General features: G+C 42.9%; 5 protein-coding genes, 1 long non-coding RNA gene and 3 pseudogenes across 11 annotated transcripts; 8 read left to right on the top strand and 1 right to left on the bottom strand.

Annotated features, from left to right (window-relative positions):
* The first annotated feature begins 468 nt into the window (after window positions 1–468).
* Window positions 469–12,267, top strand: ZNF16 (zinc finger protein 16). The gene is given in 3 exon segments (XM_086338109.1): window positions 469–573; window positions 575–674; window positions 10,151–12,267. Coding segments are annotated over 3 exon segments (1,956 nt in total). The 5' UTR covers window positions 469–477; the 3' UTR covers window positions 11,911–12,267.
* A 3,493-nt stretch (window positions 12,268–15,760) lies between these two features.
* LOC147359886 (uncharacterized) lies at window positions 15,761–20,735 on the bottom strand. Its single transcript, XR_015141331.1, has 2 exons — window positions 20,549–20,735; window positions 15,761–17,076 (listed from the first exon to the last, which is right to left on the bottom strand). It is a non-coding gene; the product is annotated as an uncharacterized LOC147359886 (long non-coding RNA).
* ZNF250 (zinc finger protein 250) lies at window positions 20,725–35,371 on the top strand. Of its 3 annotated transcripts, none has more exons than XM_086338111.1 (5): window positions 20,725–20,874; window positions 26,878–26,971; window positions 27,190–27,316; window positions 27,405–27,518; window positions 29,594–35,371. In XM_086338111.1, exons 2-5 carry the CDS (start codon window positions 26,927–26,929, stop codon window positions 30,916–30,918), a joined length of 1,611 nt encoding a protein of 536 aa, XP_086194237.1. In that variant the 5' UTR covers window positions 20,725–20,874; window positions 26,878–26,926; the 3' UTR covers window positions 30,919–35,371. The 3 variants fall into 3 exon arrangements, with proteins under 3 accessions (XP_086194237.1, XP_086194236.1, XP_086194238.1); XM_086338110.1 differs by lacking the exon at window positions 20,725–20,874 and adding an exon at window positions 26,256–26,777; XM_086338112.1 differs by lacking the exons at window positions 20,725–20,874; window positions 26,878–26,971; window positions 27,190–27,316; window positions 27,405–27,518 and adding an exon at window positions 28,905–29,106.
* Window positions 33,634–62,100, top strand: LOC147359888 (uncharacterized). The gene is made up of 7 exons (XM_086335670.1): window positions 33,634–33,753; window positions 34,140–34,181; window positions 34,363–34,474; window positions 34,965–35,082; window positions 43,917–44,585; window positions 61,720–61,780; window positions 61,901–62,100. The coding sequence occupies exons 1-6, from the start codon at window positions 33,634–33,636 to the stop codon at window positions 61,727–61,729; spliced, it is 1,071 nt and encodes a 356-aa protein (XP_086191796.1). The 3' UTR covers window positions 61,730–61,780; window positions 61,901–62,100.
* On the top strand, window positions 61,911–82,962 carry LOC147359889 (ankyrin repeat domain-containing protein 26-like; annotated as a pseudogene). The gene is made up of 11 exons (XR_015140393.1): window positions 61,911–61,920; window positions 62,053–62,100; window positions 62,870–62,955; window positions 65,729–65,858; window positions 66,158–66,219; window positions 67,417–67,503; window positions 69,020–69,118; window positions 69,733–69,761; window positions 69,856–69,928; window positions 74,968–75,050; window positions 82,866–82,962. The product of XR_015140393.1 is annotated as an ankyrin repeat domain-containing protein 26-like (transcript).
* LOC147359890 (ankyrin repeat domain-containing protein 26-like) lies at window positions 75,381–114,478 on the top strand. The gene is made up of 12 exons (XM_086335671.1): window positions 75,381–75,461; window positions 82,866–83,020; window positions 85,052–85,055; window positions 85,149–85,297; window positions 87,065–87,098; window positions 99,648–99,718; window positions 100,475–100,568; window positions 101,542–101,654; window positions 103,306–103,435; window positions 108,647–108,915; window positions 109,517–109,734; window positions 110,996–114,478. Exons 1-11 carry the CDS (start codon window positions 75,381–75,383, stop codon window positions 109,542–109,544), a joined length of 1,128 nt encoding a protein of 375 aa, XP_086191797.1. The 3' UTR covers window positions 109,545–109,734; window positions 110,996–114,478.
* LOC147359891 (ankyrin repeat domain-containing protein 26-like) lies at window positions 88,727–95,105 on the top strand (annotated as a pseudogene). The gene is made up of 4 exons (XR_015141354.1): window positions 88,727–88,762; window positions 90,128–90,299; window positions 90,901–91,038; window positions 93,978–95,105. The product of XR_015141354.1 is annotated as an ankyrin repeat domain-containing protein 26-like (transcript).
* Window positions 114,479–127,546: 13,068 nt separating the features above from the next.
* Window positions 127,547–131,241, top strand: LOC147359892 (olfactory receptor 10AG1-like; annotated as a pseudogene). Its single transcript, XR_015141332.1, has one exon. The product of XR_015141332.1 is annotated as an olfactory receptor 10AG1-like (transcript).
* Window positions 131,242–137,431: 6,190 nt separating this feature from the next.
* On the top strand, window positions 137,432–141,319 carry LOC147359893 (olfactory receptor 10AG1-like). The gene has a single exon (XM_086338113.1). It carries the CDS (start codon window positions 140,202–140,204, stop codon window positions 141,171–141,173), a length of 972 nt encoding a protein of 323 aa, XP_086194239.1. The 5' UTR covers window positions 137,432–140,201; the 3' UTR covers window positions 141,174–141,319.
* Window positions 141,320–143,667: the final 2,348 nt, after the last annotated feature.

Genomic DNA, 143,667 nt, shown 5'->3' on the forward strand with positions numbered 1-143,667 from the left:
GTGGCAGAACTCAGGCTGGCCAGTAGAGTGACACTGTGATGACTCCATGTGTCGGTGGTGAGGCTCCCCTGGCAGCCCGGCCTCTGAAGCTGCTGCTCCCTGTGAAGGTCAGTTGGTCCACTTTCAGGGCATTGTGTCAGGACCAGGGTGGCTCACAGCAGGTACAGGCGCCATGAGAGCTGCTTCCTCTTACCATGGCAATCTTGGGCCCTTCCGGGTGTGCTCACAGGCACTGTGGGTCACCTTGCTCTGTGGTCAGTATCTCACCTGTGGCCCTGGCTTGTGAGTCTGTGTCTCCTTGGCTGGCTGACCTCCATTTGTTCCAGCATCAGAGAATGTGGTATCAATCATCAGGCCTTCCTGAGGTCTCAGGGTGAGGGGTGGAGGAAGTGACCCCTGCCTGGTGTGCCAGTGAACCGCTGGAGTTACCTCCTCTGCACACTCACCTGTGTCCTTGCTGGTCTCCAGGTCCCAGCCATGCCCAGCCTCAGAGTATGCTCTAAAGAGGCAGCAGTGGAGCTCTCAGTTCCTGGACCATCCCCTTGGACCCCTAGAGCCCAGGCCTTTGTGGAGTGATGCTCCTGCCGAGACCCACCCTGGATCTGCACTTCATGGTTCCCTCTGTTGTGGTGACGCTGAGCCAGGAGCCACCTCCCCTCACCATCAGCAGCCAGGTACTGGGTGTGCATTCCCCACTGATGCCCTTGTTCTGGGGAGACTTGGTCTACATTCCCCTGCACTTACCTCTGGAAGTGTCCTGTCAGCATTTGGGGCAGAATGCCTTGTGGACTTGCAGGGCCAAGGCTGGAGGTCAGAGAGGAAGTTGGCCTGGCACCTGGGTGCCCTGGTGTCCTGAGCAGGACTCTGGTTTCTTCACCTGAAATAGAGGGTGTGACATGATGATCACCAGCTGAGCCCTGCCTAACTTCCTTGCCAGACTGGTGGTAGTCCTGCCCTCAGGTCTAATCCTAGTCCTCCAGGCCTTGGCCCTGTTCCCTCCTGGCTGCATTCACACTGCCCAGCTGCTCCCATCCCTGTTAGATTCCAGACAGTCCTTCGTGAAGACACCTCACCAAGTTGCCTCTTCTGTGGCCCTTTCAGCAGGGATCAGGAATTACTCACTGTTAGCTTTCCTTGCTGGGATCTGATGATGGCTGTTTTACAAGAATACACCTACATGGGAAGTATTATACTGAGGACATGTGGTCAGAGTATTGTGGGCAGACTCTGTGTGGCCGGAGAAGGTTGGGCTAAGGGCAGAGATGGTCATAGGTGTGTTGGAAGGATGAGATGGGTAGAGGATGAGAGGCATGATGGGGCCAAGAAGTGGCTCTGAGGGAAAAACTTGCTGTCAGATGACCAAGGGTGTGCCAAGCAGAGAATGGCGAGTTAGATCAAGACCCTTGCTCCAGGTAAAACACAGGTTGATGGTAGCTCATGTTTTAAAAGCCACTGTATAGCAAAATAGTGGAATAGGCAGCTCCAGACACCCATTTCTTCACATAAACTATTAAACAAAAACAAGTAGAAGCTATCAGGACCAACAAAGTCAGAAATCTAGAAAACAGGTTTACAGCAACCAATCAAATGCTAAATCAAGAAAAAGGCAACTTAAAAAGGAAAGCTTCACAGATACTTCCTGGTTCAGCAGCATATTGAAAGTGAGCATCCTGTGTTCCTAGTGTGGGACCTGGTGCCTGCTTCCAGAGGGAGCAGAGCAGAACTTATTCAGAAATCACTTTGTTCTTCCCTGTGTGGGGTTGGAAAAAGAGTTGAATCAAAGTGTTTGTCTCTGTGTTGCCTAACTCAGAATTACTTGGTAGAAAGTGCTGGGCTCAAAACATAGAAACATGAACTGAACTTCCACAGGCACTTGGGACATCACTTAATAGTACAGTCAACTTCCTAAAGCCCAGGAGGGAAGGGCGGAGAAATGAGGACATTCAAAAGCACCCTCATATGTCAGGGAATTTAGAAAGCCATGTATAGAAACCCAAGATAGAAGGTATACTCAGAAAAGACCTATGAAGATTGTAGTGTCACCTCCAGCTGATCTCTGCGATCTGTGGAAGCCAGGAGCCACGCAGAGTAATAATTAGTGCTGAAGTAGTGTCCTAGTGGAGCACAGTAGATATTATTAAATGTTCAGTTTTTAGCAAAAAAATCATAAAGAATACAAATAAGCAGAAAATACAGCTGGCCCATTCAAGGGAAAAAGATTAATTGACAGAAGTGTCCCTGAAAAAGCACAGATACTTAACAGATTATAAATAAACTGTCTTAAATGTGCTCAAAGATCTGAAAGAAACCATGGACAGGGAACTAAAATCTATGTATGAACGAACTGAAAAAGTCAGTAGAGATAGTTGTAAATATACAATTCACATTTTATTTATTATAAAGAGAAACAGAGTGGAAGTCCTAGAGCTGGGACTTCCTGGTGCTCCAGTGGTTAAGGCTCTGCTTCACACTGCATGGAGCACAGGTTCGATCCCTGGCCGGGGAACTAAGATCTCAGATACCTCGTGGTGCAGTCAAAATAAAGAAGTCCTGGAGGGAGAACTAAAGTAACTGAAGTGAAGAGTTTTCTGGAGGATTTCAATAGCAGGTTTGAGCAGGCTATAGAACTGGTGAACTTAAGTTACCCAGTCTGAGTAGCAGAAAGAAAAAAGTTGAAGAAAAGTGAACAGAGCCTAACAGACTCGTGGTGAAAGGTTGTTGCAGAGCTGTGAAAGACGCTGGGATTCTTGTTCTCTGGAGGAGAGGAATTCAATCTGCGGTCAGTGACAAGGCTTGACTGCTCAGAGCTTTTGTGTAATAAAGATTTATTAAAGTATAAAAGAGATAGAGAAGGCTTCTGATATAGACATCAGAAGGGGGCAGAAAAAGTGCTCCCTTGCTAGTTTTTAGCAAGAAGTTATATACCTATTCAGATCAGATCAGATCAGTCACTGAGTCATGTCCGACTCTCCGCGACCCCGTGAATCGCAGCATGCCAGGCCTCCCTGTCCATCACCAACTCCCGGAGTTCACTCAGACTCACGTCCATCGAGTCAGTGATTCCATCCAGCCATCTCATCCTCTGTTGTCCCCTTCTCCTCCTGCCCCCAATCCCTCCCAGCATCAGAGTCTTCTCCAATGAGAATTAGCAAGTTGTTAAAAGGAAATGTCTCAAAACTCAGAGTGGCACCAGGCCCCTCACCGACAACATGCGTTTTGAGATAACATTGGCACAAGTGAGTCATCCTGGACCATAAAACAACTGACATGAATCTTGAAGAGAGGCAGATTTCCAAGCAAATACATAGTCTCATTCACATAGTTTAAGAGAACATTTCCGTGAGTAAAACATACTGGTTTGTTGAGCCATTATCGGTTCTGAGTCTTAGGTGGAATCAACTTGAAGAAAGATAGAGTCTAAGGTAAATACATAGTTCATTAACATAGCTTAATGTTAAGAAAAACATTTATTAATCTTAAAAACATTTCCATAAGAAAAACTCATTGGTTAGCTCAGGTTTGAGAAAAGTTAAGTTCAGGTGTCATCATGGCAACACAGAATTTTAAAAGAAACTTCCTTTTAATTTTGTATAGAGAAGAGAAAAAAATCTGACAATTGTAGTTTATTTCCTCCTGCTGCTTAAGAGAGAGAGACACAACGTCTGACACTTGCAGCCTATTTCCTCTGTTGGGGGCCCCTAGCCTTCCTGCCTGTTACCCTCTCAGTGGGATACTATCAAGGAAACCAACACACACATGGGAGTCCAAGAAAGAGGTGAGAAAGAAAGGGGTGGAAAACATGTTAAATTTGATGAAAGATGCAAAAAAGCTTTGAACCTACATGTCTAGAAAGCTCAGCAAGCTCCCAGTAGGACAGAGTCAAAGAGATCCACACCAGGACTCATTATAATCAAACTTTTGGAGGATTGAATCTTGAAATCAACAAGAGAGAAGCAAACCATCTTGTATAAGGGATCCTCAATAAGACAAACAGCTAGTTTCTCATCAGCCCTTGGAGGTTGGAAGGCAGTGGGATGACATATTTAAACTGCTTAGAGAATGAAACTGCCAACTAAGAATTCTACATCTGGCAAAATTATCTTTCAGAGTAAAGACAAAGTTAAGGTATTCTTGGATAAACAAAAGCTCAGGGTGTTTATTACTAACAGACATGCCCTGTGAGAAGTGTCAGAGGAAGTGTTACAGGCTAAGAGGAAAGGGTATTAGGCAGGAGCTCAAAGCTATACAGAGAACCAAAGATCTCTGATAGAATTAACCACATAGGTTAGGATAAAAGCTAGTATTGTTGTATTGGTTTATAACCTCACTTTTTATTTCCTATATGATTTAAAAGACATGTGTGAAATGATCATAAACCTATACTACTTAATATATAACATGTAAGGATACATTTGTGACTGCAACAACATAAAGGTAGCAACATATCTGTATAGGAGTGGAGTTTCTGTATGATGCTGTGGCTACTTTGGTTAACAGTTCAAACTTGGTGGCTTTATTCTGAGGATTCAACATACAGCATGGTGACTGTAGTTAATAATGTATAGTGTACTTGTCAACTGCCAGGAGAGTTGATCTTGAAAGTTCTCACCACACACACACACACACATACACACACACACAGTGGATACTGTGCAAGGTGATGGATATGTCAGTTAACCTTATGGTGGTCATCATTTGCATATATATGTGTATCAATTCATCCCATTGTGCACTTTAAACTTAATATGATGGACTTTCCTGGTGGTCCAGAAGTTAAGAATCCACCTGCCAATTCAGGGTCACAGATTCAATCCCTGCTCCAGGAGGATCCCACATGCCACAGTGCAGCTAAGCCTGTGTACCACAGCTACTGTGCCAGTGCTCCAGAACCCGTGAGCTGTCACTACTGAGGCCCATGTGCCCCTAGAGCCCATACTTTGCAACAAGAGAAGCCACCGCAATGAGAAGCCTGTGCACTGCAGCTAAAGAGTAGTGCACCCCCTACCCCTGCAACTAAAGAAAGATGATGCAAAGCAGTGAAGACCCAGCACAGCCCCAAACAAGTAAATTTCTTTATTAAATAAAAAGATACATGATGTTCTACGGCAATTTATTTCGATAAAGATGGGGCAGGGGACCAAAAAAGCTGAAGGGAGAGGGCCAAATTAGATTGTTTTGGATGTTAGAATATTAATTATAATCGCCATGGTACAACTAAGAAAGTATCTTTAAAATATACACAAAAGGAATAAAGAAGAATATCAAATGGTATGCTACAAAAAATAAACTGAACACAAAGGAAGATAGTAATAGATCAAATGAGGAACACAAAGGTCAAAGACATTGAAAAGATTTAAGAAGCAAAGTGGTAGAAGTGAGTCCTTCTTTGTCAGTAATTAAATGTTAATGGTTTAAACTCTTGTCAACAGGCAGATATGTCAACAGGCAAATACAGAATGGATTTAAAAAAGTATGACCCAACTATATACTGTCTACAGGAGGCTTAGTTCAGGAGGCTTCCAAAGGAAAAACTAAGCTTAAAGTGAAAGGTGAAAAAGATATGTTCCATGCAAATAGTAACAAAAGAGACCTGGGGTTGCTAAACTAATATTGGACAAAGTAAACTATGTCAAACAACTGTACAAGAGAAAAGAAGGATATAATATATTGATAAATGAGTTAATTAATCAGGAAGATTGTTGTTCAGTCATTTAGTCATGTCTGACTTTTGCGACCCCATGTACTGCAGCCCGCCAGGCTTCCCTGTCCTTTACTGTCTCCCAGAGTTTGCTCAAACTCCTGTCTACTGAGTTGATGCCTTCCAACCATCTAATCTGTTGTCCCCTTCTCCTCATGCCCTCAGTCTTTCCCAGCATCAGGGTCTTTTCCAATGAGTCGACTCTTCACATCAGGTGGCCAAAGTATTGGAGCTTCAGCTTTCGCATCAGTCCTTCCAATGAATATGCAGGGTTGATTTCCTTTAGGATTGACTGGTTTGTTCTCCTTGCTGTCCAGGGGACTCTCAAGAGTCTTCTGCAGCACCACAGTTTGATATATATTGATAAACAAGTCAATTAATCAAAAAGATAGAGTAGTGATTAACATAAACACTGAAAAGAACCCCAAAACATATGAAGCAGGCATAGATTTGAGGGAAGAAAGAGATGCTTCTACAGTAGCAGTTGGAGACTTTAATACCTCACTTCCAAAAGTCAAGAAAAACATCTAAACAGAAGTTTAGTAATGAAACAGGGAATTTGAGCAATACTATAATTAATAGACCTAAGAGACATAGATATACCCTCTGTCCAAGGGAGCAGATACAGTCTTCTTAAGTGCATATGAAACATTCTTCAATGTAGACCATATATTAGACTACAAAACCAGTCTCAATCAATGTTGAAATAATATAAAGTATCATCTCCAAGCAATAACTGCAGGAAAACTGGAAAATGCACAAATTTGTTGAAGTAAAACCACACACTCTTAACCAGTTGGTCGAAGAAGAAACCACAAGGGAAGTTAGAACATACCTACAGACAATGAAAACAAAGCCACAAACTCCCAGAACTCACAGGATGCAGGGAAGCCCAGAGCGGAAATTTACAGCAGTCAATGCCTATATTGGGAGGAGGATAGATAGGCCTTACAGCAGTACCTAACTTGACATCCTAGGGGTCTGTGAGAAGAGTAAACGAAACCCAGAGCTGATGGAAGGAAATAATGAACATTGGAGCAGAAATAGAGACTGGAATAGCAATAAGAGAATCAATGTATTTAAAAGTTTTTTTGAAATGATCAAGAAATGACAAAAACAACACACTGAAAATCAAGTGAAAATGAGATGGGGACATTATTACCGACTATACAAAAGTAAAAAAGAGTAAAAAGCAGTTGCACACCAACAAATTAGATAACCTACATGAAAGAGCTAAATTCCTAAAAAGACAAATCACCAAGAGTGACTCAAGAATAGGTAGAAAGTAAGAACAGACATAACAATTAAAGATTGAATCTGTAACTTTTAAAACTAACAAACCAGGGCCAAATGGCATCACAAGACATTTAAAGAAGGATGTATGCTGTTTTGTCAAGCTTGCAAACTATACAAAAGGAAGGATAATCAAAGACACCACAGGAAAAGAAAATTATGCATTGAGACATTTTGTGGCTGTATATATAAAACCCTCAACAAAATGCTAGCAAACTGAATCCAGCAGCATTAATAAAAGTGTTATATCCCATGACCAAGTGGGATGTAACCCAGGAACACAAGAGTGGTGCAACATAAGAACCAATCAGTGTCATTTACCACAATAATCAAATGAAGGGGAAAAGCTAGAATCATCTCAATTGATGCAAAAAAAAAAAAAAAGTGTTTGACAAAACCAAATTCATTTTCATAATGAAAACACTGAGAACTCCATTCAAGGCAACCTCCTCAACACGATAAAGGGCATTCATGAAAAACCCACAGCTAACAGCTAACATCATGTACATTAGTGAAATATTAAAAGGTTTTCCCCATAAATCAGGAAAATATGCCTGCTTTCAACTCTGCTCTTCAGTACTGTATTGGAAGTTCTAACCAGAGCAATCAGGCCAGAAAAAAAAAAGGCATTCAAATTGGGAAGGAAGAAATAAAACTACCTCTGTTTGTATAAGGCACAATCCTGTATATATAATAGGAAATCCCAAAGAATCCATTAAAAACCTGCTAGAGCTAATATTAAATGAATTCAGTAGAATTGCAGAGTACAGGTCAGTACACATAATCAGTTGTGTTTCTATACACCAACAATGGTGGGAATGTAGAATGGTATAGCCATGGTGGAGTACAGTTTGGCAGTTCCTCAAAGTTTAAACCTAGCATTACCATGCGTGCATGCTCAGTCACTTCAGTTGTGTCTGACTCTTTGCAACCCTATGGAGTGTAGTCCACCAGGCTCCTCTGTCTGTGGGATTATCCAGGCAGGAATACTGGAGTGGGTTGCCATCCCCTCCTGTAGGGGATCTTCCCCACCCAAAGATTGAACACACATCTCCTGCATTGGCAGGCGGGGATTCTTTCCCACTGGCACCACCTGGGAAGCCCTGGCATTACCGTGTGATGCAGTAATTCCACTGTGGATACATACCCGCAGAATTCAAGGCAAATACCCGTCAAGTACACGTATGTCATATTCATAGCACTGTTCACAGTACTCAAGAGGTGTAAGCAACCCAGATGCCCCTCAGTGGACGGATGCAGAAACCAGATGTGTTGTGTCTGTACCGTGGAATGTTATTCAGCCATAAGGGAGTGAAGCACTGGTACCTGCCGCAGTGACTGAACCTGCAGAAACATTAGGTTGAGAGGAAGAGTCCAGACATCAAAAGTTGTGTATCATGATTTCATTCACATGCAAGGTCAGGAATGAGGTAAATCCATGGAGACAAAATGCAGGTGGTGGTCACCAGGCGCTGGGGGCCAGGAGATATGGACTAATGCACTGGGGCTTTGAGGTGATGGAAATGAAATGTCTTGGAACAATATACAGATTCTGATTGCACAACATTGTAAATGTACTAAATGCCACTGAAGTGTTCATTTAAAACAGTTATTTTGTTTGTTAACTTCACCTCAATACACATAACAGAGCCCCTGTGGGGATGGAGAGGGGTGGAGCCCCCAGCCGAGGCTGCGGTGCCGCTGGGGGCTTATGTGGCGGGGCAGGTGCTGCTGAGTCTCTGCTGGGCCCCTCGACAGCCACAGCCACATGAGGACTTGTGAGCATGGCTCCAATGGGGCATTTTTCACAAACCTGGAAGCAGCTAATCATACAGACCTCCATTGTTTCCTCTTGGGAAGTCTAACAGGTTTGCTGTGTGCTGGCTGGGCCAGTCGGTGCCACACTTGTGGGGGCAGTGTGGCAAACAAGTGCGTTTGTTTACACATCTTTTCCTTCACCATTAAACCCAGTGTTTTTAATGAAAAATTTTCTTAAAGCATATTTTTGACTTTATATTTCCTTTCAAAAAAAAAAGAACTTTCATTATTGTTTCCAGTAATTCTTATGTTGCAGAGAATTGTATCCAGTCTACCAAATAAAAAATGCCATTACCCTCACCCATAGGACTCACTCTTGTTTCCCGACTCAGTAAAATCCTTCCAGGCCAATAGTCTCTCTGGCCTGCAAAGCAGTTCCCATTTCCACTCCCTCAGGAGCCACACCAATGATCTTGTCTCAGTTGGGTCAGCGAGCCATGCCCCACAGGCCAGATCCAACTCACCATTTGTTTATGACCTGCAAGCAAAGAACAGTTCAGTTTTTTAAGGATTGTAACAGAGCAGACCTTATGACAGAGACTGCAGCCACAGAGCCCAGAATGGGTCCTCTGTGACCTTTCATGGAAAAGCTATGTCCCTTCTTGTGCAACCAAGAGAGGGCGGGGCTCCCTGGGCCACCCTGTCCAGACCCTTGTTTCCTTCAGTGACCACCCTGTTTGTCCCTGAAGCCCTCACTGTGCCCCTATCACACATGGGAGCCCCACGGGAGCCCCGCTGGTGTCCCACAGCTGGGGCCCTGGGAGAAGATGGTAGCCCACCTGCAGGTATGATGACAGGCCTGCCTGATGGTCAGTGGGAGGGTGAAGCAGGTTGCCTCACTGTGTGCAGCCACACAGTCAAGCTCCACGGAGGGGGTCTTGGCACAGACTCTGTGCAGGGCCTTCCAGCTGGGCCATGAGTCAGGTGACCAGAATACAAACTGTCACCACCAGACACATGCACAGGGCAGTCAGGCTGAGCAGACGACACAGCTGGGTCTGCGTTGAGGAGAATAGAAGCCTCCAGGTGACGTGGGGAGACAAAATGCTGTTGGGGGAGATTCTAGAAATTTCAGTAGGCGAATGGAAATCATTCCTGAACCGATGGGCAGGTCAGAGGGCAACAGGCCCAAGGAGGCTGAGAGTACTGTGGGGTGCTCTTCACCCACCCACTCAGCACCCCTGCGTGGCTCCAGCCTTGGGATACGGAGCCCTGTTGGGAGCAATGGTCAGAGAAGTCATCTTCTGTGATGTATTTCAGCAGAGATGGGCTAAAGGGAAGGAGAGAGCATGAAGACCATTGGGGAGGGGGCGCCATGTGACTTTCTGTTTATCATTTCAGGCTGGGACACCAGGACTAAGGGCCAGGAGTTTGTTCAGAAGGAAGAAGTTTCTGAGGACTTGGAATCACAGGTAGAAATATCAGACAGCTCTGGCAGTGATGCTCCCCAGACACCTGAGCTTGGAGGACTCCATGGTGGTGTAGAAGAAAGAGACTGGGGGGTCCCTGAGGATGAGAGGCAGATGCACCGCCCTCACCAGGAGGGAGCCTTCACTCTAGCACAGATGCTTCTCAGGAGCCCCTCAGGAGAGAGAGAGGTGGACTGTGATGACATCAAGAGCAGCTGCAGCCGGAGCCCAAGCCCAGTGGAGTGTCAGGGGCCTCCTGCAGAGGGGAGGCCCCATCAACTTGGCATACGGAGCCTGCCCTGCAGCCTGGACCTGCCCAGCTGCACAGGACTTCACGTGGCCGAAAGCCCATTCATATGCAGCGAGTGTGGGAAAACCTTCGAAGGAGACCCCGGTCTTACTCAGCATCAGACAGTGCACACTGGACACAAGTCCTTCATCTGTAACGAGTGTGGAAGGCTCTTCAGCACACACACAGGCTTCCTCCAGCACCAGCTTACCCACCATGGGGAGAAGCTGCATGTGTGTTCTGAGTGTGGGAAGGCCTTCTGCCAGAGCTCCAGCCTTAAAAAGCACCAGAAGTCCCATGTGAGCGAGAAGCCCTACGAATGCAGTGAGTGTGGGAAGACCTTCAGGCGCAGCTCCAACCTCATCCAGCACCAGAGAATCCACTCTGGCGAGAAGCCGTATGTGTGTCATGCCTGTGGGAAGGCCTTCAGGCGCAGTTCCAACCTCGTCAAGCACCAGAGGGTCCACACAGGGGAGAAGCCCTTCGAATGTACTGAGTGTGGGAGGGCCTTCAGCCAGAGCTCACACGTGAGGAAGCACCAGAGGGTCCATACTGGGGAGAGGCCTTACTCATGTAGCGAGTGTGGCAAGCCCTTCAGCCGGGTGTCCAACCTCATCAAACACCACAGGGTCCACACGGGGGAGAAGCCCTACAAGTGCAGTGAGTGTGGGAAGGCCTTCAGCCAGAGCTCGAGCCTCATCCAGCACCGGAGGATCCACACCGGGGAGAAGCCTCATGTGTGTGCTGTGTGTGGCAAGGCCTTCAGCTACAGCTCGGTGCTCCGAAAGCACCAGATCATCCACACGGGGGAGAAGCCGTATGAGTGCGGTGTCTGCGGGAAGGCCTTCAGCCACAGCTCCGCACTCGTGCAGCACCAGGGTGTGCACACGGGAGACAAGCCCTACGAGTGCCACGAGTGTGGAAAGACCTTTGGCCGCAGCTCCAACCTCATCCTGCACCAGCGGGTCCACACAGGGGAGAAGCCCTATGAATGCACTGAGTGCGGGAAAACCTTCAGCCAGAGCTCAACTCTCATTCAACATCAGAGGATCCACAATGGGTTGAAACCCCACGAGTGTAACCAGTGTGGCAAAGCCTTCAACCGGAGCTCCAACCTCATCCACCACCAGAAGGTCCACACTGGAGAGAAGCCCTACACCTGCGTCGAGTGTGGGAAGGGCTTCAGCCAGAGCTCGCACCTCATTCAGCACCAGATCATCCACACGGGCGAGAGGCCCTATCAGTGCAGTGAGTGTGGGAAGTCCTTCAGCCAGCGCTCCGTTCTCATCCAGCACCAGCGGATCCACACTGGGGTGAAGCCCTATGACTGCACGGCTTGTGGAAAAGCCTTCAGCCAGCGGTCAAAGTTGACCAAGCACCAGTTGATCCACACCAGGGAGTGAACCCCTCGCAGCTTCACCCTGACCCCCTGGCTGTGCCTCACTCTCCCTCCCCAGACTTGACGTGCTCTCGCTTACTCCGTCCACCCCACGGTCACCGCCCACGAGGCCACCGTCCACAGAAGCCACCGTCCACAGACTGGGGACCGTCCTGTGGTCCTGCTCCTTCTCCCAAGTCCCCTGCCATCACCCTTGTCTCCTGTGAGCTCATTTCTCTTTGTTGTTTGTTTTTCCAGTTTGTTATGAGACAGCTGTACTTGTTAGAAGGGAAAGGATTATAGAGGCTGTGCACTCATCCATAGAGTTTATTACTGTTAAGGAACATAACCAAGAAAGTAAATGACATTTGCTTTGAGACAACCACAGACCTCCGTGTGCTCACTAGTCAAGGGACTGAGTCCTTTGTCAGTGGTTGTGGCTGGTATCTTTTCATAATGTCAGGTTGAGAGTTTTCAGGTCTGGTTGCTGTCAACCTCCCCACCCCCCCAATCCTACCTGGTAATGGGACTTGACCCTCCCTGCTTCCCGCTCTCCGTGGTGTCCATCTGCAGTCTGTGGTTATGTGTTCTTGCTCTGCGGTGGCTCAGGCCCTGTGGCCCCACTCAGGCTGCAGCACAATTGTACATGAGGCAGTTCCTGAGCTCTGGTCCTGGGCCTCACCCCCAGGGGCTGCTCTACATGCTCCTCCCTTCCTTTCCACATGCTCCTGGATCCATCATCAGACATTTACAGGGCACCTAGGTGCCCCTAAGAGGTGGGCATTGGCTCCTGACTCCCTGCATTGGGGAACTTAGCCCAGAAGCCACACTTCTGCCACCAGGGAGGGCCTGACCTGGGAATGTCCTGGAAGGATGGGGGACCCTTCCTGCACTGTTACAGGAGGAAAGGAGGCAGTGGCTTGTAGTCATGAAGGGAAGGGAAGGTCTGGCTTCTGAGTTCTCAAGGAAGTAGAGGCAAGGCCAGCAGTTGCAAATGTGGAGGGAGAGGTGGTTTGAGGCTGAAGAGAAGAGAGGGTGGAGGGGTGACTCGGATGCGCAGGCAAGTCCATGGGCTTGCGTGGCATGGGCTGCCTAGCGTCTCCTCCAAGGCCCCATGAAGCAGCTGTCCCTGCTGCCCTGCAGAGGCCCTGTCATAGCCTCCCCTACACTTTGGGCGCCATCCCACCCCCTCTCCCCTGGCAACACCTAATGGGATACAGTTTCCAGACTTGGCCTCAGCCTGACAAGACTGCTCCTATTCTTACTGTAAGGCAGCTCCTCTGGCTTCACGCTCCTCCTCTGCCAGTCTGGCTTTGATTTATGATTCCTTTTTTCAGTAAGTATCTGTGTCCGCCTCTACTCCACTCTATCGCTGATTGGCCGGCTTGCTGCTGGCCTGTGTCACTCAGCCCTGCTGTACATGGTGCGCTGTCGCATCCTCTGCTACGGAGTCGGAGACCCCTCCAACAAGAGGCTAAAATTGATGCAATACCAAATTTGTGCAAGACTCCTCCACGGAAGGGGCTTCAGCCACCTCCTGCTAGGCCTCCTGGAGTCTCTGGACCACTCATGATGGCACTCAGTTGTCCAAGGGCTTCTGATGCAAGAAACTGCCCTCTTTCCCCCATACAATATGCCACTAGAGCTGCAATTATTGAAACTGGACCTCCTGAGCCCATGACCCTCTGTACCCAGCTGCTCATTACGCTCTGGGTGACAGAAGCAGTACCCAACAAGCTTAGGGGCTGCCGAGCTGCCTTGGTGCAGGATGGAGCTGAACCTTGGCCTTTGGCCTGCTCCACCTGCATGAGGAATAGCCTCACCTATTCTCAGACCCTTTCCAGATGTCAGGCTGCTGGACCCTGTCCACCTGGGGAGCTCCAGGGTGGGATGAACTCGGGGGAACAACAGTGGGAGTTCGAAGACTATAGGCAGAGAAGTGCCAACCGTCATGGAAGATGGAGCTCAGAGGGGAGCTGCTCCTCATTTTTAACCAGGACGACCCTGATACAGGGCCAGACTGGAGGGTCAGCATGACTGGCCAAACACCAGGCAGTTGTCTTAGCACCCAGTGACTTGACTCACAAACAGCCTCATCTGTACATTTTTACAAATTGTGCTGTCACCTAAGAGTTGCACCTTTTGGCGTAAAAAGCTCCAGGAATCTCTCGCCTCACAGATGCCCCAAAATACCAGTCAAGGTCTCTAGATGGCTCTCCCTATACTTAGGCACAACACGAGGCCTCCCCTGCATGCCCTCATCCCCTCCGGAGTCACAAGTTTTACTGAGAGTGGCCAAGGCACCCTTGTCAGTTTCACCTGCTACAGGCTGCAGAGTCCACACAGCTCATTTAAAAAGCTCTGAATTAGCTGAGTGAAACATGGTGTGTCTCTCATCAAACATCAGGGTGAGTGGTGACTAGCAGGCTGGCACCTTGAGGCCTCGTCCTCCTCGTTTCGTGCCCACATCTGGAAAAGCAGAAAAGCCAGCCAGGTGCTCTGCCCTCTGATGCCAGCAGGAGACTGAAAGCATCCAGGCCCTCACCTGTGCCCAGGGACCATCCCTCCAGCCTCTCCTGCTGACCGCAGTAGAGGCCCAGGCTGCCGACCCTTCTTGCTCTCAAGCCACCTCGGACCTGTTCCAGAGGCCTTCTCTACCCTCCTCAGAGACCTCCTTTATGTCAATAATAAAGCTTTTCATACCTTCAAAAAACTAGAAGCCCTGCTTGGCCTCCACACCTTCTTCCACTCTGGTCTTTGGTTTATGGACGTCAAGTTCCTCTGTACTGTGACTTCTCCCTCAACTCCTTGTTCTAACAAAAGCCTGGCTGCCATGACTGCACAAGATTCCCAGAGCCCTCACCCCTTCCCACGTACCTCGAGAATTAGAGATCAGGAGGACAATCTCCTGGCTCCTGATTTCCACATCCATACACTTCTGCCTTCAGCCAATAATGCCAGCTCCGTGAGAACAACAGAAAAGCAGCCCTAACAGCTCAAAGCTGCCCTGCCTTAGAGCTCCCTGGGTGAAAAATGCCAGTTGGGGCCCCTAGGCCCAGGCTCCAGGTGGCTCTCTGGTAACAACTGTGCCATGATTTCCATGTGCTGGCAGAGTTCTGGGAGACTCCTCCATGGATCCCACAGCCCAGGCCTCACAGATGATGAATGTAGGGGAAAAACTGTCCCTTGACACCCATGGCCTCTCCATGCAAGGAGAAGCAGGGAGACTGGAGTGGTGTGTGAGACCAGAGCCAGGGGCCAGGACCATCCTGAAGTTTCTGTGGCTTTGGAGGCAACTCAGGTCTGAGTGGAGAACAGGGCCTTGATGGCTGAGGACAGTGCAGGCCACGCCAGAGCACCCAACCACGTAGGATGAGGTTGGTTCTTTCCCCTGGGGCTTGGCAGACACTGGCCCCTGGGCTTCCCTGGAAGTAACACAAAGGCATGGGGGGAGGTGGAGGTGGCCTGACTGCAGGTACTCTGTGAGGATTATTCTGTATGCAGGCTCTTCTGTGCTCATGGGCCAGACTGTGAATCTTCCAGACATCAGAACATTGACTGGGGAGACCACTGCCAACTGGAAATGTGATAGAAAGATGGCCTCAGATTCAGGGGAAAGGACCAATCTCATCCTATGTGGTAGCGGGGTAACAAGATAGCCTTTTGGAAAAAAGACAAAACTAGACTTACTCTTTGCATCTTTTAGCAGAATAAAGTCCAAATGGAACGGAGATTTAAATGTACAGAAACAAAACCAAATGAGTACTGGGTGAAAACATGGGTGGATTCCTCCAGAACTGGGAAGTTAGGGGAATTTTACTGTAGCTTGAAATCAAGCAACAATAAGGGAAAACAAATGATAAATTACACAGAAATGAAGTTTGCAGGACCAACACCTTTATATTCAAAATAAAAAGACAAATGGTGAACTGGAGGAAGTGTTTCCAACTTATGTTATACATAACACATATAAAATTAATGTACATAAGGTTATTTAAAATTAGGGGTTTCATTTTCAACAAATGGTGTTGTAACTATTGTATAACCATATGCCAACAAAGTGAATCTCAATCCTTGCCCCACACCATCTAAAGAATTTAACTCAAAATGTATCATCAACCAAAATGTACAGCAGAAACTTCTAAAAGAAAACATAAGAGAAAACCTACTGACCTTCACTTTGGTCAAGATTTATTAAATAAATAATCTTTGGTGAAGATTTATTAAATAGAACACAAAGAGCAGGAATTTTTGAGGAAGGAATTCAATGAGTAGGAACTCATCAAGATTTAGAACATTTGTTCCTCAAAATTAAAGGAAAACGCAAAGCATAAACTGGGAGAAGATATTTGCAAAATATATATATCCAAAAAAGGACTTGTACTCCATGCTATAAAGAAGTCCTGGTGACTTCTCTGGTGGTTCCGTGGCTACAACTCCATGTTCCCAATGCAGGGGACCATGGTTTGACCCCTAGGTGGGGAACTAAGATACTGCAAACTGCAACTAAGCCTGTGAGTCAAAGCTACTGAGCTCACACGCTAGAGAAGCCCGCACTGCAACGAAGACACGGTGCAGCCAAAAATAAAATAATAATAAAATAATTTATTAAAAGTGAATTTGGAGTCTACTCTTTATACCATCTCTCTGGTATCATATCGATTGCTTATATAACTTGTCAGTTGCATCAAAAAAGACTGTAAGTGTTTGCAATTTTTAATCCTAGTGTTAAGAACAAAGTTTTTAAAAATCTGCAATGTATGTCACAAAGGGTTAACATAATTAGTTCAGTTCAGTTCAGTCATTCAGTCATGTCTGACTCTTTGCAACTCCATGGACTGCAGCACACTTGTCCATCACCAACTCCCAGGGCTTGCTCAAACTCATGTCCATTGAGTTGGTGATGCCATCCAAACATCTCATCCTCTGTTGTCCCCTTCTTTTGCCTTCTATCTTTCTCAGCATCAGGGCCTTTTCCAATGAGTCAGTTCTTCGCATCACGTGGCCAAAGTACTGGAGTTTCAGCTTCAACATCAGTCCTTCCAATGAATATTCAGGACTGATTTCCTTTAGGACGGGCTGGTTTGTTCTTCCAGTCCAAGGGACTCTCAAGAGTCTTCTCCAACACCACAATTCAAAAGCATCATTCTTTGGTGCTCAGCTTTCTTTACAGTCTAACTCTATAGTGCTTCTAAAATGAGAGGGAAGAGACCAACAAGCAGGTTCACAGAGAAGTCAGTGAAAGTGGCTCTTAATCATATGAAGAGATGCTCAACCTTACCTCCAAGAAAGATGCAAAAGGAAATTACACCAAGATGCTATTTCTTGCTTCTCAGATTGCCAGAATACCAAATATTTGACAACATTCTTTGTTCACAAGGCTGTAAGGAAAGCTCACCAGCAGAAATACAAGATCCTACAACCCTGTGGAAGGGAACTGGGCAACATACAGAAAAAGATACAAATGCCCATTTCTAGGAATCTATCCTAAAATTAAACTGGCAAAACTGAAAAGACCTAACTAAAGCTACTTATTACAGCACTAATTTTATGGCAAGAGACGTCCAGTAATAGCAGACTGGCTGAATACATGACAGCACATTCACAAGGGAGGTGAAGGCAGCTGCATAAAGGAGAAAGGGACATGCCCAGATGCTGCAAAGGAGAGGTGGCTGGACACTGACAGGAATATGCCAAAATGTGGGCCAGTGGGAAAGAACTACTGTTCACTGACGTTCAGATTTTTTGGAATGGAGCCAGAAACCATAGCGTTGATAAATGGTTACTGATAGGGCAGCGTGGTAAGAGACTGGTGGGAACAGGGAGGGAAGCAAGTCTTCTGAATGCACTTTCTTTTGTGTACTGGACTTTGAAACCATATAGGGTTTCGGTTCAGTTCAGTTGCTCAGTCGTGTCCGACTCTTTGCGACCCCTGGCAGCACGCCAGACCTCCCTGTCCATCACCAACTCCTGGAGTCCACCCAAACCCATGTCCATCGAGTCAGTGATGCCATCCAACCATCTCATCCTCTGTTGTCCCCTTCTCCTCCTGCCCTCAATCTTTCCCAGTATCAGGGTCTTTTCAAATGAGTCAGCTCTTTCCATCAGGTGGGCAAAGTATTGGAGTTTCAGCTTCAACATCAGTCCTACGAATGAACACCCAGGACTGATCTCACTTAGGATGGACTGTTTGGATCTCCTTGCAGTCCAAGGGACTCTCAAGAGTCTTCTCCAACACCACACTTCAAAAGCATCAATTCTTCCATGCTCAGCTTTCTTTATAGTCCAACTCTCACATCCATACATGACCACTGGAAAAACCATAGTCTTGACTAGACAGACAAAGTTTGTCAAAGTAATGTCTTTGTTGTTGACAAAGTAATGTTGTCTTTGTTGACAAAGTAATGTCTCTGCTTTTTAATATGCTGTCTAGGTTGGTAATGACTTTCCTCCCAAGTTTACATAATCATAAAACAAAATTGTATCAAAATGTTAAAAATGTAACTTTAAAAAGCAAACAAGTGAAACTGTAGAGTTAAGGTCATACCCCAAATGGGATATATCCTAACAGCAAGAAGAAGTGCAAAACAAATCTAGACTACTTTCAATAATCATAGTGTTAATAATATTGACATTGTTATTCTGACATCATTACATATAACTAATAAATGTGTTTATATAATTAGAACCCAGGATTTTAAATACAGGAAAAAACTGCCTCCACCTGGACCTGGGGATGAGCCAGGGACACTGTGAGTAGCAGTGGTGCCCACCTGGACCTTTAATGGCTCACACCACCTCTGGACACTCTGATTCACATATTGATACTGTGTACTACCTGCTTTCCCCACTCACAGGTAAAAGGGACTTATTGGGAATGTTGCTTGTTTTACCTACTCATGTAGCTCTGGCACTTAGAACACTGCCAAGCATACAACAGGCACTCAATAAATACCATGCCTGTGAAGAGTGGCAGAGCTGGACACATACACAAAAGCTAGTTGTTGAATTGCTTAAAAAAAAAAAAAAGCAAAATGTTAGTTGCTGAAACTAAGCAAAAGACATGCAGGTATTTCACTGTAATATACTTTTAATCTTTATGAATGAACATTTTAAAAATAAGTTGTTGTTCAGTCCCTAAGTTGTGTCCAGCTCTTTGCAACTCCATGGACTGCAGCTAGGCTTCCCTGTCCTTCACTATCTCCCAGAGTTTGCTCAAAGTCATGTTCACTGAGTCAGTGATGTCATGCAAACATCTCATCCTGTCACCTCCTTCTCCTCTTGCCCTCAGTCTTTCCCAGCATTAGGGTCTCTTCGCATCAGGTGGCCAAAGTATTGGAGTTTCAGGATCAGTCCTTCCAATGAATATTCAGGATTGATTTCCTGTAAGATGACAGGTTTAACCTCCTCGCTGTCCAAGGGGCTCTCAAGAGTTCCCCAGCACCACAGCTCAAAAGCATCAATTTTCCAGCCCTCAGCCTTCTTTATGGTCCAAATCTCACATCTGTACACGACTACTGGAAAAGTCACAGCTTTGGCTATACAAAACTTTGTCGGCAAAGTGATGTCGCTGCTTTTTAATACGTGATATAGGTTTGTCATAGCTTCCCTTCCCCCCCTACTCCCCCCCAAGGAGCAAGCATCTTTTAATTTCATGGCTGCAGCCACTGTTCAGTGATTTTGGACCCTAACATAACTCAGCAGTGGAAAAACCACAGCTTTGATTATATGGACCTTGAAATAGTTGGGAAGAGAAAAAGAAAGCAGGGTGTGCTGAGAAGATCTTAGAAGCATCAGTTCTCTGCCGGGACCAACGTTGCCGAGCTCAAGCTCCTCATTGTTAAAAGGTAAACTGAGGCATGTTAGAATTTATGAAGAGCTTATGTGAGCAAACAGAGGATGGAATAGTGGTTAGGAGTGCTCTGCCGGCAGGAGCTATATTAGTTTTTATAGACGGAAAAGCAAAGCAAGGGCTTTGACAGGCCACGACTTAAGCCGTCAACTTAATTGGAAAGCCTAGCTGGGGGCTACCAAGGCAGCAGAGCCACCCCCACCCTAATGGCCTCCTCGTTTAATTATGTTAACACTGGCAACTGGCCAAAACCATCTAGGATGGTCCAAAAATAGGGCCAAATCGGACAACCTGGGTCCTGAGCTTCAGTCTCTTGGCAGAGAGGACCCTACCTCACCGGGATGTGTGGGGCAGATGAGTTCCCTGTGGGAAGCTGACCTCACCTTTCCCGAGTAGAAACCCTGCCCCTGACGCCGGGGCCAGCTATCCCCAGAATTACTGCCACATCCTCTCCCACTTCAGCCTCGGGTCTTTCCCAGACCACGTTTCCTGCCCAAAAGTCGGGGCACCAGCTTGGTCCGGTCGGTCCTCCCAGCCAACGAGCCACTTGGAAGTACTCTTTGGGGGTGACCGCGGGTGCGGCAGGCAGCAGCGACGGCCACCTCTTCCTCCCGCCCCCGCTGGTCCTGCCCTGCCGAAGTGCGCAAACCCCAGCGTAAGGGGACGGGGAGGAGGTCGCCGCCACACACGACGACCACCGACAGCCAACGCCAGGCCCCGCCTCGGCAGGCGTGACTTCTGGAGGCAACAGGGCGAGGATTCACCCGACTCGGAATCGGGCTGTGCCCGCAGGGCCGGAGGTACGAGTTACCCGCAGGAGCTTCCGCGAGGCCGCCGGCATGTGCAGCCTGTAGGAGACCCGGACGCGGCGTGGCCTATCTAGGCGCGGTGGAAGCTGCGTCTCTCGGTGGCTCTGGCGCGTGCGTCAGTCAGGAGAAAGGCGCAGAGCGGGGAGGGCGGGGCCCAAGGCGGACTGGGAAGTGTCGCGTCCTAGGAGTGGCGGTCTGGGAGGCGTGGGCGGGGCCCTTGGGGGCGGGGCGCCCTGCGATTGGCGGGTGCGCAGATGGGGCGGGGCGCCCCCTTTGTCTGAGTGCGGTGCGGGCGGCCACCCCTGTGGGTGAGGCAACTGCTGGGACGGTGAGTCGGGGCGCGGGCTGCATTCCGCACCCTCTACCCGCGCGCCGGGGTCGGGGGCCAGGACCCTCCACGCGATCGGGCGCTGCCCGCGAGCGCCCCTTGCCTTTCCCTGCCCACTCCGAGCCCCTACCCCGCTATCGCCTCCCCCGGGCCCTCCCCACTCCCGCGAACGGCGAGCCCTACGCCGCCGGTAGTCGGCGGCGCCCGGAGCTCCGGCCTCGCGCGGGGCCCGGGTGCGGGCCGGGGGCGCGAACACTTATTCCACTGGGATCGCCGTTGGCATCTCTCCGCAGAGAGTGCTTCTTCCCGAGTCCACTCCCGCCTCCATTTTTATCGAGGCTCGTCTCTCGGTTGTTTGTGAAAGCCCCTTTCGTGAGCGCGAGCAGCCATTCCCGGGGTCCTGGCGTCCCGGCGCCTGCCCAGCGCGACGCTTCGGGTTCGGGAAGCCGGACCCTCGGTGTGCGCTGCCTGGCGTTTCGGTTCTGATCAGCTTGGTTCTTTAACGGGTGTATCGAAGACTTTGTTCTCAGACTATCATCTGACTCCGGTTGTGATGTTTTGTTCTAAGATGGAAGATTTCGAGTGTTCAGTGGTCAAATATTTAGCCTCGAGGCTTTTGGCTTTGTGCTGTGTCTTAAAGGGCTTTCCCTACTCTAAGTTTAGTTCTAAAATAAACTCGTTTTCTCTGGTACTTGTGAAACGTTGGCTCCATCTGGAATCGTTTTGATGTGGGGAAAGTTGGAAATCCAGCTTCAGTGTTTTCCCTAAACCCTGGTATTTCTGACACTATTGAATAACTCATTTCGCCGTTGATGTGGAAAACCACCTTTGTCCAGTGTTAAATTCTCCCAAATCTTGGGCCCATTTCTGGCATTTATGTTGTTTTGATGTGAAAAGGTTTTGATTTTCATCCAAATCTGTGGGTCTCTGCTCCCCAGAGTTTATTCAGGTTCTTTTTATCATATAATTTTAAAATTTAGCTCTTTTTCATTCATTAGCTGTGTGCTTTCAGTATATGATATGAAATGATCTCATTTAATTTCTGTTATTTTTTAAAGCTCAGTTATAGCTCAGTTTTATTCAGCAAATAAAGGATAGTACACTCTTGAGGCGTGAGGACAGGCTGCTGGGACCCCAGAGGAGAGGCTAATTTCTGCTTTTGCTTAGCTTTCTGGGAGCTTGGTTGAGCTTTGTGCAAAGGACTCATTTTAGACCTGTTGTCTGAGTGAGGTTACTGGAACATCTTCCCCAGGATTTGAATGCCTGGCCTATCTTGTTTGTTTATAGATATGGCCCTACTCTGCCCTTTCTAGTCCAGGACTGCTTGGCTCTCTGCACTACGATTTTGTGGATACAGGGGGCAGCATTAACATATTTCTAAGGTTTACTTTAACCTTGTTTCTTGCCGTCTGTGACTAGAACAGTTTTCCCTGAATATTTTCTGACTCCGTGTTGCTGCTGTGTAGAAAAGCTACCTGTGTGGATACACGTCTGTGATCATTTTCCTCTGAAGCATGCAGGGTTGTGGTTTGGGCTTACAGGTGGATCGGAACTGCTTCTTTGGAAGGTGCTTCCAGCCTGGCGGGCCAGGCTTCGAGCAGATGAAGAAAGAGGAGCAGGTCTTCCAGCGGGAAAACCTGGGGGTGAGGATGGTGAGGAAGAGTGGGGAGACCCTGGAGCTGTCCACCCCAGACCAGGGGCTGCAAGTGTGCCTGTCACGCCTGTCACTGTTGGTGGGGTCTTTGGGAGGAAGATCTTCAGCAGTTCCAGCAAGAGCTGCTGCTGCTAAGTCGCTTCAGTCGTGTCCGACTCTGTGCGACCCCAGAGACAGCAGCCCACCAGGCTCCCCCGTCCCTGGGATTCTCCAGGCAAGAACACTGGAGTGGGTTGCCATTTCCTTCTCCAGTGCATGAAAGTGAAAGTGAAGTCACTCAGTCGTGTCCAACTTTTAGCGACCCCATGGACTTCAGCCCACCAGGCTCCTCTGTCCATGGAACTCTCCAGGCAAGAGTGCTGGAGTAGGGTGCCATTGCCTTCTCCGCCAGCTAGAGCTAGAAGTTACTAAAGCTTAGCTTACAGAACAAAATAACAATAATGTTGAATCCTAAGCTCTCTCGTCTCTGCAGCCCCATTTTCAGTTCCTGTCCCTTAGTCACCACCGAGCCAGAACTCACTTGGAAGAGTGTCTCACTGCAGTGTGATCACTGCTGCAGAGAACATTGGCCTGCTCTGCTTTGGTTTGGGTTATTCTCTGGGACGTGGGTGGATGGGTTGCTGTTGTGGGCACCCCTTGGGCAGGTGCTTTTTGTACTTGTTTCTGTGTTGGGGGTGGCATGGCTTCCCTCGGCAGCTCCTCAGAGCCAGTTTGACCCTCCATGGTGTTAATTCTGACTTCAGGGATCATCTAAACAGGACTTGACCTGCTCACCTGTTCTCCCTTCCTCCCTGAACTCCTGTTGCCTTGAGCTATGGGCCCTGAGTAACAGCCAGCTTCAGTGCCTGGGTGGCTCTGTTGTCATCCCTGTGGTGTCAGTTAGCAGCCTGCAGTGTTTTTTGCTGTCTTTTCATTCCATGCAGACTTGTTCTAGGAGACCCAGACCTTATCTACCAAAGTAAAAGTACAGAAAAATGAAAAACTAGTTAGTTCCACTTTTACATTTGTTTTCTTTCTCTTTTATCAGAATATAGAGTCTTATTCCATTTGGGCTGCTATAATAGAGCACCAGAGACTGGGCAGCCTGTAAAACAGCAGATGTCATTTCTCACAGTGTGGAGGCCAGACATCTGAGGTTAGGATCAGCAGAATTGGGAGCCCTCATCCTGGCTGCAGACATTGTGTCCTCACATGGAGGGAGGGGTCTCTTACCAAGGGGACTCCACTCTCAGGACCTGAGCACCGCCCCGCCCCCCCCAACATTGAGCCTTAGGTCATTTGGAGGCACAGACATCCAGAGCAGAGCAACAGGCACACTTTATAATATACTGTTTTCCTTCAGTACTTAGAGGTCATCCTGGGCAGAGCTCTTCTGCTTTCTGTTTTCGTGCTTCTCTGGAATTCACTGGGTGGGAATCCTGTCCCCTTCTCTGCCCCTCCGTGCCTCAAACTATTGGCCGGGGGTTTGAGTTAATCTCATCAGATGAGGTGACACTTAGTTACATGCTCTCTTTAACCTCGCTGTCCTCCTGAGGCCCTCCGAGGAGCTGTGTCATCTCAGTCTGGTGTGTCTAGTGCTGTGGACAAGGGCTCACATCCCCTTGTGGTCCTGGGGTCATTGTTTGTGCAACAGGAGCATTGTGAACACCTCCATATCCTGTGCTTTTGCTGACCTGTCTGGCCGCCTGGCCCAGCCTGAATCTTGGTCTGCGTGGGTGTGGGACTGGTGTGTGGAAGGGACTGGTGGATTTGGCGGCAGCACCATCCTGGAGTCTGTTCTGAAACCACACAGTTCATGTGGGATCCGAACGCACGAGCTGAGACTCGAACCCACTGTCTCTTAATTGAAACCACACACCTTTGCTCAGGACTTACTGAAGCTCAGGTTCTGTGTGTCTCAGTGCAGAAGGAATTCACAGCAGGATGCAAAGTGATAGGTGATAAGTGGATTTATTTAGAGAGATACACATTCCTTAGACAGAATGGTGTCTGTCTCAAAAGGCCCTGAAATGTAACTAAATGGTTAGTTTCTATGGGCTGTGTAGTTTCATAGGCTGCTGAATAGGAGGATTAATCCAACTATTTCAGGAAGGGCCAGGGGCTTCCAGGAATTCAGGAATTGGGCCACTGCCCACTTTTCAGCCTTTCTGGTCATCTGGCCTTGGAACTGTGGGGACTGTGGGTGTGTTGTCATTTAGCTGATGTATCACATTGAGCATATAATGAGGCTCAGCTTCCACTGGAAGCGGAGCCTTCCGCCATCTTGGGCCTAGTTGGTTCTAACCAGTCTATGTCTCATCTTTAAGGGTTGTGCTCAGTCCCCTTCCCTTCTGGTTTCAAGTCCATCCGAGGAAGGCGTGCATTGCCTAGGGGTATGTCTGCTGCACCATAATAGGCCAGGTGACTTTCTCAACTGCGAGAGCTAGCAGACACTCCACTTCCCCACTGCTGCTGGAGTTGGTGCTCCTCCGGCACTTGTTGCTGTTCTGAAGGGTGGAGTGTGGAGTCATTTCTCCTGTAATTTCATTCACTTGTTCAGCCATGCTTGAGCCACTGGCTGCTCTGCTGGGACTGGCAGGGGTTGTGAGAACGATGAGGCAGAGGCCCCCAAGGTGGGTCGGGAACGGTCTCAATGAGAGGGTGATGGTCTCACTGAGAGGGTGACAGCTGAGCGCCAGCTGAGGGGCAGGAGGCACCCCGCTGCGGGGAGGGGCGCTCAGAGCAGGTCTCTCAGCAGCCTCAGGAGCGGAGGCGGGGCTTGGAGCTGAGGCAGGGCCCTGCGTCCTGTGGGGGCGGGGCCTGGAGCCAGGAGGGGCCCTGCGTCACTTGGGGTCGGGGCCTGGAGCCGAGGAGGGGCCCTGCGTCCCGTGGGGGCGGGTCTTGGAGCTGAGGCAGGGCCCTGCGTCCCGTGGGGGCGGGGCAGGACTGTGCTGCCACTGGAGGGCGGGTCCAGTGGGCGTGAGTGAGTGAGTGAGCAGGAGGGCAACTTCAGGATCTGGATCGAATGCACTTGCCAGACCAGGGGCAGACCAGGCCTGGGGAGGGGATGGGTGTCGGGGCTGGATGTTAAGTGTCTGAGGTGCTAGAGGACACCCATGAGGAGATGGCCAGCTGGAGGGGAAGGAGGTTGCCAGCTTAGCGCACCAACTGGAGCCCTGTGCTCCACTGGACGTTCAGGCCTGTGGGGCAGAAGCAGCTCAGGTCACAGACATGGGCTCGGGCAGGAGCCGGCCTGGCTGGAGGCCTCCGGCCGAATGATCCAGCAGCTCCTAGATTAGCTATGCTGGCTGCCAGCACCAACGGGGAGCCGGCGAACGGGGTTCCTATGGGTGCTCATTGTTAGATCCTGCCCAGGTGTGGTCAGGTCATCTGAAAATGACTGTCTATCTCCTCTGGGTTCCCAGAGGACCAGAGCTGCATGGTTCAGGAGGCAGTATCTCGTGCTGGTGAGGGTGGACAGGGGCGCCCACGGTGACCGACTTGCTGGAGACTGGGGTTACCCACCGCTGACAGCAGATAAGGATTTGGTCATATGGAGGTCAGAGGAGACCCTGACAGGGGCCACTTGGGATGGAGGGGATGGAGACCGCCTGAGGGAGTGGCTGGATTAGGCCATAGGGAGGATGACTGTCCATGAGAGATGGCGGGTGTGGGCAGCCCATGAAGGGTTGGGGGAGCGGTACTGCTCTTCTAGGGGGTGTGGGCACTGGAGTAGCCACCGGAGGCAGCTGTTCCCCCACTTTTCAGTTCTGAGAGTTGGTGAGGCGGGACCAGCCCTGTTGTTTCCAGTTCTTCATGCCTGGTAGCACCCTCATGCCTGTTTGTCCAACATCAGTGTTTCAGATGAATTCTGAGCTAACTTTTATTCACTCCTTTCATTTTTCCCAGGTGATGGGCCTGCTGGGCTTGTGCCCACTTCTGTCTGGCAGGGTGGGTGTGGCACACACCTTGGCAGTGCTTGTCCCAGTGTTGCCAGAGCCCGCCCAGCCCCAGGCCTCCCCATCAGGTCCTCAGACCAAATCTCGGGGTCACTCTGGATGCATCCACCAGAACTGGGCCCCCACTGGAGCCGCCGGGCAGGACCAGGCATGCCCAGGGCATCAGCGAGCCCACAGGAGGGTTGTGGTCCCCACACCACAAGTGCACCCTCTCCTCATGGGGGTTGTCTCTGGAGGCAGTCAGGCCTGGTGTTTCCCCCTCCCCATGATGTGCTCACCCAGCCCTGTGTGTGTACTGCAGGCCATGCCTGGTAAGCTGGGTAGTCCAATGGCCCTTGGGGCGCATGGCATACCCAGGTGTCTTGGGTGGGACCATCCTGGGCCCCTCATATGCTCCTTCCTCTTCCTCAGCCCTACACGCTTCTCCGATACTGTCTCCCTCATACGTGCCACGGAGCAGATGATGGCGGCAGCCCGGCTCCTGCCGCCACCAGCGGTGCCTCAGGTGAGTAGCCCCAAGGCCTTTGCAGCGCCCCTGCCATCCTCACATCCTCCCACTCCCAGGGGCCTGGTGGCATCCTGAGCATCACTGCATTTTGAACACTGTGGCCCCTTCCTGTTGCCCCCCGTCCAGGGGCGCGTCCCCACACCCCACACTGCTTGCACCCTCCTTGTCTGGGACATGGACTCTGAGTCCAACCTGCAGGCCCCCTGTTGTTCCAGGCCAAGGTGACCTTCGAGGACGTGGCCGTGTTCCTCTCCCAGGATGAGTGGGATCGTCTGGGCCCCGCCCAGCGTGGCCTCTACCGACACGTGATGATGGAGACCTACGGGAACGTGGTCTCCGTGGGTAAGGCCCCCTGCAGGCCTTGGGTGGGGCGTGGTGAGGGTGCTTGTGGATATTGTACAGACGAAAGGACTTCCCTCCCCACGAGCAGGAATTCCAGGATCCAAGCCCGAGGTGATCTCCCAGCTGGAGCGAGGAGAGGAGCCGTGGGTCCTGGACAAGCAGGGCAACGAGCAGCTCAGGGGCTGGGGCATCAGCCACTCAGGTGAGCGCGGAGTGGCCTCTGTGCACTAAGGGCTGTGCACCTGCGGGTGCTCCTGGGGTCTGACCTGGCGGGGACTCCTGCGGGTGAGAGGGCAGCAGGCAGAGGCCCAGTGCAGGGAATGGGCAGGGTGGTAAGTGCAGCTGGGTGTGGGTTGGGTGCCTTGAGGCAAGGTGAGCACATGTGGCTGCTGGGCCCCTGACAGGTCCCTGCTCTGAATGGACCTCAGAGGTTGAGGGACATGGGCTGGTTTCGGGAAGAAGGAAGCACCTAAGTGTGAAAGGGAAGTTTCTTAACCTGACTCTTAGTGTGGCTAGAGCTGTTTGCCGTGAGGCAAAGGAGCCCACCGTCCACAGCTGTCCTGGGGGTTCCATCTGAAATTTGGCAAGACCAGACACGATAGCATAAGTAAAGCTGTAAGAATTAGAAAGAAAGAGGAAAAACATTGCTTGTAGTTCATGATATTGTCTATATGTGAGAAGACTGATCAGGACCTCCTTGGTGGCCCAGTGATTGAGAATCCGCCTGCCGGTGCGGGGGTCACAGGTTTGATCCCTGGTCCGAGAAGATCCCACGTGCTGTGGAACAGCTAAGCCCATGTGACACAACTACTGAGTCTACGCTTGAGAGTCCGGGAGCCACTACTACTTGGCCCACGAGCCGCAAGTGCTAGAGCCTGCGTGCCTAGAGCCCGTGCTTTGCAGCAAGGGAAGCCACCACAGCAAGAAGCCTGCACATCACAACTCGAGAGTAACCCCCGCTCACTGCAACTAGAGAAAAGCTGTCACCGCAGTGAAGACCCACCGCAGCCAAAAATAAAATAAATAAAATTATATTAAAAAAAATGCAAACAAGAACATGTTGACCTCCTAGGCACAGACCCCTGCAGATTCTTCAGGCAGAGTCTGTCTTGGAAGTGCCTTTCCTGGTGTAGGGACTGCTTGGTTTTGGAGCCTGCTATTTTTCAGGGGCTCTTGTTGGGGTTTGAGGAAGTTCATTGCACAGCACCTGTCCTAAGTTCTGAATGAATTCAACAGTGAAGCTTACATCTCAGTAATGCTGTTACCACCAAAAAAAGGGAAAATTGATGGGACTTGAAAATATCCCTGTTACAGAAAAAGCAAAATCCAGTGAATGTGGCCAGTTGCCATTCAGTATGCTTCCTAATAAGAAACCCCAGAGAGACCCTAACCCCCCACAATCAGGTAGGGAGGGCTTCCGGGTCTTGGCCATGAAGCAGAACGTGGGTCCCCTGGACTGAGAAGGTCCAGCTCTCTCTCATTGGCTAAGTCTCTCCTCAGGTGTGTCCCCCTCAGGTCTTGCTCTGCCTGCTGGGCTTCTTGCTCTAGGACATCCCTCAAGGACCGTTTTAACGCTGTCCCCAACCAGGCCTTGTGGGAACTGGAGGAAGCAGCAGAGGCGTTGCTGAGATGGGCCTGGGAGGACTGGCTCTGCCCCGACACCGTCCCCTGCTGTCACAGCCCTGCCCGCCTGTCGAGTATCCTGGATGAGCATCGTTCTGAGTAGCCAGTCCTCCTGGGACAGTCCTGTTTCCTGGTGACGTCTTGTCAATTCAGTGGCTGTCTTCAAGGTTTAAAATCTGTCATCCTCAGCATACCCTGCTCCACCCTCAACCTGCAGTGCCCCTGACCTGAGTGTAGAAACACCCCCGCCTTCTCGGCCATCCTCACTGCCACCTGCGGGCCCCATCTTGTTCCCCAGGGGGGAGTCTGCAGGACGGGCTCTCAGGAGCTCGTGCTTCGCTCCAGCAGCCCCCTCCCTGCCCTGCACAGTAATAGGTGTAGTCCTGCGTCGATTCCGCCTCTAATGGCCTCTGGACCCTCCAGGGCGGGCAGGGCTGCGGCTGTGACCGTGTGTGCTCCTCAGGCTCTTGAATGGGACCTGGCCCTTCTCCAGCCACACTGTTGGGTGGACACCTTTCCTCTTTGTCACCCACTGGTGACTTCTAGCCTTGGGCCCTCGAGGGCCGCCCTGTCCCAGTGGAGCACCTGCAGGGTGGAATGCACTCTGCAGTCTCAGAAGGGGTGAACACGCTCCCTTTCGTTTTGGTTTTTCAGGATGTGAGCACAAGGATCAGGACCAGGACGCAGACTCCAGCTTGAGGCCGCTCACTTCAGAGGAGATATCAATGATTCTGAGGAAAACGCCTGCCGAGTGGAGTGATCCAGGCAGTTACGAACCTGAGCAGAGTTTCTGTCCGAGTCCCAGCCCTGCCCGCCCCCTTGAAGGCCAGGCCGTGAGGCCCAGCGCGCCGGTCGCCCAGCGCCCGGCTGTTCCTGGCGGGGAGAGGCCTTACCGGTGCGTGGAGTGCGGGAAGTGCTTTGGGCGGAGCTCCCACCTGCTGCAGCACCAGAGGACGCACACCGGGGAGAGGCCCTATGTGTGCGGTGTGTGTGGCAAGGCCTTCAGCCAGAGCTCGGTGCTCAGCAAGCACAAAAGGATCCACACGGGCGAGAAGCCCTACGCGTGCCACGAGTGTGGAAAGGCCTTTCGAGTGAGTTCGGATCTCGCTCAGCATCACAAGATACACACAGGGGAGAAGCCGCACGAGTGTCTCGAGTGCCGCAAGACCTTCACGCAGCTCTCGCACCTCCTGCAGCACCAGCGCATCCACACTGGCGAGCGGCCGTACGTGTGCGGCGTGTGCGGCAAGGCCTTCAACCACAGCACCGTGCTGCGCAGCCACCGGCGGGTACACACGGGGGAGAAGCCGCACGAGTGTGCAGAGTGTGGTCGCGCCTTCAGCGTGAAGAGGACACTGCTCCAGCACCAGCGGGTGCACACCGGGGAGAAGCCCTACGCTTGCGGCGAGTGTGGCCGTGCCTTCAGTGACCGCTCTGTCCTCATCCAGCACCACAGCGTGCACACTGGCGAGAAGCCGTACGAGTGTGGTGAGTGCGGCAAAGCCTTCCGGCACCGCTCCACCCTCCTGAACCATGAGCGCATCCACACGGAGGAGAAGCCCTATGGCTGCTACGCCTGCGGCAAGGCCTTCGTGCAGCACTCCCACTTGACCCAGCACCAGCGGGTCCACACCGGGGAGAAGCCCTACGTGTGCAGCGAGTGCGGCCACGCCTTCAGCGCCCGCAGGTCGCTGGTCCAGCACCAGCGGGTCCACACCGGCGAGCGGCCCTTCCGCTGCGCACAGTGTGGCAAGGCCTTTAGCTTGAAGGCCACGCTGATTGTGCACCTGAGGACCCACACGGGCGAGAGGCCGTACGAGTGCAGCCGCTGCGGCAAGGCCTTCAGCCAGTACTCGGTGCTCGTGCAGCACCAGCGCATCCACACGGGCGAGAGGCCGTACGAGTGTGCGGAGTGCGGCCGCGCCTTCAACCAGCACGGCCACCTCATCCAGCACCAGAAGGTGCACAGGAAGCTGTGACCTTGCCTGCACGTGAAGTCACACTTGGGAACTCGGGCTCCCAGCCCTGGGAAGCCTCCAGTCCCGGCGAAGCCCCTGCCAGTGACACCCAGTGTCACCGAGGAACTCACGGGCAGCACTGAAGTGTCTCTGGAAGAACTTCAGAGGACGCCTCATTTGCTTCTCTCACCGTCTTGACGTTACGTTGCAGAGTAGGCTCACAATGGTAATGAGTTTTGGTAAAGACAGCTACTATTCATTATTAACGTTAGTTTGTTAGAAATGAGAAGCTAAAGGAAGTTTCAGCATAAGGACCACTGTCCCAGGAAAACTTCCTCATGCTCCAAATAAATGTTTTTTTCTTAGAATATTATATGCCTTTCCTAAATACAATGGTTGTTCTGATTATTGCACTTAAAATTGGGATGTTGGAGTATATTTTCAGCATTCTGTTAAACAGTAAAGTACTGTGTAGATAAAATGGTATTAAAAAATATTGTTACCAAGTGTCATCATGTAATATGACTGAAAATCCTAACTGTGTGGAACTACTTGTTTTCTATGAAAATGGTCTAAAGATTAATTAGTGAGAAATGATATAAATATAGAAAACCCTTCATCTGGTCCTTTAATTTTATTTAAGATCAGAAGGGATGTCCTAACTTATTGGTGAAAATTCAACTCAAAAATGGATCTTTCCCCCCAAATCTTTGCAGATTCATAGGGTGTCTTGGGCTTCTGGGCCCATGTGGGCTTAGGAGGTGACTTTGTACTCAGAGCCCAGACCTCACAGCTGCTGTACCACCTGGGTGCCTCTTTTTTTACACATTATGATGTTTCCCAGAAATGTTACTAAAAAAGTCTTTGGCACACACTTCTAAAACAAAATTCTCAAATAGCTTTTTGTTTACTATTTCTAATATTTCTATTCCTATGATGAAGGGTTTTCTTCATTTTTTACTTCTAGTTCCAAGAGAGTCTAGTATCTGTTGTCATATACTGTGATAAATCTAGTGTATTTATAAGTTTTGTTTTTTGGCCAAGCATTGCAGCATGTGGGATTTTAGTTCCTTGACCAAGGATCGAGGCTATGTCCCCTGCGCTGGGAACACTGAGTCTTAACCACTAAAAGCCCCTGTTCATTGTTTCTAATAATTTTTTTTTTCCTTGATGTTGAAAGCATCATCACCTCAGGAAAAATTAAGCAGCAGAGTGTTGATCCTGAAGTCCATAGCAGTCACTGGTGAAGATGAAAATGTCCCTTAGAGCTAGTCACAGTGTTCATGCTTCTTGCTGATATTTTTAGAATAGGTAAAAAGTATAAATTATAAACAGTTCATAAAATTATAATAAGCTGCAGAATAATAAAAGGCAAACATTACTTTTTAAAGTTTAAAATATAAGTTTAAAAGTTTATAATTAAAGGTAAATCAAAATAACTGAAAGGAAATTCTAGAAATATTTAAAATTATCAGAAAGGAGCTTTTAAACAAAGTTTAGACAATAATTAGACTAAGAAAAAACCAAAAAGCTTGCAGTTTGTTACAGACTTATAAGTAAATAGTGCAACAAATAAAATGATACAGTTGGTTAAAGTTGGTAAATTTGGTGACGAGATGAAGGTTCTAGAGTAATTCTCTGAGAAGGGTGGGCATGGCGTAGCCTTTGTGGATACAGGAGCTGCAGCCCAGAGTGGTCTGTGGTCCGAGTTCCCAAGCCCGTGTTTGTAAGCTTGTGTGTATGTTGCCTGGGGATGGTGTGCAGAGACACTGATGCACTTGGGCTGTCTCCTTTCCTCTGCTGATTGCAGGTATTTGATGTACAGAGGGAACTCACGAAAGAACCTGAGCACCAAGTACAGGCCAGAGACCCCCTGCACTGTGGTGGCCAATGCCCTGCATCTCAGTCCAGTTCAGTCACTCAGTCATGTCTGACTAACCCCATGGACTGCAGCACGCCAGGCTTCCCTGTCCATCACCAACTCCTGGAGCTTGCTCAAACTCATGCCCATCGAGTCAGTGATGCCATCAACCATCTCCTCCTCTGTCGCCCCCTTCTCCTGCCTTCACTGTTTCCCAGCATCAGGGTCTTTTCCAATGAGTCAGTTCTTCGTGTCAGGTGGCCAAAGTATTAGAGTTTCAGCTTCAGCATCAGTCCCTCCAATGAATATTCAGGACTGATTTCCTTTAGGATGGGCTGGTTTGATCTCCTTGGAGTCCAAGGGACTCAAGAGTCTTTTCCAACACCACAGTTCAAAAGCATCAATTCTTCGGCGCTCAGCTTTCTTTATGGTCCAGCTCACATCCATACATGACGACTGGAAAATCCATAGCTTTGACTAGACAGAACTTTGTCGGCAAGGTAATATCTGCTTTGACATCTGTGTCTTTGCTTTTTATATCTGGGTGCCAGCAATTCATGGGGGACCCACCATCACACATGTCCTCCTCCTTTCCTGGGCCATCGAACCATCCATGAGCTGTTCTTCCCAATATAGAAGAACTGGCTGTTTGCCGTAACTCCCCATCCAGTAAGATCCACGTGAGCCAACCTGCCTCCTTGAGACACAGATCCCAGTTAAATGAGCTCTTTCTATGACATGTCTGCTGATTGTCCCTGGTTGTCCCACTTCCTAGAATGGGGACCTCCATTCCTAGAATGGTGACCTACCCTTCAAAACTCTCTCCTTTTTCCTTGGTAGACAGGCCAATGTCCTACCTTCTCTCTACAGCAGACATGAAGGGGACCCAAAAAAGCTTCAGTTTTGCCAGGAAGTTCTCGCTGCTCCTGTACTTGGTCTCAGCTGCTGATGGTACCAATGTTGTGAAGGTGATAGGAGACTGCAGAGATGGTCTAGTGAGGTGGGGAAGGCCTGGTGCTGACGTTTCTGGGGAAGTGGTAGAGAAGTGGTTGACTGTAGGGCTGTTGGTGAGGACGGCATTGCTGGGGGGCCCTGGTGAGCGCGCGGTGACAGGAAGGGATGATTGTGGGTGTCGACAGTAGGGGAGGTGATGGTTTGGGTCAGGTATTGGAAAGAAAAGGCATATTGACCAGCACGGAGTCAGGGGATGGGGAAAACGTGATGATTTTAGGGTGGGGTGTTGTGTGGACAAGTGATGACGATGGGCCAGCGGGTACAGGGCAGGCAAGAGTCCCAGCCACTGGTGCCCATAGCCTTATTTTCCTTCCCACCACTCCAGCTGTTCAGTGATGCAGTTCGACTAGCTGTGTCTTCCAAATAGAACTCCTGGGACCTCGTGGACAAGGTTTTGCAGGAGCTTGAGGTAGGTCCAGTACAAATGTCAGGTGGCATAGAGAAAAAGCGTTCTCTCCATAGGGGTGCAGCCATAAGCCAATAGACTGGCTGCAGGCAGAACATACTCGTTGTGGGCACGGCCCCTAGGGGTGTCAGAGCTACAGCTGGGTAAATGCAAGGCCAAGCCTCACCTGCTGCCTTGTTCCCAGAACGTTGGCTTGGAGCAGAAGGAGGAGGAGATGCCAGACAAAACAGTGTGGCCACGTCCAGAGCCGTTCTCCCTCCCGAGCCACAGGAGGCCTCTCCACGGCCCACCTGGTGGTGAGGGGCAGTTCAGAAGACCCCTCTCTCGATAATCCTTCAGCTCTCAGTTGAGACAGGCTTCCAGGCTGCCCCTTGCTGTACCTCCAACAAACCCAGCTGTCCCATTTGCACTGCCCACCACCCCCCCCCCCACACTTCATGGCCCGTGAAACCTGACCCTTCTACATGGTTCCCTCCCCTGTGGGTCAGAACATGCCACGGATAGGTGTAAGGCCCATACCAGACCCTGAAGCCAAATTAGGGATGGGCCCTCCAGGCCTGTGAGACAGTAAAGAGAATCAATATTCTAAAAGGATATTTAGGTGTCTTATTTCTCCCCCTCTGATAACTGATGTCAGGGCCTATTCATTGCATTTCCACCAAGGGGTTGGTTTCTAATTCCTTTTTCCTTTTTAATCTCTCAACTAAGCCAATCATTTTAAGAAAATGATTTTGAGCGGAGAGCTGTTTTGTTCCATAAGTTTTTCTAGAGCTCTTCTGGATACAGCCAGTACATTGATGCACAGTGAGGCCGAGATCGCAGGCCCAAGTTTGCTAGTGAAAGCAGGTGACTGGTCTGGCCATATACAGAAATATACAGACGTCATTGTGAACATCAAGCGTCAGTAAAGGCACATCACAAGGCATTTGCATTATAAGAAATTGACTTTAGGAAAACTTCTTTTAAAAACCCATTTTTCAACATAGGAGGCTTTTCTTCATTTTTCTGAGGACTAGTGTGGACATTAGTAGCAAGGGTACTTGCTTGGGTAGCAAGGGCTGCTAAGAACTGTCATGCTGCCTTTTCCATTTATCTCCAGGACTTGTCGCTCACTAGAATGCTTTTATGATCATCTTGTACATCATTTCCATTAAATTTTTTTTTAATTTATAATAAAGGTTGAATTACATAAACATTGAGTCGATGTGCCTGCTTTGTGGGTATGGGTTTTTTAAAGCAAGAAGTCACAAGAGAATGAGTATATCAACAGCCGCGTTAATGGGGGGAGACAGCCGTATTTGTCAAGCAGGGGTGACGAGGTTAACTTCGTTCATTGTCGCAGAGATCATTTCAGTGGAATTTAGGGTTTTAAAAGAATGGGTGTTTGGGAGTCAAGAACAAACATTTTTACCCTTTAAATTATTGATGCTTACAATTTCAGCTTAAGAAACAATCTGACTAGGGAATTCAGGAATGTGTTACCCTGGTGAGATGGGCCCTTAAAAACAAGAGCAACAACAAAAAAACTTTTATTATAAATGAATAATGTATTTTAAAAAATAATGGCTTCATTGAGATATGATTCAAATACCATAAAATTCACCATCGGTATTGTGCTTACATGGGAGAAGGCAATGGCACCCCACTCCAGTACTGTTGCCCAGAAAATCCCATGGATGGAGGAGCCTGATGGGCTGCAGTCCATGGGGTGGCTAAGAGTCAGACATGACTGAGTGACTTCACTTTCACTTTCCACTTTCATGCATTGGAGAAGGAAATGGCAACCCACTCCAGTGTTCTTGCCTGGAGAATCCCGTGGACAGAGAAGCCTGGTAGGCTGCAGTCCATGGGGTCACACAGAGTCGGATACGACTGAAGCGACTTGGCAGCAGCATTGTGCTTACATAACCATTTTGCATCAGTTCCCATAGAAACAAAGCCTGAGACAACAAATCTTGTTCAGATGAATTATTGGGGCAGTTCTCTGTCTCTGCTAGGGACTAGCTTCAGCCTGCCTCTCCCTAAGGGAGCTCTGGAGGGCAGACTGGCCTGCAGGGTTGATCCCCCCACCAGGGGGGCGTTTGTGCCAGTTAGCAAAGTGTGTGAAGAGGAAGAGATGGAAGGGATGACTTGTAGTGTCCAGGTTAAAGTGGCTCCTGTTTTTAGCAAGGGCAGGTCTCTGGGGAAAAGGCAGCTATGAGTTCAACACTCGAAGCAGGTAGGGGAAAAGTGTTCAGGTGGGGTGCCAGCAACATCCGTGGCCACATAGCCCTATATTGTTCAGATCCACCTGCTTCTTAAATGTCATTTCATTATGACACACAGGAACACCACTTTGGAGTCTCTTTTAATACTTGTTGAGGTGAAACTTACATAACAAAGTTATCCATGTTAAAGGATAGGAAGCAGGGTTATTTAAACAGTTACATTGTTGGGCAACCATCACTTCTCTAGTTCTAAAACATTTCAGTCACTCTGAAGTAAAACATCTTCATCATTAAGTAGTTTCTTTCCAATATTCCCTCCCTTCAGCCCCTTGCAAATACTAATCTACATTCTGTCTCTATGGATTTTATCTATTCTGGATATTTTATATAAATGGAATAAAACATGATGTGACCTTCTGTATCTATCTTATTCTTTCATTCCTTTCTATGGTTGAATAATGTTCCACTGTATTATATAACAAAAGTTGTGTGTCCATCTGTTGATAGACATTTGTGGTGTCTATCTTTCAGCTATTGTGTATAATGCTGCTATGAATATGCTTATACATGTGCTTACATGCTCATCGGTGCTTATATGAGTAGTTTTCAATTCTCCTGGTGTCAGAGTCTGTAACAAAATACCATTGACTTCGTGGCTTGTTGTTCAGTTGCTCAGCTGTGTCCAGCTCTCTGTGACCCCATGGACTGCAGCATGCTAGGCTTCCCTGTCCTTCACTGTCTCCTGGATTTGCTCAAACTCATGTCCATTGAGTTGGTGATGCCATTCGACCATCTCACCCTCTGTCATCTCCTTCTCCTCCTGCCTTCAATCTTTCTCAGCATCAGGGTCTTTTCCAATGAGTCAGTTCTTCACGCTAGGTGGCCAAAGTATTGGAGTTTCAGCTTCAGCATCAGTCCTTCCAATGAATATTCAAGGTTAATTTCCTTTAAGATTTACTGGTTTGATCTTCTTGGAGTCCAAGGGACTCTCAAGAGTCTTCTCCAACACCACAGTTCAAAGGCATCAGTTCTTCGGTGCTCAGCCTTCTTTATGGTCCAGCTCTAACATCCATACATGACTACTGGAAAAAACCATAGCTTTGACTATACAGACCTTTGTCGACAAAGTAATGTCTCTGCTTTTTAATATGCTGTTGAGGTTGGTCATAGCTTTTCTTCCAAGGAGCAAGCGTCTCTTAATTTCATGGCTACAGTCACCGTTCACAGTGATTATGGAGCCCAAGAAAATAAAGTCCGTTACAGTTTCCATTGTTTTCCCATCTCTTTGCCATGAAGTGATGGGACCGGATGTCATGATCTTAGTTTTCTGAATGTTGAGTTTTAAGCCAGCTTTTTCACTCTTTCACTTTCAAGAGATTTTAAAGTTGTTACAAAACGTGGCCACAAGGCGGCAGCATTTCTTCATGCCCAACTCTGGCTCATTCCGCAGGCAGGGCCGTAAGGAAGATCCTGTTCGCAGACGGTCAAGAGTGCAGCGCGCCAGAAGAAACGCTCAAGGGTCTCATCTCATTCCTTCTACCCCTTCCCCTTTATTCCGCAAAGCACATCCCAGTTCCTGGAACACCACTCTGTGGAGGGTGGGGCGACCATAAGGAAGGGGGCTGGCGGGGGTTGGGGGGCGGGAGAACCCCAGCCCAGAGGACACGTGGAGCCCAGGGAACATTTCAAAGCTCCTCCAGCCCAGAGGTTCCACCGTTCTTTCGATGCAGTAGGCTTGATTTCTCTGCGGGAAGGCCCACTTGGATCCAGAGATTGGGGACTCAACCTGAAAGCAAGAGGCACTCCAGGTCCATTGTGGGGGCACATTGCCTGCCTCATCCTCCCAGCTTCCTCAGCTCCACAACACTCCACCCTTGGTACCGAAGCCTGCTCTGGCTCCAGGGATATGATACCAGCCCAGGTCACCATGGCCTAAAGGAATAGAGTTAGCATTTCTTGTGTCTTTTCATTTTCTACTTAAAAAAAATTTGAATTGGAGTATATAGATGAAGTGCTCAGTGACGTGATCAGTGCAAAGAAACAGAGGAAAACAACAGAATGGGAAAGACTGGAGAGCTCTTCAAGAAAATCGAAGATACCAAGGGAACATTTCATGCAAAGATGGGCTCAATAAAGGACGGAAATGGTATGGACCTAACAGAAGCAGAAGATACCAAGAAGAGGTGGTAAAAATACACAGAAGAACTGTACAAAAAGATCTTCACGACCCAGATAATCATGATGGAGTGATCACTGACCTAGAGCCAGACATCCTGGAATGTGAAGTCAAGTGGGCCTTAGAAAGCATCACTATGAGCAAAGCTAGTGAAGGTGATGCAATTCCAGTTGAGCTGTTTCAAATCCTGAAAGATGATGCTGTGAAAGTGCTGCACTCAATATTCCAGCAAATTTGGAAAACTCAGCAGTGGCCACAGGACTGGAAAAGGTCAGTTTTCATTCCAATCCCAAAGAAAGGCAATGCCAAAGAATGCTCAAACTACTGCACAATTGCACTAATTTCACAGGCTAGCAAAGTAATGCTCAAAATTCTCCAAGCCAGGCTTCAGTAATACGTGAACTGTGAACTTCCCAATGTTCAAGCTGGATTTAGAAAAGGCAGAGGAACCAGAGATCAAATTGCCAACATCCATTGGATCATAGAAAAAGCAAGAGAGTTTCAGAAAAACATCTACTTCTTTATTGACTATGCCAAAGCCTTTGACTGTGTGGATCACAAGAAACTGTGGAAAATTCTTCAAGAGATGGGAATACCTGACCACTTTACCTGACTCCTGAGAAATTTGTATGCAGGTCAAGTAGCAACATTTAGAACTGGGCATGAAACAACAGACTGGTTCAAAATTAGGAAAGGAGTATGTCAAGGCTGTATATTGTCACCTGCTTATTTAACTTATATTACATCATGTAAAATGCTGGGTTGGATGCAGTACAAGTTGGAATCAAGACTGTCGGGAGAAATTTCAATAACCTCAGATATGCAGATGACACCACCCTTATGGCAGAAAGCAAAGAAGAACTAAAGAGCCTCTTGATGGAAGTGAAAGAGCTAGCTTAAAACTCAACATTCAGAAAAATAAGATCATGACATCTGGTCCCATCACTTCATGGCAAATAGATGGAGAAACAATGGAAACAGTGACAGACTTTATTTTCTTGGGCTCCAAAAATCACTGCAGATGGTGACTGCAGCCATTAAATTAAAAGATGCTTGCTCCTTGGAAGAAAAGCTATGACCAACCTAGACAGCATATTAAAAAGCAGAGATAGTACTTTGCTGAAAAGGTTGGTCTAATCAAAGCTTTGGTTTTTCCACTGGTCATGTATGGATGTGAGAGTTGGACTATAAAGAAAGCTGAGTGCCAAAGAACTGATGCTTTTGAACTGTGGTGTTGGAGAAAACTCTTGAGAGACCCTTGGACACCAAGGAGATCAAACCAGTCCATCCTAAAGGAAATCAGTCCTGAATATTCATTGGAAGGACTGATGCTGAAGCTGAAACTCTGATACTTTGGTCACCTGATGCGAATAACTGACTCATTGGAAAAGACCCTGATGCTGAGAAAGATTGAAGGTGGGAGGAGAAGGGGATGACAGAGGATGAGATGGTTGGATGGCATCACCGATTCGATGGATATGAGTGTGAGCAAGCTCTGGGAGTTGGTGATGGACAGGGAAGCTTGGTGTGCTGCAGTCCATGGGGCCTCAAAGAGTTGGACATGACTGAGCGACTGAACTGAACTGAATTCTCATGTTGAAGAGGTGTATTTTGGGGTTGCATTTGCTCCCCCTCACTTTGGATGTATCCCAGTTTGCTTACACAGTCATCTATGGAAGACATCCTGATATTTGAAAGTTTGTAGGTATTACAAGTAGAGCGGCTGTGCATTATTGCATGATAGTTTTTATTTGGACACCTTTTCAAAGCTGTTTTCTAAATACTAGATGTGCAGTGTTTGATCTTCAGGTGAGCCTTGTTTAGCTTTGGGAAAAAAACAGCTAAGTTGCTCCGTGGCACATGGGATCTTCCCAGATAAGGGATCATATTTGAATCTCTTGCATTGTCAGGTGGAGTCTTTACCACTGAGCTACCAGGGAAGCCCCTGGGTTTTTTTTTTTTTTTTTTTTTTAGTTTACTAGTTCTAATAGATGTGTGGTTTTAATTTGTAATTTTCTAATGATATATGATTTTTGAGTATTTTTCATATGTTTATTTAGTATCTGTATGTTTTCTTTGGCCAGGTGTTCAGATTTATATATCTTTAATGAGGCTGTTTGTTCCAGATTTTTTGGTATTATTTGAGTATACAATGTTTTATCAGATATGTTTTTTGTAGATATATTTCTCTGTTTGTGCTTGTTGCCGGGGTCCAGCCCCGGCTGATCCAGGGTATTCGAAGGAGAGGCGGCTTTGGCGACCTATGTATTTATTTATTTATCAAAGATATAAAGAGTAATAGAATGAGGATAGCTCAGTAGGAAAATTCAGTGGAGAAAAGAAGCTGAGTGGCTTGGTTTACGCGGAAAATCAATATAACCCGTGACACCAGGTTAGCTCTGACCAAGGAGGCCATAGGCGCCCTCTCGAATAGCGGAAGGTGCCCCACCTGAGACACTTTCTCAAGTGGGTCTTAGAAGCCCAGGCAAATAAATGGTTGCAGAGGATATCCGCGCTCCAGATGGAGACTCAGCTGGAAATTGAGGGGAAGAATGACATGGGGAGACCACGCGTTGGTGAGCAAGGCCTGTAGCTTTATTTTCAACAGGGGCTTATATATCCTAAGTTACACATAGAGGATAATAGGGGATGCAAAGTCAGCAGTCTTTGATCCTTATCAAAAACCAGGGTTTCTTTCCTGCAAATTTATCGTATACAAATGGTTTAGGTGATTTACATCATCTTCTGGCCAGAAGGCTTATTAACATTTTATGACTCTTGACAAAGACTTATCAACAAAGACTTATTTTCCCTAAGAGTAATTATTTTAAGGTTTGGCACCATCTTCCGAAGATAAAATTGCATTCCTATAGGGTGGATGTGTAATGGGTTTACAACAAAGGAAAGAATTTATTACCTTAAGGGTCTAAAGTTACTAACACCAAGGCCACTACTTATTTTTTCTACATACCGACTATATTAATTAATACACATTCAAGGATACAATTCAGGGGATGTGGAAACTTGGCAACAAGCATTGGCTCATCAATGAAATCTTTTACTAGTTTTATTCTGACAGTTTCTAACTCTCTGAGAGGCTCTAAGCTATTTGAATATCTTAAGCTTCCCGTGCCTCTCGAGGCTGGGAGACTGTAAACAATCGTATGCATAGCTGTAGGAGTCCGGGTAAACTTGCCAGGCGAGTTAGAGAGCTATCTGAGGGGTTTGGATTTAAACACTCCTAATTGCCCAGGAACTTTTATTAATTGGAGCTGTAAGTTAACTCTTTGTCAGAGAGAGCGAGATGGTGGTAGGGGACAGCCCCCAGTAAAGTCAGAGGTGAGAGCACAAAGCAATAAAGTAGGCAGACTCTGGTTTTTTGGGGGTAGATGCTCGAGAATATCCAGGGGGACTCCTGAGGCTTGATCCTGCCTTTGAGTATGCCGAGCCTCCTTCCTCATGACCTTTGTCACGAGTGGAATGTCTCTCGCCGGCTCCCGGCAGCTTGTGTTTAGGTTTTCTGAATAAGGTCTTTTTTGAGTTTATTTTTAATTTTTTAAAGGTCATGTTTTAAATTTTGTATATTTTTTGGGATAGAGTTCAGGTTTTTTTTTTTCCTGTTAATATTCATAAGCAAAACTGAAGTACTGTAGATACAGCTTTGCATTTTATCTGTTGAGAAATTTAAGTGAATTTGGTATAAGTCATAAAATTTCTTTCTACTTTCATTTGATTGCATATGGATTCCAGTTATTTATACAACAGGTTTTGGAGATGTCTTGGGAAGTCAGTTTCCCCAGGTGAAACCGCATCCATGAAACATCAGCTCTTTTCAGCTCCTGTTCTGTCATTGAATTTAACTTGCTTTGAGATGATTCCACTGTCTCATACTAGCAGAATCACAGAATGTTTGTCTTCTTTTGTTCTGGTTTGTTTCACTTAGCATAATGACTATAAGGTTCATCCACGTTGTAGCAATGCCAAAGAATGCTTGAACTACCGCATAATTGCACTCATCTCACACACTAGTAAAGTAATGCTCAAAATTCTCCAAGCCAGGCTTCAGCAATACGTGAACCATGAACTTCCAGATGTTCAAGCTGGTTTTAGAAAAGGCAAAGGAACTAGAGATCAAATTGCCAACGTTCGCTGGATCATAGAAAAAGCAAGAGAGTTCCAGAAAAACATCTATTTCTGCTTTATTGACTATGCCAAAGCCTCCGACTGTGTGGATCACAATAAATTGTGGAAAATTCTGAAAGAGATGGGAATACCAGACCATCTGATCTGCCTCTTGAGAAACCTGTATGCAGGTCAGGAAGCAACAGTTAGAACTGGACATGGAACAGCAGACTGGTTCCAGGTAGGAAAATGAGTACATTGAGGCTGTATATTGTCACCCTGCTTATTTAACTTATATGCAGAGTACATCATGAGAAACGCTGGGCTGGAAGAAGCACAAGCTGGAATCAAGATTGCCAGGAGAAATATCAATAACCTCAGATATGCAGACGACACCACCCTTATGGCAGAAAGTGAAGAGGAACTAAAGAGCCTCTTGATGAAAGTGAAGGAGGAGAGTGAAAAAGTTGGCTTAAAGTTCAACATTCAGAAAACTAAGATCATGGCATCTGGTCCCATCACTTCATGGGGAATAGATGGGGAAACAGTGGAAACAGTGTCAGACTTTATTTTTTGGGGCTCCAAAATCATTGCAGATGGTGATTACAACCATGAAATTAAAAGATGCTTACTCCTTGGAAGGAAAGTTATGAGTAACAACCTAGACAGCATATTCAAAAGCAGAGACATTACTTTGCCAACAAAGGTCCGTCTAGTCAAGGCTATGGTTTTTCCAGTGGTCATGTATGGATGTGAGAGTTGGACGGTGAAGAAAGCTGAGCGCCGAAGAATTGATGCTTTAGAACTGTGGTGTTGGAGAAGACTCTTGAGAGCCCCTTGGACTGCAAGAAGATCCAGCCAGTCCATCCTAAAGGAGATCAGTCCTGGGTGTTCTTTGGAAGGACTGATACTGAAGCTGAAACTCCAGTACTTTGGCCACCTCATGCGAAGAGTTGACTCATTGGAAAAGACTCTGATGCTGGGAGGGATTGGGGGCAGGAGGAGAAGGGGACGACAGAGGATGAGATGGCTGGATGGCATCACTGACTCGATGGACGTGAGTCTGAGTGAACTCCGGGAGTTGGTGATGGACAGGGAGGCCTGGCGTGCTGCGATTCATGGGGTCGCAAAGAGTCGGACGCGACTGAGCGACTGAACTGAATTGAATGAGAGGAAGGGGCGGGGAGGACGTGGTGCGGAGCGCGCGGGCGGGGCTCCTCCTTCCCATCCCAGTTCCCCGCGGCCCCGAGTGGCGGCGGCGCGCGCGCTCAAATGCGCGGCCGGGCCTTATAAAGAGCGCACGGCTAGGCGCGCGTTCCATTGTGCAGAAGGGCACTCGGCGGGCCGTGCCGTGGGCCTGCGCAGTGCGGGCCGCTCCCCGCCCCCCGCTGCCCCACCGACCCCTCAGCCAGCCGGCCCGGCCCAGCCTCGGCTCCGCGTCCTCGCTCGGCTCTCAGCCGCCCCTTTACCCTGCAGCGGCCAGCCCGGTGTCCAGCAGCATGTTCAGCTGGGTCAGCAAGGATGCCCGCCGCAAGAAGGAGCCGGAGCTCTTCCAGACGGTGTCCTAGGGGCTGTGGCAGCTGTACGCGCAGAAGCTGCTGCCCCCTGGAGGAGCACTACCGCTTCCATGAGTTCCACTCGCCCGCTGGAGGACGCCGACTTCGACAACAAGCCCATGGTGCTCCTCGTGGGCCAGTACAGCACGGGCAAGACCACCTTCATCCGGCACCTGATTGAGCAGGACTTCCAGGGGATGCGCCTCGGGCCCGAGCCCACCACCGACTCTTTCATCGCGGTCATGCACGGCCCCACCGAGGGCGTGGTGCCGGGCAACGCGCTCGTCGTCTACCCGCGGCGGCCCTTCCGCAAGCTCAACGCCTTCGGCAACGCCTTCCTCAACAGGTAGCCACTCCTCGATCCGGGGTGGGGGCAAGGGGCCGCCGGGGTCCCGACCGTCCAGTGACTACTGCCCCCGCGAGACCCCTCAGCGACCACTCCCCGGAACTTGGTCCCCTGCCACTTTTCAAAGAAAACCCTTACCAAGGGGTCTGCGAGTAGGTGTCGCCGGCTCCCGCGGCTCTGTCTCCCCGCCGCCCCCCTCCTCCCCGAATTTCCCAGGTTATCGGTTTAACTCCCAACCCCCAACCCTGGCAGATCCCAGACTCCTCACATCCCTCAGGTAGTGTTGGTTTCCACCTCCTTCCCTAAGGCTGGGCGCACCTAATTCATTCAGACCACCCCCCCTCACCCCCTCCCTTCAAGGGTCTGTTTCTTAAGTGTCCTGGAAAAATATAGTGAAACCTTAAGGCATTCACTTTGCTGGTGTGGTGTGCCTCCCTGGAGACCGGTGGTTTGTGGAGGAAGGACCGTGGAGATCTGGATGGAAACCTGTTGCTTGAGTTGTTTCAGTCCGGTTTCTTTAGTGATGAGTGAGAGATGGAGTATTTCCTGCCATATCAGTAAACAAGGCTGTCACAGCCATCAGCAATTCCAGCTCTCCAAATGTGGATTTCTGAACTCCGAGGGCACCCGGGAAGAACAATGCCTGCAATAAGGCAGCCATGAGGTTGCACCATTCCCGACGGTGAGCACTGAGGAAACTCAGGGTGTGAAAAAACGTAGGATACTGACCCCAGATAGCTGAGATGCGTGTGAGAGAAATGATTTTAGTGGGCCCAGACTCTAGCCTCTTCCCACATGTAGAAAAGTGCTAAATTCCTGGAGATATCTGGTTTTCTTTAATTCACAAAAATAACGTTTGATGTTCAGACTACTTGTGCTTTGTTGCAAACCTATATAACCTGACCCCCCCCCCCCCCCAGGGTTACTTGAGATTACTTTATTTAGGCTTGAAGTCCTAAAAATTCCCACCAAAAAACTGTAACTCTCAACTTTTAGGTTGTGACTATTTTTTAAGTTGACATTAGCAAGATTGGGTCTGTTAAGTGTTTACTTATTTGATGAAGAAAAGCAAGATCATGCCTGTCGGAATCAGCCCGTCTTGCTGGGTATCCTGAGGACATTGCTCTGGCAGATGTGGAACCCTGCAGACAGCAGCAGGGGTGCTTTGTGCCGACCTTCTGGTCTGTTCTTAGACTAACATGTGAGGAAGGAGCTGTCCGTCACACTAATACCCACTCACTTCAACACTGGGATCTCAGACATTTTGGAAATGAAACAAAAGGGTTTATGTGAAGTCTCTTCTGGAATTTCTATCTTTGGTAGAGAATCAAACACTGATAAAACTAGCCGGTTCTGTGACCAGTAATAACATTTCTGTAATGACAGGTGTCCCGGGACCTGCACCCTTGGGTCTGCTCTGCCTGCCTCGCTGCTGGCTGCAGCGTGCTCTCGCCTCTTACTTCAGACAGAGAAATGTACTTACTGACTTCAGACAGAAAAACTCATTTGTTTTTGGAAACGTGTCTGCACCCACATCTTTTCTCCACAGTGGCGTCTGGGGAGGAGGTGACCCACCCACCTCTGTTTACTGGGGCTGGTCCCGGTCCAGTGCTTCAGAAACTGTGTACAGGCTGCATGTGGGACAAAAGGGAATTGCAGCTTCACATTCCACACTTTTGTTGCTCAGGTGGGAGGGAGGCTGAGACTCCTTGGGAAGTCAATGACAGAGCCTCCGAAGTAAGTTGAAGTGATTTTGTTTGATCAAACTAGCTATATATGCCTTAACATTTATAAACCTGCAGCAGGATAATGTATTGAAATTCAATATGTATTTCTTCTGTTTTTTCCATTCTAAGATGGTACCAGATCTTGGTGTTCCCTTGCCTCCAGGATTTTCTTTTTAATTGGAATCAAAGGATGGAGGTTTTTTTTGTTTTTGTTTTTGTTTTTTTTAATTTGGCTCCACTGAGTTTTAGTTGCAGCATGGGGGCTCTTTAGAAAGATCAAAAAGATTGTCTTTAGAAAGACAATCCTAACATCGTCCACCAGGTGAATGACTGGACACACTGTGGCAACCCTCCCCTGGAACACTGCCCTCTGTGAAAGGACAACCATCCGTGCAGCCGCACCGATGCTGAAAGAGTCAGTTCAGAAAGGCCACGTGCTGTAAGGATCCATTTATATGACATTCTGGAAAAGGCAAGACTGTGGGATCAGCAAACACGGGCAGTGTTAGGACTGTTTGAGGTCAGCATGTGTTTTGGTGATGGAACTCTTGTGTGTTCTCCTTGTGGTGACAGTTATATAAATCTGTACATGTTAAAACTCTTGGAACCATATATATGCATGCACGCATGGGTCAATTTTTGTGTAAGCAGTTTTTTTTTTTTTTAAAGGGAGAGAGAGGTCATTTTTTAAAAACTTCTGCCTTTGGGGTACTTCCGGGTAGACCAGCATTTAAGACTCCAAACTTCCAATGCTGGAGAAGGAAATGGCAACCCACTCCAATATTCTTGCCTGGAGAATCCCAGGGACAGAGCAGCCTGGTGGGCTGCCATCAGTGGGGTCACACAGAGTCGGACATGACTGAAGCGACGTAGCAGCAGCAGCAGCAACTCCCAATGCAGGGGGCCAGGGTTTGATCCCTGGTCAGGGAACTAAATCCTGCATGCTGCAATTAATTTTTTTTAAATGAAAATAAAATGCGTTTCTTGTAGACTACATATAGTTGGGTCATATTTTTTTAATCCATTCTCACAGACTCTTTTGATTGGTGTATTTAGACCATTCACATTGAAGGTGATTATTGATATAGTTGGATTATCTACTCTATTTGTAAAGGAACCTTCCATTCATTGCACTTATTCTTTGTTACCTTTTAAAAATATACTCCACTCTTTTATTGTCTTCTCTGACTTTAATGAGCATTTTATATGATTTCATTTTCTCTCTTCTCTTAGCATATCAATTCTTCTTTTGAAAAAAAAATTATGGTTGGCTTGGAGTTTGCAATATACATTTGCAACTAATCTATGCCCCCTTTCAAATAACTCTGTTTCACTTTACAGATAGTGCAGGTACTCTTAACAGAGTATTCCCAATTCCTCCTTCCTGTTCCTTATAACCTTACAGTTGTTCATTTCACTCATTCATAAGCTATGATCACCAGCACATTGTTGCTTTTTTATTTTGAACAGTTATATATTGAATCAGTTAATAATAAAAAACATGAGGGAATTCGCTAGTGGACTGGGGGTTAGGGCTCTGTGCTCTCACTGCCGAGGGTGTGGATTCAATCCCTGGTCTGGGAGCAGGGATCCCACAAGCCACGAGGCGTCACCAAAAACAAAAAAAGAAAAAAGAACGAAATGCTTTATTTTATCTTCATTTATTCTTTCTCTAATGCTTTCCCTCTTTAAACATTGATCTGAATCTCTGACCTGTTAGTATATATTATTTTCCTTTTCTCTGAAGAACAACAGTTTTTGCAAGGCAGGTCTCCTGGCAATGCATTCCTTCAGTGTTTGTCTGAGAAAGTCTTTATTTCTTCCTCACTTATGAAGGATAATTTCTTTGGATATACAACCATAGGTAGGTGGTTTATTCATGCAACTCTTCAGATGTATTACTTCATTCTCTTGCTCATGGTTTCTGACAAGACATGTGATTCTTTACTTTGTTCCTCTATAGGTGAGGTGGTTTTCCCCCCTCAGGCTTTCCTTAGGATTTGTCTTTGGTTTTCTGCAGTTTGAATGTGATGTGCCTAGGTGTAGTCCTTTGGTGATATATCCTGATTGGTGGTTCTCTGGAATTCCTGGATGTGTCCTCTGGGATCTGCCATTAATTTTGGAAAATCCTCTGCCATTGTTACTTCAGATGTTTCTTCTGTTAATTTCTTTGTTTCATCATCTCATATTTCAATTATGCATATATTACACCTTTTGTGATTGTCTCACAATTCTTGGATATTCTATTCCTTTTTCTCCCCCTCCCCATTAGTTTTTCTCTTTGTTTTTTAGTTTGAGACATTTCTAGTGATATAAATTAATGCTTACTGAAATCTTTGCTCAGCCATGTCCAGTCTAGTGATGAATGTAGCAAAGGCATTCTTTATTTCTGTTACTGTATTTTTGATTTCTGGCATTTATTTTTGCTTCTTTATTAGAGTTCCTATATCTCTGCTTATATTGCATGCATGCTCAGTTGCTTCAGTCATGTCTGACTTTGCAACCCCATAGACTATATAGCCTGCCAGGCTCCTCTGTCCATGGAATTTTCCCAGACCAAACCTGTATCTTCTGCACTGCAAGTGGATTCTTTACCACTGAGCTTCCCAGGAAGCCCCTGCTTATATTACCCATCGGGTTTTTTGTAGGTTGTCCACTTTTTTCCCTTTATAGCCCCTAGCATGTTAATCATAGTTAAACTCTCAGTCTAATAATTGCAAAATCTTTGCCATATCTGAGCCAAGTTCTCATGCCTGCTTTTTCTCAGGCCTCCTCAAGCTCTGCTTTTTCTTGCCCTTAGTTTGACTTGTAACTTTGTGTTGAAAGCTGGACTTGTGGTAGATGTCAGAGGCTTCAGATGCTTCAGGTATCTTCTGTTGTCTCCCTGTTGTCTCTGGGTTTTTCCCAGAAACTCTATCTGAAACGGAGTCTGTGTCTGGCAGTGCCCGTGGTATAATGTATGGCTTTTCTACCAGAGCCCTGTGCATGTGGTGGAGAGGTGCTGGGTGAGGGAGGCCTTCCTATGAGTCAGACTGTTTTTGTGGTCATGAGGTCCTGGACTGTGCCCTTCAGAAGTTTCTTAGCTCCCACCCATCCTTTTTTTTTTTCCATCCCAGTTGTAAGACAGGAAGGCTAGAAGAGGTTCCAGTTGTCAAGTTGCTCTTTGCCCTTCCCCCATGTCTGATAAGGCTCTGTCTGATAAAATAGTTTATTCTGAGGGAAGAAACACCCTTTGGTATGGATGTTTTTGAAAATGGTTACTTTTCTCTGGGTACACTTCTAAACTGTTAGTTTTCTTCTCTTCCCTGTCTAAATAGTGAAAGTCTAATTCTTTTTTTTCTCAAGTCTTTATCATGAAGACCCCACGGGGCTCCTGGAAGTAAAACTCATATAAGTGTGTCATCCCCTCTCGCTCCCCCTAGCTCAGGAGTTTTAAGTTTCATCTCACCACCTCTAGCCTCCAGCATTTGTCAACCACTGTTTATGTGGTTCTACCAGTTACTGGCTTTTGGAGGATTCTACCCCAGGAAAGCTATGATACTGAAAAAGCAGTTGTTCTGTCCATTTTTGCGTCGTGTTTTTTGTTGGACTATTTTTAGATATATCTCAGTTCAATTCAGTTGCTCAGTTGTATCCAGCTCTTTGTGACTCCATGGACTGCAGCACGCCAGGCTTCCTTGTCCAACACCAACTGCTGGAGGCTTCTCAAACTCATGTCCATCGGGTCAGTGATGCCATCCAACCATCTCATCCACTGTTGTCCCCTTCTTTTCCTGCCTTCCATCTTTCCCAGCATCAGGGTCTTTTCTGATGAGTCAGTTCTTCGCATCAGGTGGCCAAAGTATTGGGGCTTCAGCTTCAGCATCAGTCCTTCCAATAAATATTCAGGATTGATTTCCTTTATGGATGGACTGGTTAGATCTCCTTGCAGTCCAAGGGACTCTCAAGAGACTTCTCCAACACCACAGTGTAACAATTATCAACATCAACACCACAGAGTATCAATTCTTTGGCACTCAGCCTTCTTTATGCTCCAGCTCTCACATCCATACATGACCACTGGAAAAATCATAGCTTTGACTAGACAGACCTTTGTTGGTAAAGTAATGTCTCTGCTCTTTAATATGCTATCTAGGTTGGTCATAGTTTTTCTTCCAAGGAGCAAGCGTCTTTTAATTTCATGGCTGCAGTCACCATCTTCATGGGATTTTGGAGCCCAAGAAAATAAAGTCTCTCACTGTTTCCATGGTTACCCCATCTATTTGCCATGAAGTGATGGGACTGGATGCCATGATCTTAGTTTTCTGAATGTTGAGTTTTAATCCAACTTTTTCACTCTCCTCTTTCACTTTCATCAAGAGGCTCTTTAGTTCTTCTTTGCTTTCTGCCATAAGGGTGGTGTCATGTGCATATCTGAGGTTATTTATATTTCTCCTGGTAATCTTGATTCCAGCTTGTACTTCATCTAGCCCAGCATTTTGCATAATGTACTCTGCATATAAGTGAAATAAGCAGAGTGACAATATACAGCCTTGACATACTCCTTAGGTATATCTACATTTAGGCGTATTGTATCTTCTTGGTGAGTGGACATTTTGAAATCACTTAATGCCCCTCTTTATCTCTGATAATTTCCTTCCTCCAAAGTCTACTTCTTCTGGTGTTAATATAGTCACTCTACATAAAGCAGTATTGTTTATATGGCTTGTTTCACCCATCCTTCTACTAAAACATGAAGTGGATTTCCTGAAGAGAGCATGTATTTGGGTCTGATAGTCCCTCTCTTTTAGTCTGTGCATTTAGACCATTTACTTTTAATGTGACCATTAATATATTTGGGTATAAGTCTGTCATTTTATTATTTGTTATCTGTTTGTCCCCTGTGTGTGTTTATTGAGGTATAGTTGACATATAACTATCCTCGATATTTTTATTTCTATTTTTTTTCCTTTCCTGGATTACTTGAATGTTGCCTAGTGTTCCTTTTTTTTTCTATGTCATTTTTTTCTTCCAGTTTTATTGAGATATAATTGACATACAACACTGCATAAATTTAAGGTCTACAGAATGATTTGACTTACATACCTCTTGAAATGGTTACCACAGTAGGTTTAGTGAACACTTATATCATATAGATGCAAAATGAAAAAAAAAAAATAGTATTTTTCCTTATTAGAACTGTTGAGATTTACTGTCTTCAGTTCAGTTCAGTTCAGTCACTCAGTCGTGTCCGACTCTGCAACCCCACCAACTCCCGGAGTTCACTCAATCTTACATCCATCGAGTCGGAGATGCCATGCAGCCGTCTCATCTTCTGTCGTCACTTTTTCCTCCTGCCCCCAATCCCTCCCAGCATCAGAGTCTTTTCTAGTGAGTCAACCCTTCGCGTGAGGTGGCCAAAGTACCAGAGTTTCAGCCTTAGCGTCATTCCTTCCAAAGAACACCCAGGGCTGATCTCCTTTAGGATGGACTGCTTGGATCTCCCTGCAGTCCAAGGGACTCTCGAGAGTCTTCTCCAACACCACAGTTCAAAAGCATCAATTCTTCAGCACTCAGCTTTCTTCACCGTCCAACTCTCACATCCATAGATGACCACTGGAAAAACCATAACCTTGACTAAAACAGACTTTTGTTGGCAAAGTAATGTCTCTGCTTTTGAATATGCTATCTAGGTTGGTCATAACTTTCCTTCAAAGGAGTAAGCGTCTTTTAATTTCATGGCTGCAGTCACCATCTGCAGTGATTTTGGAGCCCCCAAAAATAAAGTCTGACACTGTTTCTACTGTTTCCCCATCTATTTCCCATGAAGTGATGGGACTGGATGCCATGATCTTCGTTTTCTGAATGTTGAGCTTTAAGTCAACCTTTTCACTCTCCTCTTTAACAATTTTCATATATAACATAGAACAGTGTTTATTAATTGTATTTATTGTGTTGTAGATGCATTGGCACCCCACTCCAGTACTGTTGCCTGGAAAATCCCATGGACGGAGGAGCCTGGTGGGCTGCAGTCCATGGGGTCGCTAAGAGTCGGACATGACTCAGCGACTTCACTTTTACTTTTCACTTTCATGCTTTGGGGAAGGCAATGGCAACCCACTCCAGTGTTCTTGCCTGGAGAATCCCAGGGACAGGGGAGCCTGGTGGGCTGCCGTCTATGGGGTCGCACAGAGTTGGACACGACTGAAGCGACTTAGCAGCAGCAGCAGATTATATCCCTAGTACTTATTTATCTTACAACTGGAAGTTGTACCTTTTTTTAAAAAAATGTATTCATAGATAAGGTTTATTCTAGTGTTTACATAAAAATGAGTTGATGTAGAACAGGAAAAGGTTTTTCCAAAGGGTTAAAATGTATCAAACAACAGAACTTGGTCTTTCCATTTAGTTTGAATTCAGTTGGCTGACTGCATCATTATTAATATCCACCCTCACTAATCATATTCATCACATACAATATCAAAAGTCTTCTGGTGGCACTTCCTATTTCCCTGGAAGTCTCTTAAGCTGTTTTCAGTTACAAAAGAAGGGCAGGGATTTTATCAGCTCACACTCTACTCCATTGGAGACAAAAATACATCCCTCAATTCTCTTGTTAAAATTGTGTCTCTTGGAAAACAGTGTCCAAAGGAAGAAATTAGCACTAATACACAAAGAACACAGTATAATCTCTGTATAACAGTAACTTTGCTTCAAATTTTTTTCATTAAGAATTATGTTTATTATCTCTCCACAAGGAAGTTATAAAAATACCTGTAAAAACATTGAAAAGGCTCTTTAAAATCCTGGAATGGAGAATTCTGAAGTATGAATTATGATACATCTATGATTTGCAAATAAAAGAATCAAATAAATTCTACAAGTTGGAATTTCTGAATGACTTTGGTAGGAGTTTACCAGAAGGAGCTAAAACATCAGACCTTAACAATTTTCTGTTTTCATCTCAGTTGGATTTTTAATCTGTTGATGGGCACAGTGCACACAGGAACTTGCTTCTGCCACTAATGATGAAGTCAGTCTGAGGGACAGATATTTGTATCCTGGATGCACTAGGCTCTTCCGTGCAACTGACTGGAGTGGTCTTCCCTCATTTGTTCCATCGTGTTTTAAATAAAAGTAAGTATACATGTGGTAAAACATTTAAATGGTACAAGAGGATTTAAATTATCAGTAAATACCCTTTTCTCCTATAACCTAGAAAATCTGATGTTTTCCAAATCATCAAACAGTCATATGAATAATTTGCAAAGTGAAGTCAACCTTAGAGTATCTTCATCTGAAAATTATTCTCAGGATTTCTGGAATACCTTGATTCTCTCATACTTTACCTCTGTTACAGAGGAAAGCCATGCAGTCTTCTCCTTCTCAAAAAAACTAACTAGGAAAGCAACTCACACACTCTGCTCAGAGACAGCAAGTGCAGGCAACACCTTGTACCCCGTGGATCTGGTCCTAGCCATGGGCAGGGGCTCTGGTATCCACCAGAGACACGGGTGGGTGCCTGGAGCCCAGCCGTGCCCTTCGTGAAGGCCTCTGATCTTTCGGGCCAGCTAAGCATCCTTTGAGGAGAGCATTACGTGGCCAGCGTGTAAGGAGAGGAGACACATCCTCGAAGAGACGAACTAGAAACGCTTCTGCCGCCTCTTGCAGGGCCAACAGGACCTGGGTTTGCCAACTGAAGTCCACACCACGAGTGAATTTAACATGTATTTCTCTTGCCGATGAAGGAGCAGGGATGGGAGAAGGAGTGGAGAGGAAAAGGAGACTCAGGAGAAGATAGACTCTCTGCGAGTCTCCGTGAATCTTCACCTCTGTTCTTCTTTTCGGGTGCTTACTCTTGGGACGTAACTGGTGGCTTATGTCAGCTCCAGGGAGCTTAGAGACGGCGGGCACGACTCGGCTCTCCTGGTCTCAGCCGTGGGAGAGGAGGAGACATTCTCTTGGGGCAGGGCAAGGGACGGGAGGCTGGTTGGATGAGAGAGTTGCAGGCAGCAGAAGGGGGTCTTTCTTAGCAGCAGGCGCGTGCCCTTCTGGAGCACTTGGATCGCCTGCAGGAGCGCATGTCTCCGGCGAGCCTGTGGACGGGAGGACGTGCCTGGACATGGGCTGGCGGGCGGGCGGAGGGAGCCAGGCTCGCCGGGCGCCCCTCGGTGTTTCGGGCTCGCTCGCGGCTCCAGGGGGCCGGTGGTGGGCGCACAGAGGGTGTTTGGGCCCCGGGGCTCCTTCTAGATCTGGGTCCCGGGACAGATGCCGGGAGGGCCGGGTCTCCCGGGCCAGCCGCCTGACCCGGCTGGGTGGTGCTCTGGAAGTTTGTACCCTTTGACCAGATTCTTCCAATTCTCCTCCCAACACCCCTCTGCATACCTCCAGTAACGACAAATCCGATCTCTTTTTCTATGAACTTGTTTATTTTTGAAGTATAATTGACTACAGCACTCTGTTAGTTCCCCGGCGTATAGCATAGTGATTAGACATTTCTATACATTTCAAAAGCCTCTTGATGAAGGTGAAAGTGGAGAGTGAAAAAGTTGGCTTAAAGCTCAGCATTCAGAAAACGAAGATCATGGCATCCGGTCCCGTCACTTCATGGGAAATAGATGGGGAAACAGTGGAAACAGTGTCAGACTTTCTTTTTTGGGCTCCAAAATCACTGCAGATGGTGACTGCAGCCATGAAATTAAAAGACGCTTACTCCTTTGAAGGAAAGTTATGACCAACCCAGATAGCATATTCAAAAGCAGAGACATTACTTTGCCAACAAAGGTTCGTCTAGTCAAGGCTATGGTTTTTCCTGTGGTCATGTATGGATGTGAGAGTTGGACTGTGAAGAAGGCTGAGCGCTGAAGAATTGATGCTTTAGAACTGTGGTGTTGGAAAAGACTCTTGAGAGTCCCTTGGATTGCAAGGAGATCCAACCAGTCTATTCTAAAGGAGATCAGCCCTGGGATTTCTTTGGAAGGAATGATCCTAAAGCTGAAACTCCAGTACTTTGGCCACCTCATGCGAAGAGTTGACTCATTGGAAAAGACTCTGATGCTGGGAGGGATTGGGGGCAGGAGGAGAAGGGAATGACAGAGGATGAGATGGCTGGATGGCATCACTGACTCGATGGACGTGAGTCTGAGTGAACTCCGGGAGTTGGTGATGGACAGGGAGGCCTGGCGTGCTGCGATTCATGGGGTTGCAAAGAGTCGGACATGACTGAGTGACTGATCTGATACATTTCAAAATGATCGCCGTAAATCTAGTTACCATCTGTCACCATGAAAGGTATTACTTTATTACTGACTATATACCCCTATATTATTGTTGACTGTATTGTTGATTATATTCTTAGTGTTCCATTTTAATCATTTTTATTGCTGTTTTTCCCCATGTATCTCTGTATTTTAGTGGTTGCTCTGGAGATTATAGTATTCATATTTAGCTTTTCTCTGTTTGCTTGGAAATAAGATTGTGCCAAGTCAAGGGGAACATAGAAGCCACACCACCACTTAGTGCTACATCTTCGTGCATCAAAAACTGCTTCAGACAGTGTTAGAAATTTTGCTTTCTGCTGTCATACATATATACATCATGTGTACATACAGAATAGTCTCGGGACTTCCCTGGTGGTCCAGCGGCTAGGACTCTGTGCCCCCAGTGCACGGGGCCTGGGTTTGATCCCTGCTCGGGGAACTAGATCCCACGTGCTGCAATGAAGATGGAAGGTCCCAAGTGCCACAACGAAGACCTGGCACAGCTACATAAATACATAAAAATAGATATTTCTTAAATAAGAAGTATAAAAAGCTGACTGCTTTGGCCACTTGTTTAAAATTAGGGACTCCCTGGCAGTCCAGTGATTAAGACTAGGAGCTCCCACTGCAGCGGGCAAGGGTTCCACCCCTGGTCGGGGAACTAAGATCCCACACATTGGATGGCACAGACCAAAAAACCATAAGACTCATATTTACATAGTTATTCATCATTTCTATTGCTCTTCCTGTATTCTTGAAATTTGTTTCCCTCTGGTATTATTCTCTTTGAATCTGAAGAATTTCCTTTAGCCTTTCTTTCAGAGTGGGCCTGCTAGAGAGCTCCCCTCTCACTTCAGTGCAGGTGGTACAGAAGGTGAGGATTCAGCATAGCACTGCTGATCAGTGAGTGTCCAGGGTGCCCGGTCACTGCTAAATTGCCTTGTGTGACCGTCATGGTTAGTGTACTGGAATTGCCTGGTTTCAGTCACACGACATGCTCACCACACGGCAGACAGCTGCCCTGTCCTGGGCCAAACAGGCAGAGGCAGCTGAGCCAGGATGAGTGCTGTCCGATAGCCGCCTTTGCTCCGTCTGACTCAGTGACCCACCTGTCTTCTTGAAATGTGTGCTCCCCTTCCCTTGTGATGGAGCAAAGTCCAGACATCAACCATATGCTTCCACGGTCACCTGGTAACATGGGAGCCCTGTGCACCAGCTTTTCCAAAACCATCAGATATTTCTCTTTGATAGTACAGAATTAAATAGGAATTTAATAGAATTAAATGGAATTAAATAGGTTTCTTTCCCCCCTCATTAAAGAAATTTCAGGCTTTAAAAGCAGGCAGGGGAATACTCGGGGTTTAGGGACCACTTGAAATCATTTGAGGCCAGGCTGGCTTTTCAAAAATATTTAGTATTTATTTATCTATTTGGTTATGTCAGGTCCTGGTTTCCACACATGGGGTCTTCGTTGTGACTCTCTAGCTGCGGCTTGTTGGCTTAGTTGCTCCATGGCATGTGGGATCTTAGTTCCCCAACCAGGAATCGAACCTTTGTTCTCTGCATTGCAAGGCAGATCTTAACCACTGAACCACCAGGGAAGCACCAGGCATATGTACGCAGACCAAGATACACGACCTTCAGACACGCAGAAAGGTCCCCTTCTCAGGAAGGCCTTCCCCATCTGCCCCATTTAAGGCTGTGAGTTGACGATAGCCCGCCTCCTCCTGCTCTGTTTCTCTCATGTTACTTATCACCGTTTGAGACAGGGTTTGCTTATTTGCCAGGTTTGTCTGTTTCGTTAGTTGCAGTGTCCTAAGTGCCTAGACTGGTGCATGCTCAGTAAATATATATTTTTACCTTGCTGCATGGCTTGTGGGATCTTAGTTCCCTGACCAGAGATTGAACCCAGGCCCTCAGCAGTGAAAGCATGGAGTCCTAACCACTGGACTGCCAGGGAATTCCCTCAGTAAATATTTCCTGGATGAAAGAACAGTTTTGCAACTTTCTTTTCTTCCTTTTAAAAAAGTTGTCATCCCTGACATCCTCCCATGGTGTACATAACCACACCGGGCACCTCCTCTCTTTTCATGTTCCACCAACTATCCTTGGGCTTCCCAGGTGGCGCTGGTGGTAAAGAACCTGCTTGCCAAGGCAGGAAACATAAGAGCCCCAGCTTTGATCCCTGGGTCAGGAAGATCCCCTGGAGGAGGGAATGGCAACCTACTCCAGTATTCTTGTCTGGAGAATCCCATGGACAGAGGAGCTGGCAGGCTGTAGTCCCTGGGGTCACAAAGAGTCGGACACAACTGAAGTGACGTAGCACACATGCGCACTGCCGTCCTAGCTTGGTCCTAAGGACACAACTGAAGTGACGTAGCACACATGCGCACTGCCGTCCTAGCTTGGTCCTAAAGCTACAGTGTGCTGTTACCACCTGCAAGTGATTTGAGGGAAATGACATGCTCTGGGACCCTTGAGCTTTAGGATGGAGAAGCACGGGCCCCTAACGTGGCCTCTTCTGTGTGAAGGAAGGCCGTGTGATGTGCTGACGCCCCGACACAGGCCTGTCCTTTCAGGTCTTATGCGGGTCATTATATGATAGTCCCGGGTGCTTCACACAGTAAAGAATCTGCCTTCAGTGCAGGAGACCTGGGTTTGATCCTTGGGTTGGGAAAATCCCCTGGAGGAAGGTATGGCCACCAACTCCAGTATTCTTGCCTGGAGAATCCCCATGGACAGAGGAGCCTGGCGGGCTACAGTCCATGGGGTCGCAAAGAGTCGGACACAACTGAGCGACGAAGCACAATCTGTTGAAGGAGGTTGTACAGGTCTCATGAGTCAGAAGCTGGCAGGTAACTGCTGAAAAGCAACCGTGCTATGGAAACTAAGACCCCGGAGAGCATCACAAGGCATTGGCAGTGAAACCACCTCCTGGGAAAAGCAGGAGGCTCCAGCTCGTGCCTCGCCTTTGCTGCTTGCTGATAGGAAATGAACAAGTGCCTGCCAGGTGCCACTGCTGTGTGATGACACGGGGGTGCAGACCAGGTCCATTTCCTTTGCTGTGCTGTTTGCAGCACTCCAAACCCACCCGCCTGGATGCTGTCTATCTCTGGCTGGTGGCTTGTGATTGGCCCCCAGCACATTTCTGCAGGGGAGCAGGGCTTTTTGTCAAAACCACCTGGGTTCCAGGGAGTAGAGAATTAAAATATCTAAGAGGAAAGAATACAGGGATTGTGTCTTGGGGAAAATGGGATGGTTTTGAATAAGTCTTTGTGTTTGGAAAGGGTGTTAAGAAGGAACAAGGCATCTGTGCAAATTACTTTGGTCACCTCCTTTAAGAAGACTGCCTTGATGGTTCATCTAGTGGTTAAGAATCTGCCTATGACACAGGTTCGATCCCTGGTCCAGGAATATTCCATATGCTGCAGGGAAACGAAGCCCGTGTGCCACAACCTCTGAGCCTGTGCTCTAGAGCCTGCAGGCCGCAGTGTCTGAAGCCCATGCATCCTAGAGCCAGTGCTGCACAGCCAGAGAAGCCCCCGCACCGAGAAGCCCGCACACTGCAACCAGAGAGTGGCTCCCATTTGCCACAGCCAGAGAAGGCTCATGTGTGGCTGCGGAGACCTGGCATGGCCCAGAGTAAATACATAAATAATAAGAGTAAAGAAGATAATAGTAAATCTTAAAGAAAGATTTCAGACCACTGAAAGATCCTTAGAGGTTCCAAGGAGACAAAAAATTATGAAGTGAATGCTTAACCACTGCTTGTTATACTTAACTTATTTTAAAATTCATTTTTATTGGAGTAGAGTTGCTTTGCAATCTTACTTTAGTTTCTGCTGTACAGCAAAGTGGATCAGTTATATGTATGCATATATCCCCTCTTTTTTAGATTTCTTTTCCTACTTAAGTCACCACAGAGCATTGGATAGAGTTCTCTGAGCTATACAATACGCTCTCATTAGTTATCTCTTTTATACATCAGTAGTGTACATGTGTCAATCCTCAACATATTTATTTTAGACAAGGTGGTTGATGGTATTGTGTACATTATTTATATCCCCGCCCCCCCCCCCCATACCTTGGATCTACTATTACCTGTTAAGAAACTGGTGTTTAAAATTTCCATCTGTTTCTAGTTTTGGTTCCTTCAGTTCTTGCTTTGTTTGTTTTGAGGCTCTGTTAGGTGTGTGGATATTTATGACATATCTTCCTGCTGAATTATCACTATGAGAAGTCTATCTTCTATCTGTAGAAGTCTAGAGACTTCTTCAGTATTCTTCAGTATTCTAATGTTTAAAGTATGCATGCTGTGGGTTCTAACCAGTTACTTTTTAAAAATTGCAGCTTCACTTAAGAAAACGACAATTTTATTGAGATACAATTCACATGCCATCAATTCACCCATTTAATATGTATAATTCAGTGGTTTTTCGTATATTCACAGGGTTGTGCAACCATGGCCACAATAACTTTCAGAACATTTTCATCATCTCAAAAGAATCCCACATTAGCAATCATTCCCCGTTTCATTCAGACACCCCACCCCAATTAGCCCAGGTCAACCACTAATTTATTTTCTGTCTCTATAGATTTGCCTCTTCTAGACATTTCATATACACGAAATCATACTATATGTGGTTTTTATGACTGGCTTCTTTCACTTGGTATAATGTTCTCAAGGGTCCTAAGTGTTATAGCATGTTTCAGTATTTTATCCAACCATTGTTTCTGTTTTCTTAAAAAAAAAAAATAGACTTTATTTTTTAGAGCACTTTTAGGTTCACAGCAAAACTGAATAGACAGTGCTGAGAGTTCCCATATATTGGGTTAGCCAACAAGTGCGTTCATGTTTTTCTGTAATATCTTATGGAAAAACCCAAACAAACTTTTTAGCCAACCCAATACTTCTCCCACCCCATAGCTTTTTAGCTCCATCTTGTATTCCATTAATTTTTTTCTTCAAACATATTCTCCTTAGAATTCTGACTACCAGTCCTTGTTCCCAATGAAATGTTGATAGATGAACATGTGTGGCTAATTGAATGACTTTTTTTATAGTGGCAAAATTAAACTCTTTATTACAGTATTATTTATAAACAGTTTTAAAGTAATATAAATCACTATTATTAGGGATATAAAATGAACAAAAGGCTCTGTTTTAAATATATGTTTTATATATAATTTGTGTTGATATTTTCATAAAACTTGAATAGTGTAGATATATAATTTATGTATTAACAAAAACATATAAAGCACTGGCTTTGTTCATAGTGTATCCTTAACAATACTGATATATTACTGATTTATTGTATATAAATTCTAAATATATATGTTTTTCCACATACCTCATTATACTTATGCTTTTCTTTTTTTTTTAAGTTTGTATTTCACTAGGCATGTCTCACTTTTTCCTTTCTTTTACCTCCCCTACCTTTTGTCATTTTTAATATTTACTGTTAATCTAATTTTTCCTTGCAGAATACATCTCTTCAGTGTCTGTTCTTTGAGTCCATCTCTCTCTGCCTCTATTGTTAGCATGTTTGCTTATGGCTCTCTGTGTAGAGTGTTGTGGCTTTCATTCATGATCATTGCCCTACATGTTTACTCTTGTTGTTTTCCCTCTTTCTTAGAATGAGCTGAATTTAAAAAATCGTTTGTCTTTAGCTCTTTGACAAACAGAATAGAAATAACTTTTCCTGTTTACAGTTATAACCCATCTAAATAAGGTTCTGCTAAAAACTAAACTTTCATATTTCCCTTCGCAAGTGATAACTCATACCTATAGAAATCATGCAAGCAAATTTCAAAATATAGCAACTAATTTAAATAGCTTAGTTTTTCAGACATAGTACTCTAAAGTATTGGGGATAAATTTTTATTCTAGAACATTTTGGTAGAGAAAGTAATCTAGTAGGTGTCATAGCCTTTGTATAGCAGTATATTAGGGGTAAGGAGAGGAACATCCGGGGCTTCATATGTCATCTGTCATAATCCTTACCCCATGAGAAGGTTAGTCAGTGGCAGAACTGGGATTTGAATCCACATCTGAATGACTCCAGAGCCTGTGCTCTTTGTGTTAGATCATAGAGTAATGGGGGATGTTATAATTATTTTATTAAATTTGACTCTTATTATTCTTAAAGTTCTTATTTTCTTCTCCAGAATGTCCTGAAACCAAACTTAATGAAGCTAATGAATGCTTCTCAGCAATCCAAGAGAAACAGTAAGTTATCTAATACTGTCCTCCTGGTGACAATTATTCACTGATTTGAAATTCAATTCAATTATTCACTGATTTGAAATTACAGATGTTCTCATGTACTCTCCCTTGTTTTCACTGTAGTAGAAGCAAAATGTGGCATTGTGAGACCAGAGAGTACAACGTTCTCTGAGGACAATAATTCTGATAGGGAAATTGAAGATGTGGTTGAAACCATTCCCGAACCATCACCTGGAGTCCCGGGCTTCTCTCATCCTGCCTTCCCATCGCCTGAGCCTCTTCCACAGCCTCTCAAGTCTCCCGCAGGCCTTGGTCTCACAAAGGCAAGTTGTTTTGTTTGTAACTCTTTTTTCCCTGTACTTTTTCACATGCCATTTGCATGTCATGTCCCCTTATATGACAGAAAGGATCTACCACAGAAATGGAACCCTTCAAAGTCATGGTACAAAATGGTGTGATAATAAGAGCAATATATGTGCATGACTCAGATTTATAACTGTTGGCATACTAAGTATGCCATTATAAATACAAATCAATTAGGAAGAAGAGCTAGATGAATATGAAGATGGGGAGAGGGATGAAGGGGAAGAATTCATTTAAGAAGGACAAGATGAATATGAAATGGAATGAGGGTCAGGATCAGACAGATTATTATACAAACACAACGGAAATAGTGGGGGTATGTCAGACGAGGAACTCTATATTATAAATACGAGAAGAATTATTTCAAATTCAACTTGAGACAGTGAGGTTGTGAAAGAACAATGCTCATACTCTTTTGAATGACATATAGCTGATTTTTATGAAGAACTGAAAGAAAACTTGTTCCTTACCTTTTTTGATGGTTGTTTTTGAAGTTGGTGGTGGTTCTTGTTTTTTTTTAATTGCAGTATAATCAATTTACAATATTGTGTTAGTTTCAGGTGTACAGCAAAGTGTCTTGGTTATGCTTGTATATGTATCTATGGCTTCCCTGGTGGCTCAGTTGATAAAGGGTCTGCCTGCAATATGGGAGACCTGGGTTCAATCCCTCTGTCAGGAAGATCCTTTGGAGAAAGAAATGGCAACCCACTCTAGTATTCTTGCCTGCAGAATTCCTTGGAGAGAGGAGCCTGGTGGATTACAGTCCACGGGGTCACAAAGAGTTGGACACAACCGAGGGACTAACACACACACATGTATGTATATATCTATATTGAATATAGTTCCCTCTGGAAGTTCATTTCTATTTGAAGTGATTTGTCTTTTTAAACAAATTCTCACTTTGAAAGTAATGAAGCGATGTCTTCTATTTAATATAGCAAAACTTTAGTTCATAGACAATTCAAGGTGAGTTCTCTTTTAGGCCTTAGCAGATTTATTATGATTTAAGAATTTTTGGCCTTTCTGTTTCTTGTGGTTTCTAACTTACTCTTTGATAAATACTTAATGTACTTAACTAATTTATCTTACTGTTTGGTATAATCTTTGTGGGTGTTTTAGGTCTTTTTGAAAATAAAGAGGAAATAAATAAGCATTTTATCTAGTCTTGTTACTAAAGTTATAATTTATAATTATAACTTTATATATATATATAATATATAATATATATAATTATAAATGAGATTCTTACTCTCTCTCCATTAAATGAGACAGTTTTCAGCTGCAATAGTCTTAAAGAAAAAATGTAGAACTGTTTCTTGCTGAAGAGATTCTGATTTGTCTTTTCCTAATATATACATGTAATGGCAATTACAGTAAATGAATGAAATCACAATTTATGATTTTTTTTCTTATACAGACTATTTGTTATTATAAAATCATAATTAAAGAAAAATTACCAGCAGGGTTTAAAAATTATCTCTGGAAGATAATTTTTTACTTTTTAAAATATCTCTAGCCATATGTATACTCCATGTTATTCTTAAGAAACTTTATATTAACTTCAGTATTTATAGGTGTTAAACTAGCCTGTCAATTCTTTGTTATACATATGAAACTAATGTATAAATTCTTTTGTATCCAAAACTCAGAAATTGTGGTTACTTGATTTTTTTTACTTTGTTTGTTCTTTCCTGATATGAAGTTTTAGCCCTGCTTGATAATCATAGATGTATTTGGAAACCTTTATATCTCCAGCTAGGATAATCATAATTTTACTACTATTTTTAATATCTAGATCATTCCTTCAATCTTTACCTACTATTCCAGAAGGCACAGATAGGAAATTAGAGTTGTTAGTGTGCTGTTTACAGGGAAATAAGAAGAAAACCTTGTGAATTTTCAAATAGGGTTTTATATTTCTTTCTTTCTTCTTAGTAGTACTTTAAAATGACTCATAATTCCATACTCACATAAGCATTTCTCATCTACAATTTAAAACTTGTCTTTTAAGATCAATTTTAAAAAGGAATCTTCTTATAGCATCTTGAATTGGTGTTTTACTATTAAACCTTTTCATTACACTCAAAAATGCTTATTATTATAATATCCCAGAAATGAATATTTGCACATATTTATAAAAGTATATTTTTATGTCCTTGAAACAGATGTTAAAATATATAACTGACAATTTTAATGTCATAGCTTTCTTCCCCTGGTATTGTTTTATTTTTGTAAGTTCAGAATTCTGCATAGGTTTGCATTAGTTATACCAGGTTAGCATATTTTACAAATAGTTATCTTAACAGCTGTGCTTTTCCTGAATAAGGCTATCTATTTCTAATCCAAAGGTATTTATCCAAATCCTTTCTTCTGAGTCCCTTGTGTGCCTCAGATTAATTCATTACTCCCCAAACTGAAGGCCTTGTTTCTGATGCTTCCCTCGTCCCTGACTCTGAAGCTACACTGTCGTCTGTTTTCCCCATCCTAGTAGACAGCATCACTGAAATGCCGCAGCAGGAAAGATCCCGGACGCCAAACTTCCTTGAAATTACTGCATCCAGTCACTCAGCGAGTTCAGTATTTTCTACCTGCTTATCATTTTTAGTGTCTTATTATCATAATCCACTTTCTCACCTATAATCTTGAAATATTCTTTTCAAGTTTTGTTTCCCTGATGTTTATCTTTATGTTGCTGCCGGAGTAATCTTCCTAAAATACGTTTGTCAATCTTTTCATTCCTCTTGGCTTTGAAGTTTGTTTCAGAATGATTTTTACTGTTTTTATTTGGCTGTTTTTAAAGCCAAATTCAACTTTTTAATTACAGTTTCATGGAAACTCTGGGTAATGTGCAGTGCTTGGTTTGCTTCCTGTCCACTCTGGAGCATTGCTTGTAGTGTTTTTTTTTTTTTACAATGCTGTCCTGTAAAATGATGTCATGTTTGCTACTCCCTGGTGCAGTGTAGTCTTTCCTCTTTCATTTGAAAAAAAGCATGGCACCAAATAAAATAAAATATATTTGTGATGATGTAACCCTTTACTTCTGTAGTAGGTTCCTGTCATGTGAAGAAAGAAGATGACACTTGCTTTTTGCCATTTGATCCCGGTCCTTCCATTCTGTCTCTCTGTAGGGTTCCCAGTAACTGGGCTCTAGTTTTCCACATGACTTATTCACACTGTTCACACCGCGTCCTTGGCTTGGGCTGCCCTTCCCAGAATCCCCCTCACACCCTGACTCTGTACTCTGTCTTCTGAGACACAGCCCTTTGTCACAGCGTGCCTTGAGCTTCACAGGCTCACCTGTGTCCTCTCTCCTTTGTGCCCTTCCTGTGCTCTGTCCGCTTCAGTTGCAGAGCTGTTGAAAAGCTCATACTCTTCTGCCCTCTTGTTTGTTTTCACGTGGCTCTGCCTTGCCTAGAACACAGAACAGAATTGCTCTTTTCTTTACATTTCTTACTTCTCTGAGGACAGTGTCTATGATTTCTTAGGCAACAGTAAATGTTTATCATCTTACTGATTGACTGAATGACCAAATAAATGAATATGTTTTCTGAAGTTGGGTTTTTGTTTTATTTTGTCTTGTTTTTATAGGAAGGAGCCACAAAGCCAGAGATTGTAGACAAAGAAAGTGATACAGATATTATTGAAAGGGCTCCACAAGAGCAAATAAATTATGACCATTTGAGTTCTGTTGATGGGACACACAAAAATAATAGAAGTGGTAAGTTAGTGAATGTCTGTGGATTTTTTTCTATGCTTAAAAGCTCAAATAAAGACCTTTAAAGTGCATAGATGCAAATATGGCATCCATTTCTTTGTAAGTGTGTTTCTTTTGCTCTCTTTCTTCAGAAGTGTCCCAAGTACTACCAGCTTTTTTTTCCTAAAAATGCTTCCACCCTCTGAAATTCTTTTCCACTAGTTCATTTTATTGAACTATTTGTGGATAGAGATAGACATATATTTATTAAAATTCATAGTAGCAAATGTTCTCATAAATGTATCTGTGACTCCATTTTACAGATGTGACGTCAGCCTTAGGATTGGGAGAAGAGGAAGATATAGAATCACCTTGGGATTCTGAGGTACTGTCTTCTGTTATTATTTTGAAATGTAAACAACTGAATGATGTAAAAACATAAAATCATAAGATGCTGTGACTTTCTCACCTTTGCATTTGCCCCTCAAAATTTTTTTATTTTTAATCTGATTTTAATCTTTATTTTTAATTATTGATTTTTAATCAATAAGATACTTCTGTGCTAAATACTACCACATAGTACACTTTAGCTAATTTTCAAGGTTTACGTAATGAAATCAGTGAAGTATGGAAATCAAGGCTTAGAAGTCATAAGGAATCTCTTTGTGTTCTGAAGTTACATTTATCTAAAAACGGAAGCATTGTTCCAGGTGAGTCTATGATCAAATGTTCCTTTCTTTCTTTCTTCCTCTCTTCCTTTCTTCCTTCGATTTTTGTTGGAGTACAGTTGATTTACAATACTGTGTTAGGTTCAGTGTGCAGCAAAGTGAATCAGTTATCTATCTCTCTCTATATATCACCTCTTTTTTAGATTCTTTTCCTATATGGGCCATTACAGAATATTGAGTGGAGTTCCCTGTGCTGTACAGTAGGTCCTTACTAGTTGTCTGTTTTATACACTGTAGTGTGTTTGTGTCATCCCCAATCTCCCAAGCAAACGTATGTTTCTTTGGTACATGTGCGCGTGTAAAACTGCTAGAGAGGGCCAGAGAGAAACAGGTTGAACTGTGGTTTTTTACCACGTCAACACTGAAAAGATAGTGCTTGAAACCTGAAAGTATTATTACATTTGGATTGTCAAGTTAATCTGCAAGGAACATTTCAAGAGAAGCAAAGGCATAGGGAATAGTAAGAAATATGTGGTATAATAACAGCAGTTAGCTTTGCTGTGTGATGTTTTAGTAAGTACAAACCATTTTGGATAGTTAAACCAGCACGCGCAGAGAACCTTTATGGCAGCCGTACTTGAAGTAACATGAAGTAACAGAGCACTACTGTGCTCTGATTGAAGGCGGCAGCTATGGAAGGAGATGAGAAGGGCCTGATCTCTGAGGTGCAGGTAGCCACTGCCTGGTGATACAGCACCGTGTTTGAAGTCAGCATCCTGAATCTGTCACTTAGCAGCTGTGGATCTTGGCAAACCTGTCTTAACTGGGTTAAATGTAGGCAGTTTTTAAAAGTAGGAAATTTTCTTCAAAAGGAATTAGGAAATCTTCATGCAACTCAATATTAATTTTAACAGAATACCTCTGAGAGCCTTCCACGAAAGTATGTGGATCTTTTATCTGGAGCTGCTGGTCAAAGAGGAAAAAATATGGACAAGTGGAAGGTAAGAGCTATATTTTATAGAAAAGTCATTTGACAGAATGTTGATTTAAAATGGAAATGCTGATATATTCTAATAGGCAAAGAAAATCACCTGTCAGATGCATAGTGAGATAAAAGACGAGAAAACAAGGGAAATAGTGTATCTTATCAGGTGTCAGCCACAGATTATATTGAGAATCCAGTTTAAGGAGCTAAACTATTTAGCTCCTGGACTTCCTTGGCAGTCCAATGGTTAGGACTCTGTGCAGTTAAGAGTCTCCAATGCAGGGGTGCTGGTTCGATCCCTACTCAGGGAACTAAGATTCTATTTGACACATGGGCCAAAAAAAAAAAAAATTCTGTTTCAAGATACTCTATGATCTAAGGAAGGTTGAGAAACAAGAGGAAAGAGGGAGTGAAGGATTAGAGACGCAGAGGGTATAGGGAGGAAATGAAGGAAAAGGAAGCACAGGTCTGTGGGGAAGGTGGCAATAAGTAAGATAACGCTTTAGAAAAAGGGAGAGTATTTGATATGGACGATGCATTTGAAGTGAGCTTCCAGCACCAAAACGTGTCAGAGAAGAACAGCAGAGCTCTCCCCTCTTCCTGCCTTCCTCACTGTTGGGAAGGCATTCAGGACTGCGGTCCCTGGGCGTGCAGAGCGGTGTGTCATCCTCTGTGGTGGAGCGTGGGCATAGGTGCTCAGCTGTAATGTGTGGAAATTGGTGTCATACGAAATGTTGCTGCTTTATAGGATGGTGTCACATAGGCCAACAAAAGAGAGCTAGAAAGAAGGAGTGAGCAGGGGGCATGATAGGGAGATCAAGTAACCTACAGCTTGATAGAGAGTCCACTGGAAAGTTTCCAACTTGTAATGCAGTTTCACTTTGGGGGGCGTGTTAGAGTGAGGAAGTTGAGGCTAAGATTTCAGGAGAATAAATTAAGTTGAAGTAATGTAGAAGCAGACTCAGTATAGACCAGAGTTTCTCAGATTTTAACTAGTAGCCTGGGGACCTTGTGTGAAGTGCACATACTGAGCAGGAAGTCTGAGAATCTGTGTTGGAAGTTGAGGAAACTTGAAGGAACTCCTTCTAGATGGCTTCAGTGTATTTGCAATGAGAAGAGATCAGATCATTGTTGCTCCAGAGAATACTGGAGGTGGGAGGGGATGCTAGAAGTGGGGGAAACTCCAGCCACTCCAAATACCTATCAAGCATCAAAGATATATGTTGTATCAGTATTTGTTATTCAAATTAGATTAATGTGAATATCGGGGCATTGACTTTTTTTGAAAGTTGTTTCACAGAAATCCGTTGAAGCAGTAATATCGTGTATCAAACCAAACTGAGTTTTGAAACAAAACAGATTAATAGGGTTCCTTCCCTAAATGCTAGAATTGCTATTTTTGATAAGTACTACACTGATTTTGAAACATGCAAGGTTTTTAATATCTAATAATTGTGTGACAGTTAAATTTATTATTTCCTTTTTGATAATTGTATTTCAATATTGAGAACTTATTCTACATTATTTTCTAGATGTGTCTTGTATAACTTCTTGCATGATTGGATCAAGAAACTTTAAGATGGCTAAACTAGAGGAGCCAAGACATGTAGGCATACCAGTAGCCCACATAGGTATGAAAAATAGTGAATATTTTTATGAACCATTATTCTACAAGTATGTATCCCAGCTAATCAGTTCATTACTCTTTCTCTGATGAGAAATGAATTATGCATTCAGTTGAACTGTCATCCTAGCTGTGTACTTCTTTAAATGACTGGACAGATTGAAGAACATGATAAATACTTATAGTATAATGGTGTAAATGATACTGCTGTATTACATTCAAGATAATGCTGTTGCATTTTACCATCTACTTTCACGTTTATGTCTTTGGGGTCATGATTTGTTCCTCTGATGAAGATCACTTTTCTCCTCATCATTTGGCATGTTCACATTGTTCTGTGTGCACTTTAATATTTTATAAAGTCACTGAAAACGTAATGTTACTTTTGAAATATTAGCTGTGTGTTTTGTTAAACCTTTATTTTTTCTTCATTATCTCTAGTGGATTCATAGTCTGTCTTGCTGGTGTCCTAACATCCCCCTGAAAACAAGACACTAAAACCAAATGTATTCACTGCCAAGGCTGAGCACAAGGATTTCTGCTCAGTTCTAACTCTGCATGAATGTAGAGCTGGCTTTCATATTTACATGCAATTAACTCTATGTCCCTTTTGCCTTTTAGATTCTCCTGAGAAATATCCTAACATGAAGGTAAAATTGTTTATGTTTTTATCTTGAATTATGAACTGTGGATAGTATCAAAGGTACATTATTTATTAACCAACTTGTTTCCAAACCCATTCAGCCTGCAGTCTTGGTGAAAGATTCTGTTCCTAGTAGAACAGTCGGAATGAAGGATTTACAAACATCCACTTCAGGTAAATTTTGCAATACATACATAACTCTGAAAAGAGGGACACTGAAGTATTTGAAATGCTCAGTCTTCATACTGCTAACTTTTTTTTTTGCAAATTTAATTGAATCATTTGACATACATAAGGCAAATGTTATTATTGGTATCCATGTTTTGAAAAAAGAGATAGGTACAAGCATAAGAACAAGAAATTTTTAAAATGTAAACTTGAACTCAATATGTTTCTGTATATGTTTTGATACCCTGAAGTTCTCAGTTTGCAATCTGTATACTTCTTAGGGATTCTCAGAAATTAATTATTAGATCCTAAGATTTTTTCCAGTGTCCAAAAATGCTTATTTGAACTTTGACCTTTACCTAGAGTAAAGCTTCTCTTGCTAACATATCAGTTGTATTTCAGCTTATAATTATTTCATTTTAGTGTTGTTACACAGATGAATGTAGGCCAACCAGATGTTTCGTTTAGCAGACTTTGTGTGTGTGTTGTTTTTGTGGTATCTTTGATTATTAGAAGTAGGGGAAGTACTCATACTTTAATGACTTTTTGATAGACATAATCTTTTAAAACAGTGATTCTGAAAGTTTTGGCTTTAGGGTCCTTTTGTACTTCTAAAAATTATTAGAATGCCACGGAACTTTTGTTTAAGTAGGTTGTATTTATTGATGTTCACTATATTGGAAAACAAAGCTGAAAAACTTAAAATACAAGAACACAGAATCATAATGGCTAATTCCATTTGTCATTAGAGTTATAATATCACATATCGTGTCTCTGAAGAACTCCACTGTGCACTCGGAAGAGAATGAGAATGGAAGTAACATTTAGTGTTGTTGTGAAAATAGTTCTGACCTCTTGGACGCCCTGACCTGATGATCTCTGAACTTCAGGGATTCTCAGGGCACACTTGAGAACCACAGTTTTAAACTGTTGAAGTGGTTAGATGTGAAATGATAAAGGGGGCCTTGAGTTGAAACGGGGTTTAAAGTTTCACTTATACATTTCTTGCTTGTTCCTTTGACTTCTCTTAAGAAATTTAGACCTGACAGCTTTTTTTTTTTTTTTTTTAAGCAAATATTTTTGTGTTGTATTCATTCTTGTCTCATGGTGCTCTGTGCTCTTTGGATCCAGTGTTGTCCTCAACTTATCCTGTTTTCACGTGGAAACAATTAGTCACACACAAGCCTATCATTTCTTATATGTTTATGATGTTTATCCAAGGCTTAAAAGATGGGTTCTGAAGATATTGATACATTGAAAAAGGCTGTCTCTTTGTAATTAAAGTAGTTGTTGTTGGTGATGTTCAGTCGCTAAATCGTGTCCAGCTCTTTGTGACCCTATGGTCTTGAGCACGCCAGGCCTCCTTGTCCCTCTCCATCTCTCCAAGTTCGCCTAGTCATGTCCACTGAATCAGTGATGCTAACCAACCATCTCACCCTCTGCTGTCCCCTTCTACTCCCCTCAATCTTTTCTAGCATCAGGGTCTTTTCCAGTGAGTTGACTCTTCACACCAGGTGCCCAAAGTACTGGAGCTCCAGTTTCAGCATCAGTCCTTCCAGTGTGTATTCAGGGTTCATTTCCCTTAGGATTGACTGGTTTGATCTCTTTGCTCTCCAGGGACTCTCAAGAGTCTTCTGTAGCACCACAGTCTGAAAGCATCATTTCTTTGGCATTCAGCCTTCTTTACGGTCCAATGCTCACATCCTTCTGTAACTACTGCAAAAACCATAGCTTTGACTGTACAGACCTTTGTCGGCAAAGTGATGTCTTTGCTTTTTAATACATTGTCTTGGTTTGTACCATTAATTAAGGTAGTACCATTCATTAAAAGTGTTTTTAAAACCATGGTCTCTAGAACACACAATATTGTCATGCATAATTAAATGTAAAATAAATGCAATACATTTTGTTAATAAAATATTTGTATGTTAAAGAAAAATAATTATTAATGAAGTTCTTATCGAATACAGAATATGTAACAGAGATTGAGTGAATTAAAGTAAGTAATACTGGAAAATTAGCAAGTAGAAAAAATGAGACACTAGTTAACATCTCTTCATGAATGGCAGTGGAGTGTAAGATATAATAAGCTCTGAAGGACTAGTGAGTGAGGGGAGAGGGGGACATGGAACTGATTCTCTGAAGAAAGACTGTACAAGTTAGTTAGAGCAGTATTCTTACTAACATTCTAATAAATGGAAAGTGTTTTCAGATTTTTCAGATTCTGGCTCTCCTAGTTTGAGCCTCAGTAATGAGACTCACCAAAGAGCGGGGCGTTTGGAAGCTGATCAGTGTCTACCGGCGTCACAGTCATGACCAAAAGTCAGTCAGCGTCCACAGAATTGGGACAGGTGACGGTAATAGATAAAAGATGGCTGTTGGAGCTGTGTTTCCGGGGAATTACACGCTCCATAGCTGTGCCAGTTTCAGCTGCCAGAAAACAGAAAAAGCAAACAAGGTAATGCAGAAGCCCGGGGCACCCAGCTGTGGGCCACCTGGGCACGGCCTAACCATTATTCTGACGGTTCCAAATTAGATTTTGTGGCAAAACCTACCTTGTGCTGACTCCTTTTATGCAACCAACAGCCAAGCAATACCTCTTAGCAAGGTGTTTGCATTCTCCCTCTGACCATAGTAATACAATAAATACAGCGAGAGGTAGGAGAAAGTAAGTTTGTTTAGCCTAGTATTTAGCATACACCTGAGAGTGGGTAGCAGGATTATATTTAGAACTCTGGGACTAGTTGGGAGACCTCAGTAGACATCTAGAGATTGCCTTCTCAAAATGTAACTTCATAGCAATGTTGAAGGAGTGCTGTATCATTTAAAAGCAGTACATAGAAATTCAATTCTGATTCTACTAGGATGCCCACTCTATTGAGTAACCATGTCTAATATGTGTTGTCCATAAAGACCAATTAATTTAGCACCTTTAATCAGTCATATGGTCAGAGCTATAGTAAGAAATCATATACTGTTTCTTTTTTTCACTCCTAGTTTTTTCTTTTCTATCCTCACCTATAGGGTTAACTTTGCATTTACAAAAGATTCTCAGTTATTTCCTAGAATAGTGACTACAAGCTATAAACTCAAAGTGTTTTGTTTCTTTTAATCTATAGAAGTGACTTGTTTGCCCTTGTTTGTCCATTAGCTTGGTATGTCCACGAAACACAAATTCAGATAAAACCTATCCAGTCCCTTCAACAGAGGAAGATGGGAAATAGGAAAACTACAAAATAAATAGAAGCGACTTCAGACCGTTCATGTAGATCGTTTCTCATCTCAGTCGATACCTTTTAGAAAGTAACCAGAAGAGTCTACTCCTTCAGGGCCCCTGGATTTGTACATTTATTCACTTCATAATGATTTATTCTGTACTGGACTCAGAACATTTTATATCCTAAGTATTTCTGGAAACGCTCCCCGGGTCCAGGCCTGCATCACCTTTGTTTCCTTCCATTAATAATGCCTTCAGATTCATCTCCCTCCATGTATTTGTATGCCCTTCAAATCCATTCCTCTTGTAGCATTTAGAGTCACCTCTCTCAAAAGCAAATGTGACTGTGAACCACTCTTCAAATCACATTAATGTCCAGGCATCATAAAGTGACACGTGAGGTCACTTTCATAATCTGACTTCTGCCTGACTCTTCATCTCTCCCCCTTTCTGTCTTTTGCTATGGAATTCTGAATTGCTGGTGATGCCCTACTGACCTGTCTCTGTACTTTCAACAGACATTTACCCTGTTGTGTGTGTGCTTCTCTCCCTGTCTTGTTACAGCTTTGCATGCCTTCCATCTCCTTCTCTTGGACTGTGTAAGTCTCCGCTCAGGGATTATCTCTAGAAAAGCATTCCCTGACATCTTTTATCTCTTTAAATGCCAGTGTCTAGTACAGAGCAGAAAGCTGATAAATAATTATTGAATAAAATAAATAAGTACTATTTATACAAAAGTGATTTTTTAATATTTTATTTTATTTTTTAACTTTACAATATTGTATTGGTTTTGCCATATATCAACATGAATCTGCCACAGGTATACACGTGTTCCCTATCCTGAACCCTCCTCCCTCCTCCCTCCCCATACCATCCTTCTGGGTCGTCCCAGTGCACCAGCCCCAAGCATCCAGTATTGTGCAGCGAACCTGGACTGGCAACTCGTTTCATATATAATATTATACATGTTTCAATGTCATTCTCCCAAATCATCCCACCCTCTCCCTCTCCCACAAAGTCCAAAAGACTGTTCTATACATCAGTGTCTCTTTTGCTGTCTCGTATACAGGGTTATTGTTACCATCTTTCTAAATTCCATATATATGCATTAGTATACTGTATTGGTGTTTTTCTTTCTGGCTTACTTCACTCTTTTTAAGAACTTGTCCTGTGCAGTTTAGGAGCCAAGAAGATAGGCATGTGAAAAAATAATTTACAATTCAGGTGATGAAGATACACTAGAAAAATCTATAAAGTACTAAGGTAGCTACAAGGAAAGGGATACCTGTTTATCTGAGGAAAGATAGCTGTAATCAAGGACAATTTCACAAAGCAGGCTGAGTCTTAAAAGATGAAAAGTTATTTGTTAGGAAGAGTACAGGGTAGCATTTCAGATTAAGGAATTGATAAAAGCATACAAAGTAAGAGGAATTTTGTAAACCATGAATAATGTTGCAGTTGAAGCTTGGCATGTTGTTAAAAAGGTACTGTTATGAAATAGAGAAGAGAATGTATTGTGACTTTATATGTCTGTCCTGTATTTTGAAATTTTGTTTGGTTTCTGATTGTTTTGTTCATTGATGTTTGGATGATTTTGTGAATGAATTTTTGAGCTGTTTGTGTGCCTGTATCCTGGTGACATCTGGTATTTTCCAAATTGTTTGTTGAAATTTTAGTTCATTGGAAGTATTTCTTAAAGAAGTAAATATTCAGCTGACGATTAAGATTGATTTAAGATGTCATTTGATACAGTGTTTTAAATCTATGTTTTAAATAAAGGTTATGACTTTTATCTAAATATTCTAAGTAATTTTAACTAAACATACAGATTTGTCAGCAGAACTAGACTTAGAAATTACATGAGAGGAAGAAGAAGAAAAACCTGTTGGAGATGAAAACAACCATTCCCAGGTATGTAAAAATGTAAATTTAAATTTCTGGTTTAATACTCTTTCCTATGCCTCAACAGCATAATACAGTGTGTAACAAAGGTCACGACAAATAAAATCACCTTTCAAAATTTAATCAATAGATAATAATTTAACAGTTTTTATAGCACCTTAATTATAAAACTTCGAATATTGTTAGAATCTGTTATATTTATAGTTTGTTCTTGGAATTGAGGGAAAAAAATTTCCTGACTCTTGTTTACTTCTTCCATTTTTATAACTTCATTACATGATTATGAAGGTGACATCAAATACTGAATTGTAAGGGTAAACAGTTGAAATTATGAACAATATGACAGTGATGATCCCGGACCTAGACACATGTAGAGAGAAATCATTCCCAGTGGTTCAAGGTTTTCCATTGAAATTACCAGTCAGTGACGCCAAGATGAAAGATTCATTCTGTCTGTGATCTTGGCGTATTGATTAGGGATGTACATTCAGGGAGAGAGTGGGGTCATAGAATCAACCCAGTTACCTATTAAGAGAATCAAAGCTTTCAGATTGGACCTTTGTTGTTAGGGCACAAATAATAACTTTCTAACTTATCTCATTTTGGGGTGAGAAATCAGTAAATATTACTAAAAATGCTTTATCCACTTTCATTGGTAGACATTAGAATATAATGTAACTGAATGTAGGGGGTTCCTTGGTAGTTCAGCTGGTAAAGAATCCACCTGCAATGCAGGAGACCCCAGTTCATTTCCTGGGTCAGGAAATTCCCCTGGAGAAGGATTTGGCTACCCATTTTAGTATTGTTGGGCTTCCCTGGTGGCTCAGATGGTAAAGATCCACCTGTAATGTGCGAGACCTAGGTTTAATCCCTGGGTTGGGAAGATCCCCTGGAGGAGGGTGTGGCAACCTACTCCAGGATTCTTGCCTGGAGAATCCCCATGGACAGAGGAGCCTGGTGGGCTACAGTCCTTAGGGATGGAAAGAATCAGACATGACTGAGCACACACATAAGTGAATGTAAGCAGGTAATATGTGTTGATGAATAACACTATCATAATATATAATTTGCATTAAAATTTAAGGATTTTTTCCTCTTTCTGATTGTTGTTAATTTGATTTTGGCGCCTAGTAATATAAAGCTTGTCTGTTTTGCACTTACTAGTCCTTAAAAAAAATCTTACAAATGTGCTATAGGGACTCCCTATTTAAGATATAGTGAGGTGAAATATTTTTAAGTGAGGAAGCCTTTATAACATTAAAAATCATCTAATTAATTTTTGGTAGATTTAACATATATGAATTAATTCAAACACTGATAAAATTGGGTTTGTGAGTTCATGTTTTTCCCCTATTTTAGGCTAAGGCAAGTTATTTTTCACTTCTTCCTTGTGATCCAGTGATTTGTGAGTAGCTAAGCATAGATTAAAGTTTAAGAGTTAAATTTAAATAAATTTTAAATTTCCAACATGGACACCAGGATATTTTTAATGACAAATACATGTACTCCCTTCCCTTTATGTATTTCATAACAAATTTAATAACAATAAAAATAAAATAAAAAATAGAATAAACAATACAAAACAAATTTAAAAAATAAAAAAATTAATAACAAATACATGTACTGCCTTCCCAATACATGTATAAGGCTTTCCTTGTGTCTCAGCTGGTAAAGAATTTGCCTGCAATGCAGGAGACCTAGGCTCGATTCCTGGGTTGGGAAGATCCCCTAGAGAAAGAAAAGACTATCCACTCCAGTATTCTGCCCTGGGGAACTCCATGGTCTGTATAGGCCGTAGAGCTGCAAAGAGTTGGACACAACTGAGTGGCTTTCACTTTAACTTTCACATGTACTCCCACATATTCTTTAATCATCACTTGAAGATGTTTCTTTTGAGACAGACTCTTCCATTATGTTGTTTACTAAAATGTAGTAAGTTTTGACACATGTGATTTTGTCACATAAGTAGTATAAACTCCCACCTCCCAAAAATGAAGTGTTTATCTCCAAAGGAGAAAACTGAATTTTGAGATGCTGTGAGATTTTTCTTCCTTCCAGTAATAGATTTTTAAATTTGTTTGCTTGTTTGCTGTTTTGTGTAAGAGGTGCCTTGACTGAATTTTAACAACAGACAAAAATCTGTAGGTATTCTACTTTAAAAGAAAAAGGAGATCAGCCTTATCCCCAGCTAAGGCATTAAATTACTTGGGCAAAGTCATGCTTTTAACTTATCTGCTGCTGCTACTGCTGCTAAGTCACATCAGTCATGTCCGACTCTGTGTGATCCCATAGTCGGCAGCCCACCAGGCTCCCCCGTCCCTGGGATTCTCCAGGCAAGAACACTGGAGTGGGTTGCCATTTCCTTCTCCAATGCATGAAAGTGAAAAGTGAAGGTGAAGTCGCTCAGTTGTGTCCAACTCTTTGCGACCCCATGGACTGCAGCCCACCAGGCTCCTCCATCCATGGGATTTTCCAGGCAAGAGTACTGGAATGGGGTGCCATTGCCTTCTCCGTTTAACTTATCTATTCTTTTGATAAATTCATTTGGTAATTTATCAGATTCAAGGTTACAGAATTTTATCATCTCTTTTGGTGCCATAAAATGCTAGGGAATGCCACTTTAGGGGCTTTGAAGAAATCATTTAGTTTATCTTTGTGTATGATGTTAAGAAGGGTTCTCATTTCATTCTTTTACATGTAGCTGTCCAGTTTTCCCAGCACCATTTATTGAAGAGGCTGTCTTTGCCCCATTGTATATTCTTGCCTCCTTTGTCAAAAATAAGGTACCCATAGGTGCTTGGGTTTATTTCTGGGTTTTCAGTCTTGTTTCATTGGTCTATCTTTCTGTTTTTGTGCCAGTATCATACTTTCTTTATGACTGTAGCTTTGTCGTATAATCTGAAGTCAAGAAGGTTGATTTCTCCAGCTCGATTGGATTAAAATGGATTAAAGACCTAAATGTAAGACTAGAAACTATAAAACTCTTAGAGGAAAACATAGGCAGAACACTTGATGACATAAATCAAAGCAAGATCATCTGTCACCCACCTCCTAGAGTAATGGAAATAAAAACAAAAGTAAAGAAGTGGGACCTGTTTAAACTTAAAAGCTTTTGCACAGCAAAGGAAATGATAAGCAAGGTGAAAAGACAGCACTCAGAATGGGAGAAAATAATAGCAAATGAAACAACTGACAAAGGATTAATTTCCAAAATATACAAGAAGCTCATACAACTTAATACCAGAAAAACAATCCAATCACAAAGTGGGAAAAAGACCTATTAGACATTTCTCCAAAGACGACATACAGATGGCTAACAAACACATGAAAAGATGCTCAACATCGCTCATTAGTAGGGAAATAACAAATAAAAACTACCATGAGATATAACCTCACACCAGTCAGAATGGCCATCAGCAAAAAGTCTACAAGCAATAAATGCTGGAGAGGCTGTGGAGAAAAGGGAATGCTCTTGCACTGTTGGTGGGAATGTAAATTGATCCAGTCACTATGGAAGACTGTATGGAGATTCCTTAAAACACTAGGAATAAAACTATCATAAGACCCAGCAATCCCACTCCTAGGCATATACCCTGAGGAAACCAAAATTGAAAAAGACACATGTATGCCATCATTCATTGCAGCACTGTTGCAATAGTTAGAACATGGAAGCAACCTAGATGTCCATCAACACATGAATGGATAAAGAAGTTGTGGTTCACATACACACTGGAATATTACTCAGCCATAAAAAGGTATGCACTTGAGTCAGTTCTAATGAGCTGGGTGAACCTAGAACCTATTATACAGAGTGAAGTAAGTCAGAAAGAGAAAGATAAATATATTATAACACATATATGGAATCTAGGAAAATGGCACTGAAGAATTTGTTTACAGGGCAGCAGTGGAGAGTCAGACATAGAGAATAGACTTATGGACTTCGGGGTTAGGGGAAGAGAGAGTGACATGTAACATGGAAAGAGTAACATGGAAACTTACATTACTATATGTAAAAAGATAGCCAACTGGAATTTGCTGTATGGCTCAGAAAACTCAAATAGGGGCTCTGTATCAACCTAGAGGGGTGGGATGGGGGGAGATGGGAGGGAGGTTCAAAAGGCAGGGGATATATGTATAACTTTGGCTGATTTATGTTGAGGTTTGACAGAAAAGAATAAAATTCGGTAAAGCAATTTCGTTCAATTAAAAAATAAATTTGAAAAAAAAAGAAAAAAAAATCATTTAACTTTTCTTGCTTTTACTCCTATTTCTGGTAAATAGTGGGGCTACAATAGATAATTATTTCTATATCCTCTAGCTATAAAGTTTGATGGTTATTGAATGTGAAATTGGGAAGCATTATTTATATTCCAGAATTCCACACTAACAACTCATCAGTTTCACTCTGCTCCTTGTGTTTTGGTAAACTTTGGTTCATATATTTTAGTGAACACCATCACTTTTTTCTTATATATATCCTGGATCCAAATGAACAAAGAAATGTAAAAGGCCATGGGGAAAGAATAGCTTTAGTGATTTTGAGGCACTAAGGTGTCACATCCTCAGATTTTGTGTGTTTTGTCTTTTAATTTCTCTATCTCTGCCAGTTAGATGGGGAAGACTGGGGATGAATAATTGCATCATCTTAAGAAAGAATGAAGGGATGGAGCCAAAGCAAAAAGAATACCCAGCTGTGTATGTGACTGGTGATAGAAGCAAGGTCTGATGCTGTAAAGAGCAATATTGCATAGGAACCTGGAATGTCAGGTCCATGAATCAAGGCAAATTGGAAGTGGTCAAACAGGAGATGGCAAGAGTGAATGTCGACATTCTAGGAATCAGCGAACTGAAATGGACTGAAATGGGTGGATTTAACTCAGATGACCATTATATCTACTATTGCAGGCAGGAATCCCTCAGAAAAAATGGAGTAGCCATCATGGTCAACAAAAGAGTCCGAAATGCAGTACTTGGATGAAATCTCAAAAACAACAGAATGATCTCGATGTTCGTTTCCAAGGCAAACCATTCAATATCATGGTAATCCAAGTCTATGCCCCAACCAGTAATGCTGAAGAAGCTGAAGTTGAATGGTTCTATGAAGACCTACAAGACCTTTTAGAACCAACACCCAAAAAAGACGTCCTTTTCATTATAGGGGACTGGAATACAAAAGTAGGAAGTCAAGAAACACCTGAGTAACAGGCAAATTTGGCCTTGGAATATGGAATGAAGCAGGGCAAAGACTAATAGAGTTTTGCCAAGAAAATGCACTGGTCATAACAAACACCCTCTTCCAACAACACAAGAGAAGACTCTACACATGGGCATCACCAGATGGTCAACACCGAAATCAGACTGATTATATTCTTTGCAGCCAAAGATGGAGAAGCTCTATACAGTCAGCAAAAACAAGACCAGGAGCTGACTGTGGCTCAGACCATGAACTCCTTATTGCCAAATTCAGACTTAAATTGAAGAAAGTAGGGAAAACCACTAGACCATTCAGGTATGACCTAAATCAAATGCCTTATGATTATACAGTGGAAGTGAGAAATAGATTTAAGGGCCTAGATCTGATAGATAGAGTGCCTGATGAACTATGGAATGAGGTTCGTGACATCGGACAGGAGACAGGGATCAAGACCATCCCCATGGAAAAGAAATGCAAAAAAGCAAAATGGCTGTCTGGGGAGGCCTTACAAATAGCTGTGAAAAGAAGAGAAGCAAAAAGCAAAGGACAAAAGGAAAGATATAAGCATCTGAATGCAGAGTTCCAAAGAATAGCAAGAAGAGATAAGAAAGCCTTCTTCAGCGATCAATGCAAAGAAATAGAAAAAAACAACAGAACGGGAAAGACTAGGATCTCTTCAAGAAAATTAGAGATACCAGGGGACATTTCATGCAAAGATGGGCTCGATAAAGGACAGAAATGGTATGGACCTAACAGAAGCAGAAGATACTAAGAAGAGGTGGCAAGAATACACAGAAGAACTGTACAAAAAAGATCTTCACGACCCAGATAATCACGATGGTGTGATCACTGACCTAGAGCCAGACATCCTGGAATGTGAAGTCAAGTGGGCCTTAGAAAGCATCACTATGAGCAAAGCTAGTGAAGGTGATGGAATTCCAGTTGAGCTATTTCAAATCCTGAAAGATGATGCTGTGAAAGTGCTGCACTCAATATGCCAGCAAATTTGGAAAACTCAGCAGTGGCCACAGGACTGGAAAAGGTCAGTTTTCATTCCAATCCCAAAGAAAGGCAATGCCAAAGAATGCTCAAACTACCGCACAGTTGCACTCATCTCACACGCTAGTCAAGTAATGCTCAAAATTCTCCAAGCCAGGCTTCAGCAATATGTGAATTGTGAACTTCCTAATGTTCAAGCTGATTTTAGAAAAGGCAGAGGAACCAGAGATCAAATTGCCAACATCCGCTGGATCATGGAAAAAGCAAGAGAGTTCCAGAAAAGCATCTATTTCTGCTTTATTGACTATGCCAAAGCCTTTGACTGTGTGGATCACAATAAACTGTTGTGATCCACAACAGTTTAAATTCTGAAAGAGATGGGAATACCAGACCACCTGACCTGCCTCTTGAGAAATTTGTATGCAGGTCAGGAAGCAACAGTTAGAACTGGACATGGAACAACAGACTGGTTCCAAATAGGAAAAGGAGTACGTCAAGGCTGTATATTGTCACCGTGCTTATTTAACTTATATGCAGAGTACATCATGAGAAACGCTGGGCTGGAAGAAGCACAAGCTGGAATCAAGATTGCCGGGAGAAATATCAATAACCTCAGGTATGCAGATGACACCACCCTTATGGCAGAAAGTGAAGAGGAACTAAAAAGCCTCTTGATGAGAGTGAGAGTGGAGAGTGAAGAAGTTGGCTTAAAGCTTAACATTCAGACAACAAAGATCATGGCATCCGGTCCCATCACTTCATGGGAAATAGATGAGGAAACAGTGCAAACAGTGTCAGACTTTATTTTTTTGGGCTCCAAATCACTGCAGATGGTGACTGCAGCCATGAAATTAAAAGACGCTTACTCCTTGGAAGGAAAGTTATGACCAACCTAGATAGCATATTCAAAAGCAGAGACATTACTTTGCTAACAAAGGTCCGTCTAGTCAAGGCTATGGTTTTTCCTGTGGTCATGTATGGATGTGAGAGTTGGACTGTGAAGAAGGCTGAGCGTTGAAGAATTGATGCTTTTGAACTGTGGTGTTGGAGAAGACTCTTGAGAGTCCCTTGGACTGCAAGGAGATCCAACCAGTCCATTCTGAAGATCAGCCCTGGGATTTCTTTGGAAGGAATGATGCTAAAGCTGAAACTCCAGTACTTTGGCCACCTCATGAGAAGAGTTGACTCATTGGAAAAGACTCTGATGCTGGGAGGGATTGGGGGCAGGAGGAGAAGGGGACGGCAGAGGATGAGAAGGCTGGATGGCATCACTGACTCGATGGACGTGAGTCTGGGTAAACTCTGGGAGTTGGTGTTGGAGAGGGAGGCCTGGCGTGCTGCGATTCATGGGGTCGCAAAGAGTCAGACACGACTGAGCGACTGAATTGAACTGAACTGAAGAAAGCCTTTTTTGAAATTTTGGGAATTTTGTTTCTTTTTGTCAAACAAGAAGTAGGATTTACAAATATTTCAGTGACTTGTTAGTGATAAAAGTAAAGTAAGCTCAAAAAGATTTTTTTATCACTTAAAATCAGGCCAAACCCTGAGTCAAATAATAAAATTAATGGAGACAACAAAAAAAGATGTTTATAATTAAGTAACAATTTCTTAGTATCAAACTTTCATTAAAGGTTGAAGAAGAAAAGAAGAAGCACAAAAGTAGTGAAGTGGAAGTATCAGACAATGTGTGTGATACTACTGATGAGAGTGGATTGATTCAGCAGAGAACGAGTGGAGGAAACAGCAATCAGGAGTTTGTTGCTATGAAGGATGAAGGTTCTGATAGGTAAGCCTATGTAACAGCAGGTGATTTGTTATTTTTCTGTGAAATAAGTTTGGATGTGAGAGTTGGACTATAAAGAAAGCTGAAGGACTATAAAGAAAGAGAATTGATCCTCTTGAACTGTGGTGTTGGAGAAGACTCTTGAGAGTCCCTAGGGCTGCAAGGAGATCCAGCAAGTCCATCCTAAAGGAGATCTGTCCTGGGTGTTCATTGGAAGGACTGATGTTGAAGCTGAAACTCCAATACTTTGGCTACCTGATGTGAAGAGCTGAGTCATTGGAAAAGACCCGGATGTTGGGAAAGATTGAGGACAGGAGGAGAAGGGGACGACAGAGGAGGAAATGGTTGGATGGCATCACTGACTCAATGGACATGAGTTTGAGTAAACTCCGGGAGTTGGTGTTGGACAGGGAGGCCTGGCGAGCTGCAGTACATGGGGTCGCAAAGAGTCGGATGTGACTGCGTGACTAAACTGAGCTGAACTGAACTGAATTGAGCTATTGGTAGTGATGATCACATTTTACATTTTCCTGCTGCTGCTGCTGTTAAGTCGCTTCCGTCGTGTCCGACTCTGTGCGACCCCAGAGACGGCAGCCCACCAGGCTCCCCCGTCCCTGGGATTCTCCAGGCAAGAACACTGGAGTGGGTTGCCATTTCCTTCTCCAATGCATGAAAGTGAAAAGTGAAAGTGTAGTCGCCCAGTTGTGTCTGACTCCTAGCGACCCCATGGGCTGCAGCCCACCAGGCTCCTCCATCCATGGGATTTGGCGGGCAAGAGTACATTTTGCCAGGGATATAGTTATTTTTATTTTTTTGTCTTTTAGACGTAATACTAAAGTTAATTTCTTAACATACCACCTACAGTATTAGAATATTCTGAATTTGACTGCCTACTTGCCTTTACCAGTGTGTGGTATATTTAAATATATTTTATGTCACTATTAACATCTTTTCATTTCAATTTGAGGACTTCTTTCAGCATTTCTTATGAGACAGGTCTAGTGGTGAGGAACTCCCTCAGCTCTAGTTTTTCTGGGAAAGTTTTTATTTCTCCTTCATTTCTGAAGCATAACTTTTCTGGATAGAGTATTCTTGTTTGGCAGGGTTTTTTTCTCATATCATTTTTAGTATGTCCATGGATGGAAGCCAAATTGTTTGTGGTGGGGGAACTGATGAGGTACTGGTCTTTCATCCATAATGCTGAAATCACCCCATCATGTGGGTGGTTTAAAAGTAAACTGCTTCACTGTCCGCCCCGTCCCCACCACCAAATATTTCCTTGATTTTTTATTTCATGGTATATGTGCCACATGTCATTTAAAAAGTCACCCAAATTAAGCGTTCCTTTTTTTTTGAGTTTTTTTTTTTCCCCCTTTTTGGCTGTGCTGGTTTTTGCAGCTGCAGTGCTTGGGCTTCTCACTGTGGTGGCTTTCCTTGATGCCGAGCATGGGCTCCAGGGTGCTGGCTTCTGACCCTGGGGCATGTGGGGTCTTCCTGGACCAGGGATCGAACCACTGCCCCCTCATTGGCAGGCAGACTCCTAAGTACTGGACCATCAGGGAAATCCCTAAATTAAGCATTATTGTATTTAAAAGTGAAACAGAAAGTATAGTGTAAATCTAATTATGACTCCCATGGGTAAGAGTCATTGTGTTTAGGCAGTGAACTCTAGGTTTCCAGTGTAGCCCTTGAGGTTCTTCCCAGTGTCCAAAGATGCACCTCTCTGCTTTCTTTCATGTGTTTCATACTGTTCCTTCCAGGTTCCTAGGAAACAGCCTAGATGCCACGTGCCTGATCTTTGTGCTCTGTATTCTAATCTCCAAGTAGAATGATTTTCTCCCTTTTTTTTTTTCTTTGTAACCTTCTCTCTTCACTTCTTCTGTAAAGCCTTCCTTATATCACTGATAACTTTCATATATCAACTCTTACATATCACATCATATCATAATTGTATATCTGTCTTTGAGGCAAGAATTTGTGTTTTCTTGCCTATGGTTGGTACTTAATAACTATTTTGTGAATTAATGATTTAAGATGGGTAAGAGTAGGAATTTTACAAGAATTGCTTTTTTATTCAGTTGAATTGGCTTTTTTCTGGATTTTTTTAAAGTAGCGATCCTGGCGTGCATAGAAAGGAGTAAAGAAAAAGGACAATAGCAAATGGACACCAGAAGAATGTGTGATTGCACCAATATTTGAAAAGACCGATTCACTGACTGGAGGTCTGCTGCATGTTAATGATGACAGCATTTTAGGTGAAGTGGATCAGGATGATGACAGGTAATATCTACAAATTTTTTATTTCTAGAAGAAGAAATAAGCACTGAATACTTCTGGAAATGGAGCAGCATAATATAGTGTACAGGCCAAGACAAGCGATTCCTCAACTATAGTGGAAAACACTGCTGAAAGACTAAAGTGAGGACCAGTGCCTTTGGCCAGAAATCGTTTCAGTAAATAGTCTTGAAAGCTGGACTGTAGTGAATACATGTAAACAGCCCTGGAGGGAATATTTGCTGGGACAGGCAATAGAGAACTAGATGGTAACTGAAGAGGAATGTGGAGTTCAAAGGAGTTTCTTGTTTTATGTTAAGATGGGAGCTTTTAGAGTATGTATGCTGTTAGAAATGAGCCAGAAGAGGATGTGTTTATTGAATTAATCTTGTTTGCATTTCCAGTATTAGAAAGCTTATTGATTGTATGACATTATCTTTAAACTATTACAGTAAACTAATTGTACATAATACTTCTGTTATATATAGTTTTATGGTAAGGGCTTGTTTGTTGGTTCTGAAGTGTAATATTCCTATGTAATTGTCTGTGTAGATGATTAGTTCAGTTAATTCTATCCTACATAGATTTAAAAAAATTATATAATCATGAACTTACAAACACTTAGGCTATGCTGAATAGGATTTGATCATTCCTTGATGATTCTAGTTGATAGTAACATCGTGAGTAGCTATGATTTTGTAAGGTACTCTGAAACATTACATCGTATCAACGTCATAGTTGTTTATAGATTCTAAGGAAAAGGGAAAAATTTTGTTTACATTCAACAGAAAAAAAAACTACTAACAATCTTTCACAAATTATTAATTTTGGTTTATAAAGTTCTAAATTAGAAAAACTATGCTTCCCATAGTAAGAGTGTTATTAACACATATTGTGTATTCAATAAGTGTATATCAGATTCATGAATAAACAGCAGAATGGTTGAATGAATGCCTGCTGATAAATTTCTTTACAAAAGCAAGTGCTTAGTGAAAGTAGGTTTCCAATATTGCCTACCTCTAAAGTCTTTTTATTTTTTGATAAACGTGTTAAGATTCAGAAAGTATTATTTATAGTTATAACTGGACATGGAATAATAATATAGATTCATTTGCTATCATATTCCTTAAGAAGACTTATTTAAATATTACTTTCTCAGCATATTTTCGAACCGCAGTGTTGAAGCCAGATTCCCTGAGTTTGAACTCTGGATCTGTTGGTGACCTGCTGTGTGGGCTTGGGCAACTTACTCAGCCTTTCTGTGCTCCGTTTCTTCCTATGTAGAGGACCTAATGTATTACCTACCTCCCAGAATGTTTGTGAGGATTAAAATGCCGTTAAGACATATAAAGTGCTTATAATAATGCATAGCAGTTGCATAGGAAGTCCTCAGAAGGCTAATATCATGGTTATTAAAAATGGGTTTCTTTCTTATAAGGACTTAAGGAATACATCCCAGATAGGTTTTATTGCTGCAAAACATAGTTCTTATTGAAAATAACAACTGCAAGAAATCCTGGTATACTGGTTCCCTTCACATAATGCAAGTAATGTTGTGTTTTTCCTTTTCTTTGATCTAAATTAAATGTTTTATTAGTATTATAAATGTATTTTGTTTGTCCTTTAATGTTACTCTTCTTTATTGTTTTAATCCTTTTATAAAAAATTACTTACCAATGCAAATGCAAAGATTTTATATAAAAAACAAAGTTTAGGTATTTGTATTTTTAAGTATTTAATATTAGCCTGAAAAGAATCATTTGTTTTTTTCAGGCCTGCAAAGAAAACATCTAATGAAAATAACAAGGTATAGTCAAAAGTTAACTATAAAAAATATTTTCCTAGTAAAAAATACTTTGTAAAAGGAATAGTAGCAAAATATAAAATCTTCCTTTGTTGTAGAGACATATACTTTGACAACTTAATTTAGAAACACTATTGATAAAGTTATCCTTTTGATAAAAAAAAAATCTGTCCTTTTAAAAAATGTCTGTTTTTGCTTTAATGAAGATATGTTTATCATCTTTGTACAATTAGTATGTTCTATAAATATTTTAAGGACATTATGAAATAGTATTATTTATGTGTAGGTCAAAGAACAAATTAATTCTGTGGATGACCGTGATGACTTAACTCAGTCATCTGAAACAGCTTCCGAGGATGGCGAGTTGCTTTACTATAAGAATTCCATGTTGCTAATTGAACAACTTGACACAGGGTGTAAAGGTAGGACTGCAGTGTAAATATAAATACAAAGCCTGTTTGTGTATGGTGTAGTAGTAATATATGTCTAGTACTGCTCTAGAGCCAGGGATGTGTTACAGTGCTGGGCATCTCAGAAATAGGTTCTGTATTAAAAGAACATGAACGTGAGTGTATACTCTGCACCACAGGCCTGTGATCATTCTCACTCACTGTACCTTCTGTTGACTCTTCTTTCCTGTGCCTTCATCCAAGGTCAGGTTAGCATCACTTTCCTCCTGGAATAACTGAAATAATCTCAGAACTTCTTTCCCTGCCATTCTACCTCCCGGAACCTCAATCCACACAGCAACTATAATGATTATCTATTTTTAAAAATTCAGATCTCATCATGTTACCCTTTTGCTTAAAGCCCAACTGTTACTTCTCTTTGCTTCATGGTTAAAGGTCACAATTGTCTAGCTTCATCTTGTTTTATTTTTTACCCTTCTTTCTACATGAATTTTAGCATCAGGGTGTCAATTTCCTAAAATGTCTGCTGGTCTTACATTTTCATTTTCATTCAGTTCAAAATACTTTGTAATTCTTCTTTTTATTACCTCTTTTATCCAAGGGTTATTTAGATCTGTGTGATTTAGTTTCCAAATATTGAGAGTTTTCCAGAGATCCTTCTCTGCTCTTGCTTCTTGTGATTTAATAGGTGCATCCAGAGGGACCCTGGGGCTAGGGCTGATTATTTCCTGCCTTGGAGGCAAGACCTTACTGACTACCCTGTTCATTCTACTGTAAGGAGAAGTTTTTCCAGCCTGGCTCATGAGAATAGATAGAATTCCTGGGACTGAGTGAGCACCAGTCACAGGTTCCTATAGTCTTTTCAGATGGTTTCTCCCTGGTCTCAGGTGGTTTCTCCCAGATGGGTGCTGTTTGTTCCTCTGCTGAGTACCTGAGGGGCTCCTCCTCAGATCTCCAGGGTCCTTTTTCTCTCTGTTCCACTCTCTCCTCTCCGCAGTTCTGATGTGTGATCTCTGCCCACTTTGGTTTCACCAGACTGTCAGCTTCATCACCTCCTGTCAGGGAGTCTGGCTGACTCAGCTTCCATTCCTTCTCCTCATGTTGGGGCCTGGAAATTCTCTCAAAGCAGTGAGCTGGGGCGTTCCTTAAGCTAACCTCATGTGTTTCCAGGATCATTGTCTCTCATTCCCTGAAGTCCTTTGTCATGAAAATCATTGTTTAATGTCGGCGTCGTTTTTGCTCGCTCCACTCAGGAAGGTAAATCAGTAGCTCTTCACTCTGTCTTGGTTAAAAACATATGCAGCTGGAGACTGTCCACAGGGTTGTTCTTCCTACTGTACTTACTACTTCCTGCTCATCCTTCATTTCTCAGTGTGACATCTCTTCCCCAGGGAAATCTTTCCTGGACCCAATCTATATCAAGTTCTATTATGTGATCATAGAACTCTCTTTTCTTATAATATCCTTCTGAGTTCATAATTATTTTATTTATCTTTCTCTTCTACTAGACTCGAAGCTAAACAAGAGCCAGGGGAGTCTGTTTCATCTGCAGAGCTTAGAATAATGTCTTCCACATTATAGAGACTTAATATTTGTTCAATGTGTGGATGCGTGAACGTGAAAGGCACAGTCCTTTATACTCAAAACTTACTCACATAATTTTTGTTTGTTGTTGTTTTTATCTTTGTTTTCTTCATTATGCAGATTCTGTTAGCTTGTTGAAAATCCAGGATACGATTCTTTCATATGAAAGATTAGTGGAACTTAAAAAAAAGCCACTGTGAACTGCTTAGAGGAAAGATTAAAAAAATGGAAAGTAAGGTTTGTGGGCTACAGAAAGAGCTGTCAGAAACCAAAGAAGTGAAATCACAGTTAGAGCATCAGAAAGTGGAGTGGGAACGAGAGCTCAGCAGCTTGAAGTACTGTACATCTCGCTTTTAGAGAAATATTTGAACTATTGTTTCCTTTAATACTGCAGAGACATAGACATGTTATAAGGACTAGCTTATCCTCTAGGATTTTACAGAGGAGAAAGTGTTACTAGTATTGTGGAGTGTGAAATTCTTGGAAATAATATAGCAGGTTGTTAACGGTGAGTGCTTCTAATGACTTTAATGTAAGTTTTTCCAAATCATCATTTTCATGACCGTACAGAAGTCCACCATAATGGAAACCTTATTAATTATTTAGCAAATTGACTTTTGGTTGTTTTTCACTTTTCTGTATTATATTTAATATGACAAGAAATGTTTTTCTATAAATTCATTTCTACCATTCTAATTATTTTGAATACATTTTCTTTAATAATATCATATTATTTGGTCAAAGTATGAGAACTTAAAAAAGATCTTTGATCTATATTTGAAGTTTATATTACTTTACATTCCCATGCACAGATGTGTACAGTAGTCATTTTTCTCAAGACAGAAAAAAAAAAATGGATGCAGTTTTATTCTTAACCCTCTGCATGAAAACTGTGAAATTATTAAGTGTTTTTCATTATATTTTCCCCTATTTTACTATTTTAAACATTATGTAGAGGGGATGAAAGTTATTGTAGCAGTGGATAATCTCATGATTTTCTAAGAAGAGCTGTATAAGTTTTGCAGATTGACCTTAAAGCAAGAAGGAGAGCAGAGAAGAAATGCTGATATGTTGTATTAAAAACATTAGGGAGCAGTTAAGAAGAAAAGAAGACCAATATAGTAAAAAAGTTGAAATGAAACAGCAACTTGAACTCACTCTCAGAGCACTAGATATGGAACTGAAGACTGTGAGAAATGATCTGAATCAGGTAGAGCAATCTTTGGTGAAATTTTCAAATTTCTGACACTATTTCGTCAATATTATTTATAGTATCCCTTTAATTTAATATGTATTTTTAGGTTTAGAACAAAATTGTTATCTTAAGTATAAACGGTGACATTTAGAGCTTAAGTTATTAATTTCTTGCCATTCTTGGCTTCTCATAGATGCTCTGTGTATGTTTTCTGAGTGGAGGAATGGACATAAATCAAGCTGAATCATTAACATAATGGTTGGCATTTTTGATACATTAAACAAAGTAATATTCTTAATTCCAATCCATGTATTAATTTTGGCTTTCTTATGTTAAAATACAGGCTAACTTGCCTTGACACTGTGAAGAAACTAGTTAAGTGCTTTGTAAAGAAATTTTCCTTCACAATACTATGTCTGCCTATGTTTTTGCTCTGTGATAAATTTAGCAGGCATTTAAATTAAGATCTGAGTTATTCATGTGGGAATAAAGATCCTTGTGCTTAAAAAGGCTACTTCCTTTAAACAGTTTTTTTCATTTTAAATTCTTCTCCTAAGCTTTTAACTTTTTTTTTTTTAATGGCATAGGCCCCAAACTTCATATAATGTCTCTCCAGGTTATAGAAGCACGAAATGACACTCAGAAGCAGCTTTCTTGAGAACGGAATGGCAGAATGTTACGGGATGGAATTCTGGCCAATCACCTTGCCAAACAAAAGAAGATAGAAAGGGCTAATAAGGAAATGAACTCTGAGGTATTTTCTGTAGTCATTTTCAAATATGTGTATATGTCTCTGTGTATGTATATATTTTAAAAACCAACACTATACATCATAGAAAGCATAGAGGATTTTGAAAGCCTATATATCTATGTTTTGAGGAGGAAACATTTTCCATCTGTTGGATAAAGTAATATTTGTAATTTAAATCTGTTTGTCTGCTTCAGATAGGTAGCGACACATGATGGCCTCATCCAAGGAGAGGCCTTTAATATTTTCCATAGGAATTGATCTCAGGGTTTTTGCAACTGTCTTGGAAGAGCCGGCACCCTGACTGTGGTTCAGGCAAGGAAGACCGTGTGTGGTCCACCATCGACTGTGCTACCCGACCGAGTCCCTCTGCTTTGGAGTGAACGTGTCAGTCACTCCATGCACATCATCATCTTCAGTGTCTAAATCGGAGTCCGTTCTTGGCTCTGCTGCCATTTCTTTAACCAATACCCTATCAATGACCTTTTCACGTCATTTACAGGTTTTCAATTTGTAAACACTGTGCCATCAGTTGTTAAAACACTTTTGAACACCTTAAAAAGTTGTTTCTATAGAAAAAAACTTATAAAAGTCCCCCCTCCCCCTCTAAAGAAAACAATCTTTTGCTACTGACAGTAGATATTCTGGTTGTTGGTAGTGATGTTGTTTCCTCGAAAGATCACTAGGTTACTTTATCACTTCCCTGATGGTAAGGAGGAAACTATAGGCAGTTCAGAGACCACATTTTGGATGTCATTCTTCTACTTGTGAGAAAATTAGCACTCTGCTCTGTGAGTGCCCTGTTTCCGTACAGGGAATTTTGAAAACAGTGATAGATATGCCATAAAAAATATTAGTGATGATTATTGTGTTTTTCATTGTATTTCCCCCGTCTTACTATTTTAAACATTATAAAGAGAGGATGAAAGTTATTGCTGTAGCAAATAATCTCATGACTTTCTAAGAAGAGCTCTCTACATTTTACCTTATTTTCCATTAGTGTGTGTACCATGAGTGAAATAAGAGGCTTACTTTGTATGTTTGTACTAGAGAAGTAACTGTGGTTTGATGTAAGAGGCCTACTAGAGTCAGGAGACCTGGTGAAAAGCCTGCAGCTTATTTATACTTTTAACTTTTTCCTTTCCAGAATTATAGCTAATGAGTTAATTGATATTTGTAGAAGTGCTTAGTACAGTTATCAAGAGGGATAATTCTTCTAATTGACTGTTAAAATGTTAGAAAGATAGCATAGTCTCAAAAAAGCTTTTTTTATGAAATTTAGTCTGTTTAAATATATATAGGGCTAAGGCTCTTATTGTGAGGTAGCTGTATAGGTTAGGTATCAGATGCAGTGTTTTTAAAGCTAGTAAGTAGTGTTGTTTATTGAATTATAGTCGATTTACAGTATTGTGTTGTTTCAGGTATTCAGCACAGTGATTCAGTTATATACGTATATGTGTGTGTGTGTATATATATAGGGCTTCCCTGCTGGCTCATACTGTAGAGAATCCACCTGCAATACAGGAGACCTAGGTTTGATCCTTGGGTTGGGAAGGTCCCCTAGAGAAGGAAATGACTACTCACTCCAGTATTCTTGTCTGGAGAATTCAATGGGCAGAGGAGTCTGATTGGCTACAGTCCATGGGGGTTAAAAAGAGTCAGACATGGCTGAGTGACTAACACACATGCACACTGACACACACACACACACATATTCCTTTTCAGATTTTTCTTGTAGAATATTAAGTGTAGTTCCTTATGTTGATCCTTGTTGGTTATTTTATATATCAGTTCAGTTTCAGTTCAGTCGCGTCTGACTCTTTGCGACCCCATGGACTGCAGCACGCCAGACCTCCCTGTCCATCACCAACTCCCAGAGTTGACTCAAACTCATGTCCATTGAGTCTGTGAGGCCATCCAACCATCTCATCCTCTCTCATCCCCTTCTCCCGCCTTCAGTCTTTCCCAGCATCAGGGTCTTTTCAAATGAATCAGTTCTTCCCATCAGGTGGCCAAAGTATTGGAGTTTCAGCTTTACCATCAGTCCTTCCAATGAACACCCAGGACTGATTTCCTTTAAGATGGACTTGTTGGATCTCCTTGCAGTCCAAGGGACACTCAAGAGTCTTCTCCAACACTAGAGTTCAAAAGGATCAATTCATATATTTCATATATACTAGTGTGTATATGTTAGGAAAAGGCAATGGCAGCCCACTCCAGTACTCTTGCCTGGACAATCCATGGACGGAGGAGCCTGGTAGGCTGCAGTCCATGAGGTCGCACAGAGTCAGACACGACTGAAGCGACTTAGCAGCAGCAGCAGTGTGTATATATTAATCCCAACATCCTAATTTCTCCCTTCCCATACCTCCCTTTTGCCTATGGTGACCGTAAGTTTGTTTTCTATGTCTGTGAAGCTCTTTCTGTTTTGTAAATAAGTTCATTTTTAGATTCCACATGTAAGCAGTATAATACTTGTCTTTGACTTACTTTACTTAGTGTGATAATGTCTAGGTCCAACATCCCTGTTGCTACAAATAGCATTTCATTCTTTTTTATGGCGTAGTAGTATTCCATTGTACAAATATACCACATCAGACGCAATTTTTAAGTGTAGTCAGATCTATACATCTTTGGTTTAAGCCTTCCCAAGTTCGTTGTAATTCAAAGAAAAGCCATTCTGGTTCTGAGCTTCTTGAAAAGTCTCTTGGGGTTTCTTTTTTACTTTCATGGATTCGTTGTCTTCAATTAAATTTTTGAGCTTTTGGATATTTCTGCTTGTATAATGTCTGAGATTTGTATCGAACCTTATGTTTTGCATTTGGAGACACACTTGGTGCAGTCTTTTCATTGTATAAACATAGAGGTTAGTCTTTCATTTTAGAGGAAATCATGAAATGTCACTTTATTGAGTACTAGCTAAAAGTCTCCTTTGTTTCACTTAGGTTTCTGATAGTTGTGAAGAAGCAAAAGACCTGTTGCGCAAAAACCACATGCTGCAGGATGAAATTGCCATGCTAAGACTGGAGATAGATGCAGTGAAAAATCAGTACCGGGAAAAGGAAAAGAAATATTTTGAGGACATTGAAATTGTAAAAGGAAAGAATGATGATCTTCAAAAGGCAATAAAACAGAATGAGGAAACGTTAACAAAGACTGTATCCCAGTATATTAAGTATATTCAGCAAGCTAAGAATACAATGCTAAACTCTAAGCTGGAGAACGAAAAAGAAAGCAAATGCAGACTGGAAACTAGTCTACCGTTCTAGACTGGCTGCTGCCTCACACGATCATGATCAATGTCAGACATCAAAAAGAGACCTGGGACTTGCCTTCCAGAGAGCAAGAGACGAGCAGTTACACTTGCATGACAAAATGAAGTCCGATGTGGCTAACCTGAAAGAACAATGAGATGCTTTCCCAGCAACTTTCTAGAGCGGAAAGTAAGTTCAATAACCTAGAAATTAAGCTGCATCACATGAGAGATTCTCTCAGAGAAAAGATTTTGATGTTAGAACGTGTCCAGAGAGACCTAAGCCAAACAGAGTGTCAAAAGCAGGAAATTGAACACATGTATCAGAACGAACAAGGCAAAGTGAATAAATATATTGGAAAGCAGGAATCCTTAGAGGAGAGATTATCTCAACTCCAGAGTGAAAACATGTTGCTCCGACAGCAACTGGATGATACACAAAACAGAGCCGACAGTAAAGAGAAGACGGTCGTTAGCATCCAAGACCAGTTTCAGCAGATGGTGAGAAAACTTCAGGCCGAACGTGAGAAACAAGGTCTGGTGCTGGAGGAAAGAAACAAGGAGTTAATCAAGGAGTGTAATCATTTAAAAGAGAGAATGTGTCAGTACGAAAATGAGAAAGCAGAAAGAGAAGTGAATATCCAGAAGAAGAAATTCTCAGACTTCCTGAAAGAAAGTTTAAAGCGATTCTTGATTCTGGCTAAATGTTGAATCTAGTTGAACATAAAAAATACATAGGCTGTGAATCTATGGTCTCTAAACCAGCCTAAAAGCACACCTTGTATCCAGCAAATAAAAATTAGACCCAAGAGATGCTTTACTTTGAGTAGAGACATTGTACTGCTTATGAAATGTTAAGAGATTCAGTTCTAAATTATTAATATAGATAGTGTTAGTAATCTACTCTTTCACTCTTAGGATAAGGATTTTAATCTTTGTGTTACCACATTTCAGTATCATGATGAAGTGGATAAATGAAATGCTCAAACCTAAAATGAATATTTCAAAAATAAGTTTCAGTTACATGGATTACCTTGACAGTCAATTCCAGGTTTCCCAGATGCTATATTTTATATATTGTACTTTGGTTTCAGTAACTTGTCATACCTTTTGGTCATATTTGTTTTGGTCAAATTTGGGAAAATTTCAGCCTTGAATCATTTTTTCTTATGGTGTCTCAACTCTTTAAAGGCATCTATTTGTTATTGAGTCATAATTTGGGACTCGAGTGGTGAGCTTTAGCCAAACTATTCCTGATTTAATCTTCCCATTGCTATTTATGTTATTTACTTAGAGCATTTTTACAAACAATTTGCACATAATTCTCGTTTTAAGGATCAATTAGTATCGTTTGAATACAAGTTTGTCCACTGAAAATAAAGGATGGCAGGATTCGTGAGCAGCAGGAATAGAGTGAGTCAGGGAGAGGGTCGTAGGGGCTGCGGTCTGGAGGCAGGTGGAGGTTAAGATATCAAGGCTCCTTGAAGCCTATGCGGTTTAAAAAACCTCATTTTTTAAATTTCATTTTTCTTTTATATTGGAATATGGTTGATTTACAATTTTGTGTTAGTTTCAGATGTATAGGGAATTGATTCAGTTATTCGTACACATATATCCATTCTTTTTCAGTTCCTTTTCCCAGGTAGGTGACTACAGAATATTGAGTAGAGTTCCCTGTGCTCTCCAGTATGTCCTTACGGTTAGCCAAGGGCAAAGGTGGGGAGGAGGGATAAATTAAGTTTGGGATTAATATAGACATACTACTAGATATAAAATAGATAAGCAACAAGGGAATGGCCTCCTTTTTCTGCTGAGGTAGGAATCTATTGGAAAGATCTGAGCACTGGTTGGAATATGTGAAGATCTCTGAGTTAATCAAAGCTTCTAATAAAAAAGGAAGGGAAAATGTTTCCATAGTGTGGGATTTTCCATCACTTTCCCCACCTACACACTCATTTCTTTCTGGACATGAAGTGGTGAAGCTCTGCAGATTTATTGGGAGGGGCAGGGCGTGGACAGTGGGGCCACATCTGTTGTCTGAGTAACTTAATATCAGGAAGGCTGGAGGGTAGCCTCTTCTGTGTCTGTAACCAAACTCAGTGAGGAGGAAAAAGAAGGTGAGTTGCTGTCTGTGGTGATAATTTTCAAAGTCCATATGTTGGAGTTATCTATTATTAGCATAATGTAATAGTAAAGTGATTTGATAAACTCAGTGACAGAGCATCTTATGAGTCAGTTGTGAGACAACTTCAACAAGAACTGGCTGATACCCTCAAAAAGCAGTCTATGGCAGAGGTGTCACTGGAGGTCTTGTCACGTTATCGTGCCAACTTAGAAGTTGAGGCACAGGATTTAAAGAAGTTATGTCAACTCACAAGTCAGGTATGTATGAAATTGAATGTGTTGACTGTTTATATGTAGGATAAAGTGTTTTAGGACAGTCGTTTTCATGGACAGCTTTCTTTTGTATTTTCATTGCAAGTAATTTACTACAAATTTATTATCTTTATAATGCACTCATTTCTAAAACTTGACTTTCATTCTGCCATTTGCATTATATATATATTTTTTCTTATATAATTTACCCTTAGGAAAGTTAAGAATTGTGCAGCATTCTTCACTGAAGTTGAGAGACTGTTTCTTTGAAACAATACTTTTTTTGTGTGATACCTGTATTGCCATGATAAGGCAAGCCAGATAAAATCAGAGGATGTTTAATGGAATGTTTCAGGAAAATATCATTTCTCATCTTTACTTATGTCAATGACTGTAGAGTTTTATATATATATATATATATTTCATGGATTTCAGAATAACTTGTGCGGAAAGGGTATTATACAAACTAGTTGAAGTTAGGCATTGCCTTCTTTTTATTTTAGATATATTATAAAAGCCTGGAGGTACTCAGATGATGTATAGTATGTACATCCAAAATAGAGAATTAAGATTATTTAGATCCTGCCATTGGATTTTTTTAAAAAGCTATTGAAATATAATTCACATATCATATAATTCACCCACTGAAAATGTGTAGTTCACTGTCTCTTAGTGTAGAAAGGTGTCACCTGTGACCAATTTTAGAGCTTTTCCATCACTCCGAAAAGGAAATCCTGCATCCCTTAGCCACCCTTCATGGCCCTCCCCCATCTCCCTCAGCCCCAGGCAAACACCAGTGTAGTATCTGTCTCGGTATTTCATATAAACAGAATCACACAGTGTGTGCTTCTTTGTGATTAGCTTTTTTCATTTGATGTCATGTTTTTGAGTTTCATCCATGTTATAGCATGTTATCAGTTCTTCTATTTCTCTTAATTGTCAAAAAATAAACAGTATGTGGCTAAGCCATTTATCCATTCGCCAGTTGATGAAGCTTTGGGTCATTTCCACTTTGAGGTGATTAAAAATGCTGCTGTGAACACTGATTTACAAGTTTCTGTGTCGACATGCTTTTGTTTTCCTGTGGTTGGATTTTATCCTCAGAGATAACTGGCTTTCACCTTTTCTTGGCCTTTGCTCAGACTGTCCTTTTGGTGTTCATAGTTTTGTTTTCTCTTAGGTAGTCCTCCATTTATTCGGACCTGGTGCCCAGTCTCTTCTCATCCATGGAGCTTTCCTGACTGTCCAGTTCTCACTGAGCCTTTTCTCTTCAGTCTTTCTCATCTAGTCTGTGAAGAATATTTTAGCCCTTAATTTTACATTGTTGTCCTTTTTTTCATGAGGGAGAATCTTGTCTAAGTATACATTGGTTTAACAGGGAATATTTACTGATATGCACAATACTTGTCTGCATAAATGGAAAATATTTTAGCTTAACAGTTGTTAGGACACAAGTAAGTACTTTTTACCATACCAATAATTTCTTCTTGGAGATACTGGTATAGTAAAACTTTTATTAAGAAACTAAATTCTATTAGTCTAATAGAATAGAATTGTTCAATTAAATGCTCATTTTTTCCCCTGACTCTGGAAGAAAAATGTAAAATTTCCTCCCTTCATTATGCAGCCAGAAGTGGGATTTACAGATTTCTAGCCTTTCACCACCTGTGAGGTTCTGGAGTTGGCTTCTCTGATATTCATAGCTTGTAACCTTAATTTTCTCATCTGAGTACTTGCTAGACATTAACAGTTGCTGGGAATGAATTGATTCAGAACTTTGATTTAGCAGTAGGGTAATATTTCCATTTCAGTGACTTTACCCTTCCTCTGATGGTCATGTAAGTTCTGTGCCACTCCATCCAGGAGGTGCTATTTGCGTATTAACCTGTGGTCATTGTCCACTGAGTAGTACAGAGAGGAAGTAAATTACAAATTATTATAGTGGAGAACACTGCTAGCTGGTTAGTGGACTCAGTGAACATTTTTGAAGTACTGGATGCATATGTTCTGGGCCTCATGCTCCTCCTTAATGCCACTTGCAATGGTATGGAGAGTGATTTCAGTGTGACTTGTGTTGAAGACGACTTCTGTTGGCATGACATCTGCCTGATATATCAAATTGTTTTGCAGATAAAATGCAATGACTGTAATAATGTCAATTACAAACAGTTCTTATTCTATGCCACTTCATCTTCTAAATAGTTTATGTATGTGGTTAGTCAGTCAGTCATGTCCAATTCTTTGTGACCTCATGAACAGTAGCACACCAGGCTCCTCTGTCCATGGGATTCTCCAGCCAAGAATGCTGGAGCAGGTTTCCTTCTGGCAATACTGGAGCCATTTCCTTCTCTAAAGTACAGTATGTAAACTCCGCAATATAATCTTCCAAACATCCCACTGAGGTTGAGGCTACCATTATCTCCATTTTATGGATGGAGAAACTGAGATACAGAAAGATTAAGTGATTTGCTCCAGGACACACAGCTCAGAACTGATGGAACTGTGACACAGGCCCACGCATTCTGGCTCCTGTGTAGCTGCTGCCTCTCACACTAGGTTGTCAGCAATAGCAGTGTTAGCTCTCGTAACTACTGGAAGATCTGTGGTCATTTACGTATGTGGATATTTAAAGTGATGGCCGATGTGGAGCCTGGATTAACAAAAAAAATTGTTTACCATAAGGTAGTTTTCTGTCTTTCCTCATTTGAGTAGTTTATAAATTTATATGTTTATTTGAGAAAATCTGATTTAAAGCATGGATGATGTTGTGTTTGAGTGCTGGAGGAGAGGTCAGTAACCTGCAGAGGGCAGACAGGAAATATTTTCACTTTGTGGACTGTAACGTGTCTGTTGCAACAACTCATCTCTGCTGTATGGCAGGAAAGCAGCTGTTAACAATATGCAGACAAAAGAGACAAAAACCAATGATGGCGGATTTACTAGGTTATTAGTAGTTAAAACAGTTGTTTTTTCTTTTTTTTTCTAGTTGCAAGAAGCACAGGATCAACTTACAGAGGCTGTGAGATGTGCTGAGAAAACACAGGATCACGTCCAAAAGTACGATTTAAAGCAGCATAGAAAATAAGTATAAAGCAGATAAACAGTATAATATGAGAATAGATCAATAGTGATAATAAGCACATGATCGTGAAGCTGTGTAACATTTCAGCTTTGAGCTGTTTTGAGATGCATAATTTTCCCCCATTATTTCCATATTTTGCACATTATCCACAAGTGAAAAATTAAAGTTTTAATTGCTCAGTCATGTCTAACTCTTCGCAACCCCATGGACTCTAGCCTTCCAGGCTCCTTTGTCCATTGAATTCTCCAGGCAAGAATCCTGGAGTGGGCTGCCATTCTCTTCTCCAGGGGATCTTCCTGACTCAGGGATTGAACTTGGGTCTCCTGCATTGCCAGCAGATTCTTTACCATCTGAGCCACCAGGGAAGGCAATTAGTCACAAATAGAAAAACAGTACAGTTGCCAAATCATCTACTTTTCAAAATTCTAAGAACCTATGTAATTGAACCTGAAGATGTTTATTCAAAAACAGTGTGATATTTTAAAAATCTATGTGAAGGAATGCCGTGACGGTCCAAGGGTTAAAACTATGCCTCCCAAGGCAGAGGGTGAGGGTTTGATCCCTGGTTGGGAAGCTAGGACCCCACATGCCTCACAGCCAAAAAACCAAAACATAAAACAGAAGCAATATTGCAGTCAATTCAATAAAGACTTCAAAAATGGTCCACGTCCAAAAAAAATCTTAAAAAAAACCTATGTGTGAGAATAATTATTTTAAAATCTGCATTTTAGGCTTGAAATTGAAAATGCTGAGTTACAAACTACAGTCCAAAAGCAAGCAGGCAAAATTGAACAGCTTCAGAAAAACCTGTTAAGGACAAAATTGGTAAGTCAACCTCTTAATTTCTGTCATACTGAGAAAGGATTTTAATTTTTTTACTAGTAATATATAAGAATATGTTGGACAATGTGAAAAGTCTCATTGATTAGCTTATTGTATTTTTATTGATACTGCTTGCTACTAGTACTGTGAATCCTCTATAGAAGAAATCAACTGAATTCATAAAATTAATGATTTTTATAGTAAGATTTTAATTTAAAAAATTGTGACAGTCCAAAAGCAATATTTTATACAGACCACATTTTGTTTGTTCATTCATCTGTCAATGAAATTCCACCGTCTGACTATTGTTACTAATGCTGCTTTGAACATTGGTACACAAACATCTATTTGAGTCCAGAAATTTGAGTAATGATTTGATTGAGAATTTTGAGTTTCTTTTGTAATCCAGATCTTTCTGTGATATTTTTGAGAATGAATCATTTCAAATATTGTAGTTTGTTCTCTTCGTTAAGAATGAATACTATATCTGTATAGAACCATTTTTCTGAACGACTGTATTTTTCATTTGTTGGTTTTTTTTTTTTTTAAGAGATGGGGGTTGCATGGGAATTTTTCAAAGATTATTTTAGTAAGGTGTGACTTAACAAAACCTGGAATATCTTGAACCATTGATGAAAATGATTTTTGAGCATCTCTAGAAAGTAAAATGTAAATATAGGCAGTCTTTAAAAATCTTTCATTAACATTTAGTATTTTATGTGTAAAAGTCTCTATTTTTAACAAATAAATGTTGGCAATTTAAATTCCAGAAAAATGATGAAATGGAAAATCATTTTAAGTTGTTTTAAGAAAAGTCATCAATTTTGAAATCTGTTATTGGCATCAATCTGGTTTAAAAACTGTGTTTACTATAAATTCATATTAACTTGTGAATTCATGAGAAATCATATTTTTAAGAAAGAATAAGTCTCTCTAGGTATTTAAAACTAATTTTCTTAAATTGTTTTTTTCTAAGTCTGAGGATGACAAGGAACAATTAAAGAAATACATTGAATTAAAACAATCTCTGGAAAATAGCTTGGACCAAGAAAAGAAGAAAAACAGTGAGTTAGAAAAAGAGATCACTCGGTAAGATTTTAATATTTCTGATAATCTCAACTATGAATAAAAGTATAATTTTACTTTATTTAAAACCTTAGACACAAATTCATTTTTTATGTGTCTTTTCATAGTTAAACACATTATCCTATTTCAAAGTTTACTGTGGAATATCAGCACAATCTGAAATGTTTTTGAGTGCAGCAGTGTTATACTTATCTGTAATGATTTCTAAAACAGTAACAACCGTGCCTCGGCATATAGTAATGTCACTCTCTTCCTCATCATCTATGCTGAATTTTTACTTCTGCAAAGTTTCTTTGTTCTTTTTGGTAATCTTGCCTTCTTTTAATTGTGTTCCTTCCCTTCATCATTTGAGTAATTTATTATCTAAAAACCTACCTGTGCTATTGTTGAACAACATTAAAAAGTATCTTGATTTGGCTTATATTTTCTTTTTGCCCCAACATTTTAGTTATAAAATGTACATACAAAAATCTTTGTGTAACTTAAAGAATAATAAAATTAGTGACCATGTTTTAATCAGTAAGATAAAAAACTGCTTCTGTTTTTTTGCTGAGTACAGTTAATCCTCATCATCTATAGATTCAGCCAACCCAAGATGACAAGTATTCAGGGAAAAAAATTTGAGAAAGTTCCAAAAAGCAAAACTTGGAGTGGTCTCAAGCTGGCAACTATGTCCATAATATTTATATTTATATTATGTATTTATAACTTAATATTTAATGTATAAATACATTAATTATGTATTTATAACTATTAGTATAAATTAGTATTTATATTATGTATTTATAACTATTTACAAAGCGTTTACATTATATTAGATAATGTAAGTGATCTAGGGATGACTGAAAGTATAGGGAAGATGTGCTTAGGGAGACTTGAGCATCTGTGGATTTTGTATCCATGGAGTGTTGGGGGATTTTTGAACCAGTCCTCTGTGGATGCCAAGGGATGATTATACAAAGGGTTCTTCTCTGATTCTCATTAATATTTTTCTCTTTTAATTTTCTCTACATTGCTTTGCATTTTGTTAACAATGTGCTGGACAAGATTTCTACATCTCTTAAAACAGTCTTGAAGGGACTGGTACACTCTATCTCTCTTCTGATTTCCTTTCTTCTAAAACTCTCAGCCTGGGTTATTTCCCACTTAAGTCAGGCTCCAAAGATTTTTCTTTCTTTCTTTCTTTTTTCAATTTTGAGTGAGAATCTTGTTGGTTTTTTTGTATCTACTTTCTTTTCTTTTTGTAGAGGCTGTGGTCAGTAGGAACAAACGTATCTTGTATCTTTTCAAAAAACATTCATATATCATATCTCTTCATCTTTAGCTTGAATACTGATCTCTGGTTTATAACTAATATTTAATAATAAATTAATATTTCACACTAGCATGCTAAATATTGACATTAACTTATTTATAAGAACTCATATATTACATACTGTATACAAATATACAGTATATTTAAATGTGATAAAGTTTTTCTTCATACTATTTATCTAAGATTAGAATTTAGTTATTATGCTTTCAAGGAATATTAAATTTGAACAATGAGAAAGGATTATAATTTATAGGTTTGTTTGTTTTATCTGAGAAAACATATATCTGTTTAATTATTAAATATCTGCTCTTAACTTACTTATTCTATACATTTCTACAGATTTAAGAAACCCTTAAAAATGACAAGAAGGAAGTTAAATGAATATAAAAATGGAGAGCTTAGTTTCCATGGAGATTTAAAAACCAATCAAACTGAAATGGATATTCAAATTAATATGCTAAAACATAAGGTAATTTTTAATCAGTTTTAGAACCCCCAAATCACTTAATTTGGGGAAATATAAATCATTCCATGCTTTGAACAGTGAAACACAGATTTGTCTATTAATTAGGTTGGACACCAGTAAAAAAGACAGCTTTTCCCTATGTCATTTTGAGATAAAAAGGGCACATTCTTGACTCTCTCTGTCTTGAACCCTGGCTGGTGATCTGGAGCTGAGCAGCACAGCATTAATGACCCCAAAGCATCCGTTGTTTTTGGTGACAGGTTTGTTGAAATCTAATGAACATACCATGCAGTTCATTCATTTAAACTGTACAGTTCAGTAACTTTATTGTGTTTAAAGAGTTACACAGGCATTACCACGTTAGAACATTTTCATCACCATCCAAAGAAATCACCCTGGGCCAGTTTCCCCTTCCTGATCTTCCCAGCCTGAGGGAACCATGACTCCACTCCCTGACTGTGTAGATGTCCCTTTTCTGGACATTTCGTGTCAGTGGAATCACACAATATGGGATCCTTTGTGACTGCCTTCTTTCATTTAGCATAGTATTTTCAAGGTACATCTAACATGCATCAGTATTTCCTTGCTTTTATTGCTCGATAGTATTCTCTTGTATGGGTGTACCACGTTTTACTTGTCCATTCATCATCTGATGGGCCTTTGGGGTCGCTTCTGCTTTTTGGCTAATGTCAGTAATGTTGCTGTGAACATTTATGTCTAAGTTTGGTGTGAACGTGTTTTGTCACTTCTTTTGGGAATATAGTTGGGAATAGAATTGCTGTATTACACAGCAACTCTGTTTAACCTTTTGAGGACCTGCCATACTGTTTCCCAGCACGGCTGCATCATTTTATGTTTGTATCCAAAGTATGTAAAACATTCTCATTTCTATACATTCCTGTCAACACTAGTCATTACCTGTCTCTGTGAGTATAGCCATCCTAGCAAGTATGAAGTGGCATCTCGTGGTGTTTGATTTCTCTCTCTGAGGAGAGGACAATGAAGATTGAGTTCTAGATTAGTAACTACTCAAAGCTACCCATCTCTTTTAGAATTTCAGTACATTGAGATGAGGTCAAAAGTCTGATTTTGGTAATTAAACTATTTCTAGTTATTTCTCATAGTTCAAATCATATGTCTCATTGCTTACTAGTCTTCATTGCTTTCAAACTTGAGCAGAAATTCTAAGGAGTTACACCTGCGTATTTTTAAGAAATTGTCATTGAAGGGAACCCTGAAAAAATTTCTTCCTGAATAGTTCTTAAGTCTTTCTTCTAGTTATTCGCTTCTTCTCATCAACATTGTCATTAAAAATCTCACCCTTTATTATATTCCAGTTTGTAGGAGATCAGTTTCTACCTGCATTTAAGTTATGCTTTTATTTTCTCTTTTCCAAAAATCCATTTTTCTGTTTTTTCCTAATCAGCTTTAAGTTTAGTGGCTTCAATAAACAACAGTGGTTTCGTTCAAAATCTACACTTAGGAAAAGGTGGCCAGGATGGCTGGCTTCTCCTCCCCTCGGCTTCAGGTGGGGCAGCTCGAGGGCTGGGGGCTGGAATCGGGTGAAGGTGTGTTCATGCCCATGTCTGATAGTTGGTGTCTGTGGTTGGCTGGACTTTGGTGAATGCAGACAAGTGAAACACCTACCCTGAACACCTAGGCTCTCTTTGCAGCCTGGGCTTCCTCGCAACATGGAGCCTGGTTCCCAGGTTGAGAGCCAGGCAGAAGCTCTGCTGCCTTGTCTAACCTCGCTTTGCAGTTCACACAGCATCATTTTCATCATCTTCTGTTCAATAGGAGCAAGTCACTTATACTTGGCCTATATTCTACCTTTTTTACAGAATAAAGTTTTTAAAACTAATGGGTACATTCAAAAACTAGCACAGTTACTCACTGGCCACAATTTTTTATATTCCTTCCAATGAAAAATACCCTTTTCCCCACCCATTCCCTCACAAGTCTCAGTTGTTAACAGTGTCAGGCTCAGGCTCAAGTAAAGGTTTTACTATCTTCATCAGGTACAGATGGCACATGGGGATGAGGTTTCTGGGTGTGATTTCTAAAGTGTGACCCTGTGAGCACAACCCTCTCAGTACTAAGACTTGAGAACTAAAGGGACAAGCTATCTGCCACCCACACCCCCACCATTCTGCTGAATGACTGGACTCTCCCGTTCAGAAACGGGAAACGGGAGGCAGTGTAGTCCATAGCAGCTCTGAGGTCCAGTTTGGTGCTGCCAGCTCTGTGATGAGGACTTGGTCCTGCCCATAGGAGTGCTTCTCTTTTGCTCTACCCTCTGAGCTCTGTGTGCTGTCCTTTTCATAAGAAATGACCTCTGTATGTACCTGAGTCATGTTTCTTAAGCCAGCTTCCTCTTTGTTGAACTTCTAAGAAAATCCCAAAGGGCTATTCTCATTTGTATTCCTTGGTCTCTGTTAGGCCAAACACTGTTGTTTTTTTTTTTTTTTCTGCCAAGGTTCTCTTTAAAGCTTTTACTGTCCTGAAAATAGGATTGGGGTTCACGTCATTGGAGAGGCTACCCTCACAAATCTTTTTTTAAGAGAAGCTCTGCACCTTGGGCTTCTTGTGAAGCTTTGTAGGATGATGCCTTTTAAATTCGTATGCCCTTAAGATCTTTAAAGGAATTTGAGGCACCACCTTAAGTCTTTCCAGGGTCTTAATGAAGGGTGTTACAGGCTTCACCTTTAGACCATGTTTTCCTGGCAGCACCCTAGATTTGATCTTAGCCCAGAGCTGTTTCTTTCTTTTAGCATCATGTGACCACTGGACATGTGGAGATGCTGTAAAGGAGATAACAGATATCGAACCCAAATATAATTGAGCCTGGTTCCTTTCTATTTAATAGCCCCCCCCTTTTTTGATAGCTTATCCCTCTCATTGATGTTACTTTCACCTGATTCGTAGCAAGAGTCTCCTTTCCCCTGTGTTTCAGTGTTGTTTTCTTCTCTTGCCTAGAAGCTGTCACCAACAGCCTCTTTAAGGGCCATCAGGATTCAATTTACAATGTCATGAAGCCCTTTGGGTTTTAATTTTTTTCTCTGCATCCATTCAGATCTCACCTACCTCCAGGTTGAAAGGCATTCTCACATCTTTTAGTTCTTTTTTAATGGCATTTTTAATATCAGTATCTGTGCCAGGTATTTATTGCCAGCAAATTGTATAATAAATCACGTCAAAGCCTAGTGGCTCAAAACAGCATTTACTTTGTTCACAAATTTGTGTTGGGGCAAGGCTCAGTGAGTCAGACCAGCACGTTTCTTTTCCAGTCAGCATCAGCTGGGATGTCGTGAAGGTGGGGACCAGAGTCATCTGCAGATTAGTTCATGCACATGTCTGGCAGTTGGAGCTGGCTTTTGGACGGGACATTAGTTGGGGGCGGTCAGTGGGGGCACTGACAAGGTGCTCAGCATGTGGTCTGGGCTTCTTCGCAGCGTAGTGACTGATGCTAAGGGTGGGCTTTCCCACAGAGCAAAAGTCAGTTTCCCCAGACTCCATCCAGTAGAAATCAGTTACTGAGGCCAGCATATATTTAAGGGGAGGGCATTTCAGAGAAATGTGTCAAAGAATTTGTAGACAGTTTCAATACCACCACATCCACTCACCTTGACTTACCAAGTAATCATTCTGTCTAAAGGAAAGTTCTTTGCAACTTGGTGTCACTGAAATTCCCGCAAATTTTGTTTGTTGTTTTGTTTGGTATGTTCTGTTCTGTTAAAAGTAACAAATGGTTACAAAAATGAGGCATTTTTTTTGTTGCTGTTGTTCAGAAAAATGTGTGGATCATCTCACTAAGCTATTAGGAGATGGGATTTCGTTAACCTTTTGAATTATTTTTCTTTGGAATGCAGTTCAAATTAGCAAAAACTATTCATAGTTCATTGAGTTAGACAAGGCTGTGGTCCTAGTGTGATTAGATTGACTAGTTTTCTGTGAGTATGGTTTCAGTGTGTCTGCCGTCTGATGCCCTCTTGCAACACCTACCGTCTTACTTGGGTTTCTCTTACCTTGGGCGTGGGGTATCTCTTCACGGCTGCTCCAGCAAAGCGCAACCAATGCTCCTTACCTTGGACGAGGGGTATCTCCTCACCGCCGCCCTTCCTGACATTCAATGTGGGATAGCTCCTCTAGGCCCTCCAGTGCCCGTGCAGCCACGGTGTGGCGTTGGTCCTCCCAGCCACTGCCCCTGGCCTCGGGCGTGGGGTTGCTCCTCCTGGCCGCCGCCCCTGTCCTCGGGCGTGGGGTAACTCCTCTCGTCGCCGCCCTGACCTCGGACGCTGGGTATCTCCTCTCGGCCGTCCTTCCTGTGGTCATGTATGGATGTGAGAGTTGGACTGTGAAGAAGGCTGAGCGCTGAAGAATTGATGCTTTTGAACTGTGGTGTTGGAGAAGACTCTTGAGAGTCCTTTGGACTGCAAGGAGATCTAACCAGTCCATTCTGAAGGAGATCAGCCCTGGGATTTCTTTGGAAGGAATGATGCTCAAGCTGAAACTCCAGTACTTTGGCCACCTCATGAGAAGAGTTGACTCATTGGAAAAGACTCTGATGCTGGGAGGGATTGGGGGCAGGAGGAGAAGGGGACGGCAGAGGATGAGATGGCTGGATGGCATCACTGACTCAATGGACATGAGTCTGAGTGAACTTCGGGAGTTGGTGATGGACAGGGAGGCCTGGCGTGCTGCGATTCATGGAGTCGCAAAGAGTCGGACACGACTGAGCGACTGATCTGATCTGATTCATAGTTCAGAAAAATACATGGGATTAGAATCCATATTTATAAGATTTATTAATGAGAGTCTTATTTTCACAATCTTCTTTTGGGAAGCGTTTATTAACTCAACCCTAGATAACTCAATGCAGTATCCCTCAAACTCCTTTAAAACATGGGGCATTAAGATGGGGGGAAGGAGTAAGAGACATTCTACTAAGAGGTGACTGACTTGTAGTGATTTTATGGAGAAAAAATAGAAAAGAGTGTAAAATCAAGTGCAAATGTTGTGTGACAAAGATGATGACAGTGAAGAATATGTTTTGTGACTCTTGGTGGTTTGAACTTCTTTCTTGATTCTCTGAGTAATCCCTGGTCCTATATTCTACAATACAGATACCATCGTATCTATTTGGTCCTGGGTTTGAGTTAGGCTGTGCTCAGTCCACTTGCCTCATTACCAAACAGTATTGTTTTATTCTTGCAGATTGACGATCTTACAGCAGAGCTGGAAAGTGCGTCTTCAAAAGATCTGCACCTGGATGCAAAAAATCAAGTTCTTCGAGAGGAGTTACTATCTATGAAAGGAATGCAAAAGAAATGTGAAAAACTGGAGAAGAATAAAAAGAAGTTGGAGCAAGAAGTAGTGCACCTCAGAAGTCATATAGAAATGAACATGATAGAACACAGTGAAGTAGAGCAGTATAAACGGGAGATTGAAGAAAGGGCGAGACAGGATCTTGTAGAGAAATTAAAGTAAGTCAACCTATTTTTGCAGGCTAATTTGTTCATCTGTCATGTGCTTGAATTCACCTCATTGTAAATTATGTTTTGGATCTATACAGCTTATGTGTTTCCTCTACTTCTGTTAGAGCAGTTGGTTTGGTAGTTTTATGGAAGGAAGGGGGCACTTGTTTCTCCCTTTAGATATTTCCGTTTCCATCACAGTTATCACCAAATTGACCTATCAGAATGATTCTCACTAGAGAATCCTTTCATTTATAAGACCAATTGGTATAAAACAACACTACTAGGAGGAAAAGAAAATGTGGTTTAGAACTGATACCATCCTCTTGAATTATGTTTAAGTTGTCTTGTTCAATTTTTAAAATTTTAAGTTGATCCTCTTGTTCTTTGAATTATCAGATTATATAAGCACCACTATAACAATAATTCCACTTTAATTTTATAATTCACATTTAATTCACTTCACATTGACAATAATTGTTTTTAACTTCTGCTCTTTTTTTTTTTAACCTTTAAAATTGCTTTCTGAATCACTGACTCAAAGGGAGCAAATACCATTTTCCAGGTGAATGATTATTTTTAAAATGTTATCTTTTAAAATTTGCCTTAGATACAAGCAGCATCTCAGGAGAATTTAGAGCAGTTAAAAGAGAAGAATAATGCTTCCATAAGAATTCAGATGGAACTCAGAATTAAAGACTTGGAATCTGAACTCTCCAAGGTGAAAACTTTGCAAGAAGATTCTCGAAAAGCAGAGTTGGAAAAATATAAGCAACTCTACCTAGTAGAACTAGAAGTTAGAAAGTCACTGGAAGGTAAACTAGACAAGTAAGTCAAAACCCAGAAAGTAAATTTAGTTCGTTAATTTGTCTCTAAAGCCTAATTTTTATAGAGCACAGTTCATGAGATTAGTAGGAAGTAAAAGCTAACTAGATGGTCACTGCTAGAGGGTGGCCTAAGACAAACTATTAATACGGTGTCCTTTTAAGTTTTACCACAGAGTCGGAGACGACTGAGGTGACTTAGCAGCAGCAGCACACTGCATAAAGGCATGCTTGTGAAACTGGGGGCAATTAACACAGGAGTGAAAAACGGGATAATTCACAGAGTGTCTAGAAGTAGTATGGTGATCTGACTGAGGGAGCGGGTGTGGAGGATGGAAAGGGCAGATGGCACCTCCAGTGCCTAGTGTGGGTTTCCCCACTGTCTGAAAGCAGAGCATTTCTAGGAAGCCTTTCATAAGCCAAAACAGCATACAGCAAAGAAGCAGGTACCCGAGGGCACGTTCTGCTACTTGAAGTCTAAAATGAATATGCACAAGTGAAACACAGGTGCTCCCATATAGGGTTCAGGGTTGTGGTGACTTGACGCTGAGTTGTGGGATGTGGCTTCCAGGGAAGGAGCTCAGTGGGGCCAGTCTCCCTGCTTGGGGAGCGCGATGCCTGTCACTGTAAAATGTACATGGAAACTTTTTATATGAAATCAAAAAGTCTCTTCAAAAAAATTTGTTTTTGTTTTTTGATTATCAAAAACAGATGCTGACATAGGCCTTTCCTAGAAGTGAAGTAACATAAAGTAAACTTTGGAAAAGCAGGGGATACTTGTAATTGTTCCCGGGGCTGTGTTAGCTCTTTTCAATCACCCATTGACTTTCTTGTCCTCCCCTCTAGATTGTGACTCTAGATGATTCCTCAGAGCCAAAACTTAATTTCTCTGAGGTCATGAGTGAAACGAGGATGTATACAAGGGTGGTGAAAGCAAATGCTTGAAAGTGGCTTTGTAGGATGTGGTGTTTCTTTATCCCTGAACTGTTTCCTGGAGGCAGGTGTGTCCCAGAGGGCAGCAGGTGTCACTGTGAGGCCACCTCCCTTTCTCCCTGATGCCCTTTCTCTCCTCTCCCAACTGTGACTTGTTACTTGAGGAGCCCTAGACACATGTGTACTTCTTTAGAACAAGGTTACAGCTATCATTGTTTACAGGAGGTCTGCTCTGTGTTTTCAGTGTTCAAACAGTTTATTGGGAATTCCATTTACTATATGGCAACTTTAAAAATGCAAATCATTAAGTTGATGTTTTCCATCTTCCCCAGGACTCATGAGAGGCTGGCAGTGATCAGCACCAAACTTGAGGTGGAGAAAGAGCAGAACAAATCTTTACTCGGCATTCGTAGCTCGAGGCCAGTGCTGGAGCCCCCTTGTGTTGGAAATTTCAATAATCCTTTAGTGCTCAATGGAAATCTTACTCCAAGAGCAAATGTAGGCTTTTCTACCTCAATTCCACGCCCTTCAAATAACAGCATGGAGACTTACTTGACCTAGGTTAGTTCTATTATCTTTTTTGCACTGGGTTTCAGATTTTTGATATGAATGATCCTTGTTTTTAATTTGGTGAACTTCTGAGTTGTTTATTTGACTTAATGCACACTAAGTAAAAGCTATAATTAACTGTTAATAAAGGAGACAGAAATTTTATGATTTTTTTTTTGTTTCAACATTTCTGTTTTCCAGCCCTTGCTGAGCTAGCAACTCAGCATTTAGCTTATATTGGAAATGGCCTTTATCTTTTGTTAACAAAGGTTCATTTTGTGAGCCATCTATCATGTGTTTCTCAACTTCTCAGTCTGGTCACCTGCCGGGTATTTCGGCCACATAAAACCATTACTCAAAATCTGAATTTCATTTTCTTTGTGAGCAAGAGCACTTGCTATGTCTTTTGGCAATTTCTGACAATGTATGATTAGATCACAGAGGTTTTTTTCAGTTTTCTGCTTCCAATTCTAAGTGTCTAAGTCTCTTAAATCCAGTATATTTTTGTTCAACCCTTAGGAATTCAGATTTTATCTCTTTACTAAAATTAACTTCATTATAGGCTCTTTTCAACTCTGAAAATTTGCAAAATTCTTTGTAAAAACGAGTACTATTTCCACTGAGTTCTTGCAGTCTAATGTCTTACCCTGGTTCTTTACATTCCTGTTCTTGGGGCCTAAAATAACAAGTGAGGTTACCATTGGCAATTGATTTTTTTCTTAGAGTCCTTTGATTGCAGCTCTAAGGCCCTTTCCTCAAAGAGATTCTTATTTGTGTCTTGGGTTCCTCCAAAAAGGTCTTTGTAGCTTTGATGTATTGATAATCTGACAACTCTTTAAGAGTTTCTTTTTTCTCCCAAGAGGCTTTTAACTTTCTGCACAGTGTACTGCCAGTCATTTCATCTTTTTCTATTTGTGGACAGAAGCACCTCTCCGCGCCCCCCTGCCACCAGCCCCCACCCCGGGAAAATTCCAGAGTAATTACTCTCTAGTAAGGCAGTTATGCTTATAGATTGTCAAGGCACGTATTGAAAAATCAGGCTATAGGGACTGCAGTGGAGGAAGGTGATGAGGCCAAAAAGAGAAAAGGCTGAGGCCAGCAGGTGCCAGAGACAGGAGCTGGGCCCAGAACAGACAGTGGGTCCAGATGAAATGGATTCCTGGCAGAGCAGGTTGAGAAAAAAAGTCCATGAAAAGTTAGAGCTCAAGATTTCCTGGTCCCCCAGGACTTCCTGCTGTACAGCATCTGGCCCTGACACCCAAAGCTTAATTCCAGAATCAGGCAGGGCTGGTCCATCTCCAGATCTTATTCCAGCCCTGCTACAGCCAGACCCTCCCCTCAGCATTACAGGCAGCCCCGTGGCGCCTGTGTAGGAATTAGAACCAGACACTCCTTCCAGGATGCTGTCCTGCTTCAAGATGGTTGTAGTGAAAGGCGCTCAGTTGTATCTGACTCTTTGCAACCCCGTGGTCTATACAGTCCACGGAATTCTCCTGGCCAAAATACTGGAGTGGGTGGCCTTTCCCTTCTCCAGGGGATCTTCCCAACCCAGGGATGGAACCCAGGTCTCCTAAATTGCAGGCAGATTCTTTATCGGCTGAGTCACAAGGGAACCCCAAGATAATAGCAATAAATGCATAAATCCACAATGAGTATGATGTGACTGGTGCCCACCAAAGTCATGCCGCCCACAACCTGTATGATCAGACCCAGTGGCCTGTGTTCCCTGCCTCCTGCAGTGGGAAGTCCTTCCCCAGAGCCCCTTTGTGCTTCTAACTCCTTACACTAGAACGTTGCTAAAAATAGGTGTTGCTTTCCTTCTGAGAAAGTCTCCAGTTCTTCATCTGCTGACCCCCTTCCTCCAGCCCCTGCCACTATTACTACTTGAGATAGAAGGTAAATCCCCAAGGTCATGAGTGTCCATGCTACTGCTAAGTCACTTCAGTCGTGTCTGACTCTGTGCGACCCCAGAGACGGCAGCCCACCAGGCTCCCCCGTCCCTGGGATTCTCCAGGCAAGAACACTGGAGTGGGTTGCCATTTCCTTCTCCAGTGCATGAAAGTGGAAAGTGAAAGTGAAGTTGCTCAGTCGTGTCCGACTCTTAGCGACCCCATGGCCTGCAGCCTTCCAGGCTCCTCCTTCCATGGGATTTTCCAGGCAAGAGTACTGGAGTGGGGTGCCATTGCCTTCTCCCATGAGTGTCCATAGAAGCCCAAAATATTTAAAGGAGATAGTTAAGCTGACATAGGAAATTGAGAAGAATTTGTTTTTGCTCATGAGGAGGAAGTTAAAGCGCTTGAGCTTTATGAGGAACTGAGCTTCATGAGGCCTGGGTCCCCATCCCAGGTAAACATTTTAGCTGAGCCAGGTTATCACTGACATTTAACTCTGGGCTTTTGGGATGTCATTGTAAGATAAGTGAATTGAACTAGATGATCATGAGGGCTGCTTTTACATTTGCCTATCTGTAGCTATCCTGTGATCATGGGTTAGTGACCAGAATGAAGTAACAGTTAGAAACTTGGATAAAGGTTCATTGCTCTTCTGGGATGACATGACTTGAGAGAGATTGCTTCCTTGGGATGAATGAATTTTATCATACTACCAAGAATCAGATAAGGAGCCTAACATGTTGCTGGTTTCACATCAAAGTCAAGCTTTGATGTGAAGTATCCTCACAAGCTGCTTCTGGCTTGTAAGGATACAGATGTTGACTGCAATATGCATGAGCACTGAAGGTCTTAGGACAAGTCCATTTTTCCATTAAGGAAGTTTCCTTCTATTTTGAGTCTGTCATGAATGAGAGTTGACCTTTATCAAATGTGTTTTCTGCATCCACAGAAAGATCATGTGGCTTTCTTCTTAAATCTGTTAATTTCATGAATTACATTGATAGATCTTCTAATATTTAACCATCCTTGTACTATTTTGGAATCATTCTTTTTAAATACACCATTGGACTGGGTTTGCTTATATTTTATTTAGAATATTTCCATCTATGTTTATAAACAATGTTTTAAGCACAAAAGAGAAATTTTTAGTCCATTTAACTGGAAATTACAGTGGTCATTCCACCTATGTTTATAAGCAAGAGTGATTTTTAAATTTCTCTTTTTGTGCTGATCTTGTCTGGTTTTGGTGTCACGACTAAATAAGTCTTGTAAAATAATTGTGTAACTTTGCTTCTTTTCTGTTCTCTGAAATGGTTTATATAAGATGAAGATTAACTGTCCTTTGAAGTTTTATTAAACAAACCTCTGAAAATATCAGAGTGAACTCTCACTTGGTCAGGATGATGTCTGGATACCCTGGACAAACTTTCCAGTAAAACAACTATGCATGCTAGAGTAAATTTTTTAAAATTATGTAACTGAATTGCGGAGGTGGCAGAAAAAGAAAAAAAAATCAAAAGAGTGAGGAAAGCAGGAATTTAGAAAAAGCAAAAAGCCATATTTTTCCCTCGGGGCATCTCACAAATTTAAATTTCAGTTTTGATACTTGACTGTAATGCAGGAGGTTAGGTGACAAACCATCACAGAGTTTAGTAGAAGGCCTGTCTGTAAAGCTGAGCCTGCAAAATGCAAAGTCCTGTGTGTCAGGGTAAAGTAGAAATAAATGCACATCACGCAAGTGGCCAGTAAGGAAACTTGCTTATCTTGACCTTGTTTCTGAATGGAGAGAGGGGGAGACGACTTCCCCGAGAATTTAAAACCAGTTTTTATTGGGGCACAACACTGCCCGGAGTGAAGAATATATTTTCTAGTCTTCTTTGCAACATGCCATGTATGTTCTGTCCAGTGAAATCTAAGTGGAAGTGATGCATGTGTTTCATTCAGGACTTTTCCATGTTTGCTCATAAATGAGGTTAATTTTTGACGTTCCTTTCTTGGGCCAACCTTGTCTGGTTTGAGAGTTCTCAGAAAGGAAGAAAGGTATTCGAGTAGACAGCTAGCAGTCTCTGCTGCCCTGATACAAGAGGTGATTGAGACATGGGGTATCACAGAAGCAGAATTTTCACATGAACAGGAAGGATTTTCCTTCTTTAAAGAAGATCCCAGCCCTGGGAGGCTTCCCAGGTGGTGCTAGTGGAAAAGAACCTGCCTGCCAGTGCAGAAGATGTAAGAGACAGAAATTCAGTCTTTGGGTCAGGAAGATCCCGTGGAGGAGGGCATGGCAACCCAGTCCAGTATTCTTGCCTGGAGAATCCCAGGGACAGAGTAATCTAGTGGGCTACAGTCCAGGTGGTCGCACAGAGGGTGCCTCACATAACCTGGCATGCCATCACACACCATTGCACACTCTTGCGTGTCCTCCCATGCCCTTGCACACTCTCACATGGACTCGCATGCTCTTTATGCCCTCACACTTGCTCACCCACTCTTGCACATCCTTGCACGTCCTCACACAGGGTTGCACATCCTCACACTTCCTTGCACACCCTTGCAAGCCTTCACATGCCCTTGAACATCCTCACATGCTCTCACACACCCTCACACACACTTGCACACCCTCGCACATCCTCTTATGCCCTCAAATGCTCTCATACTCACATGTGTATCTCACAGAGCCACACACCTTGCATGCACTTGCACATCCTAGCATGTCCTCCCATGACCTAATGTGTCCTCAAATGTCCTCGCACACACCTTCATGCCCTCGTGTCCTCTCACACATTATTGAACACTCTCGCACATCCTTGCACACCCTCACATGCCCTTGCATGCACTCCCACACCCTCACACGTCTTCATACACCATCAAATGCTTTCACATGCACATGCACACTCTTGCACAGCCACACACCTCCTTGCATGCCCTTGCACACACTTGCATGCCTTAACACCTTTCCCCATGCCCTAGCACATCCTCAAACGTCCACACACACCCCTGCACACCCTCTTGCTCTCTTGCACATTGTCAAATGCTCTCACACATCCTCACACACCATCCCACGACCTTGCATGCTATTGCATGGCATTGCATACCCTTGCATGTCCTCGTATGCTCTTTCACGCTCTCCCTTGCACTCACAAACCCTCGCACACTGTCACACAGCCTTGCACCCTCTTGCAAGTCCTCACACGTTCTCACACACTCTCGCCAGCTCTCCCACGCCCTTACCCACTGTCACACGTTCTCACACACCCTTACATACTTTTTCATGTCCTTGCACACACTTGCACACCTTCACATTCTCTTTCATGTACTCGCACAGATTTGCACATCCTCGCATGCTCTCGGATGACCTGACTCACCCTCACATGCCTGTGTATGCCCTAGCATGCCCTCGCCCACGCTCACGCATCCTTACATGCTCTCACACGTCCTTGCATGCCCTCACATGCCTACACAAACCCTAAAATGCCCTTGCCTGCCCTGACATATTCATGTACATCCTCTCATGCTCTCGCTCATCTTTGCATGCCTTCACACACCCTCACATGCCCATGCACACCCGAGCAGGCAGTCACACAGTCTTGCACGTCCTCGCATGCTCTCACATGGCCTTGCACACACTTGAATGTCCTTGCACACTCTCGCAAATCCTGCATGCCCCTCACGCCCTTGTACAGCCTCGCACACCCTCACATGTCCTCGTATGCTCTCGCACACCATGGCACGCTCTTGCATGTCCTTGCACGCCCTCACAGATTCTCACATGTCCTCCCGCACTCTTCCATGGCCTTGCATGCACTTGCACATTCTTGTACACCCTCGCATGCCACTGCAAGCCCTCACACACTCTTGCACAGCCTCGCACAGCCTCGCACACCCCCACATGTCCTCATACGCTCTCGCACATCATGGCATGCTCTCGCATGCCCTCACAGATTCTTGCACGTCCTTGCATGCCCTCTCAGATTCTCACGCATCCTCGCATACCCTCACACACTCTCCCACGGCCTCACACACACTTGCACATCCTTGTACACCCTCGCATGCCACTGCAAGCCGTTGTACACTCTTGCACAGCCTTGCATGCTCTTCCACACCCTCGCATGTGCTCACCCGCTCTTGCATGGCCTTGCACATCCTTGCACACACTCGCATGCCCTCACACACCCTCACATGGCATCACAAATCCTTGCATGCCCTCCTGTGCTCTCGCAAGGCCTCACACGCCCTCCAACATTCTCGCATGTCCTCACACACCCTCGTTCACCCTCAAATGCTCTTGCATGCACTTGCACACTCTCACACAGCCACAAAAGTACTCCCAAGCCCTCACACGACGACGCATGCCCTCACACACCCTCGCAGGCCCTACCACACTCTTGCCCATACTCACATAATCTTGCACATCCTGGCATGCACTCGCATGACCTCAAATGGTCTCGCATGCCTGCGCACACTCCTGCATGCCCTTGCACATCCTCACATAAGCTCTCAAGCCCTCATGCACTCTCACACACTCTCAAATGTCCTCACACACTCTTGCAAGCCCTCACATGCCCTCACACACCCTCGCATGCTCTCATGCATCATCACACGCAATGCCACGCCTTCACATGCACTGGAACGCCCTAGCAGTCCCTCACATGCACTCGCATCCCCTTGCACGTCCTTGCACCCTCTTGCATGCGCTTGCATGTCTTCACATGCTCTCATATTCCCTCACACACCCTCGCACACTCTCACACGAATGTCCTCATACACTCTTGCAATTCTTTGCACACCCTCCCACGCTCTTGCATGCTCTCACATCCCCTCGCACATATTCACATACCATCATGAATGCTGTCGTGTGTCATCACACACTCTGTCACGCCCTCACGTGCACTCGCACACCCTAGCATGCCCTTGCATGCCCTTGCATCTCCTGGCACCCTCTCACACATGCTCACATGCCCTCACGTGCTCTCACATGGCCTTGCACTCCCTCACATATGTTTGCATACACTTGCATACCTTCACACAGCCTCACACACCCACAAATGTCCTCACACATCCTCACAAGCCCTAACATGCCCTTGCCTCTCCTTGTATGTCCTTGCACCCTCTCACACATGCTTGCATGCCCTCATGCGCTCTCACATGGCCTCGCACTCCCTCGAATGTCCTCGTACACTCTCACAATTCTTTGCATGCCCTCACACGCTCTTGCATACTCTCACATCCCCTCTCACATACTCACATACCATCACACCCACTTGCACTGTCTCACGTGCCTTCACATGCCCTCCCACACTCTCGCAGGCCCTCACATGCTCTTGCACGCACTTGTACATGCTTGCAGTCCTTGCACACTCTCACATGACCTCACACGTCCTCACACTCCCTAACATGGCCTCGCCTGCCCTTGCCTACTCTTGCGCATCATCACACAGCCTTGCATGCCCTTGCACACTCTTGCTCGACCTCGCATGTACTCACACACCTTCACACACCCTCGCACACCCTCCCATGGCTTAACATGCCCTTGCAGGCTCTCACAGTGCCTCGCATGCTCTTGCAGTCCCTCTATGTTCTTGCATGTCCTCACATGCCCTTGCATGTCCTCACATGCCCTTGCACATCTTTGCACACTCTTGCACATCCTCGCACATTCTCTCATGCCCTTGCCTGCTTTCACACACCATCGCACATCCTCACACACCCTTGCATGCCTTCTCATGCTATTGCATGCCCTCACATGCCCTCGCACATCCTCGCACACTCTCACACATCCATGCACGCTCTCACATGCCTTTGCACATGCTCAGATGCCCTCACACACACTTGCATGGCCACACACGCCCTTCCATGTCCTTGCATGTTCTTGCACACCCTCACATACTGTTGCCCAGCCTTGCAACCCTCACACATCCTTGTATGCTCTCACACGTCCTCACACATCCTCGAATGACCTCACCTGCCTTTGCACACCATCACACACTCTCACACATCCTCGCACACTCTCTCACACCTCACGTCCTCATACACTTTCGTACACCTTTGTACCCTCTTACACTCCCTTGCATGCCCTCACACACTCTTATATTCCATTGCAAACCCTCACACACTTACACTGCCTCGCCTCGCATGCTCTCAACTCCCTCTATGTCCTTGCATGTCCTCACTTGCCCTTGCACACCTTGCACACTATTACACTCCCTTCCACTACCTCGCACACTGTTACACTCCTCGCACACCTTTGCAGTCATACACTTCCTCACCCACCCTTACACTCCCTCACACACTGTCACAGTCATATACTACCTCGTACACCCTTGCACACTCTTAGACTCCCTGGCATGCCTTCACACACTCTTATACTCCGTTGCACACCCTCACACACTTACATTCCTTTGCTCAGTCTTACACTTCTTGCACATCCTCACACATTCTTATACTTCCTCCCATGTTCTTACAATCCCTGAAATAACCACTAGTTCCAGGGTCACTCCCAACCTACCTTGAACCTGGGATCTCTCTTAAACTCCCTGGAACACCGTCTCACATCTTACATTCCATCTCACACCCTAGCACACTCTTACACTCCCTCACAACACCCTCACACACTCATACTTCCTTGCACACCCTCGCAGATTCTTAGACTCCCTTGCACACTCTTACACTCCCTGGCATGCCCTCTCACACTCTTACACTCCCTGGCATGCCCCCTCACACTCTTACACTCCCTCACACACCCTCACACACTCTTATACTCCCTTGCAGACCCTCACACACTCTTACACTCCCTCACACGCTCTTCCACCCCCTCGCACACCATCCCACACTCTTACACTCTCTTACATGCTACGACACTGCCTCACACCCTCCTACACTCCTTTGCATGCCCATACACTCTTACATTCCCTTGCTCATCTCTGCACACTCTTACACTCCCTCACATGCTCTGACGTTTCCTTGCCCATCCTCGCACACCCTTACACTTCATTGCACACCCTTGCACACTCTTTCACTACCTTGCATGCTGTTACATTCCTTTTCACACCTTCTTACACTCCCTCGCACACCATCACACACTTTTACACTCCTTTACATGCTCTTACACTTCCTTGCACACACTTACACACTCTTACAATCCCTCACATGCTCTTACACACTTTACCACAACTTGCACACTCTTAAACTATCATGCTTTTATACTCCCTCGCACAACCTCACATGTTCTTACACTTCCTTGCACACCCTCACCCTTAAACTCCATCAGACACGCTCGCATGCTCTTATACTCCCTTGCATGCTCTTACACTCTGTAGCACAACCTGACACACTTACACTCCTTTGCACACCCTTGCACACTCTTACACTCCCTTGCATGCTCTTACACTTTTCTGCACACCCTCACAACTCTTACATTCCATTGCAAACCTTCACACATTCTTACACTCCCTCACACACTCGTACACACCCTCATTCACCCTTGCACACTGTTACATTCTCTCATACACTCTGCAACTCCCTCGCACACCCTCACACACTTTCACTCCATCATACACCCTTGCACACTCTTACACTCTCTCACATGACCTCACACACTCTTACTCTCCCTCACACACCCTTGCATGGTCTTACACTCCCTCGCACATCTTGCATACTCTTACACTCCCTTGCACACCATTGAACACTCTTACATTCCCTGTCACACCCTCACACACTCTTACATTCCCTCATAAGCCTACACCTGTGGTCACATGTACATAGTCTCAGGGTTAACCACTCTCAGACCATAGATATGTTGTCACAAGTTCACAGTCTCCACGGTTACCCCACCTACCAGACCATGTACCTGGAGTCACATTTCCAGTTTCCAGGGTAATCCCCACACCCAGACCTTACACACTGTGTCACTTGTCCACAGTATTCAAGGTGAACCCTTCCCAGACCCTACACCTGGCGTCACATGTCCACAGTCTCCACGGTGACCTCACACCACCTACCCAGTACCTGGGGTCATGGTGACCCTCTTCCCAGACCCTGTACCTGGGGTCACATGTCCATAGTCACCAGGGTGACCCCCTTTCAGACACTGTACCTGGGGTCACACGTACACAGTCTCCATGGTGACCCCCTCTCCCAGGCCCTGTCTATTTATTTTCTGTTTGCTAACCTCTCACCCCTTAATAGTCCTTAAAGTTGGTGGTTTAGTCGCTAAGTCATGTCCAACTCTTGTGACCCCATGGACTGTAGCCTGTGATGGTCCTCTACCCATGGGATTCTCCAGGGAAGAATACTGGAGTGGGTTGCCATTTCCTTCTCCAGGAAATCCTCTTGACCCAGGAATCGAACCTGGGTCTCCTGCATTGCAGGTAGATTCTTTACTGACTGAGCTATGGGGGAAGCTTTTGAGCTATGAGGGAATGTCCAGACCCTGTGCCTGGTGTCACACTTCGACAATATCCAGGGTGTCCCTCCTGCCCATGACCTGCACCTGGTGACATATGTCCAGTCACCAGGGTGAACCCATTACCAAATCCTGCACTTGGGGTCACATGTCCAGAGTCTAGGGTGACACTCTCCCAGAAACTGTACCTGGGGTCACATGTCCACAGTCTCCAGGGTGATCCAACTCCCAATGTACCTGGCATCTGATGTCACAGTCTCCAGGGTGAGCCACCTCCCAGACCCTGCACCTGGGATCCTATGTCCACAATCTCCAGGGTGACTCTGGACCAGGGTCACATGTCTACAGTTTAAAGTGTGACCCCACCTCCTATACCCTATATGTGGAGTCACACATCCACAGTCTCCAAGGTTACACCCTCCCAGACCATGCACCGGAAATCACACATCCAGTCTTCAGGGTTAGCCCTGTCCCCAGACCCTACACTTTGGGTCAAATGTCCACATTACCCATGTTGACCCAACTTCCCATACGCTGTACCTGGGGTCACAAGTCCACAGTCTCCAGGGTGACCCTGCCCCCAAGACCCAGTAGCTGGGGTCACACATCCACAGTGTTCATGGTGACCTCCTCCCAGACCCTGCACCTATGGTATGACATCCACAGTCTCTACAGAGGCCCCTTTCCAGACCCTACATGTGGGATCACATGTCCACAGTCCATAGGGTGACCCCATCACTCAGACCCTGCACCTGCTCTCATATGTCCACAGTCCCCAGGGTGACAGCACCCCCAGACCCTGTACCTGAAGTCAAAGGCTTCCAGGGTGACAAACATCCCAGACACTGAAACTGGGTCACATATTCAGTCTCCAGGGTGACTGCAGCCCACATCCAAGCACCTGGTGTACATGTCCACAGTCTCCCCGGTGAACACCTTTGCAGACCATACATGGGATCACATGTCCACATTCTGCAGAGTGAATGTCCTCCAAGACCCTGAACCTGGGATCACATATCCACAGTTGCCAAGGTGAACCTGCCTCAAGACCCTGCACCTGGGTCGCATGTCCAGTCTCAAGGGTGACCCCACCTCCCAGACCCTTGCCCTGGGTTCACATATCCACAGGCTCCATGTTGACTCCATGTTGACTCCATATCCACAGGCTCCATGTTCAAAGTACCTGCACTGGGGTCACATGTCAAAATTCTCCTTGTTGACACCACCCACACCCCACACTTGGGTTCACATGTCCACAGTCTCCAGTGTGACTACACCTTACCAGGTTCACAAGTCCACATTCATCAGGGTGACACCCTCCCAGAGCCTCCTTGGCATGACCCCTTCCCAGACCTGGGACCTTGAGTCACATGTCCACTGTCTCCAGGGTAACCCCACCTCCCAGACCCTGTACCTGGGGTCACATGTCTAGAGTCTAAAGGGTGACCCACCTCCCAGACCCTGCACCTGGGGTCACATGTAAACAGTCTCCAGGGTGAGACCACCTCCAGACTATGTACCTGGGGTCACATGACCACAGTGCCCAGTGTGGCATTTCCTCCCAGTCCCTGCACCTAGGGTTGCCCATCCACAGTCTCCAGGGTGAACCTCTCCCAGATCATACACCTGGAGTAACATGTCTGCAATCCCCAGAGTGACAACACTTCCCAGACCTTGCACCTAAGGTCCCATGTCCACAAGATCCAGGGTGACCCCCTCCCACACCCTGGACCAGGGTCACATGTCTGCAGTCTGAAGTGTGACTCCACCTCCCAGAAACTGCATGTGGGGTCACACATAAACAGTTTCCAGAGTAACCCCTTCTTAACCCTGTACCTGGGGTCAAATTCCTGTGGTATCCAGGGTGACTCCCTCCCAGACCATATACATGGGATCACATGTCCACAGTCTCTAGTATGAGCTAAAATCCAGACTTTGTACCTGAGGTCTCATGACCACAGTGTCCTGGGTAACACCGCCTCCCAGTCCCTGCACTTAGGGTAATATGTCCAGAGTCTCCAGGGTAACCCCCTCCCAGACCATTCACCTGATATAACATGTCTACAATCCCCAGAGTGACCCCACATCCCAGATCCTGCATCTGGGATCATAATCCACAGTATGCAGGGAAAGCCCCTCCCCAGACCCTGCACTTTGGGTCACACGTCCATAGTCCTCAGGATGACCCCACCACCCAGACCCAGTAACCAGAAACACCTGCACACAATCTTCATGGTAACCCCACCTCCCAGACCCTATCCCTGGAATTTCACATCCATAGTCTCCATGATGAACCCCTCCCAGACCATGTACCTGGGATCACACACCCACAGTTTCCAGGGTGACCTCCTTTCCCCCTGCACAGGGGGTTATATGACCACAGTCTCCACGTTCATGCCCCACATCAGGTCCTTTACCTGGTGTCACATGGCTGCAGCTTCCCTGGTGAACCCCTTTACCTATTCATAGGGGCACATGTCCTTAGTCTCCAGGGTGAACCCTCTCCCAGACACTTCACCTGGCTTTACACATCTACAGGCTCCAGGGTCAGCCTCTACCCCAGACATTGCATTTTGGGTCACCCGTCCACTTTCCCCAGGGAGAAAACACCTCACAGAACCTGCACTTGGGGTCATATATCCACAGTCTCCACAGAAAGCCCTCTCCCCAGACCCTGCACCTGGTGTTAGACGGCCACAGTCTAGGGTGACCCCTACTCCCATACCTTTCACCTGGGGTCACACATCCACAGGCTAAAGGGTGACCCCTTTGAAATACAAGCACCTGGGGTCAAATGTCCACAGTCTTCTTGGTGACACCTCACCCAGACCCTGTACCTGGGGTCACATTTCCAGTTTCCAGGGTAACTGCCTCTGCCAGACCCTACACCTGGGGTCACACTTCCACATTCTCCATGGTGACCCCACCTCACCAGAACTTTTACCTCTGGTCACATGTACACAGTCTCCAGGGTGACCACCACTCCCAGACTTTGAACCTCTGGTCACATTTCCAGTCTCCAGGGTGACCCCCCTCCAGACCCGTACCTGTGGATACAGACCATAGACTTCACGGTGACACTACCACATCAGTCTGAGCACCTGGGATGACATGGCCACAGTTCCCATTGCGAGCTCCCCTCCCAGACCCTACCTTGTGTTACATGTCCACAGTTTCCAGGGTGACACCCTCCCCGAACCTGTGTCTGAGATCACATGTCTTCAGTCCCAAGGGTGACCTCTCTCAGGCACTGTATTTGGGGGTCACATATCCAGTCTCTACCGTGTGTATTCTCCCAGACCCAGTACCTGGTGACACACATCCATGTCTCCCAGGGTGAGCCCCTTCCATGACCCAGCACCTGGGCTCACAGGTCCAGAGCCCCCAGGGTGACCCCTCCTCCCAGACCCTGTCCCTGATGTCACATGTCCACACTCACCAGTGTGATTTCCCTCCCAGACCATGTACCTGGGGTCGCACGTCCAGTCTCCAAGGTGACCCCTCTCACACACCCTGCACCTGGAGTTACATGTGAATAGTCTCCAGGGTGACACCCTTCCCAAACACTGTACCCGGGGTCACGTATCCAGTCCCCAGGGTGACAACTCCCTAATACTGCACCTGGGTTCACATATCCAAAGTCTCATATGTGACCCCATCCAGACCCTGCACCTCAGTTCACAAGTCCACAGTCTCCAGGGTGACACCTCTCCCAGGCCCTGCACCTGGGGTCATACGTCCCTGGTCTCCATTGTGACACCCCCCTGCCAGACCCTGCACCTGGTATCACATGTCCACAGTCTCCAGGGTGACAATCTTCCCCAGATTGTATACTTGGGATCACACGTCCACGTTTTCCAGAGTGACCCAACCTCACTGACCCTGGTCTGGGGTATCAGGACCACAGTCTTGAGGTGACTTAACCTTATAGACCCTGCCCCTGGGTTCTCATGACCATAGTCTCCAGGGTAAACCCCTCCCAGAACCTGCACCTGAGGTAACATAGTCACAGTCTCCAGGGTGACCCCATCTCACTGACCATGTATCTGGGGTCATATGTCTACAATCTCTTGGGTGAGACCCTCCCCATGAAAGGTTGTTGCTGAACCACGCAAAGACACCGGGATTCTTGGCCTCCGGAGGAGAATTCAATCTGGGGCCAGAGACAAGGCTTGATTGCTTAGAGCTTTTGTATATAAAGTTTTATTAAAGTATAAAGGAGATAGAGAAAGTTTCTGACATAGGCATCAGAAGGGGGTAGAAAGAGTACCCCCTTGCTAGTGTTAGAAATGGAGTTATACACTCTCTAATTAGTTATTACAGTGAATCAAAAGAATGTCTGGAGGTTGTAAAGACCTCACTAACTCCAATAATTACACCTTAAGATAACAGGATTAGCCAGAAGGTTTTTTCCAGAGACTGTCCTCAGGCAGAATACGTTCTTGTTATATAATCCTAAGGAATGTAGAGGGACAAAAAAAGTTTGTCCTTTCTTCCTCCTTGAAAATTCCAGACCCCTCTCTCCTTGGGGACCCCTAGACTTCTTATCAACCTGCCTAGGAAGTGACTGTCTCATTCCCCCCTTTTCTTATAGGAGAATTATGTTGCCAAGGGAAAGGGGCGTCATTTTCGTTCCATAACTACTTCCTGCTATTTAGGGGTGTGGTCCCTAAATTGTTAAGGCAACATATTCTCCTAACCCTCATATTGAGGATCTCTGATCTAGGGGCCCCAAGTAATTGTTGGAGGAGGCCGTGGCACTAGTAGGAGCTTGGACAACCATTTGTAACTTAAAAGCCTTCATGCAACTAGAAAGAAATCCAATTAAACAGTTACAGATGTAAGGCAAAATAATCTAAAACAAGTTAAAATCAAAATTAAAAGTCATATTATGTCCATAGTTACATCAGTTCATCTTAGGATTGTTAGATGTCATCAGTTGAAGAAGAGAAATCCCATATGATTGTTGTTGAAGGTATTCTCAGACTTGGAGAAAGTCTTTTCCTTGAAGTGGAGATGTCCACCATGGGAAGCCTTCCGCTGATGAAGAGGGGAAACCTGTTCAGCAGTCACCATGGCGTACCCTGCTTTATGCTTTCCATCCTGAACAAAAGAACTGCCACCAGTAAATGTTTCCATGTCAGGATTGTCTAATGGGGTATCCATTAGATCTTCCCAAGCTGCATAGTTTAAAGTTAGGAATTGGGAACAATCGTGATCAGGTGTTTCATTTTCCTTCTCAGGAAGGAAAGTGGCAGGATTTAAATTACTACAGACTTTAAGCTTAGTTACTGGTCCTTCTAACAACAATGACTGATATTTAAGAAGTCTACTGTCTGTCATCCAAATATTAACCTTAGGATTTAAGATTCCACTCACATCATGAGAAGTCAGGACAGTAAGGTTTCATCCATTAATTATTTTTAAAGCTTCAGGTGCTAATAAAGCTGCTGTCCCAATTACTCTTAGGCAGTGGGGCCACTCACATGAAATTACATCTAATTCTCTGCTTAGATAAGCAATAGGTTGCTGGTGAGGCCCTCGGGGTTGTGTCAAAACTCCCAAGGCCACACCTTTTCTTTTTCAGTGACAAACAAATTAAATTCTGACCCTGTGGGCAAGCTCAGAGCTGGAGCTTGCAGGAGAGCAGTCTGAAGAACCTTAAAAGCCTTTTGAGTACCTGGAGACCAAACCAGTTTGTCGGTTTGGGCCTGCTGAGTTTCAGCTATAAGTTTATATAAAGGCCGGGCAAGTTCCCCATAACCCGGAATCCAAATGTGACTGTACCCTGTGATTCCCCCAAATCCTCTCAATTGTCTTAAAGTCATAGGTAGGGGATGATTTCAGTTCCAGTTCCAGTTCAGTCGCTCAGTCTTGTCCAACTCTTTGCGATCCCATGAATCGCAGCACTCCAGGCCTCCCAATCCATCACCAACTCCCAGAGTTTACTCAAACTCATGTCCATCAAGTTGGTGATGCCATCCAGACATCTCATCGTCTGTCGTCCCCTTCTCCTCCTGCCCACAATCCCTCCCAGCATCAAGGTCTTTTCCAATGAGTCAACTCTTCACATCAGGTGGCCAAAGTACTGGAGTTTCAGTTTCAACATCAGTCCTTCCAATGAATACCCAGGACTGATCTCCTTTAGAATGGACTGGTTGGATCTCCTTGCAGTCCAAGGGACTCCCAGAGTCTTCTCCAACACCACAGTTCAAAAGCATCAGTTCTTCGGCGCTCAGCTTTCTTCACAGTCCAACTCTCACATCCATACATGACCACAGGAAAAACCATAGCCTTGACTAGACGGACCTTTGTTGGCAAAGTAATGTCTCTGCTTTTCAATATGCTGTCTAGGTTGGTTATAACTTTCCTTCGAAGGAGTAAGCATCTTTTAATTTCCTGGCTGCAGTCACCATCTGCAGTGATTTTGGAGCCCCCAAAAATAAAGTCTGACACTTTCCACTGGTTCCCCATCTATTTCCCATGAAGTGATGGGACCAGGTGCCATGATCTTCGTTTTCTGAATGTTGAGCTTTAAGCCAACTTGTTCATTCTGCTCTTTCACTTTCATCAAGAGGCTCTTTAGTTCCTCTTCACTTTCTGCCATAAGGGTGGTGTCATCTGCATATCTGAGGTTATTGATATTTCTCCCAGCAATCTTGATTCCAGCTTGTGCTTCTTCCAGCCCAGCATTTCTCATGATGTACTCTGCATAGAAGTTAAATAAGCAGGGTGACAATATACAGCCTTGACAAACTCCTTTTCCTATTTGGAACCAGTCTGTTGTTCCATGTCCAGTTCTAACTGTTGCTTCCTGACCTGCATACAGGTTTCTCAAGAGGTAGTTCAGGTGGTCTGGTATTTCCATCTCTTTCAGAATTTTCCACAGTTTATTGTGATCCACACAGTCAAAGGCTATGGCATAGTCAATAAAGCAGAAATAGATGTTTTTCTGAAACTCTCTTGCTTTTTCAATGATCCAGAAGATGTTGGCAATTTGATCTCTGGTTCCTCTGCCTTTTCTAAAACCACCTTGAACATCTGGAAATTCACGGTTCACATATTGGTGAAGCCTGGCTTGGGGAATTTTGAGCATTACTTTACTAGCGTGTATAGGTTATCGGAGAAGGCAATGGCACCCCACTCCAGTACTCTTGCCTGGAAACTCCCACGGACTGGTGGGCTGCAGTCCATGGGGTCGCTAAGAGTCAGATACGACTGAGCGACTTCACTTTCACTTTTCACTTTCATGCATTGGAGAAGGAAATGGCAACCCACTCCAGTGTTCTTGCCTGGAGAATCCCAGGGACCGGGGAGCCTGGTGGGCTGCCGTCTATGGGGTCACACAGAGTCGGACACGACTGAAGCGACTTAGCAGCAGCAGCATAGGTTTAATTCTCTCGGGGCCTATGGCTCTAGGCCCTTCTGATATGATTAGGCCCAGAAATCTAACAGATTGTTGACAAAGCTGAGCCTTTTCTCCTGATGCCTTGTAACTGCAGCTTGCCAGAAAGTTTAATTATTAATTCAAGAAGTTAGTAAATCACTTTTTGTGGAAGAAACATATTACACATTACATACAAAGATACACTGATGATCAGAAGCTTAAAATCTAGATATAGCAAAGAAAGATGGACAATTTCAACCCAAGGCTTTCACATGCATGAACTAACACTCACATGGGGCAAAAAACCCCACAACAATTAATTAATTAAAGGTATTCAGCAGAATTGTTTCAATTATTGAAGTCCTTTGTAATTTAGGAGGCTCTGAGATAGCTATTGTGATGGATGTATTTCTTACAATAAGTGTATAACAGGTGAACATTCTAGTTTGAATGCATTAATGAATATAAATGCTAGATGAACATGCCTCTCACCCTTATGAGAGTTCCTGGACAGGAAGACCAGCTTAGAATTCTTTGTCTTTGAGCAGAAAACTGTGAATAAAAATTATGAATGCTGAATTTGCAGACACTATATTGAAATACACAGTTTTAAAAATTAAATACCATTCAAAAAATCTTGAGTGGTTGGCTGATGAATTTTGTTTTATAATAAAATAGCTAAATATGCAGAAGTTAAAAATGTCAAATCTAAATATGTCAAAGTTAAATAGCTAAATATGCAGAAGTTAAATATGTCAAAGTTAAAAAGACATTGGAAATACAACTGAAAAAAATCTCGTTTTTAAAAATTAACTATATGTATCCCTAAAACTATTTTATATTGCTTAAGACATTTAAAAGAGCAAAAAAGATTAATTTTGAATTGATAATGAACAGAATGGAGAGGTGAAAAGAATAACACATCAAATGCAAATATCAAGTTATTTCACAAAGGAACTTAAATTTAGAATTTGTATTTTTGAGTGTTGAGACGAATAGCAAAATTACAATCACTTATCTTCAGAACTAAATAAATATTGTATACAGCAGAAAAAGAAAGATTAAAGTTTTTTTAAAATTTACAGATAGATTTAATAATGATGAAAAACACACTTTATCACACATTTAGAGCACCTGGTGTTATAGGTTTGATTTTTATAGGAAATTGAAAAATAGAAAATTGCAACATCCTGTTTTATAAATAAGAAAACAAGAGCTAATGAAAGTGAAATAATAGTACCCCTGATTGGATCATTCCCACAGATGAAATATGAAGATATGGAAGCAAAAGACAACATATCCAAAGTGATGGAATTTGTACTCCTGGGGTTTTCTGACCTTCCAAACCTTCAAGGGCTATTATTTGGGGTGTTCTCCATCATTTACATCATTATCTTAACTGGAAATAGTCTCATAATAATACTAACTAGACTTGACCCTGCACTGCACAAACCCATGTATTTTTTCCTGGCAAACTTTTCCTCCTTGGAAATCTGTTCCGTGTCCATCACTCTCCCTAGGATTCTGGTGAACCTTTGGACTCAGGACAGAAGCATTTCTGTGCTGGACTGTGCTGCCCAAATGAGCTTCTTCCTTATCCTCGGAGCCACTGAGTGCTTCCTCCTGGAGGTGATGGCCTATGACCGCTGCGTGGCCATCTGTGGCCCTCTGCACTGTCCCCTGGTCATGACCCCAAAGGTGTGCCTCCAGCTGGCTGTGGGCTCCGGGTCAGTGGAATCCCAGTGCAGACGGGGCAAATGTGCCAGAACTTCTCTCTGCATTTCTGTCATTTGAACGAGATTAACCACTTCTGTGACGTCCCCCTATTCTGAAGCTGGCCTGCGGAGACACTTTTGCACGTGCGCTCTCAGTCTGTGCAGTAACTCTGTTGTTTGTTGCTGTACCTTTTATGTTGATCCTTGCCTCTTACAGCAAAATCATTTCCACTGTTCTGAGGTCGCCAGCAGCCAGAGGAAGAGCCAAAGCCTTCTCCACATCTCACCTATTGGTTGTGCTTTTATTCTTTGGACCTGCTACCATTGCGTACTTAAGGCCCAAATCCAGTCATTCTGCAGGAACTGACAGACTCCTCTCTGTTCTACATCATAGTGACTCCGATGTTCAATCCCATGATATACAGTCTTTGGAACAAGGATATGATTGCAGCACTGAGAAAATTATTACTTAAAATATAGCATGATGAATTTAATTATCAGTGCTTTATCTACTTGCATGTACTTATCAGAGAATCATTATAAATCTCTACATTCTTCTATTAAGAAGTTAACTACTTCTAGCTTATAATGTACTTTTAGATACTTTTAAATAACAAACCAAAATTTATTGTGCTTATATATATAACAGGCAAATTAATCTATCTTCAATACTCTGTCTAAAAATAATCCTGCTTTATGAATAAAAGAGTTATGTGCATTGTTTCAGAGGATGAGATGGTTGGATGGCATCACTGACTCAATGGGCATGTGTTTGAGCAAACTCTGGGAGATGGTGAAGGACAGGGAAGTCAGGCATGCTGCAATCCATGGATCACCAAGAGTCAGACATGACTTAGCCACTGAACAACAACAACAACAGAATTCAGTCTGCTAAGATTTTTGGCTCAAATATACTGCAGATATGCAAGATTATTTACCTACATAATTGCTTACTTATCCACACCTGTACTTGTTGGCTTTCCTTGATTCTGTGGCACAATAACTGCTCAGTAGCACTTAAATAATATGTGACAGAGGGATTGAATGGATGAATAGAGAAATAAACACTGCTATGGCTTACCTCAGACTGGTGTCAAAAAATCTAGAGATTTCAGAGAACCACTAAACATTGGGAGCATAGTTTTTTAACCCACTTTACTCTCATGTGGGATTATTCCAATCAGAATACCAAAAGAAAGGCTTTCATGCACTGAGTTCTAAGTCAGAGCTAAACCTTCAGTAATATTCAAATGAAACTCAGTAAACATGTATATCATTGTGAACTCAGTGTTTATTAACAAGGGCAGGATTATACTGTTACAAAATTCCTTGCGATGTTTATATTTATTCCTTTTATTTCTCTAAACCTTGTCTTCCCAAACTTTTAATTCACATGAGGCAGCCCCTAGAAATTACTTCTTGACATTTGTTTTTTTGTTTTCTACCCATTACCAGGTAATATATTTTAAATTGACAGGAAAGAAATTTATGATATGGTTCATAAAAACACTGGACTTTATCTATACTTTTTTGAAAAATTAGCCAAAGATTGCCATCTGGGGCTCCATTAATCTCTTGAAGTAAAGACCAAACATTATTTCTTGTATCTTGTTTTTACAGAATTTTAAATTGTACCTGCTTTCTGGGTAGCAGCGTTTCTTCACCTCTGGCCACCTGATTGGGCTACCCAGTATATGACTTTGTGAGTCATTTAGTGAGATTAGATTCTCTGTTATGTTAAAACAATGGCTTCAAAATATATACCACCAAAAATGTATGTTTAATGAGACAGAAAACATGCATATTCCTGTCTGGGTTCATTTTGGTTGAATGTTGTTATATGTTGAAGAATGCTTTTTCACAAGGGACATTGACACATTGTTTCTTTAGCAGCAGTAATAGTTTTGGCATCAGTTCAGTTCAGCTCAGTCGCTCAGTTGTGTCCGACTCTTTGCGACCCCATGAATCGCAGCACACCAGGCCTCCCTGTCCATCACCAACTCCCGGAGTTCACTCAGACTCACATCCATCGAGTCAGTGATGCCATCCAGCCATCTCATCCTCTGTCGTCCCCTTCTCCTCCTGCCCCCAATCCCTCCCAGCATCACAGTCTTTTCCAATGAGTCAACTCTTCACATGAGGTGGCCAAAGTACTGGAGTTTCAGCTTTAGCATCAGTCCTTCCGATGAACACCCGGACTGATCTCCTTTAGAATGGACTGGTTGGATTTCCTGGCATAATGCCCCTCTAAAGAAAATACTTGGGAAAACTAAGCTAAATTACCCAAAAGAAGGTAGTAACAATTATAATTTACAAAAGCCCATTTAAATAAAAATTTATGACATATAGAAATATGTGTCCTTAGAAGATACGTAAAAGCTTTAAACATCGTATCTTTAAGCTGCAAAATTGCATGTGGCCTTTGCTGTGTGTGCTTAGTCTCTCAGTCGTGTCCAACTCTTTGCAACCCTTTGGACTGTAGCCTGCCAGGCTCCTCTGGATTTTTCAGGCAGGAATACTAGAGTGGGTTGCCATTTTGCTCCTCAAGCAGATCTTCCTGACCTAGGGATGAAACCTGTTTCTCCTGCATTACAGATGGATTCTTTAGCTGCTGAGGCATGAACTCAAGTCCTAAAACTTTCTGTCTGCCAACTGTCTCAATATATTATTCCCTTCAATGGGTATAGTGAATTTCAGTAATAAGAACTGAAATTGTAGTAAATGTATTCAAATTTCTATTTAGATACCTTACTCTCCCTCTCTTTGAAAGAGGATCATGCTAAATAAGATTGTCAAGGAAGACTCACTCTTAAATAAGGAAAAAAATTACTTTTCAGACTAAAATGGGGAATAAGTCACTGCATAATTACCATTCTTATTATATTATATGTATATATAACAATTCTATAAATACTACAGATCATCATCCATAAGAATGTTACAACACTTATATAAAATGTATATTATATACAAATTTGTCTATTTTGACATTATGGTGAATTTGCATCTAGCTATAAGACCCATTCTAAGAGGATACCACTCAAATGCTAATTCTGCTGAAACCATTTTTCTGTTCATGTTGGATGGCTTTCTCTTTTTTCACTAGTGTGAAAAAGGAGTTGAATATTTGACAGGTTGCCTTGACTGTCATAAGTTATTGCTTAATTTTTATCCACTAAGCTTAGTGAATCCCATTTAATGATTTTTTCTAAAAACCTAGTGCATCTTCAACAGTAAAAATAGAAATAATGCAATTAATAAATATGAAAGTATGAAAAAGTGTTAGTCACTCAGTCATGTCCAACTCTATGACCACAGGGACTGTAGTCCAAGAGGCTCCTCTGTCCATAGAATTCTTCAGGCAGGAGTAATGGAGTGGGTAGACTTCCCTTCTCCAGAGGATCTTCCCGACCCAGGCATTGGACCTGGGTCTCCTGCATTGCAGGCAGATTCTTTACTGTCTGAACCACCAGGGAAGCTAAGCAACAACTAACAAATGTATGAAATTCTGAAATAAATATTTTACTAAAGCAAATAAACAAATCAAATAATCACATAAAAGATGCTCATCACCATTAGCCATTATGAAATGCAAATTAAAACCAAGATAAGATTATGTTAAACATAATTTATGTTTTTATGTATTTTAATGGCTAGAATTAAAATAAAATAAATCACAAAGTAATCACTAAACATTGTTATGTTATATAAATATATAACCATTGAAGAGTGATAGCTTTCCATGCATTGGCATGATTTTCTAAAATATGTTTTTTTCTAATTTCTTTTAATCTTTATACAGGTGTAAATGTATTCCTGCTTCCTATAGTTAAGTCTAATATTCTCTTCCATTGTATTTTGTGAGTGTGTTTGTGTGTGTGTGTGTGTGTTTGTGTGTGTGTGTGTGTGTGTGTAAGGGGTGATAGAGAAAATCTGTTCTATTACATTGTAACCACTGCTGAGAATCCTCACAACTAATCTGAGAACATCCTTTACTGGGAAGTCTATACAGTAACTACTTAGAATTTCAGGTTGTTCCAAGCGAAGGCAATTAATGATAGAAATACGGAGTCTTAGCCAGTCACATGGCAGGACAGCTAGAAATATTTCCATCCTCTCTTCCTACTTGGAGTGATCTTGCAACTAAAGTTGAGATGAGGGACTATTCCTGGAAACTCTGCATGCTGTTTCCAGCTTGTACATCAAAAAAGGAATTAGTGATTGATTCCCCTGATCACCAGCTCCCTTTCTGTAGTCTGGGAAGTTAAGAGGCATACCTGGCTACTGTGTGATTGTGTAGATGAGATTCCTGCTGAAGATGGCATAATTGCCCCCAACATCCCTGGATTTCCTACTTCTGAATTTTTTGCTACTTCAGAAAAATTATCTTCAATTTGAAACATTGTATAATTGCATCCTGTTTAAGAACATCTTTATTTCATATCACAAGTAATATGTAATCATAAACTTCTGATTTTACATTGTGTATATTTCTTAATGATCACAAAATGCCATAAGAGAGGTAGAGAATTTTGAGGAGTGGTATGAGCAGATATGATTTTGGTTGTTGTAATAAAGTCCTTGAGTGGCAGGGAGAATAGTTTAGTTCAATTAGGAGGTAACCTGGGGAAGGAGCTGATCCCAAGAGTAAATATTTCCTATTTAAAGAACTCTACATGGTAAAACAATAGAACATATATTAGATGCCAATTAACCTCTGTTTTAAATAAATCTGAATTATCTAACTATGAGGGAAAAACTCTCATTTTCTCTCTGTCTTTTCACTCTATCTGTAAAGGTAAGCATTATATTTGATATCAATTTAAACAGATAAGCTTGAACCATTTTTTTGCAATTGCAAATTATTTTTATATATATCTGTAGATAATTAGCATCAGAAAGACAATACTTACTTTGGAAAATTTAAGAAAGAAATTGTTGCATGTAATTGTTGTTGTTTGACTTCAAACCCTGATTCACACAGCTTTTTACTTTTCTGATTCTCATCATTATATTATCAAATGAGAAATTACAAAGTATTTTGTAACACAATGGTCCAATGTACCAGATTACTGACATCTTCATCATCATCATTATCATCTTAACTGTGAGTATTTATTAATTGGTTACTATGTGTTAAACCTCTTTCAAACAGTTTGTATGTATTCAAGCTCTTAAAATTTTAATTGTGTATTACTAAGGAGTAAGATAAGAGAATGGACTTTATTATAATGAGTTTGCATCCTACTAACACCAAGGGAATTGTTTGATTGTTAAAATTAAGTTCTATGGTAAATGAATTTGAAAGTATTAAAAATATATTGGCATGTTTTCTTTTTGTCTTTGGAGAATTCTCCTTAAAGGTTTCTGTACTTCATTCATCAATTTTAGATTTTATTTCCTGTCTTCAATTTAATTTTATAAACTTGCTGTCAATTGTAATAAATGAATTATGACATACCACCTACACTTAATATCATAACCCCCACAGCAAAGGAAATCATTGTTTTAGTGGAAATATTAAAAAAATTGAATAATTTGAGTAAAAGAAAGTTGCTACATATAGCTGAATTAGCTATTTGTTTTTCTTTCTGAATAGTGTAATAGAAGGACCCAATAGTTTCTAGAAGTCACAGAACCCAGAACATGTGTGGCATAATTTGAGGGAAATTTTTGGTGAGATAGAGTTCAGAAGTGTCGTCCCTAGCGACTCAGATGGCACAGAGTCTGCCTGCAGTGCAGGAGACCCGGGTTCAATCCCTGGGTCAGGAAGATCCCTGTGAATGCAAAGGGCAACCCACTCCAGTATTCTTGCCTGGAAAACCCTTGGACAGAGGAGCCTGGCAGGTTACAGTCCATGGGATGGCAAAATAGTCGGACATGACTAAACAACTAACACTTAGAGTTTTGAAGATAAGTCCAATTTGATAGAATTTGAAAAATTATAATATTTCTTACTTTGCAGATAATGGCTTTACACTGATAATTCCACTTAACAGTCATAAAATGTGGTTCCATTTGACAAATAAAAATTGAGGCAAAACAAGATTTCACTATAGTCTTACTATCAAGTTCTGTTGTTCTTTCTTTTTCTGGCAATATTTTATTTCTGTATGCATTTCAAATGCATTACTCTGCTTGAACAGTAGGAATAATTGAGAGAGGGGAACAATAAGAATTGTGAGAAGACCTTACATAAAGAGCAGATACGATAAAAAGAATAAAGCAGATGACAGTTTCTGAAAGCAATGGTTAGCTCATCAAATGTAGGTGGATGATACAAGCTAGTTGAAACAAAAAGTGCGATTCATTCCACAAGACAACTTTAATCAGTGTCCCAGTACTATTATCTACATTGAATTAAACAGGTGAATAAAACATGGTTAAACTGTCAGGATGAGGTAGTAAAAAAATATTCATGGTTGTCTAGACTTATACAGATGAAACCATTTCTTAGTAACATCACCTATCAGCCACTTGTTTCTGACCATTTTTAACCACACAGTTATAACATTTTTATATTTCTTAAAATAGCATTTTCTTTGGGAGAATACGACTGAAGTGATGTATAATAATGAGGCAAGGTTCAAATACCTTCAGTTCCTTACTATGTATACAGTCTGGAATAGTGTAGATGGTAAAAGAAATTTCTACTTAACTTTCCTTTTCTAAGTTACAGTATTCCTCAGGATTCTCAAGTCTTGTTTGGACTATTGTTTTTGCCTCGTGTATCTCTACATTTTTGTAGCTGAAACTTGACCACTGTCCTTACTTATTATCCTTTTAGAATATGGATATAGGTGTGCTTCCTTTGCAGGGAGTTACTGGCTTTGAAATTAATTAACACATAGTATGCAAGTTACACACAACATACTGAAAATGATGAAGTAATTTGCTACTGTGAAAGAGTGAGTAGAAAGAGTATAATTTCTAACACAGACTCTTGAGAGTTCCTGGGACAGCAAGGATGTCAAACTAGTCAATTCTAGAGGAATTAACTCTGAATATTCATTGGAAGGACTGATGCTGAAGCTGAAGCTCCAATACTTTGGCCATCTGATGCAAAGATACAACTCATTGGAAAAGACCCTGATGCTGGGAAAGATTGAGGGCAAGAGGATAAAGGGGCGACAGAGGATGAGATGGCTGGATGGTATCACTGACTCAATGGATATGAGTTTGAGGAAATTCAGGGAGATAATGAAGGACAGGGAAGCCTGCTGTGCTGCAGTTCATGGGTCGCAAAGAGATGGACTTAGCCACTGAATAACAGCAACTCTCCTACACACACACCCCACTGAAGGCATGGTTAAACTCTAGCAGGAGAGATGCGGAGAGAAGGTCTGAATCTGGGGTAGGAACCTTTGCTTACACCTTGAGGACTATTCTAAAAAAATTAAGAATCAAATTGATTCACTTTTAATTTATTCAAGCAGTTAATGTAGCAAGTTTTATGGAAGAGATATGCTAAGCCTTGTACAAAAAATGTATAGAATATACAAATAAATTTATAATCTAATTATAGCAATAAGAAAAGTATAACATAAAGATGGGCAATCTCAGCTCAATACATTCTCATGCCTGAACTAACAGATATACACATAACAAAAAGAAAGAATGGATGTATTAAATGGTTGGCAGAACAATAGCAATTATAGAGGAAGGGGGTAATTTAGGAAGGTTTCAGAGGTGAGTTGGGCTGATGTTTCTTAAAATAAGTGTGTGAGTGGTGCACATTCTTGTTAGAATTACTTGCTTGAACAGAAGTGATAGACGAACATGCCTCTTACCTCTAGAGTTCCTGGAAAGGAAGATGAATTTAGTTCCTTTTCTTCGGACTGAAAAATCTGAATATAAATTATGACTGCTGTATTTATAGACCCTACATTGAAATGCCTCATTTTAAACGTTATTAAATAATATTTATCATCCCATAATACTTATTGGTCAACATGTCAATTTTGTTTTCAGATAAAATGGCCTAAATATGCAAATTTACAAAGTAAAGAGCAGCAGGTAAACTATCAATTTCAAAATTAACTACATGTCAATGTTTGGCAGAAAACAACAAAATTCTGTAAAGCTATTATAATTCAATTAAAAAATAAAGAAATTTAAAAGATTAACTGTAGTTACCCCTAAAAATTTTTTAGATGGCTTCAGTTCGGTTCAGTCACTCAGTCATGTCCGACTCTTTGTGACCCCATGAATAGCAGCACGCCAGGCCTCCCTGTCCATCACCAACTCCCAGGGTTCACTCAAACTCATGTCCATCAAGTCGGTGATGCCATCCAGCCATCTCATCCTCTGTATGTCCCCTTCTTCTCCTGCCCCCAATCCCTCCCAGCATCAGGGTCTTTTCCAATGAGTCAACTCTTTGCATGAGGTGGCCAAAGTATTGGAGTTTCAGCTTTAGTTTCAGCATTAGTCCTTCCAATGAATACCCAGGACTGATCTCCTTTAGGATAGACTGGTTGGACCTCCTTGCAGTCCAAGGGACTCTCAAGAGTCTTTTCTAACACCACGGTTCAAAAGCATCACTTCTTCGTCACTCAGCTTTCTGCACAGTCCAACTCTCACATCCATACACGACCACTGGAAAAACCGTAGCTTTGACTAGATGGACCTTTGTTGGCAAAGTAATATCTCTGTTTTTCAATATGCTATCCAGGTTGATCATAACTTTCCTTCCACAGAGTAAGCATCTTTTAATTTCATGGCTGCAATCACCATCTGCAGTGATTTTGGAGCCCCCCAAAATAAAGTCTGACACTGTTTCTGCTGTTTCCTCATCTATTTCCCATGAAGTGATGGGACCAGATGCCATGATCTTTGTTTTCTGAATGTTGAGCTTTAAGCCAACTTTTTCACTCTCTTCTTTCACTTTCATCAAGAGGCTTTTTAGTTCCTCTTCGCTTTCTGCCATAAGGGTAGTATATCTGAGGTTATTGATATTTCTCCCAACAATCTTGATTCCAGCTTGTGTTTCTTCCAGCCCAGCGTTTCTCATGATGCTCTGCATAGAAGTTAAATAAGCAGGGTGACAATATACAGCCTTGACATACTCCTTTTCCTATTTGGAACCAGTCTGTTGTTCCATGTCCAGTTCTAACTGTTGCTTCCTGACCTGCATATAGGTTTCTCAAGAGGCAGGTCAGGTGGTTTGGTATTCCCATCTCTTTCAGATGGCTTACAAATAGTTTAATTGTGCAACCAAATTACTTTCACATTGATAATGATTAAAAACAGAATTGAGAGGTGAGGAGCAAAACAGAGCAGCCAGAATAGGGAAATGACTGATAGAACTGAATACAAATTCATACTTTACATTTTTTATTGTTTAATCGAAGACACATACTTACATTATAAACACATGAACTTTGATATAAAAAATACATGATAACCCATGATAGATAAAAGAGACTGAAGAGATTTTTTTTCTTAAAAATATGTTTAATATTAATGAAAAATATATTTCACTACATTTCCACAGGTCTTATCAGTAATAGGTTTTGTTTTTATAGGGAACTAGGAAAATAAGAGGACATAGCATCCTGTTTATACATACATAAGGAACAAAAGTCAAAAAGTGAAATAATGGTATTTCTGATCGGATCATTCCCACAGATGAGATATGAAGAGAGGGAAGCAGAAGACAACGTATCCACAGTGATACAGCTTGTTCTCCTGGGGTTTTCTGACCTTCCAAACCTTCAAGGGCTATTATTTGGGGTGTTCTCCATCATTTACATCATTATCTTAACTGGAAATAGTCTCATAATAATACTAACTAGGCTTGACCCAACTCTGCAGAAACCCATGTATTTCTTCCTGGCAAACTTTTCCTCCTTGGAAATCTGTTCCGTGTCTGTCACTCTCCCTAGGATTCTGGTGAACCTTTGGACTCAGGACAGAAGCATTTCTGTGCTGGACTGTGCTGCCCAAATGTGCTTCTTCCTTATCCTCGGAGCCACTGAGTGCTTCCTCCTGGCGGTGATGGCCTATGACCGCTGTGTGGCCATCTGTGGCCCTCTGCACTGTCCCCTGGTCATGACCCCAAAGGTGTGCCTCCAGCTGGCTGTGGGCTCCTGGGTCAGTGGAATCCCAGTACAGACAGGGCAAACATGCTGGATCTTCTCTCTGCATTTCTGTCATTCGAACGAGACTAACCACTTCTTCTGTGACATTCCCCCCATTCTGAAGCTGGCCTGTGGAGACACTTTTGCACATGCGCCGTCAGTCTGTGTAGCAGTTCTGCTGGTTGCTGCAGTGCCTTTTATATTAATACTTGCGTCTTACAGTAAAATCGTCTGCACTATTTTGAGGTTGCCAACAGCCAGAAGAGCCAAAGCCTTCTCCACGTATTCTTCTCACCTGTTGGTTGTGCTTTTATTCTTTGGATCTGCTACCATTACCTACTTAAGGCCCAAATCCAGACATTCTGCAGGAACTGACAGACTCCTCTCGCTGTTCTATACCGTAGTGACTCCAATGTTCAATCCCATGATAGACAGCCTTCAGAACAAGGGTGTGATTGCAGCACTGAGAAAGTTGTTACTTAAAGTATAGATTGAAGGCAGGAGCAGATGGGATGACAGAGGACGGGATGGTTGGATGGCATCACCGTCTCAATGGACATGAGTTTGAGCAGACTCTGGGAGCTGGTGATGGACAGGGAGGCCTGGCTTGCTGCAGTCCATGGGGTCACAAAGAATTGGACTCCACTGTGTGACTGAAAACATAAATATAGTGTGATGAGTATATTTATAAATGTTTTAGCTGTTTGTCACACAGTTATCAGAGAAAGATTTTAAATATCTATATTTTCCCCTTAAAAACTTAACTATTTGTAGCTTATAAGATACTTTTAGATACTTTAAAATAACCCACAGTTGACTGTGCTTAAATATTTATTGGGCTTCCCTGGTGGCTCAGCTGGTAAAGAATCTGCCTGCAATGGGGGAAACCTGGGTTTGATCTCTGGGTTGGGAAGATCCCCTGGAGGGGAGAATGGCTACCCACTCCAGTATTCTTGCCTGGAGAATCCCCACAGACACAGGTGCCTGGTGGGATAATTAGTCAAATTGTCTTCAATATTTCATACTTAAATAATCCTGTATTGTGAATAACGAACAATGTTCATGACAGACTTTATGAAAAAACAGAATTCAAGCTCTTAAGACTTTTGGCTTAAATATGCCTTATAACATGCAAGATTCCTTATGTAAATCACAGCTTCTATTTTTCCACTTCTATTGTTGGCATTTTTTGGTTCAATTGCATGGAAATTGAGCAGTAGCAGTTAAGTAATGACTATTTGAAGGAGGAATTGAACAAGTGAATGAACAAATGCATATTACCCTGCCCTATGTCAGACTCCTGGCAAAGTCTAGAAACTTCAAAGAATCAATAAACACTAGGAGTATGTTTATTTAGCCCACTGTACCCTCATGAGGAATTACTTCAATCATCATAGCAAAAGAAAATCTTTTGTGTACTGAGTACTTTTCCTAACTGCATGTTATAGAAGAATCTCCCTGTTTGTCTCAACACTTTTACTTCGTACATATTTCTATATTCTATGTAGAAATTTTGACCCCAAAATAATCTGCTTTGAATTATTTCATCACTGCCTTCCAAACTATACCAATGCTAATTCATATTTTAAAAATAAAATATATGCATTTTTAATGTAAAGAAAATGTTAGAAGTTCTTTTCAGAATTGCACAAAGTTTCCACAATTGCGTTTACATTAGTGTGCCTTGCCTAATCCTCCATAGTTTTAACCTTCTATAAGTGATATAATTTTTAAACCTTTGAACTGATATTCACAAGGAAAATGAGCATCTGTCAACAGAATCATTAACAGGTATCCTCCCAGTTCCATTCAGATGGCACGGTGGTAAAGAATCTGCCTGCCAATGCAGGAGATGCAAAAGACACTAGTTCGATCCCTGGGTCAGGAAGATCCCCTGGAACAGGAAACGGCAACTCACTCCAGTCTACTTGCCTGTGAAATTCGATGAACAGAGGAGCCTGGTGGGCTACAGTCCAGGCGGTCCCAAAGAGTCAAATACGAACGAGCAACTGAGCGCGCGTGTGCGCGCGTGCACACACACATACTCAGCAACTCATTTAGAGATTACGTCTGCTGGCAGTGCTTTGGACAGTATGCTCTTCTGTTGTTTTAGTTATAATTGTCCACGTGTGTTAAGGCAATGTTAGCTCCCGTGGTGAAGCTAGTTATAGTTCACGTCTCAGTCTATTTGCTTCCTTTAATATGTAGGCAGTACGAGGTTTAGTTATTTATGCATTTTATTCATAGTGTCTATATGCATATATACCTTCTAATTAAATGTTTAGTATGTTTATATACTTTTATATATAGTCTGTAATGTAATCTAGAATGAGGATTATAATAGTGATGATAAAGATGATAGCAGTTTTGTTTCTGAAATTTAGGAAAGCAGGAATCACAACGTCATGGAAATAGTGCTGTTCCCTAAATTCACCAAAATTCATGTGTAAAGCAAGTGATTCAATTATACATATACATGTACCTTTTCTGTTTCAAACTCTCTCCCCATTTAAATTGTTACATAATATTGAGCAGCACTCCCTGTGCAGTAGGTGGGTCTTCATTCAACATCCACTTTAAGTATAGCAGTGTGTTCATCACATTGTTGTTAATTTCTGCATGTGAATGGTATCCGGCGCTACTTCTCCATGTCTGACTTCACTCAGTATGACAGTCTCTAGGTCCATCCATGTTGCTGCAGATTACCTCACTTCATTCTTTTTAGCAGCTGAGTAATAGCAGTTTTTAATACTTTTAATGTGTGTGTTATGACTGACATTTTGGGTGTTCCAAGGGACGTGTGCGTTTCTTTTCTGTGCATGCGTTCAACCCAACTTCATCTTGATTTCTGAACTTCTGTGGATGTAGATAGCTGTGAATATAGACACATTTCATAAGCATTTTGCAAGAATTTAATATATCCACAATGTCAATGGGAAGAATAGTAAGAAAGGCCCTGGAATGACCTCTTGATATTTCACACA

This window comes from Bos grunniens, chromosome 14, assembly GCF_055505025.1.
Source record: "Bos grunniens cultivar Pamir isolate PY7600 chromosome 14, Bosgru_T2T1.0, whole genome shotgun sequence".
Taxonomy (NCBI): Eukaryota; Metazoa; Chordata; class Mammalia; order Artiodactyla; family Bovidae; genus Bos; species Bos grunniens.

Excerpts from the sequence above, each read along its gene's own strand:
- LOC147359890 (XM_086335671.1), top strand. The coding sequence starts at position 75,381 with ATGACAGTGATGATCCCGGACCTAGACACATGTAGAGAGAAATCATTC. Across the intron at positions 75,462-82,865 it reads GTTTTCCATTGAAATTACCA|GTTGAAGAAGAAAAGAAGAA; the intron begins GTCAGTGACGCC and ends CTTTCATTAAAG. Across the intron at positions 100,569-101,541 it reads ACCTGTTAAGGACAAAATTG|TCTGAGGATGACAAGGAACA; the intron begins GTAAGTCAACCT and ends TTTTTTTCTAAG.
- LOC147359888 (XM_086335670.1), top strand. The coding sequence starts at position 33,634 with ATGAAGGGGACCCAAAAAAGCTTCAGTTTTGCCAGGAAGTTCTCGCTG. Across the intron at positions 33,754-34,139 it reads GAGACTGCAGAGATGGTCTA|AACTCCTGGGACCTCGTGGA; the intron begins GTGAGGTGGGGA and ends TCTTCCAAATAG. Across the intron at positions 34,182-34,362 it reads AGGTTTTGCAGGAGCTTGAG|AACGTTGGCTTGGAGCAGAA; the intron begins GTAGGTCCAGTA and ends CCTTGTTCCCAG.
- LOC147359893 (XM_086338113.1), top strand. The coding sequence starts at position 140,202 with ATGGTATTTCTGATCGGATCATTCCCACAGATGAGATATGAAGAGAGG.
- ZNF250 (XM_086338110.1), top strand. The coding sequence starts at position 26,566 with ATGCATCCACCAGAACTGGGCCCCCACTGGAGCCGCCGGGCAGGACCA. Across the intron at positions 26,778-26,877 it reads TGTACTGCAGGCCATGCCTG|CCCTACACGCTTCTCCGATA; the intron begins GTAAGCTGGGTA and ends CCTCTTCCTCAG. Across the intron at positions 27,519-29,593 it reads CTGGGGCATCAGCCACTCAG|GATGTGAGCACAAGGATCAG; the intron begins GTGAGCGCGGAG and ends TTGGTTTTTCAG.